Source organism: Equus asinus, chromosome X (assembly GCF_041296235.1).
Source record: "Equus asinus isolate D_3611 breed Donkey chromosome X, EquAss-T2T_v2, whole genome shotgun sequence".
In the NCBI taxonomy this organism is placed as follows: domain Eukaryota; kingdom Metazoa; phylum Chordata; class Mammalia; order Perissodactyla; family Equidae; genus Equus; species Equus asinus.
In genome coordinates this window covers 127263400-127370354 of record NC_091820.1, presented here as the reverse complement: position 1 = coordinate 127370354, position 106955 = coordinate 127263400, and the positions used below count along the sequence as shown (strand labels likewise).

General features: G+C 39.2%; 1 protein-coding gene across 11 annotated transcripts; it reads left to right on the top strand.

Annotated features, from left to right (window-relative positions):
- The first annotated feature begins 4424 nt into the window (after positions 1-4424).
- Positions 4425-106244, top strand: MCF2 (MCF.2 cell line derived transforming sequence). Of its 11 annotated transcripts, none has more exons than XM_044763015.2 (31): positions 4425-4950; positions 34102-34170; positions 38931-39045; positions 40562-40652; positions 53800-53919; positions 54725-54841; positions 56291-56440; positions 58140-58273; positions 58598-58712; positions 61491-61610; positions 63301-63492; positions 64473-64664; positions 65849-66020; positions 67511-67558; positions 70512-70549; positions 73179-73267; positions 74922-74988; positions 75692-75807; positions 75920-75989; positions 77815-77907; positions 80490-80582; positions 81389-81514; positions 82188-82409; positions 88186-88278; positions 89387-89465; positions 90021-90087; positions 92180-92289; positions 94021-94133; positions 97448-97560; positions 98454-98554; positions 104505-106244. In XM_044763015.2, exons 1-31 carry the CDS (start codon positions 4689-4691, stop codon positions 104549-104551), a joined length of 3534 nt encoding a protein of 1177 aa, XP_044618950.2. In that variant the 5' UTR covers positions 4425-4688; the 3' UTR covers positions 104552-106244. The 11 variants fall into 11 exon arrangements, 9 of the variants coding, with proteins under 9 accessions (XP_044618950.2, XP_044618952.2, XP_070358737.1 ...); XR_011499778.1 differs by lacking the exon at positions 97448-97560 and adding an exon at positions 97710-97749 and having other exon boundaries at positions 4572-4950; positions 104505-104552; XR_011499779.1 differs by lacking the exons at positions 67511-67558; positions 97448-97560 and adding an exon at positions 97710-97749 and having other exon boundaries at positions 4572-4950.
- Positions 106245-106955: the final 711 nt, after the last annotated feature.

Below are 106955 nucleotides of genomic sequence, written 5' to 3'. Positions count from 1 at the left end.
CCACATTTCGTTTATCTATTCATCCACTGATGGACATTTAAGTTGTTTCAATCTTTTGGCTATTATGAATAATGCTGCTATGAACATTCATGTACAAATCTCTGTGTTGACACATTTTCATTCCTTTTGGTTAGATACCTGGGAGTGGAATTGCTGGGTTTATGTGGTAACCCTCTCTCTCTCTTTTTTATTTTTGGTGAGGAAGATTGGCTTTGTGCTAACAGCTGTTGCCAATCTTCCTCTTGTTGCTTGAGGAATATTAGTCCTGAGTTAACATCTGTGCAAATCTTCCTCTCTTTTGTATGTGGGTCACCACCACAGCATGGCTGATGAGTGGTGTAGGTCCACGCCCGGGATCCCAACCTGCAAACATGGGCCACCAAAGTGGAGAGCAGTGGACGTAACCACTACACCGTGGGGCCACCCCCCATGTGGTAACTCTATTTTTGAGGAACTGCCAAGCTATTTTCCACAGCCACTGCAATATTTTATACTCCTATCAACAATCAGTGAGAGTTCCATTTTCTCTACATTCTTGCCAATTCTTGTTATTGTCTGTCTTTTTAATTATAACTATCTTAGTGGATGTGAAGAGGTGTCACGTTGTGGTTTTGACTTGCATTTACCTGATGGCTAACAATGTTGCTCATCTTTCCATGTACTTCTTGACCATTTGTACATCTTCTTTGGAGAAATGTCTATTCAAATACTTTGCACATTTTTGGTTTGTCTTTTTTTTCTTTTGAGTAAGATTAGCCCTGAGCTAACATCCATGCCCATCTTCCTCTACTTTATATGTGGGACACCTACCACAGTATGGCTTGCCAAGCGGTGCCATGTGCTCACCCAGGATCTGAACCAGTGAACCCTGGGCTGCCGAAGTGGAACATGCGCACTTAACTGCTGTGCCATCGGGCTGGCCCCTGGTTTGTCTTCTTATCTTAGCATTGTAAGAGTTCTGTATATATTCTGGACACTAGACTCTTGTCAGATATATGATTTCCAAACATTTTCTCCCATTCTGTGAGTTATCTTTTCATTTTCCTGATAGTGTCCTTTAAAGCATAATTAAAAAAATTTTTTTATGATATCCAGTTTATTTAGTTTTTCTTTTGTTGCCTGTGCGTTTGGTGTTATATCTAAGAAACCATTGCCTAACTCACGATCATGAAGATTTATGCCTCTGTTTTCTTCTAATAGTTTTATAATTTTAACTCTTACATTTTGGTCATTGATCTACTTTGAATAATTTTTGTATATGATGTGAGATCCAATTACATTTTTTTGCATATGGATATCCAGTTGGCCCAGTACCATTTGTTGAAAAGAATATACTTTCTCCATTGAATTATCTTGGCACTCTGGTCAAAAGATAATTGACTCTAGATGTAAGGGTTTGTTTCTGGACTTTCAATTATATTCCATTGATCCATAAGTCTATTCTTTTTTTTTTTTCTTCTCCCCAAAGTTCCCCAGTCAGTACATAGTTGTAATATTTTAGCTGTAGGTCCTTCTGGTTGTGCCATGTGGGACACCACCTCAGCATGGCCTGATGAGCAGTGCCATGTCTGCACCCAGGATCTAAACCAGTGAAACCCTGGGCCACTAAAGCGGAGTGTGCAAACTTAACCACTCAGCCATAGGGCTGGCCCATGTAAGTTTATTCTTATTTTTTAAATTTTTTTTAAAGATTTTATTTTTTCCTTTTTCTCCCCAAAGCCCCCCAGTACATAGTTATATGTTCTTCATGGTGGGTCCTTCTAGTTGTGGCATATGGGACGCCACCTCAGTGTGGTTTGATGAGCAGTGCCGTGTCCGCGCTCAGGATTCAAACCAACGAAACCCTGGGCCGCCTGCAGCGGAGTGCACGAACTTAACCACTCGGCCACGGGGCCAGCCCCCATGTAAGTCTATTCTTATGTCAATATCACATTGTTTTGATTGTTGCAGCTTTCCAGCAAGTTTTGATATTGGGAAGTATGAGTTCTCCAACTTTTTTTCAAGATTGTTTTGGCTATTCTGGGTCCCTTGAAGGATATTAGTTTTTGATCACTGTATTTCTTTGCAAATAACTTCCCATTTGTGGTTTGACTTTGTTTATGAGTTTTAATTATACAGAAGTTTTAAAATTTTATGTCAATTTATTGATCTTTTCCTTTTTGATTTTCTACTGCTTTTTTATTTAGAGAATTCTTTTTCATTGTTAATTTTCTAATAGCTTTCTGAACCTAAACTTATTTTTTCTATTTCTTTCTTTATTTAAAAAGAGTTACAGAGGACGGTTGGTAGCGCAGAGTTTAAGTGCGCACGTTCCACTTCGGCGGCCCAGAGTTCGCCGGTTTGGATCCCGGGTGCAGACATGGCACCGCTTGTCAAGCCATGCTGTGGCAGGCGTCCACATATAAAGTAGAGGAAGATGGGCACAGATGTTACCTCAGGGCCAGTCTTCCTCAGCAAAAAGAGGAGGATTGGCAGCAGATGTTAGCTCATGGCTGGTCTTCCTCAAAAAAAATAAATAAATAAAAATAAAGAGTTACGAAAAACCAATTACTCGTAAAAATTTAACGTAATTACTAATAAACAGAAAAAAATGAGAGCTCCCCCATCGCCAAGTGATCTCCAGTTTCACTCTCCAGAGATCATCACTGTTAGCAGTTTGTACCCTTCCGAACCATCTTCTAGGCATAGACATAATGTATAGTGCTTAAAAGGAGAATCAAACTATAAATATTGTTTTGCATTTTACTTTTTTTCACTTGACAATACAGCAAGGCATCTTTCCATATGTGGATTAATCTCATACCTTTTTAAAATTGTGCTAAGTAAAGCCCAAGATTATAAAAATATCCTCCTATATAGTCATCTAGCACTTTTATTTATGACTGCTATTCTTATTTATTTTTAACTTAAAATAAAGTTGTTAAAATAAAAGAAAGTTTTTGTAAAAGAACAGTAACCTTAGCATGGGTGGAATTCTTTTTTTTTTTTTTTTAAAGATTTTATTTTTTCCTTTTTCTCCCCAAAGCCCCCCGGTACATAGTTGTGTATTCTTCGTTGTGGGTTCTTCTAGTTGTGGCATGTGGGACGCTGCCTCAGCGTGGTCTGATGAGCTGTGCCATGTCGGCGCCCAGGATTCGAATCAACGAAACACTGGGCCGCCTGCAGCGGAGTGCGCGAACTTAACCACTCGGCCACGGGGCCAGCCCCAGCATGGGTGGAATTCTTAATGTCATCTTGTTCACAACAGAGGGGACAATTATAAGCAGTTGCTCCTCTCCCCTCTGCACATATTCAAGAGGGGCTAGCAAACATTCTGCCTGTTGACTGGACACATCCAGACAGAGCTTAAACTGGCTAGAGGAAGAGGAGTGTGTGTGTGTGTGTGTGTGTGTGTGTGTGTGGTTTCCTCCCCTACTCGCTCTTGCCTTTTGTAGCTGCCTGCACCCATTCTCCTCAGGTGGGAATCAGTGATTCCCCACAGAATGTTTAAAAGATCCACTTGGAATGACCGGCCTTCATACCATCAGACCACTCTGCTGACAAACAATTTTGAAAAGGATAAGGATTAAAGAAAGAAGTGGCACTTGCAATTCGCATAAAGACTTCTAGCACTGGAGCAAAATTGGGGTGAATCCCAATGACGCTGACTTGGTTTCAGACTGCAGTTTTTATGCTGACATCTCCTGGCGTCTTCAGAGCCCCATCTTTTCAGGGACCCATCCCTGGGGGATTTGGGGAAAGGAAAGAGCTCCAGCTCCTTTCGTTTCCCACTTGGAGTCTTTAAGGGGTCGCCTCCTCATGCCTTTTTGTTTTCTTGTGCCCTCTATATTCTGTGCCTTCTCTAAGACGTGGCAAGATTCCCAAGCCCCAGAGGGATGGCAGCCCAGGTGTCTATACAGGCGGCTGCCTAGGACCTCAGTGTTTGAGAATCAGGGATCTGGACGGCCTGGGGCTTAGCATCCCCCAAGAGATGGGGGTGGGGGGACAGAGAGGGAGAGAGTGTGTGTTTGAGTTGGGGGTGGGGAGGGCATATTCCGGCTTCAGCACATACCCTTTCAGCCTCTCCAAGGCTAGTCTCCTCTTGGCGCTGGCAAGGACAGCAGTCCTGGCAGGGCCACCTGCATGTGCCCGCACTGAGCAATCCCCCCGCGCAGCGAATCTTTGCCTTGGCCATTGCGGGCCGGGATGCTAAGGAACCGCCAAGACTTACAAGAGTTGCCATGGGAGTGCGAGGCCGGGCCGTCTCCTCCCACCACGTGTGCTCCTCTAGCCCGGCCTTCCCTCTCCTGACAATGGGCGTCCCCGCAGGGGTTCTCCCTTTGGGCTACTTGAGTCCCTCCTCCACATCCCCCGCCTCCTCCCATCCTCCAGGAAGCTAAGCGGGGGCGTGTGTGCGCTCCCTGGAGGACTTGTCCTCGCGGCTGCTGCGGCCAGAAGCACTCCACCGGGGCCCCAAACTCCGAGCAAGTTCGCCGGCTCCGGGCGTGCCCCGCTCTCCGGCCTCTGCGCCTCTGTTCCCACGAGGGGCGCGGGCGGGTGAGCGGGCCCCGGCGGCGGCGCAGCCGGCCGAGCGAGCGGGGCCGGCGGCAGCACCCCTCCGGCGGTGCCGGGGCGCGCAGGGGCGGGCGCGGGGCGGAGTTCGGCGGCGGCGCCGGGGTGGTGGTCGCGGCCCCGACTCCCGCGTGCGGATGGCGGCGGCAGGCTCCCGGCGCCCCCCGGGCTCGCCCACGCTGGCGGCCCGGCACGTGCCCCAGGCCTCGGCGCCGCAGACCCCCGTGCCGTGTGGCCGAACCCCGGGCCTGCCCCAGGACCAGGACGGCTGCTCGTTCGTGCCGATCGCCCATGCTATCCCTCTGCAGGTGGACATGGCCATGGCCCTGCAGCGCGTGAGGATTTCCGAGAAGTACGGCAAGAGCTACCTCTGCCTCCTGCAAGCGGTCTTCGTCGCAGGTAAGGTTCCTCCCCGCGGACGCCGCCCAGCGGCCTCCTGCTCCCGCCTGCTTCGCGCTCTCCTCTCCTCACCCGCTCCCTCCCCAGCCGCCTGGGCCCGCGGGCACACTTTGTCTTCCCTCACGCCTCGCACCCGCACCCGCTGCCCCACCGCAGCGGGCTGCCAGCGCGAGCACTCCGGCGCGGCGGGCCGTTGTTCCTCGGCTGGCTGCCGCGCTGCGGGCGTGCGCCCCATGAGAAAGTCCCGGAGGCGCGGGGGGAGGTCTCCGCTGCTAGCGGTTCGGTCCCCGCTCCACTCCTCACCCGCTTCTCTGTGTCATCAGAGAGGTGGGGATAGATGATTTCTTCCAACTCCGCATCCCACAGACCAGAGGCCAGCCTCCCCGAGGGTGCACTTCCACTGTAATAGTCCCTGGATGCTGGAAAAGCTAGGGGGCTTTTGAGTAACACGTGTTGGGGAAACCGAGTCCAAAAAGAGACTCGGATTCTGAGGCCGGCCGCAGCGCAGTTGGAGGAGGAGTTGTAGAAACGGTGCCGCCGCCGACTTGGGCTTCCACCCAGACTAGTGCATCTTTCTAGCTTGGTCCATGAGCTTCCTGCCTCCCTACAAGTTGGAGGCACTCACTACAAAGGCAGAAGTTTTTGTTTGACGGACAGGACAAACAAGCAAAAAAAGCCAACAAACTCTCAAAACCTTTATTTCTGCTGTCGCGATTTGGGAAGGTGGTGTGAAGGGTATAACGTGGGCTTGGTCACTTGCCAGCCGTGATGCACACTCGTTTCCCTAGCTGGAGATGCCGAGCTTTGGGGTTGGTACAGCTGGGAAGATGCAGCAGACTCTGGGGCTCCAAGGAGATAGCTTCCTGTGAGACCGTGCAGACTGGGGCGCAGGAGCAACCCTGAGAACAGGGTGCAGCTCTGGGACCTTAAGTTCAGCCAGGGCTTTTCAGACAGGTCTGCGAGGTTCTCCGATTGATGGGCTTCTCTTCCTCTGCTCCCGGTGTAGTTTTGGTTTAGCAGGTGTTAAGCCTTGAAAAAAGGGAATTTGGCGTCAAGAAAGTAGTCTTGGTGGCACTTTTCCGCAAATCAGGTAGCCACAACACACATTCCAAATATCCCTCCTTATTCAGGGCTGTCCACAAATCCAAAGGAAGCCATGCAAACCCCTTTAGTTAGACCAGAATGAGTAAGCCAAGGCTGCAGTCTATGCATTTTCATCGTGCAGAATTCGTTGGTCTTGCTTGCTTTGCTTTTGAGGTGGTCAGTATTATTTCCCATAGGTGATAAATCATTAAGGGGAGTGCGGTGATGGAGCGCAAGCTCCTTCAGGCCGTCAGTGATTGAAATGGTTTTTGGATGCTACAAAAGAATCTCATTGAAACTCAGTGGAAAGTAGTTTGTATCTAGTGCTCATTTACCCTCTGCATCTTCCTGAAAGTTAAAAAAAATCTCCGTAGGAGAAATGTATGCTTTATCACAAAAATTGTTAGCTATGCCATGAAATATAAGTCAACATTTCTACAGCCAGTGATTTCTCTTGTTTCTATAGTTGTCTGATGTTTTGTCTTTCTGTACCTCTGAAGGCTCCTGCGTGTTGTCACGCCTGTGTCGTCTCGGCATTACAGCAATCACAGTATCTAAATGACACCAGTTGCTGCGCTGTGTGTTTACATGGGCTTGTGGTACTTTTCTGCCTTTCAGTATTTTTAACAGTAACGTCTCCCTTGCTATGGACCGACAGAGTGTCCTGGAAGTGGTTTGTACCTATGCTGTTAGAACACACACCATAGTACATTAATTTTACATGTGAAAAGGATTTCATATATTTTAAAATATTCATATATTTAAAGCACATGTTTACAAAGCTGTTCATGTTTCATGTTCACATGTTTACAAAACTTTCTGAAAGATCATTTTAGTAATGACCGTTTAGAGCCCGCTCACTCCCAGGGACACGCTGCAGTGTGAGAGCTTGTTACACAGGCTTGTGCAGCATCTGCTGTGGGGCAGCCACAAGAGGGAATGACTGACTCTACTTAGGGGAGACTTTAGGGGGAGCAGGAGGCATGAAGTGAATCTTCAGGGATGCATACACATTTCCAGGTGGACTGCGGATGGGGATGGATTGTGGTGGGGATAGGTAGGGAGAGGGCTGTCTCTAGGCAGAGGAAGTAAGAGGTACAAAAACAAGCAGAAAGGGAACAGCATAGTAGGTTTGAGGAATTGTGTTTTTTTAAGTGATTGGAGTGTAAAGTGTGGAAAATACAGGAGAAAGATAAACTTGGAGAAGCAGGCAGGGGCTGGATCAGGCAGAGCCTTGTGAGGCGTATTAAAGGGCTTTGCTTTATTTGTAGGGCAGTGGGGAGCTATTGGAGTGTTCTAAGCAGGGGAATAGACCAAGGCTGCTGCATGTGGTTGTATAGACTGTGCACTGCAAAACCCTGAGGGGCTCCGTTCGCACAAATGATACCATGAATGATGCCCGTGCTAGGGTTGTACAGTGCACAATGTGCGCAGTAGTCAACAGAGGCAACGCATAGTGGGACTTCTTGATTTTACAAATACCACTCTGGCGGTTGAGTGGAGGAGACTGTGTGGAGTATGCAGCACAGAGGAAGAAGACTGGAAGTAGGGCGGCCAGTTAGAAAGCAGTTGTAGATAGCTGGGCAGGAGTGGATGAAGGCACGTACTAAGCCACTTCTGGGAATGGGGAGAAGAGGAGAAGCTTGAGGACCTGAGAGGGTAGAATTGACTTGACTTGGTGACTAGTGTGAGGTTTGAGGGACAGGGAAGGAGACGAGGTTAATTCTAGGCTTCTGGTTAGGGTGACTGGGTGGGGAGAGAGATCATTAAGACAGGGAATGGAGGAGGAGAGCAAATTTGGGGTTCAATTTTGGGTATGTGGTTTCTGTGGAACATTCCAAGAGAGCTGACCAGTAGGCCTGGAGCTGAGAAGAAGCAAGTCTTATTTCTTACTGTCATCTGTGGAGTCCATTAAACAACTCTTAGCACTGAAGTTCTTTCCTTAAATCCACTTATCTGGGTTATCTTGATAACTCAGAAAGTCTAGCATGGAAGTAGCCCAGATTTATTATAAAACTATCTTTTGGACTTTGCCGTATATAAAGGTTTTTTTTCTCCTTTCACATTTTCCATACCTGATAATGGGGGAAAAAGAAGAAGGAAAAAAGAAAGAAATGTTTTGCATTCCTTGCAGGACGAAAGAATGCAAACTATACTGATCTAAGGTAACCTCAGATAACTCAGACAAGTAGTTGTGAAAACCTGTTCACTGCAAATTTTGTTTTGTCAGAGTTTACCCCAAGAAGACGTGTAAATCCCCACCGAAGTTAATTACTCAATGTATGTTGCAGCCTGGTATAAACATGTTCCCCTGGTGATGGGTCATTTCCCAGGCAACACGGGACTCGGCGTTCCACATCACTGAGTTTTTGGGGTAACTGAGGTTCGGCTCTTTTGGTGCTTGACCCCCCCCCCAATCTCTAACCATTTTGGATGGAAAGCTTTTCAGAAAGATTTTGTACTTTCCTGATTTCTGAACCTGGAAATAATTGTAAGAAATTGCATCCTTTCTTGATGACTCGAGATTATCCTTATAATAGCATGAGTTATTTTAATGTGCTGTATATAGTGTTGCCTCAAGGGCTCCTAACTGTGGACGGCTGTTTGTCCCTACATTCAACTGGGCACAGATTGTTCTGCCGCTCAATTTGTAATGCCTGTTTTTCTAATCTTTCCATATATCCCCTGTCTGTGAGCTGTCATTTCTCGCTGCCATTATTTTAACTGTTTCTGCCGACCAGCGGTTACTGCCCAGCCCTCGACGTGTCCTCTCCTCCGTTGCTCCTTCTGATGTGTTGTTATGAGCTAGGAAATGAGATAAACGAACTTGCCTGAATTTTCGGTCAAATGTGAGTAAATAGCCTGTGAGGAGGGCTGTGGGGAGTCTGCTTCTCCTAATGTAGGTGAGCTTTAGTACATGGGCTCTGCTATCATCTATTCCGATGGCATAAAAGCTTTCCCTTTTTTTCTAGTTCTTAGTCGTGTTCTGGGGGTTGATGCTGTTAAATAAGTTATCAGGAAAACCTTTGTTCTCTTGTAAATGGAAGTATCACGATATGTGAAATGGTAATATTTTGCTTTCTTGTAAAACAAATAAGTGTGTTCAAAATCGATCAGAAAATCAAGACGCATTTTACTCGTTACATTTCTTGGGCCTGCCTGTAAGTGCTTGGCACTAGGAGGGACTTCAGTCTTAGAAGTTGCCCCCAAGGATTGAAAGCAAATGTCCCCATACAGCATCTTCTCAAGCAAGCACTCTCTGAAGGTTCGCTAACAAGCCTGCGCCTCACCTGCCCCAGGGCAGAAGCAGAGGGCACCCCATAAGGGGAGATGCAGCCCATCTGATTGCCACCCAGGTGACTTTCCCTTTCTGTTGCTGCCAAGGCAGTTAGCTCCTGGCAAGAGGCCAATGTCACAGCACTTCCTCTCATTTATTTTTCACCCAAGCCCTCCCCTCATTGTATATGTATGACAGATGTAAGGATCTGACTGACTTCTTGTTACTTTTAACACTGGGAAGGTGACATTGAGCAAAGACCTAAAGGACGTGAAGAAGTTATCGGGGGTATCAGAGGGAGAGTTCCAGGCCGAGGGGACGGTCGACGTAAAGGCCCTGAGATGAGAGAGTACTAACAAGATCAAGGGACAGGAAGGGGACCAGTGTGGCTGAAGCTGTATGAGTGTTTGAATTCATGTGTGTATGTATGTATGTATGGGTGTGTGTGAGGTATGAAATGAGAGAGGTAAGGGGTCTGATCATATAGAGCTTGGTAAAGACTTCGGCTTTTACCCTGAGTCAGATGAGGAGCTATCAGAATGTTTTGAGCAAAGGAGGGGCTTACTTTTTAACAGCATCTTATGTTTCAGCAGCATCCTTCTGGATGCTGTGTGGAGAATAGGCTACAGGTGGGACAGAGGTGGACATAGGGGGACCAATTAGGATTAAGAGGCTATTAGGATTAATGATGGTGGCTTAAGCTGGAGAGGTAATAATGGAAGTGGTGAGCAGTGGTCAGATTCTGGATAAATTTTGAAGCTAGAGCCAAAATGATTTGCTAATGTTTTGGATACGGGGTATAAGAGAAAGGGAAGAGTCAGGGATGACTCTTAAGAATCTTGGCCTGTGCAAGTGGGTGGCAGGAACTATCAATGGAGATGGAGATGACTGCATGAGGAGCAGGCTTGAGGGGGAAACCATGAGGATCGGAAGATTGGTTTGGGACCTGTTAACTTTGAGGGGCCTATTGGATATCCATGTGGAGATGTCAAGCAGGCAACTGGATATAGGAATCTGGTGTTCAAGGAAGGGATCTGGGCTGTGGCTATAAATCTGGGAGTCATCGGCCTTATAGGTGGCCTTTAAATCCTGGATGAGAGAGTATAGATAGAGATCAGCCAGAAGAGACAGTTGTTTGTGTCCCCCCAGTGAAGACTTGTGGGTGATCTATGGCTCTTCCCCAAAGCAACATTTATTTGAGGAGGAAGGAAAGCACAAAGTAAAAGTGAAGCAATGCGCCAAAAAGACAAATCATTTCTGTGGTTTGTTGTTCAAATGTTTGTGCTGTCAGATTTGCTCACAGGTCACTTTGACTCATGTTCTTTGCTCACAGTCTGGAACCAACGTAATCTCTGCCTGAGGGTGAAGAAGAGGTCTATGTTTTGTTTTTTTTTAAAGATTTTACTTTTTCCCCTTTTTTCCCCAAAGCCCCACAGTACATAGTTGTATATTCTTCGTTGTGGGTCCTTCTAGTTGTGGCATGTGGGACGCTGCCTCAGCGTGGTTTGATGAGCAGTGCCATGTCCCCACCCAGGATTCGAACCCAGGGAACACTGGGCCGCCTGCAGCGGAGCGCACGAACTTAACCACTCGGCCACGGGGCCAGCCCAAGAGGTCTATGTTTAAAGCTCTCCAAAGAGAGAAACTACAACTGCAGTGGCAACTGATCCTTTTTGATGGGTACAAGAAATCTGTAGGTTAGTCAGTTATGGTTTAAAATCATGCTGCAGATGATCCCTTCCCATCTTATGCTTTCTTCAGTAGAAATTGTAAGCAGCCAGTATTGCTTTCCAGTGGAGAAGCCCTTTATTCAATTGCCTATCATTTTCAATACATGGTATAGTTTTCTTTTAAAAAAATCATATTTTAATGGAAAAACCAAAGGGTGGTAGCAAATTGGAAAGAAGGACCATTTTACACTCAAAGTTTGAGGCTTATAAAATAATTGAGTTAGCAAATGTAGTGACATTTTAATATATCGAAATTTACTCTTAAAGGTAGATGACCTTCTCTCTGACTTTCTTTTGAATATTTATTAATGATATTGTCACCTTTGCCATGAAGAATTTAAGTCGGCTCTTAACCCTGCAGATGCTGGGAAAGCAGACTTTTTAGCAGCAGTTATAATTTTCATATGTGTATTCTGTCTAGAAAATTATGAGCCAGCAACTTTATGGAGATATGTAAGATAATTTTAATTCAGATAATATAATTCAGATAATTTTTTGCATTAACCTGAAAAGGGAAGGAGAGCCATTCCTAGCAAGGAGGAGCAGAAAAGAGTTTTGTTAACAAGAGGACAAATGGGAGAAACAGGATCCCATTCTGGTTTTTTTGAACAGCTTTATTTATTTTTAAATTATTTTATTGAGGTCATAATGGTTTATAACATTGTGTGGTTTCAGGTGTACGTTATTATTTATCAGTTTCTGTGTAGACTGCATGGTCCCCACCACCAATAGTCTAATTTTTATCCATCACCATACTTATATGGCCCTTTAGTCCTTTTGCCGGCCCCCCAACCCCCTTCCTCTCTGGTAACCCCTAATCTGTTCTCTTTGTCCATGTGTTTGTTTGTCTTCCACATATGAGTGAAATCATATGGTGTTTTTCTTTCTCTGTATGACTTATTTTGCTTGACATAATACCCTCGAGGTCCATCCATGTTGTTGCAAATGGGACGATTTTGTCTCTTTTTATGGCTGAGTAGTATTCCGTTGTATATCTGTATCACATCTTCTTTATCCAATCATCAGTTGATGGACACTTAGGTTGCTTCCACATCTTGGCTATTGTGAATACTGCTGCAGTGAACATAGGGGTGCCTAAGTCTCTTTGAATTGTTGTTTCAAGTTCTTTGGATAAATACGTAGTAGTGGGATGGCTGGGTCATATGGTATTTCTATTTTTAATTTTTTGATAAATCTCCATGCTGTTTTCCATGGTGGCTGCACCCCCACCAGCAGTGTGTGAGGGTTCCCTTCTCTCCACGTCCTCTCCAACATTTGTTAAACAGCTTTATTGAGATATAATTCATACGCCATACAATTAACCCATTTAAAATATACTTTTCAAAGGTTTTTAGTATCATCCCAAAGTTGTACAATCATTACCGCAAATTTAGAACATTCCCATCACCCCACCCTGTTCCCACGAGCTGTCACTCCCCATTTCCTCCCAACCAGCCCTTCCCACCAGCCTCTGGCAGCTAATAATATACTTCCTATCTCTATAGATGTGCCTATTCTGGACTTTTTGGACAAATAGATTCATATAATATATGATCTCTTGTGACTGGCTTCTTTCACTTGGCATAATGTTTTTAAAGTTCATCCATGTAGTAGCATGCATCAGTACTGCATTCTTTTATATGGCTGCTTATTACTACATTGTATAGATACAGACCACATTTCAATTAGCCATTCTTCAGTTGTTGGACATTTGAGTTGTTTCCGCCTATTTGCTATTATGAATAATGTCGCTATGAACATTCTTAGACAAGTTTTTGTGTGGACATACGTTTTCATTTCTTTTGAGTATATATCTAGGAGTGGAATTGCTAGCTCATAGAGTGACTCTATGTTTAAGCTTTTGAGGAACTCCCGGACAGTTTTCCAAAGCAGCTGTACCATTTTACCTTCCCGCCATCATTGTATGAGGGTTCCAGTTTCTCTGAGTCCTTCCCAGGACTTGTTAATCTCTGTTTTTTTGGTTCCAGCCATCCTAGTGGGTGTGAAGTGGTTTCTCACTGTGGTTTTGATTTGCATTTCCCGAATGGCTAGTGATGTTGAGCACCTTTTCATGTGTTTATTGGCCATTTGTGTATCTTCTTTGGAGAAATGTCTCTGCAGAGTCTTTGCCATTTTTTAAATCAGCTATTCCTCTTTTTACTGTTTAGTTGTAAGAGTTCGTTATATAGTCTGGGTTCAAGATCTTTATCAGATATTTGATTTACAAGTGTTTTCTGCCAATCTGTGGGTTGTCATTTTTTTTGATAGTTTCTTTTGAAGCACAAGTGTTTTTAACTTTGAGGTCAAATTTACCTATTTTTTCTCTTTTTTTGGAATCTCTGTTTTCAGTTCTTTTTTTATTGAGGTATAATCGACATGTAACATAGTTTCAGATGTAAAACATAATGATTCGATATTTGTATATATATTGCAAAATTATCAAACCAATAAGTCTAGTTAACATCCGTCACCATACACAGTTACCAAATTTTTCCCCTATGATGAGAACTTTTAAGATTTACTCTCAGCAACTTTCAAATATGTATTATTAACTGTAGCCACCATGCCGTACATTACACCCCATGTCTTACTTATTTTATAATTGGAAGTTTCTACCTTTTGACCATCTTCACCCATTTCGCGCGCCACCTCCCCCACCAGATTCCACATATAAGTGAGATTGTATGATATTTGGCTTTCTCTGTCTGACTTATTTCACTTAGCATAATGCTCTCAAGGTCCATCCATGTTGTTGCAGATGACAAGACTTCCTTCTTTTCTATGGCTGAATGGTATTCCTTTGTATATTTATATCACAACTTCTTCATCCATTCATCGATTGATGGACACCTATGGTGCTTCCATACCTTGGCTATTGTAAATAACTCTGCAACGGGGGGGTGCGTGTATCTTTTCAAGTTAATGTTTTCTTTTTCTTCAGATAATACCCAGAAGTGGCATTGCTGGATCATATGATAGTTCTAGTTTTAATTTTTTGAGGAACCTCCATGATGTTTTCACAGTGGCTGCACGATTTCACATTCCCGCCAACAGTGCACAAGGCTTCCCTATTCTCCACATCCTCAATAACTCTTGTTATTTCTTGTCTTTTTGATAATAGCCATTCTGACAGGTGTGAGGAGATATGTCATTGTGGTTTTCATTTGCGTTTCCCTGATGATTAGTGATATTGAGCATCTTTTCATCCTGTTGGCCTATTTTTTTCTGTTATCTCTTGTCTTTTTGGTAGAAAAGATTCCCTAATCCAAGAATTACACCTGTTTTCATCTGAGTTTTATAGTTTTAGCTCTTACGTTTAGGTCTTTGATTCATTTTGAGCGTATGTCGTGAGTCAGGGGTCCCACTTCATTCCTTTGCATGTGCATATATCTAAGTGTTCCCAGCACCATTTGTTGGAAAGACTATCCTTTCCCCACTGAAATGTCTGGGTACCTTGGTTTAAAATCAGTTGACCATAGATGTAAGGGTTTATTTCTGGACTCTCAGTTCCATTCCACTGACCTATCTGTAAGTCTCTCATTACACCTGTATCACACTGTGTTGATTACTGTGGCTTTGTACCAGCTTTTGAAATCAGGAAATGTGAATTTTCCAATTTTGTTCTTCTTTTTCGAGATTGTTTTGGCTATTCTGGGACCCTTGCACTTCCATATTAATTTTAGGATTAGCTTATCATTTTCTGCATAAAAAAACTAGCTGGCATTTTGCTAGGGATTGCATTGGATCTGTAGATCAATTCAGGGAATGTTTGAACCTCATTTTTATAGTTGTACAAATTGAAGTTTCCCCAAATATGAGGTATTCACATTTAAGGTATTTGGTAATTATTTACTATCGTGCATTCTGTCCCATCGACGCTCATATTGAATGGTTATTCCTCTAGTTTTTCTTGAGTTTCCAAGGATTCCACTATGTTAATTCATTTCTGTTGTGAGGATTATTCTAGAGACCCTGCTAAAAGCTTAAAAGGCAAAAAAAAGTTAATATCCACAAGTGTTCTCCCAAGGAGAAACAAAAGCATGAGGACAAACAACAACAAAATATACTCACTAGCTCAGTTGCCTTAGTGTTTGTGATTCAGCGTTTGGCACGCCAGTCTCTGTGGGACTAGGTGGGATGACATAGGGAAAACGAGAAGCATGCATTCTGATGCCACATTAACCAGGAATCTGCAAAGACCTTTCTAGGCTGGACAAGACCATTTGTCAATCAAGTGTGTAATCCACCTCCCTGTGATTGGAGGCGTCTTTTAGGAAAATAGATTACGGCGGCTAAACAGATGAGCTTGGGCCAGCCCTGCTGTGGATTTGCTGATGCTTTCAGCAGGGAAAACATTTGCTTATCCCTATTTTTCCGTACAGTCAATCACCACATACATAGTTCTCTTTATGGAAGGATTCAGTCCCTCTCCAGATTTACCTACATGTACTGGGTTTCTGCGTAATGAGTTCATTAGGTGGCCATTGTTAGGCAGCTTCCCAAGACAATGGCAGCTCCTGCTGCTGTACAAGGAAAACTTGCTGTCTCCATTGAGTGGCTTTTAATCTGAAGGGAGAGAAAGGAAAAGCTTTCCGTAGCCATGCTCTTAATTAAACGTCTAAAGAGACACAGGCGAGGCCCAGTACCCTGGGACACCCGGCTCTTGGGCGGAGGGCTTCATTCAGCCTGTTACTTCCCGCCCGCTGCACTTTGTTTCTCTCGTGTACTTTTTGGCCCTCTCCCTTTCATCCCTCTCTTTGCTTTCTCTTCTTTATTTCTCTCTTCCTTGCCTAATGCCTTAGGTACTTCTTTTTTCTGTGTGTGTGGTTTCTTTTGTTTTTTGCTTCTGGTTAGGAAGTATTTTTTATGTTCCCATTTTCTTATGTTTTTAAATTAAATTATTTATATGTGATCTTTGTAAATCATCTGAACGATACACGTGTCCATAAAGTAAAAAGTGAGTCACCCCTGTGCCTAGCCGAGTCCTGCTCTCCGGGGGGAAACACTACTTACAGTTTGGTTTGTGGCCATAGGAACTTTTCTCTGGATATAGGTATATCAATTCAACTCAATAAACATTTATTGATCACCTCCTATGTGCTAGACACTGTTGGGATATTTCAGGGAGCAAAAGAGACAAAAATCTCTGCCTTCAGGGAGCTTATTTCTAACTGGTGAGAATGACAATGAAGAATCCATGTATTCTACGTGTTTCCGCAAGCTGTGCTCATACCCCGTATGTTGATGTATGGCTTGCATTAGAATGTGTTTATTTAAAAATGATTTCATTATGAAATTTTTGAGACACAGAAGAGTACAGGAAACATAAAACATATAGTATAAAATCATTTTGTTAGGTTATTTAAAAATTTTCCTCTCATAGAGCCCAAAGAGGCTACTGCATCTTTTCAGCACAAAGAAAGCGTTTGCCCAGTTTTGTCTTAGTGGGCTTATAGTTTAAATAAACCCGTGGGGAAGCTGGCATATTTGGCATTCTTTCCACAGTTGTTCACACTGCTTATATCTGAATAAGAAGATAGAATTTTATTTAATCTTTCCTTTCTGTATTTCCTTGATACAGACTGGACCGTTTCATATCGAGACCACCTCCAGCTACTCAGGAAATTAGTTAACATTCCAATGAGATTCTAATATATACATTATTTAAGAAATGGGTCAGTGTTTGTCTGGAATATATTTATGGATGTGAAGAGCCAATGGCTTTAAAGTATAATTTCAGTGTCACCATTATTACTTTAATTTATTGATATGCAAGTGATCTCTTAATTAGTAAGAAGTGGAAGTTTGAACTTTAAAAATCTAGTTATCACTTCCTGCCCCTCCAAAGCAGTTCCATGAAAACATTTTCTTCACTGGAAATGAAGTTTGAAAATCAAGTTACATATATATTTTATATGTGTATCTATATGTGTCTATATATTGTACACATATTTCATATATATTCTATACAAGTATATACTGACTTCATTTTTAGTAAGTTGCTAATCACTCTCTTTGTAAACCTTCTAGGCAAAATAGGAAGCTTGTAGATGCTATGGGGAATGTTAATGTTGAATAACTTTGTGGCCAGAGGGTCTGGTAGTGGTTGAGCTGCCCTTTGCAATCTGCTCTGGCTGGGTCAGCATCAGCTGCTGCTTCAGCCAGGAGTGCTCGTCACAGGCAGGGATCCTGCGGGCTCCCTGTTCCTCAAGCCTTCATTTGCACTCTTGCGCCGCTGTTAGTTAAGCTGGAGCTTCGCTCTTCAATATACAGTCTGATGACAAGAAAACCGTAGGGTGTTCTTTTTAATATATTGCCTTTATTTAAACTGAAACGATGTGATTAGGTATTCTTGGACTCTTCGATGACAGGTAAAAGTGACATGTGTGTTTGAGGGACATCTTTGAGTTTGCTATTGCAAGCCGCATCCGGTGATCAGTCACAGAGCAGAAAGCAGCAGCCCTGCTTTTATTGGCTATTTTGCACTTGTCAGTTTACAAAAGACGGTCAGTTTTGCTTCTTCGTTAACACATTCCGAGGACCAGTCACAGATGTTCTATGTTCTTCTGCGTGCCTTATAAGCCAAAGTAAGTCATTTTAATCGGATTTACCGTTGTAGATGCTGTGTATTTCAAAATTAGATTTTCTGAACCCAAGAAGAGACGGATAGCCACAGAATAGGAGCTCTGGCATTTGGTCATATGTCTGCATGGATAGTATGAGTGGTGACATTAGTGGGTCATCTTGTCTGCTTTTATAGCTTGTGCTTTAAACAGCTGCTCTTGAAAGGCCCAATGTTATAATAAAAATTAAAAAGAGGCTAATGTTAATATTTACCTGTTGCTAAGCTAATATGTTTAGAATTTTCTAGTGGTGGCTGTGGCTCTGGTGGTTGGGGACTATCCTTTTGTCTTTGAGCTCATGTTCAAACATGCTCATTTGCACTGTGGGTGCTGGACGCAGATGATCTGGACGCCAGTCTTCCTAAACCCACCCCCCCAAAAAAAAGGTGTGATGAGTTTTGTTTTTAACTGTGCATTCAGATGTACCCAAGGAAGCTAATTCTCAAAGACATTTATTTTCACAACAAATAATGTATAGTTTTGAAGATGATGCCGATACATTTTTAAAAGTCTTTTTACCATAGTTTCGTATTTAGCAAAGATTTTGTCAATTTTTATGGACTGTAAGTTTTTTTTTTTTTTTTTGAGAAATATTAGCCCTGAGCTAACTACTGCCAATCCTCCTCTTTTTGCTGAGGAAGACTGGCCCTGAGCTAACATCCATGCCCGTCTTCCTCTACTTTATATGTGGGACGCCTACCACAGCATGGCTTGACAAGCGACACCGTGTCCGCACCCGGGATCTGAACCGGTGAACCCTGGGCTGCCGAGAAGTGGAACGTGTGCACTTAACTGCTGCGCCACCGGGCCGGCCCCTGGACTGTAAATTTTAAAAGACACATAATCAAGTCACAGAAGAGCTTTAGCACTGGAGAAGAATAAGAAAAAACTCCACTCTGTAGTTTTTATGTTTTCCGATCACTGTAAGCTTCTTCATGTTGCATATTGACTTTACAAGTGATTTTTAAAGGTGGAAGAGTGAACTTTCAAAGCCAGCCATTTTAATTACAATACTTAATATTTCCATGTTTGTACGTTATATGCATGCATGTAAACACGTAAACATTGGTGTTTGCAAATGTTGCAGAAATGCATAGTTCTCCTTCATTTGCAGCACACACAAGTGTGTCTGATCCATGAAAAGATAAGGGAGCGTGCTTCTTGGAAGCAGGTCAGAGTCCCTCGACCCTAGTATAACATTGAGTCATGATCTGAAAGTCATATGTGGAAAGTAAGTCCCAGGAGGTATTCAGCATAGGTTGGACCATAAAACTGGTTTTCTCCTCCATTTTTGGGGGGTGGAGGGGGATATTTCTGTTTTGTTTTTTGAGGAAGATTAACCCTGAGCTAACATCTGCTGCCAATGCTCCTCTTTTTGCTGAGGAAGACTGGCCCTGAGCTAACATCCGTGCCCATCTTCCTCTACCTTATATGTGGGACACCTACCACAGCATGGCTTGACAAGCGGTGTGTAGGTCTGCACCGGGGATCCGAACCAGTGAACCCCGGGCTGCTCAAGCAGAACGTGCACACTTAACCACTACACCACCGGCTGGCCCCTCTCCATTTTTTATACATCATCTGTTTTATCAGTTTAGTGCTAGATGTCCTTTCTCTGTGTGCTCACAACATCTTGGGCGCTACACTATTGTAACAGCGCTCTGGGCTGTAACCGCCTCCTGCTCCTAGATGAAAAGCCCTATGAAATCCTGGCCGGTGTTTTAACTGGTTTCTGTGTCCCCAGCACTGCACGGGGCCTGGCATGAGATGGAAGTCTAACAAAGGTTTGTTGAAAGAAGAAATACGTGAATGATTAGAGTGGCTGATAGATAAATAAAAAAGACACTTGAAGTTGTGTTGAAATGCATATTCCTGTTTTGTATTCTTATTCTTTCCTTCCATTCTCTCATTCCTTCCTTCCATTTCCCACCTCCCGTAGAATTCCACTTCCTGCTACTGGGGGTAAAATCATCCCGGGATTCCTTCCTTCAAAGCACAAGTAAAGAGTTGAGCATCGAATGACAGCTAGATCTGTGGACGCTATTCCTCGGATCGGAACTTATTCATTGTTATGTGCTGTATAAGCAAGTGGTAAAACCACATTGAATGCATAGTAGGTACTCAGGCAACACTTCCTGCCTGTTTATTTGACATTATACATGTCTTTAGTGCAAGCTCAGAGTTCGTTCGGTCTTTGTTGCTGCATCTAACTGATGTTTTTCCCTTGTGGACTGTGTGAAGTCACTGTATTTACCCCTCAGCTCCATCAGGGTAAAATTCTACGTGATTGTTTCCTTTCGGTTATAACTAAAACAATTTTTAAAGTGGTCTTTCAAAATGGATGCTTCATGAAAAAAGAAATCTGTGGTAAGAACCAAGGCCAAAACCGACACGTATCTATAATGATTATGTTGTTGCACATATAGGTGCTTGCTAATGTCAATTTTTTAAATTGTTGCTGAAGTGATGGGTATAAAAGATGATCTTACTGGCCTTGAAATTTGCATTTTGTACATTACAAATGCAGTTGAGGATCTTTTTAAATGTTTATTGGCCATTCTTATTTCCTCCTCTGTGAAATGCCTGTTTGTGTTAATTTTTTTCCCATTTTTCTATAGGGCGGTTTGTCTTTTTTTATTGACTTACAATCTTTTATATATCCTTGATGCTATTTGTTTGTCACTTATATGCATTGCAAATATCTGCCCCCGATTTGTGGCTTGTCTTATCATTTTCTTTATGATGTCTTTTTAAATTTTTATTTTTTTAATTTAATTTTTATTTTTTTAAAGATTGGCACCTGAGCTAACAACTGTTGCCAATCTTTTCCTTTCTGCTTTTTCTCCCCAAATCCCCCCAGTACATAGTTGTATATTTTTAGTTGTGGGTCCTTCTAGTTGTAGCATGTGGGACGCCACCTCAGTGTGGCCTGATGATCTTTGCCATGTCCGCACCCAGGATCCAAACCAGCAAAACCCTGGGCGTGCGAACTTAACCACTCGGCCACGGGGCCGGCCCCTCCCACCGTGTTTTTGTGTTTTGTAGCAGGAATGTTTTTCAGGATATTTCGTCCCCACGTGACCAATGAGGGAAGCTCCTCCATGTCTTTCAAACTTGAAAGTTCAATTTTTGTATTAACATTTGATATCATCTAAGAGTTTTCCTTGTATAGAAGACCTGAGATACGGACAAGGAACCATGACCTAGTCCCCTATTTGCAGATGAATTAAAAGATGGGAATGGCCTTCTGGCCCTGAAGCAGTTGTGACTGTTTGGGGAAGGTGAGAATTAAAATCTTTGCGGAACCATATGCTAATCCAGTCATTGCCACTGCCTGACCACTCACTTGTACACTAAACCTTTTAAATAATAATGTCATGTTTTCTTTATTCTGTAAGAATGGTCAGCATTTATTGACCACTTGCCATATACTAGGCACTGTTTGCAGCTTGTCTAAGGTCATACAACTTGCAAGTGGTAGAGCTGGAATTGGAATCCAGGCAGTCTGTCTCTGGAGCATGCACTCAAAAGTTCTATGCTGTATTACTTCTATGTGAAATACTTATTCGTATGAAAAAATCAGAATTTTTTTTAAAGATTTTATTTTTCCTTTTTCTCCCAAAGCCCTCCGGTACATAGTTGTGTATTTTTAGTTGTGGGTCCTTCTAGTTGTGGCATGTGGGACGCTGCCTCAGCGTGGCCTGATGAGCGGTGCCATGTCCGAACCCAGGATTCGAACCTGTGAAACCGTGGGCTGCCAAAGTAGAGTACGTGAACTTAACCTCTCGGCCACGGGGCCGGCCCAGAAAGTCAGAATTTTATGGGTATACATCACCTAAGATTTAACACCCAAATATAACCACTGTGTTAACTTGTTGGTTCTGTGATGTCATTGTGGTTTATCTTTATGCACAACCTTCATCTTTTTTTCCTTAACGTACATTTCCAAATGTTGAGCCCACTTCTATTTGTTTTTCATGATTAAATTCCTTAGGAAGGAGAAGTGGAAAAAGTGCATCCTTTGCTCAAATGAACTTTTTTCTTACAAACACCAATTCTTTCCTTGATTTTTTTGGTAACAGCTTTATTGAGATATAACTCACATACCGTACAATTTACCCATTTAAAATGTAAAATTCAGGGGCCAGCCCAATGGCGCAGCGGTTAAGTTTGCACGTTCCGCTTCTGGCGGCCCGGGCTTCACCGGTTCGAGTCCTGGATGCAGACATGGCACCACTTGGCACGCCATACTGTGGTAGGCGTCCCACATAGACAGTAGAGGAAGATGGGCACGGATGTTATCTCAGGGCCAGTCTTCTTCAGCAAAAAGAGGAGGATTGTCAGCAGATGTTAGCTCAGGGCTAATCTTCCTCAAAATAAATAAATAAATAAATAAAATGTAAAATTCAGTGTTTTTAGCATGTTCACAGAGTTGTGTAACCATCACTGCAATTAATGTTGGGACTTTTCATCATTCCTTAAAAACCCCCTGTACCCTTCAGCTATCATCCCCCTGATTCCCCTAGTTCTCCTAGCCATAAGCAACTACTGATCTACTTTCTGTCTCTCTATATATGCCTATTCTGGATATTTCATATAAATGGAATCATATAATTTGTGGCTTCTTTCACTTAGCAAAATATTTTCAAGATCAATCCATGTTGTAGCATGTATCAGTCCTTCATTACTTTTTATGCCAAATAATATTCCATTGTATGGACATACCACATTTTGTGTATCCATTCTTCAGTTGATGAACATTCGCATTGTTGCCACCTTTTGGTTATTATCAATAATGCTATTAACATTCCTCTACATGTTTCTGTGTAGACATATGTTTGCATTTCTTTTGGGTATATGCCTAGAAGTAGCATTGCTGGGACATATGGTAACTCTCCATTTAACTTTTTGAGGAATTGCACAAGTGTTTTGCACAGGGGTTGAACCCTTCCTGTGAACAGTGTATGAGGGTTCAAATTTGTCCACATACTTGTTAACACTTGTTATTGTCCATCATTTTGATTATAGGCATCCCCATGAGTGTGAAGTGTATCTCAGTGTGGTCTTGATATGCATTTCCATAATGACTAAATGATGTTGAACATCTTTGCATGTGCTTATTGGGAATTTTTATATCTTCTTTGAAGATGTGTCTATTCAAATCCTTTGCCCATTTTTATTGTATTATTTGCCTTTTGATTATTGATTAGTAAGTGTTCTTTATGTAGTCTAGATATGTATTCCTTAACAGATAAATGATTTGTAAGTATATTCTTCCTTTCTGTGGATTGTCTTTTCACTTTCTTGTTAGTGTTCTTGGAAACACACAAGTTTATATTTGGGCAAAGTCAAATTTATCTATTTTTTCTTTTGTTGCTTGTGCTTTTGACGGCATATACATGAAGGCTTTGCTTAACGCAAGGTCACGAAGATTTATGCCTGCATTTTATTTTAAGAGTTTTATTGTTTTAGCTCTTATATTTCAATGTTTGATCCATTTTGAGTTAATTTTTGTATATGGTGTAAGATAGGGTTACAGCTTATTTCTTCTGAATGTGATGTCCTGTTGTTCCATCACCATTTGTTGAAAAGACTCTTCTTTCCTCATTGAATTGTCTTGTGTTTGTCAAAAATCAGTTGACTCTAAGATATACGGATAAGCTTTGGACTTTCAATCCTATTCCATTGATTTTTATGTCTATCATTATGCAGTACCGCACTGTCTTATTTATTGTAGCTTTGTGTAGTAAGTTTTGGAATCAGGAAGTGCGAGTCCTCTAACTTTATTCTTTTTTTCAAGATTATTTTGGTTAATCTGCCTCCCATGCATTTTCGTATGAATTTTAGGATCAACTTGTCAATTTCTGCAAAAAAAAAGCCAGCTAGGATCTTGATAGGGGCTGCTTTGAATCTGTCAATTAGGGGAATATCGTTTAGAGGAGTATTGACACAATAATAATATTAGGTCTTCCAATCCATGAATGTGGGGTGGCTTTCTATTTATTTAGATGATCTTTAATTTCTTTCAATAATGTTTTATAGCTTTCAGAGTATAAGTTTTGCACTTATACTTTGCACAATAGAAATACACTTGATTTTTTTTTAATTTTTTTTATTGAGTTAATGATAGGTTACAATCTTGTGAAATTTCAGTTGTACATTAATGTTTGTCAGTCATGTTGTAGGTGCACCACTTCGCCCTTTGTGCCCACCCCCCACCCCACCTTTCCCCTGGTATCCACTAAACTGTTCTTAGTCCATAATTTTAAATTCCTCATATAAGTGGACTCATACACAGATTATCCTTCTCTCGCTGGCTTATTTCACTTAACATAATTCTCTCAAGGTCCATCCATGTTATTGCAAATGGAATGATTTTGTTCTGTTTTACAGCTGAGTAGTATTCCATTGTATATATGTACCACATCTTCTTTATCCATTCGTCTGTTGCTGGACACTTAGGTTGCTTCCATGTCTTGGCTATTGTAAATAATGCTGCAATGAACATTGGGGTGCATAGGACTTTTGGGATTGCTGACTTCAAGCTCTTTGGATAAATACCCAGTAGTGGGATGGATGGATCGTATGGTAGTTCTATTTTTAATTTTTTGAGGAATCTCCATACTGTTTTCCATAGTGGCTGCACCAGTTTGCATTCCCACCAGCAGTGTATGAGGGTTCCTTTTTCTCCGCAACCTCTCCAACATTTGTTGCTATTAGTTTTAGATATTTTTGTCATTCTAACGGGTGTAAGGTGATATCTTAGTGTAGTTTTGATTTGTATTTCCCTGATGATCAGCGATGATGAGCATCTTTTCATGTGCCTATTGGCCATCAGTATATCTTCTTTGGAGAAATGTCTGTTCATGTCTCCTGCCCATTTTTTGATTGGGTTGTTTGATGTTTTGTTGTTGAGTTGCGAGAGTTCTTTATATATTATGGATATTAAGCCTTTGTCAGATATATGACTTGCAATTATTTTTTCCCAGTTAGTGGGTTGTTTTTTTGTTTCAATCCTGTTTTCATTTGCCTTGAAGAAGCTCTTTAGTCTGATGAAGTCCCATTTGTTTATTCTTTCTATTGTTTCCCTTCTCTGAGAAGGCATGGTGTCCAAAAAGATCCTTTTAATACTGATGTCAAAGAGTGTACTGCCTACATTTTCTTCCAGAAGCCTTATGGTTTCAGGTCTCACCTTTAGGTCTTTGATCCATTTTGAGTTTATTTTGGTGAATGGTGAAAAAGAATGGTCAATTTTCATGCTTTTACATGTGGCTTTCCAGTTTTCCCACCACCATTTGTTGAAAAGACTTTCTTTTCTCCAGTGTATGCCCTCAGCTCCTTTGTCAAAGATAAGCTGTCCATAGATGTGTGGTTTTATTTCTGGGCTTTCAATTCTGTTCCATTGATCTGTGCACCTGTTTTTGTACCAGTACCATGCTGTTTTGATTACTGTAGCTTTGTAGGATGTTTTGAAGTCAGGGATTGTGATTCCTCCAGTTTTGTTCTTTTTTCTCAGGATTGCTTTAGAAATTCGGGGTCTTTTGTTGCCCCACATGAATTTTAGGATTCTTTGTTCTAATTCTGTAAAGAATGTCATTGGGATTCTGATTGGGATGGCATTGAATCTGTAGATTGCTTTAGGTAGAACGGACATTTTAACTATGTTTATTCTTCCAATCCATGTACATGGAATGTCTTTCCATCTCCTTATGTCGTCATCCAATTCTCTCAGAAAGGCCTTGTAATTTTCATTATATAGGTCCTTCACTTCCTTAGTTAAATTTACCCCAAGGTATTTTATTCTTTTTGTTGCAATTGTGAATGGGAAATACACTTGATTTTTTTATGTTGATCTAATACACTCCACCCTTGCTGAACTTGTTTATTAGAACTAAGAGATTTTACTGTGTGTGTGTGTCTCTCTGTGAATTCCTTAGTGTTTTCTATATATAAGATCATATCATTTGCAAATAGAGAGAGTTTTACTTCTTCCTTTGGGAAAGTGACTGTGTGTCGGGGGTCCTCAAGACCACCCCAGGGTTGGTGACTTACTAGGTAGGCTCACAGGTCTCAGTGTACATGCACAGCTCGTATTTATTACAGCAACATACAAAGCAAAATCAGCGAAGAGAAAAGGCACGTGACATGAAGTCTGGAGAACACCAGGCACAAGCTTTCAAGGGTTCTCTCCTAGTGGAGTCACAAAGAACATGCTTAATTCCCCTAGCAACAAGTTGTGACACGTGTGAAAGGTTGTCAACCAGGGACTGTGCTTAGAGGCTCAGTGCAGGATTTATGTTGGTGGGTAGTCACATAGGCGCTGGATCCCCAGCAGGTGCCAACATCTCCGTGCTGCCAGACGGAAAGCAGGTTGTTAGCATAATCCACATTGTTTATCTTCTGAGTCGAAGTTGCCAGATGTTCGCCAAGGGCTAACTTTGCAACCAGGTCTTTCTAAGGATAACCAGTCTAGGCCTGCCATGTTAACTCTTTTTCTACAGTGACTTCTAATGCTACAGGATTTCTTTTTGAAGTGATAAAAATGTTCTGGAATTAGATAGTGGTGATGGTTGCACAACCTTTTGAATATACTAAAACCTATTGAATTGTACACATTAAAAGGGTGAGGGGCCAGCCTGGTGGCGCAGCGGTTAAGTTCACATGTTCCACTTCAGCGGCCCGGGGTTCGCCAGTTCGGATCCTGGGTGTGGATGTGGCACCACTTGGCAAGCCATGCGGCAGTAGGCGTCCCACATAGAAAGTAGAGGAAGATGGGCATGGATGTTAGCTCAGGGCCAGGCTTCCTCAGCAAAAAGAGGAGGACTGGCAGTAGTTAGCTCAGGGCTAATCTTCCTCAAAAAATAAATAAATAAGTAAATAAATGAATAAAAGGGTGAATTTTTGGTATGTGATTTTATATCTCGGTAAATATAAATTAGCACATAATAAAAAGTGTTTCTTCTCAGGCTCATATGGAACATTCACAAGGATGGATCACCTTAACAAATTTAAAAGAACAGAAATCATATGATGTCTGCTCTTAGACCCCAATGGAATTAAACTAGAAATTAATGACAGAAAGATAGCTGGAAAATCCCAAAATAACATGGATACATACTTGTATTTGGGAAATCCCAAAATACAAACAACAAACTTCTAAATAACACATGGGTCAAAGAAGAAATCTTAAGAGAAGTTTAAAAAGTATTTTGCATTAAATGAAAATGAAAACACAACTTATCAAAAAAGAAAGAATGGGTAAATAAACGATGGTGCATCCAGATAATGGAATATTATTCAGCACTAAAAAGAAATGGCTATCAAGCCGTGAAAAGACATGAAGGAGCCTTAAATGCATATCACTAAGTAAGAGAAGCCAGTCTGAAAAGACTGCATACTGTGTGACTCCAAGTGTGTGGCATTCTGGGAAAGGCACAACCATGGACACAGTAAAAAGATCAGTGGTTGCCAGGGCTTGTGTGGAGGACTGATGACTAGGTGGAACATAGAGGATTTTGCGGGCAGTGAAATTACTCTGTGTGATATTAAAATGATGGATACGTGTTATACATTTGTCCAAACCCATAGAATGTACAACAGCAAGAGTGAACCCTATTGTAAACTATGAACTTTGGGTGATAGTAATATGTCGATGTAAGTTTATCAATTGTATGTAACATGTACAACTCTGGTGAAGGATGTTGACAATGGGAAAGGCTATGCATATGTAGGGGTAAGGAGTGTGTAGGAAATCTCTGTACTTTCCCCTCAATTTTGCTGTAAACCTAAAACTGCTCTAAAAAAAGTAGTCTTTTTTTTTTGAGGAACATTAGCCCTGAGCTAACATCTGCTGCCATTTCTCCTCTTTTTGCTGAGGAAGACTGGCCCTGAGCTAACACCTGTGCCCATCTTCCTTTGCTTTATATGTGGGATGCCTACCACAGCATGGCTTGACAAGCGGTGCCATGCCCGCACCCGAGATCCGAACCAGCCAACTCTAGGCCGCCGAAGTGGAATGTGCAAACTTAACCACTGTGCCACCGGGCTGGCCCTAAAAAAAGTAGTCTTAAAAAAAAGTGAACATGATCATTGCAAAAAGAAACATGGAAAATATACCAAAAAGTGAATTTTATGGCCCAGAGGAAAAACACTGTTAATATTGAAGTATATTTTTTACAGGTTCTTTTTTTTGGTTAAATAGATATATTATACAGTTGACATCATACTGAATAGACAGTTTTGTATTCTGCTTTTTTCATGCCGTGTTATCTTGTACTATATGACATCTAAAGTGACAGTTATGAAATGTAATGACATATATATGGATATCTCAACTACCAAGAGGTTAGGAAGTTATTTTTTAATATCCTGTTTTTCCTTTCTGTGATTGCAATTGATTTATTCTAAGGTACTTAATAGAGGATTTTGGATGGAAAATTGAAAAACTGAATCAAATGTGATGGTGAATCTGAGATCCTTCCAGATTTCAGAAATGTTGAAATTTGAAAGAAAAATGAGCATCTTAGAATAGTATTCAAGCCCAGTTTTATTTGGAGTTTATAACACGTAAAAGAGGGACTTTCAGTTTCCTTTTTCATTTTCTTCCCACTCGTTTTGTTCTGTAGGTGCTTATAAACAACCCGAGTCATAGGGAACCTTCAGTGAATTGCCTGTGGTTATACCAAAGTTGGCAGCTAATTAATTGTAGAGTCCACCAGTTTCTAAGTCCCTGCCATTGTGTTGCAAGAGATGCCTGCTTGGAAAATACCTTTGTGCTCAGTCAGGAATCCTGGATCAGAGGCATTCCAGAGGCCTGCTCTCCTCTGGAGGCATGCAAAATTCTCCCCTTTTTGCTTCTAGTCTTGCTTTCTGGCTTTAGCTGGACTGTGCCATGTTCTAAACTCAAACCATGTCAGGCCCTATACAGTTCCTGATTCCTTCACCTACTCCTGCACGGTGCCTTGTTTCTTTCACCTGGCATGTCCTTCTCTATGCCCCTGTCCGTGTATTTGAATCCTAATCGATTTTCGAGGCCCAGCTCAGATATCACATCGTCTGTGAAACTTTCCTGTTCTCACTCTCTCAATTTAGTTGTAATAATCTCTCCCCTCCCTATACTCTATATTCTGTATTTCTATTATAGTACATACTGTACTATATGTTATGGCCAGTTGTTTATGTGTCATGTCTTCCGTGGATTTGTAAGCATTTCAAGTTGAGAAACTGTTTATATTTGAATGGGCCACAGCACCTAGCAGAGAGGAGCAAATAGAAACCCAGTAGATGTTTGGTAAATTGAATTACAGTGTGTCGGAAGGAGGCTTCAGTAGGTTGTTAGCAGAGGAAGGATTTAGCAAGAATCTTGGTTTTCTTTTGTTGGTATAGAATTATGAGTGTTTCATGCTGTACCTTTATTGCAGAACAAAGTACTGCGTAGTTTGTGCTGCTGTAGCCTAATGGGAATTCATTTTGTAATGATTTCAGAATTACCCTTTTATTTGTTCCACCTTTTAAAGCATAACACTTGTCAAGACAGCGCTTCAATTTGTTGCATGTGCTAAGTCATTACTGTTTACAGATGGTATAGTGTCTGCCGTTCGTATTGAAAGGGAAAAATTACGCTCATAGAGTCCCATCTGCCTCACAGCGGGATTTAAGACTCCAAACAAAACCTCATTTTATCTGAGTCCTGCGCATCGGCAGTAGGGAACTTTCAAAGAGATGATTGCTAAGAGTAAGCACCATTGTTAGGAATTTCAGGCTGTAAAAGTAGTGGAGGTTCTTGCAAAAGATTGTTTATAAACATTCTCGATATGATTTGGGATGAAACTCTTCCTGGAAGAAAATGGGAGGGTATGGAGCCATGTCTAGTTAGTAATTTGCATTGGAGCTAATTGAGTGTATTCTTCTGAATGCAGACTTTAGAGTGCCTGTCTGAAGGTTAGGGAACCAAATCGATGACACCATAAAAGCTTCTTCTAAATCTTATACTAGATTCTACCTTGGGTCTGAACAGTGCCTGGTGCCTGGCAATTGTTCAGTATAAATTTCTTGAATGAACAAGCACATGAATGGGACCCTCTCTGAGCCTGTTTTCTCATCTATGAGAGTGTTAATGTCCACCTTGGAGGATTGTTGTTAAGACAGAGAAAATGCACACAAAGTGCTTTATGCAGTGCCTGGCAAATGCTAGGTGCTCGGCAAATGATGTCTATTGTTAATCGTTTACTGCACTTTCCCCTCTGTTTTCATATTGGCGGTGGTAGTGGGTTCATTGCCATGGAAGAGACTATATCTTTCTGGCTGACATTTCCTTTATTTTCCTTTGTATTTGAATTGTGCTCCATTTTTGCCTCTTATTTTTAGGAAACGTGAGAATAGAGGTATTTGCTCTTTTAAGCAGTTTATTTGCCATGGCTCTGTCGTGCTTGGACCGAGTGGCATGCGTGTGCAGCATGGGTCAGAACTCGTATTCTTCTATCGTGTATGAGCAGAAACACCAGAGAAGGAGGAAATGTACATGAGATTGCCACTGTGAAATAAAGCTCAAGGGTTGGAATTATTGCTGTTAGACGCCAAAATCTGGAGTAAAACTGCTTTCTTCAAAAGAGAATACTTGTAGATGCCGATTTACTTAACTTTTTAAACTATCATTTTCCCTATAGGAGTCGTTAATAAACTCAGTAGAATTTAAATTCCTTGGAATGGTAATACATACTCAAATCATGGAGGCAGAGGCTCTTGGAGAAGTAGAACATGAAAGATCATTTATCCCAACCCCACTACATGCTCCACCGTCCTCTCTAGCCTCCTTGCCGCAGAGCTGCTCGGCCTTTGTTCTAATGTTGTTTGTGATAGGGAAGAGCTTCTCTTCCTACCACGGCAGTCATTTCGTCTACAGATAGCTCTGACTTTTAGACCAAAGCGCTTCTTCACGTAGAGTCTGTATAGCTCTCTCTGCTGCTTTCTCTTTGTCTTCTCTCTCTTTCTCTGAGGGGAAAAACCAACTAACCGCCCAACCAACCACCCAACCACCCAACCAACCAACCAAAGAAAGGAGTACCTGATCAAATAGGGTTGGGAAACCCTGTATACATAGCCTCTCCTCAAGGAGTTGCAATGTGTGTGTGTGAATTTGCTGGGGAATGTTGCAGTACGCTTAACTCCCAATATTTCACAAACTTATTTGACTGGGAACCTTTACTTTGACCTGGAACATCTATCCACAGCTTGGAACAGTATCTGGCACATAGTAGGTGCTCAATAAGTCTTCGTTTAAAAAAGTGAATAAATGCAAAATAAATCTTTAAAAACTATAAAGGGCACCCCTTATCAAGGTGACAAGTGTTCTCCATCTCTGCAAGTGACACAATCAAAATGGATCAACTAATTGGATGGGTGTAACTTCCTCCTCTGTGAGCCATCCTAAAGATATTATTTCCACACCTTTTGGGACTTTAAAAATTCTTCGTATTTGAATTCTGAGCTTGTATCCTCATTTGCACATCTACCTTTTATATTATAAAATAAATATTAGTGATGAGTTTGCAGTGTATGGTCAAGGCAGCAAAAAGTTTGTCTCTTTTGGAATCAAATGTATGGATCAAATGTATGGAATGAATGAATTGGCAAGCACTTGTCTTTGTTTTCAGTTTGTGTCTGATTGCGTTTGATTATAAAGCACATGGTTCTTCAGCAGGGCTCTTAAATGAGTTGCTGCTCCATCAGGGTGCTTTTAAGGCTGTTTGTCAGATTACCTATTGAGTTAGTGCCCCTTTTTTGGCTTCCTAACCAGCCCTTTTGGGGGTTAGCAACAAGTCTAAAGTAAGGAGAACGCATGCCCTTCATTTGTGAGTAATTGAGCTGTCCACACGGGACAGCTTGACAAGCCTCCTATCAAATGGGAATCTGGTCAGCAAGGAACATGCTGTAATGTGGCCTCGATCCAGCTTTGGTGATCCAGGCTTTTCATTTCTCATGCCCTGCAGTAAAGGAGTTTAAAGGGTCAGCAAGAGGAACATTATAAATCATATTTGTAATTTTAAAAAGTGATAAAAATCACTTATGTTTCAGGAGGAAATCTGTGTGGAAATTCAAGAGGGTCGGATACAAAGTTGGGTGTAACTCAGTGTCAACTTTCTCCAAAGCCAGCTCTCTGTCTCTTTGTTCTCAGCAACAGTCTCACCTTGTCTTTGTGGCTGCTCAATGATAACCCCGTGGATCTTCTGTTTCCTTCCCTGTGTTATCTCCTCTCCCTTCAGTTTCTAACCCAGAACTTGATCATTTCTTAAAGTAGTAACACCTTCTCTTTCAACCATTATTTCATCCTTTTCTATTAGTATGCGAATGCTAATTTGTTGGTACAATTGTGGGAGATATTTTACAATGGAAACATCAGTATGATTTTCTTATAACTGGACTTCACCTGTTGTTGGATTTCATAGAAGTCAGCGGTCTTAGAAAGCATTTGTTGTTTGCCCTCACTTCTAAAATGTGGGTGATGAGGTGAGGGGTGGAGAGTGACTTGCTGAAGATCACAGAGCTGCTCAGTGGCCTAGCCAGCACTAAGCCCAGGTCCTCCCACTCCTAGCTCTCCGCCTTTTATTTTATGCCCCGGTGCCTCTCCTATTACATGAATGGATTAAAAAATTGTAGAGTAAGAAAATATGTATGGACATAGTTTCTGTAGTTATGTAAGAGCCTGAATGGTATGGGAGGAATCAAGTTGCAGATGTTAGCACTTCTGGATCTGCCATCTGCCATAAAATTCATCAAATTATCTTGATAGATATTCCTACTGATCAAAGCAGGGGAGAAATTTGAGTCTTATTATGTAGGAGTATTTTAGTGTCTGCTGCTCTCTCCTTTAGATGGTAGAACACGTTGGGGGCATTGCCGCTTTCGCAGGCTTCGACAAAAGTGAGAGGGAGTTCTGGTCCTCTTTGCATTATCCCCATTCACACCCTTCCTCCATGTCTCCATGCCTAAAAATGTCAAATGTGTGACACATGTTGGTAGTTGTCATAAACACATTCTTTTATTTGAGAAAACACGTAGCATTGAAAAAATAACCACATTTGGCATCTGGATGTGAAAACCCAAAAATTTAAATGCATGTGCCTTGGCCTGGGATACATACCAGGAACCTAATTTTTTTTTTTCATTGCAAGACATTTTTAGGAGTTGATTTTTAAGTCCAAACAAATTGCAGGTTCTTAATGGCATGTGTCTTATGAAACTAAATTTGTCAATTAATTTCCTTTTATTTTAAATTAGGGGTGTGTATGTGAGGGGTGAGTCATTCTGTAACAGATTCCATTGTCTAGGGTGGACCTATTGAGAACCTGTTTTTGTAATGCCCTTCAGCAGGATTGGCCCTGATAAACCACATCCTTATGGTATGATTTGAGGATCACTAAGAAGGGTGATGTGTCATCAGCCTGACACCACCGGAGACTAGGTCTTTGAAGGCCCTTTGTATCAGAGAGCAAGTGGAAAATATGACATCTATAAGAGATGTGGAACCACAGGTATGAAAAATAACAATCCAAAATAGCTTAGTTTGATGACCCATTTTCTTTTCAAAAGTTATGCTTGCTCATGGACCAGAGGCAGGTAGTGGACTTTGATTTCTGGCCCCTGTAGAGTTCACTAGAATTGAACATTACAAATTAGCACTTAGGATCTGGGACAACTAAAGCGTCTTGAACAATGCGTCAATGTCGTTCCACCTATCATGATCAAAGATAAGTTAATAGGCTGCCACTTGGTGAACACCAACTATTACGCCAGTTGGTTTGCATTTAGTTGGCACAGCACCCTGTGAGGCAGATATTATTATACTCAGCTTACAGGTAAGAAAACTCGAGGCTCCGAGAGGTTAACTTGCACATGTTTGCACACCCAGTAGATGCAGCAAGCCGGGATTTAAATCCGGATCTATCTGACTCAAAAGCCACATGCTTAACTGCTGCACTGGACTCTCTTTCCAACTCTTTTCCTGACTTAAAATGGGATAATAATACCTTTCTCAGTGTTATTTAAGGATCCAATAGGATAAAAGATGTGAAAAGTGCTTCATAGTCACTAATAAAACTTGGCAGAATGGAAGGCATTCTCAGAACTAGAAGACTATTTGCTACAGTGTCTCTACATGACTTCCTACCCTTTGCATAAATCCAGATGTCCTGGAGTTTGGACCTTTGCCCCAGGCTTTCTGGTGAGTGAGAGTAGTTTTTGTCCTGGGCATAGGTTCTAAGAACTAGGACACTGGTCCTGACTTACCTGGTGATATTTTCAAGAGTGTGATTTCCTTGCCATCTAGCTGAGAGGAGTAACGCGGAGAAGATCAGCAGATCTCATTGTATGAGAAATCATCTGTATGTTCCTAGCTGTACTCTAACGGGTGTCATTTTTCTCCCTGTCTCGTTTGTTATAGAAACTGAGGTGCTCCTCCGTGTGAAGGATATCAGCCATTTCTTAATGCAAGACATCGCCTTCTTGTCTGGTAAGCAGACTTTTTCATATATTTAGACCAGATAAATCTATGAATCTATTAGCAAAGTTAGTTTTGTCCTTATAAGCAGCTATGTATATAGTTTGAGAAGCACTATTTTAATAAACATATGCTGTGCATGTAGTTGCTAAACAAATGGACATTTAGAGAATAATTAGAGATTTTAAATATGTGATTAAAACCAATCCCACTACCCTTGTACATTTGACTTTCAGACAAGTCTTTAGAAATCCATGATAGGTGAAAGTAGAAGACATCTCTCGGGTGGGTGCAGGCCGAGGGAGAAGGTGGCAACTGAGGTGGCTTCTTTGAGATTTTCTCCTCCACCATAACTCTGCTTACTTAAGTGTTTATTACAAATGCTGTCGTCATGCTAATTAAGCAGCACGTACTAAGGGTTTTTTTTTAGAATTTTGTCTACACGTGATAAAGAAAGTTTACTTTTCTAAAGTACGTATGGTATTTGTACATGCATTTGGAAAACAATCATTTGCCACATAATGACGTTTTAGTCAATGATGAATAACATATACGATGGTGGTCCCATGAGATGAGTACCACATAGCCTAGGTGTGTAGCAGGCTATGCCATCTAGGTTTGGGTAAGTACACTCTATGATGTTCACACAACGATGAAATCACCTGATGACGCATTTCTCAGAATGTATCTGTGTCGTTAAGCAACTCATGACTGTAATTTTAAAAAATTGTGATAAGATGCACATAAACTAAAATTTACCGTCTTATACATTTTTTTTGAGGAAGATTAGCCCTGAGCTAACATCTGCTGCCAATCCTCCTCTTTTTGCTGAGGAGGACTGGCCCTGAGCTAACACCTGTGCCCATCTTCCTCTACTTTATATGTGGGGCACCTGCCACAGCGTGGCTTGGCAAGCCGTGCATAGGTCTGCACCCAGGATCTGAACTGGCGAACCCTAGGCCGCCGAAGCAGAACGTGCGAACTTAACCGCTGTGCCACTGGGCTGGCCCCTTAAACATTTTTAAGTGTACGCTTCAGTAGCATTAAATAATGAATTCACATTCTTGTGCAACCATCACCACTATCCATCTTCAGAACTCTTTTCATCTTGCAAAGCTGAAACTCTGTACTCATTAAAAAATGATTCCCCATTCCCTCCTCCCCCTAGCCCCTGGCAATCAGCATTCTACCTTCTCTCTTTAGGTATTTGACTATTCTAGGTACCTCGTATAGAAGTGGAATCATTCAGCATTCGTCTTTTTGTGAATGGTTTACTTACTTAGCATAATGTCCTCAAGGTCCATCCATTATGTAGCATATGTCAGAATTTCCTTCCTTTTTAAGGCTGAATAATATGGCATTCTATGTATATACCGTATTTTGTGTGTCCATTCATCCATTGATGGATACTTGGATTGCTTCCGCCTTTGGCTGTTGTGAGTAATGCTGCTCAATAGCATCACATATTTTTTGAGATAGAACTGTGGTAAACCATCCCTCTCTCTTTTTTTTTTTTAAAGATTTTATTTTTCGTTTTTCTCCCCAAAGCCCCCTGGTACATAGTTGTGTATTTTTAGTCATGAGTCCTTCTAGGTGTGACATGTGGGTCCCTGCCCCAGCATGGCCCGATGAGTGGTGCCACGTCCGCCCCCAGGATTCGAACCAGGGAAACCGTGGGCCTCAGAAGCGGAGCATGGGAACTTAACCACTTGGCCACAGGGCTGGCTCCCACCCCTCTCTTTTTGACTTGATCAGATATCTAGGGAAAGTTTTGCTTAAAGACAAGCAAATTACTTCCAGGTATTAATTTGAGCTATACCATTAAACATTATATTTATCGTATTAGGTAGATAAGAAAAATTTATGAGTATATGCATTGTTTGCATGAAAATGAATGCTTCTTAGGTGTTGAGAGTACAAAAAATGATCTTACTCCTTTGAGGTAGTTTAATTATTTCTCCTAAAATGATGCATGCTCAGTTTACTAAACAAGCATTTACTTTATAGATGACCCTAATTGGACACTTCAATCTGGCCTCTGCTGTAATGATTATAATTATTAGTCATTGTGAATTAGTGATAACTTAATTAAAGTGGTTTAATGTTTTATCGTGTAAGTTGTATAAATATGTGACATACTGTCACTCTTGAGATCCGGGGATTTTACTGAAGCTAATCAATGTTTTTCAGACTATGCCCCAAACAGAACCGCCCTCAGGGCATGTTCCCCCCCCCAGACTCCTCTGCACAGTTTCTTTCCTTATCTGCTTTTTGTAATTGTTTTCAAAATGCTTCTACATATGGTTTCTTTTGAAGAAAGGGTTCCCAATGAGAAAAATAACTAAAACCTCCGAATTTAGAATATAAATAGTTCTTTCGTTCTTTTCTGACAAATTTACTACCTAGTACAGCACTTACAGGTGCTCAGTGGTAATAACAGTTTCTACGTTAGTTGATGATAATTTACCCTTATAGGAACCTTGTATTCTTTCCCTTGATAGATATCATTTGCCTAAGCGCTAGGTGGTTCTGTCCTTAACTAGAGTGCTTACCAGCTTGCTTGCCAAGACTAAGTTATATTGCATATAATATATATGTTGCATTATATATTATATATTATTTATATTTTGCTGCTTCTACACCATACCCTACCGATAGAGGCCCTTTGTTTAATGATTTGCTTAATCTCTTGGTTCAGAGTTGTACAGCTTGAAACTTTTGAGTTCCTGTGAAAGTCTTGGGTGGATGCAATCATTCTCCATGAATATCTTCATCTTGCTCTTTAAGTCTAGAATATTGTAAAGTGAAGATTTATCATCATTTGATTTAATACCTTGGACGAGTTTGAGTCAAAAGACAATTTGGGAATGGGGACCCTCCCTCAAGTTTCCCTTGGTATAGATTAAGGCAAGGATGAATTTGATCTTTTTCCAAGTGAGCTAAAGAAGAACGTGTATTCTGCTTTTGTTGGATGGAGTGTTCTATAAACGTCATTAGGTCATGTTGGTTGAGATTGTTCTTCAGGTGTACTGTACTTGCAAATTTCCTATCCACTTGTTCTATCAATTATTGAGAAAGGAGTGGTGAAATTTCTAACTAAAATTGTGGATTTGTCTGTTTCTCCTTGCAGCTCTATTAGTTTTTGTTTCATATGTTTTGAAGGTCTGTTATGAGGTACATAAGCATTTAAGATTGTTATGACCTCTTGATGAATTTACTGCTGTTTCATTATCAAGTGATTATCTTAATATCTAGTAATATTCTTGACTCTGAAATCTACTTTATCTAAAATTAGACAGCTTCCTTTTGACTAATATTAGCATGGTATATCTTTTTCCATCTTTTTGGTTTTAATGCATTTGTGCCTTTATATTTAAAGTGTGTTTCTTTTAGTCATTGTATATTTGGGTCTTGATTTTTACTTTATCCAGTTTGATCATCTTTGACTTTTAATTGGGGTGTCAAGATCGCTTACATTTAATGTGACTATCCTTGTGGCTGGGTTTAACTCTACCCTCTTACTATTTGTTTTTTATTTGTTTCATTAGTTCTTTGTTTTGTTTCCGTCCATTTCTGCTTTCTTTTAGATTATTTTTGTCATTCCATTTTAACTCTTTTGCCATTGTCATATTTTTATTGCACAGTGAATTTTTAATATCCTTATATCTTTAGTCACTTAAATTCAGCCAAATAAGAATTACAACTAAAGTTCTAGAAATATTTCTATTAGCAAGCTAAATTCAAAGGCTTCCCTACAACGTTCCTCCTAAAATAATCCATCACCTTCCAGTTAGCACTAAATGCTTATTGAGCACCCACTCTGTTCCCAGGTGTTGGGCTGAATATAGAGTGTGGCCATAACCACGTGTAAGGCTCATGCCTGCATTCATTCTCAATGTTCCTCATCCTCCAGGATGCATCAAGGGCTATGGAGTAGGATACACACTGAAATTTTCTCTGAATTCTACAGAGAAATTGTGGTCTTTCTTTCTTTGCATTAGTAAGATTCCTATACCATTGTTACTATTACAGCTTATGTTGTTTCTTCTACAAATCCATTAGAACATTACTTATTTCCTATAGTTTGTATCCTGTATTCTTTCATGCTCACCATGACTGTAAGTGGCCAATTATATCAAGGTTTCCACTTGCTGTCAAGCTGTCAATTACGCATTTTGAATTTAGGCTCATAACATTCGTACAGAAACAGTCATTTCCCAGTACCCTCAGTTGTTGAATTTGAGGGATCAGCTATAAACCCTACATTTATTGTATGCATTCCATGAATTTTTCTTACTATATTCACCCATTTTTCCTGCTTGCTTGCTTTCTCTGTTTATTTCTCACTCTGCCACTTTTTTTTTTTAAAGATTTTATTTTTTCCTTTTTCTCTCCACAAGCCCCCCAGTACATAGTTGTGTATTCTTCGTTGTGGGTTCTTCTAGTTGTGGCATGTGGGACGCTGCCTCAGCGTGGTCTGATGAGCAATGCCATGTCCGCGCCCAGGATTCAAACTAACGAAACACTGGGCTGCCTGCAGCGGAGCGCACGAACTTAACCACTCGGCCACGGGGCCAGCCCCTCACTCTGCCACTTTTTAAACTTCATCAGGAGCATGGTGCCATTTTGGTTAATGTGGAGATCATCATCCTTAGAAAAGTTAAAGTGGCCCCAAACTGTCTTCTAATTGCCCCTCTCAAATCTAAAATTCTCTTTCTTGCATCATTGTCACATAAATGGTTAATTTGGTTGATTTTTAAATACTATTTCAGGTGGCCGGGGAAAGGACAATGCTTGGATCATTACGTTTCCAGAAAATTGTAATTTCAGATGTATACCAGAAGAAGTGATAGCAAAAGTGCTCACTTACTTGACATCTATTGCGAGGTATAGCATTTTATTACATTTTTTTTCAATCTGTTTTATATCAGATACCCATTTGAATGTAACAACGGGAAATTGGCTTTTTAGTGTGGCTATTATTATTATTGTAAATGATCCTAAGACTCACCTTCAGAGAAGATAAGAAATATAATTTAGAAAGGGAAGCTGACAGCTACCTAAATTGCTATAAAAATTACACTGAGGATCTATGAAAAGAAAACTTATGGTCTAGAAGTATTTGTCCCCATAAAGAAGAACAGAGGTTGAGAATGATGATCATGCATAAAGCCTTTCATTTGTCTGAAAGGAAATCTTACTAGCCAAGAGTGAGGAAGCTATTCTTCATTTCTTCCAAGAATAGAAGAAGACCACTGAATGTTAAATAGACACAAAAGTGATATTGTAATATATTAGAAGGAACTTCATTTCTTCAATTTTTAAATTTGTTTTCTATTTTTCCTTTTTCTCCCCAAAGCCCCCCAGTACACAGTTGTATATTTTTAGCTGTGGGTCCCTCCAGCTGTGGCATGTGGGACGCCGCCCCAGCGTGGCCTGACGAGCTATGCCGTGTCCACGCTCAGGATTCGAACCGGCAAAACCCTGAGCCGCCAAAGCAGAGTGCACGAACCCAACCACCTGGCCACGGGGCCGGCCCCAAGAAGAAACTTCTTGATATTAGAAATCATTTGAGACTAGAATGCTTTAAAAGAGAAAGTTTCCAAAGCTTCCTTAAACATTTTACTTAGGTTGAAGACAAATTTTTTAAAGGAAACATTTTCCAGTTACTAACCCTGAAGACTAAGAGGGTGCAAATCTAGGATGCTAAAATTGTGAAGAGTCTTATGAACAAAAATCAAATCCCAGAAAACTAAATTTGTGAGGCACCCCTTAAAGCTTGAAAGTGGTCTTTTTAGGGTAAATAAAAGTTCTATTATCCATTAAACTGCCTTTTCTCAAGGAGCAGTCAAGAGATAGAAACGTATATTTAAATGAAAGAAAGAAAGAAAGAAGTGTTTTTATGAATGAGTGAATGGATCATTGGCTTGTGATGGATGCCTTAAAAATTTAAATCTGATGTCATGAAGGACAGCTGTCTATAAGGTTTTCCCATGCCCGAGATCACAGTACTCCTAATCCGTTTTAGTGACCTATCTACATTACGCTATCACGTGCCTATTTTTTTATTGAAGTATAATTGACATGTAACATTATAGCAGTTTCAGGTGTACAATATAATGAATCGATATTTGTATATACTGCAAAATGATCATAAGAAGTCTGGTTAATCACTTGCCTATTTAAAAGATTGACATTAGTGCCAACAAAGAAATTTTGAGTAGCAAGTAGTGGGGTATGGAATCAAATTGGTTTTCCAGGTAGTGCTTTGTGATGGCTTTTCAAATCCAAATCTATCTTCAGTCAAGACATCAAATGTAAATGAAATAGTCAGAAGTAAGGACATATCTAGCAAATTTGGGTTATTACTAAGAAAAACATACTATTTTCCCTTATCTTGCAGGCAAAATGGATCTGACTCCCGATTTACCATTATTGTTGACCGAAGATTGGATACTTGGTCTTCTCTCAAAATCTCTCTCCAAAAAATCTCAGTAAGTACCAATGCATTCTATAGTAGCTACTTAGTTTATTTATTTTTTTAATTTTTTTCCTTTTTCTCCCCAAAGCCCCCCGGTACATAGTTGTATATTCTTCGTTGTGGGTCCTTCTAGTTGTGGCATGTGGGACACTGCCTCAGCGTGGTTTGATGAGCAGTGCCATGTCCGCGCCCAGGATTCGAACCAATGAAACACTGGGCCGCCTACAGTGGAGCGCACGAACTTAACCACTCGGCCACGGGGCCAGCCTAGCTACTTAGTTTTTGTTTTACATTATACTTTCTATTTGTGATGGTACAGATTATTTTGATACTGATGGAGACAATAAAAATACTGATGGAGAAAATAATAGATGGGATGGTGAGCTGAGAATATAGGAAGAAGAGTTGGTACAGGAGATTGAGCTAAACAACTCAACCCAAAGTCAAACCTAATGGGCAAGAATGAGTGGTAAATGGTTCATGTTATGAATGAGAAGAGACTCATGGTTCCCTATGCGTTTGAGAGCAAGGCAAGTTTTTATGAGAATTTTTTTTGACGAAAATAGCTTTTTGAAATACTCATTGTATATGGAAAAGTATAAAGAAGAAAGTCTAAAACAATAGTCAATAATCCAACCATCCAGAAATAAGCACTTTTTAACATTTGGGTTTGTATCTTTCTAGACATTTTTCCCTTGGGATAGAGTAGGGGAGTCACCTTCCCTATTAGAGTCTGGTGCCCAGCTTCCCAAGATCCAGATAGAGAAAACGGTTTCCTTAAAGGAAACCATAGGAGAGATGCAATCCTGACCACAACCAAGAAGATCTTTTAGATTATTAGGCTCACCTGGATAGAGTGTCATTGTCTGGCACTTCTCTTTCCTAGAAGAGGAAGGAGATGAGGAACCCATAAACCACTGAGCTGGCAATATTGGGGCTATCTGTAGAAGTACCATGTGGCCAACTTCCTCTAATAGAGCAGAGTAGCTGGGAGTCAGTGTATTTTTTTTCTTTGAGTGTCCAACATCGTCAACCATCTGAAGTTCTTATTTTATCTCCTGATCGACATAGGAAGCCACTTCCACCAGAGGAAGTTGATTTAATGGTGAAGACAAGACAAAATTCTAGGTTGTGGGATTTCTGAGCCAGTGTTCTTTTTACTATACCACCTTACTAGTGAGTGTAAAAAAGGTACCAGCATTCACATGGTAAAATAAATGAGATCATTATGCTTTTCATACCCAGTATGAATTATTCCTCATCTTGGGTGAGTCAGCAAGTGGTTTTTTGTTTATTTCTTATAACAGAGGTGTTTAATCATAAGCAATGGAGAGAAAAGTTAACACCAGATTCACACAAGTGCCTAAAATAAAATAGCAAAACTTTGACTTCGTATAATATATTTTTGCTTTTTCGCAAGCATTCACATTTAGTAAGTAGTATTGCTTCTCTTTCTTTCCTGATGAAGTATTGCAGGCGGGTATCATTATAACTGTCTTAAAGATGAGGGAATTGCATTGATGCATGCACTTTGGAAAGGTTATGCGATGACTCTAAGGTCACATAGCTAAGCAACAGAAAGAGTCAGAGCAAGAGCAGAATTTTCATGAATTCCAGTTGGTGCCCTTCCCACCTGCGGCTTTCTGTCATTTTCCAGATGACTTGTGGATAGACAAATTTAATGTTTTTTAGAAAAAGGTAAAATTCCTTTGGAGAAAGTAGATCTGCCCTCCATGAACTGTTGAGCCCCATGGGTGGGGCTAAATGAAGTAAAAGCTATTCACCTCGCTCTGGCCTTTTAGGATCAGTCCTTGGGCTTGTTGAGCAGACTTCAATTTATGACAATAATCAATTATTTTATACTAAACATAGCACTTGTTACAATAAGACATTTTTTTAAAATCGCCCAGCCCAGCTTTTTTCTTTCAGCCAAAACTACCTGCTTGATTAAATTAATTTTCATTGAGTGACTGTTTGGCACATGGCATCAGTTTTTTGGTAAAGTTTTATCTTTATTAATCAAAATGGATTTCTTGGAACAGAAGTCTTATTTTTCCTAAAAGAGAAATGTAAGATTTGGTCTTGATCCTATTGATATGGGGTCAACACAGGCATAATAACTTATTTTTTTGGGAGGCGACACTCCCTCTTTCTGTGTTCCTAAGGATGCTCTTTCAGTGTGGAAGTATGAGCCATGCTCAGCAGAGAGCTCAGCAGTCAGGGTCCCTTTACTCTCATGACTGTCACATTGGTGGTGCCGGGCAGTACAGGTGGTGATGACGTGTAACTGGCTGTAGATTAAGTGTTGTTTTGTTTTTTTTTAACATATTAAATGTTTCTGCTTGCGGTATAGTTTCTATACCCACACTTTAAGAGCACATTAGTTATATCTCAACCATTAATAGCCATTGGACATTGTTTCCAATAAAGGTAAATATCGAATACGAGCTAATTTTAAGAGCCAAAGTTGGCATTCAGAAAGGATTTCTGGTGAAAATTGCCATTGTATAGATAGGTGTAACCGTCTTTGATATATCATTTTAAGTGGGTGCCTATGAAATAATTATACAATTCAATTTGAAGACCTTAATTTGTGGATACCAAAGTAAGCTATGTAATTAGGTTATACTTCATAATTAATGAGAAGGGACACAAGATTTCTTTTTAGTTGCACATTTTGGGTAAATGTGAATTTGGGAGAGAATCCTATCAATCTTAGAAAGTTTGCATGTTATGTCCTTCCTATATCATTAGGCTTATCATTAGGACAAAATTTCACAAACCGTTAACCTTTCACAAGGCTTAAACCCAGAATAGAATTTAATAAAAAAAAATTTCGAATTTTAAGTTACAGACCAGGGCAGGACAAGAATAAAGGTATCAGTTAATACTACCTTCACAAAGATTCTTAGCATTCCACCTTAAAAATCAAACTGTGCAGAGGAGAAAGCCAGTCCCATCAAGCCCCTAGGAGGAGAGTCGTTGTTATTATTTCTTTTTCCTTCCTCCACTCTTAGGACATGCCTGATCTTCTCAAGCAGTCCAGCACAAGCTAATCCATGAGGTTCAATCAGGCTAAGTAATTAGGGGAATGTGTCAGCTCTGAATTACAATGAGCGGCCGGGAGGGCTCTGTCAGCTGACTACTCAGGGCTAGTGCGTTTTTGCAGTGCTGCCCCGGTGGTAATGGAAGCAGCTACGATAGCTTTGTTTGATAGAGATTTTTGGCTGCCGCTTTTAAATACTACCCAAGAAGCAGCTCATATTTCATCAATGTTGCATTGACAATTGGAAAAGAAGAGTGTTCTTGTGTATAGGCGAGATGGCAGAAGCAAATCCCCCGAGAGGCAAGATGAGGTTCAGAAGGAATGCGGTAAGGGCTCTGCCTGCAGTCTTGGAAAGCCTGTTCCCAAGTTCAAGTGCAGGGATGCTGCAGCATGCTGCTATAGCACAGACTGCTGAACCAGGCTTTTAAGGACAGATGGAGAGAATGGAGACTTGTATTTGCATGGATTGCATTGATGTGATTACTATGATGTTGACATAGGGAAATGTAAAGGAGTCAAAAAGGTAGAATGGAATTTCAGAATCTAAATGTGATCAAGTTTATGAGGAAGGATCGTTAGTCATGCTAGTTGTTTAAGACTGTGTGAGCAATTTTGAATCATTTGTCAGAGTAGCTTTAAATCACTAGTTAAAATAATATCTAACGAAAGGATTCATCCTTTCTTTCACCATGGTCAAGTAGAGTATGATGTGGACAGGTCTAGAGACGGCTTCATCAGCGTTTAAAAAGGCAGCTTCCTGGGTGTTACTGTACCGGGGAAAAATTTTAAAAGTCTATTGATTTGAAATCTTTCTGATTTCAATTCTTCTCCAGACTCAAACTTTAAAGATGTAGAATTCTAGCCTGTTGACAACTTCTATTTTTTTGCAAGGAAAAAAAAGTGACTCATTTCTCATTATAGGCTGGAATTTAGAAATCTCTCCTTTCAGATATGTTTCAAGCACTTTTCTAGCTAAAATTATCCCTTCATTGTTAAACTTGTATACTAAATTTCTAGCAAATTTATAAAGTGATATTCAGATGTATTTTGGAGAAATGTGAAATAACAGTAGCTAATTTAATAACTAACTGGTCATCAACAAGGTTTTAAATACCACTCTTTTTCTTTCAAATCTTAAGATAATGTTATTGATGTTATGATTTAAAATATAATACTTTCTCATTATAAAAATCAAGAGAACACACAAAAAATGAGAAAGTAAAAATCAAGCATAGAAAAAAATGACATTTGGAGTCAAAAGTAAGATGAGGGAAATAAACCAGTAAGAATTTTATTGTTGTTGAATGACAGTGAACATCAATGGGTGAGTAAATGATTTATTTTCTAATAAATCTCTTAGCACAGAATCATGTTTTAAAAATTATAGTTTAGGATATGAATCCTTTTATTTTGATATTATTGTGTCTTCAGCTCTACCCATTATTTTGTATTATGGGAATAATTGCTTCAGACTTTTTAACAACTTATGGTGCACAAGAAATGCCTGTGTATGTGTTTTGCAGTACTGGGTGCAACTGACATTGGTACTTTCATTATCAAAAGTAACTGACTTAAGCTTTCAGAAAGTTCTTAATTCCTTTATACACATAGATGTTTTCTCAGTGCCAAACTTAGTGTATATACACATACATTAATAGACACACAAATAAATACAACACACAAGTACTCATTGAATAGGCATATCTAGTACTGTACTAGACATGGTATAGGTTATAAAGGTAAATATAAATATAAAATATAAAGGTAAATGCTGAACTGAAGGAGCTCTCAATCTAGTAGAGAAGGTCGGACGTGTTCATTAATAGCTATTGTGAAAGAACTTCTAGCTGTGTGGGAAGGCCTGATAAAGGAGATGACATTTGTTTGGACCTTAAGCAAAAGCATACATTTCTGTTACCTTTCTTTGTTTCTTTCCTCCATTTTTCTCTTGAATGAATTACTTTAAGTGGCCCCTAGGAACAGATATCTTGAAATGATTGAATTAAGTCAAAGCCCAGAACGATAGTGGAAGATGAATTTGTTCTGCTTACATGGGTAAGGCTTGACCAGAGTGAAAAATTTGAGACTCAGCTAGGTGACACAGTGGTTTGGCCCTGAAGCATCTCTGAAGTTGGGCTGATTCTGGAGGCTATGATCAGTAGCACCTGAAAGGATGGCACAGTGGCTTTAAAGTCCAAAGAGAGAATTAAACTGATTACTTGGTGGAAATTGCAGTGACTGTGGCCAAATTCGAGAAGAAGAGGGTGAGAATAGATATGTGACAAGAAGGGCAAACCACAAGGAAGGAGTTTTGCCCAGGCCTGTCCTGCCTCTGAGGTCACTTGGCAAGTTGTTTGGTGATCTGTGGAGTAACTTACGCTTTCTGTACTCTTTAAGGGTGGGGTATGGGGGAAGAGGGCGGAAGTAGCTCACGGCCTTGCAGCTCTTCTCTATAGCTTGAGGTCATGAAATTTTCCCCAGCATATTCTAAAGAGAGAGTTGGGACCTAATCAGAGTTAATCACATGCCAACAACTCAACATTATAGTCTGTTATGATATTAGATTATAATAGTTTCTGTTCAGTGGGCTCCATGATGCTAAATTGCTTCCAACAATTTGTTTTCACTGTTAATATTTGTCCCATTTTGTAAATGTCAAGGTCACGTCATTCCTAAATGCTAGGCAGCAAGTCTGAGTGTGCATTCAGTCTATGCATTGTTAAGTATGCATCCTGAAAAGTGTTAAGTGTCCTGGAGAGAGCGTGCCCATCGGATGCGGATAGGCCCGGCTGGCTCTGCTCACCAGCTATAACCTTGGGCAAGTCTCTGTACCACTCTGTGCTTCAGTTTGCTCATCTGTGTAACGGCCGTGGTACCTACTTCACTGCAATGTTACGAAGGCTAAATAGGATAATAGCTGTAACAAGCCTGGCACATAGGTACTAGGCTTTCCGTCAAGGGTTCCCTCTTATTATTACTGCATTTCTTTGCCCTAAAGATTCAAAAAAGAAAAGCTATGGGAATATAAATTGTTTTTACAGTAAAGTAAGCAAACTTTTACATTGTATAAGCCACTTTAAACATTTTTGAAGAAGTAACTAGAATAACTAGAAAGTGTGCAGAGGGTATATGAATTGCCTCTCTTAGACGCCACACAAGAGAACATTAAACAAGGTTAATTTCCAGACTTTAGTAATGAAATGATGTATCAGGTTTATGCCTTTGGTGGTGGTTATTGCTGTGCTTAACTGCCGTAAGGCCGTATAACTGGGCGGTCTGAGGGTAGGCATGAGAAGAAGGGAGTAGATGTCTCTTCCAGGAGGGAGGGGGGAGAACGCTGATTCTGGGCCCACTGACTGGAACCCCTGAGAGCTGCTGCTGAGGGCTGGGGTGTGGCTGTGCACAGTGATTGGAGAAATGGCTCTGAGCCCCGTGAACATGGGCAACAGATTCACTTTTACTGAGGTGCCTATAAGCAGTCGCATGTTGGAAGTCCAAAAAAATGCCTGCAAGAACCTAAAACCAATGCTGTTTCCTCTCTCATGCTGCCTTTATGTTTTTCTTGTAAAGAAAAAAACCACAAAATATAACAAGGCTGACCCTTGACCCCATCCCTTTGCTTTTTTGACAAGTTCTTAAAAACGATTTATAGTTTTAATCTAGGGTTTGATTTTGGAGAAAATAGAAATTGTGCTTTTTCATGTTTATATAACCATACAGATTAGATATCCTTAAAGCAACATACGCAAGAATTTAGAAATGTAATATTCCCAAACCGAAATGGAAAAGTTCAATGGTCTTGAGCAATGTTTGCTGTAAGATATGTGCATCTGATACTGTTTGTGATATATGCTGTTTGTTCATTTAACTACTGGCTTTAAAATGGATTATCTTGAAACTTTTACTTATACAAATATCTGTATATAGAGAAAACACTCGTTCTCTAAACCTATATGTATAGTCAGATGCAAACACATGTGAACTGATCTTCAATCCATATGGCCTTTCAGGTTAAAATTTTCCAAGGGTGTTCTGTCCCCTCCAGATTCTCATAGCCAGTGATCACAGAGAGAGAAGTGTGCATATCATTGGTGTTGGCCCATGTTCAGATATATAGAAGTTTTAATTCAGAGGTTGCAAACTGGTAGTCTATAGTTGTGTTTTGTTTAGACCATACAATGTTTTAACAAACTTTCAGTTTGTTTCCCATTTTTAAAAATCTTGAAGATTCACACAGTTATCTGGATTTCTGGCTTCTTTTGAGAAGTCAAGGATTTGGCAAAGCTGGGCCCACCTCCCCACAGGACAACATTTAGCTGGAGCTGACTAGTTAAGTGCCCCTCCCCCATGCTTTCCAGTTCACCACAATCCCCACCATTTCCTGTTACTCCGCATCGTCTAGGAACAGTGTGAATTGCCGTTTTCCACCTCATTCAGGCTGTGTTTTATTTATTTATTTTTATTTTTTTATTTTTTTTGTTGTTTAATTTTCATTTTTTTTGGATGTACATCATATTTCAAATTCTGGATACATTACATCATGTTCACCACCTGAACACTAATTATAGTGCATCCCCTCGCATGTGACCCTAATCACCGCTTTTGCCCTCCCCCCTCCCCCCTTCCCCAATGGTAACCGCCAGTCCAATCTCCAATGCTATGTGGTTTTTTTTTTTGTCGTTTCTATCTTCTACTTATGTGTGAGATCATATGGTATTTGACTTTCTCCCTCTGACTTATTTCACTCGGCATAATACCATCAAGGTCCATCCATGTTGTCACAAATGGCTGGATTTCGTCGTTTCTTATGGCTGAGTAGTATTCCATCGTGTATAAATACCACATCTTCTTTATCCATTTGTCCCTTGATGGGCACCTAGGTTGCTTCCAAGTCTTGGCTATTGTGTATAATGCCGCAACGAACATAGGGGTGCAAGTATCTTTATGCCTTTGTGTTTTCAAGTCCTTTGGATAAATACCCAGCAGTGGAATAGCTGGATCATATGGTAGATCTATCCTTAATTTTCTGAGGATACTCCAAACTGCTTTCCATAGTGGCTGCACCAGTTTGCACTGCCACCAGCAGTGAACAAGGGTTCCCTTCTCTCCACACCCTCTCCAACATTTGTTGTTTCCTGTCTTATTAATTATAGCCATTCTGACTGGATTGAGCTGATACCTCATTGTACTTTTGATTTGCATTTCCCTGATAGCTAATGATGTTGAGCATCTTTTCATATGCCTGTTGGCCATCCGTATATCTTCTTTGGAGAAATCTCTGTTCAGATCTTTTGCCCATTTTCTAATTGGGTTGTTGTTTTTTTTGTTGTTGAGCTGTATGAGTTCTTTGTATATTTTGGATATTAACCCCTTATCTGATATATATGGTTTGCAAAAGTCTTCTCCCAATTGTTAGGTTGTCTTTTCGTTTTGTTGATGGTTTCCTTTGTTGTGCAGAAACATTCATGTGAGCTTGTGGATTCGCTATGGTTAGACAGTATGGCGGTGCTTATTTAGGTTTGAGATAGGTGAATGGGACTGGGATTGAAAAATCCAGTGTATCTGAGTCATACATGAGATTTAATGGGCGTGAAGGATAGAAACAACGTACATGATCTGAGCTGTATGATTTCGTTTTCTAAATAAATTACTCTGCCAAACCAAATGAAATGTTTGAGTGCCACCCAACTGTTTAGTAGTTGTATGGCTACTGCCTACAAGTTATTTATCCCTCCAAATGGCTGTTGAGTTTGAGAATAGCTGTTGGGTTAACAGAATCTATGTGTTCTAGAAGATTTGCATGGTAGCTCAATAAAGGTCTTAAAATTATCCTGTAATGAAAAGCATTGTAAATGTAATTATACAGGTAATAAATGAAGTGTTCATCCTTGATAGTGCATTTTATTTAAAAGTACAAATTTTTTGAGGGCTTTTTGTGACAAGCGAATCACTAAACTCTTTGAAGGAATTAAGGGAGGAGAAAGTATGATAAAATAATCAGAAAGTTTTACTTGAGAATGGTCTGATTAGAATGTAGAAGTATCTTTAGAAACATCTTATACAGCTGTCAATATTTGGGATAAGCCACTTTATCAAATGGAGGCAATAACTGATCTAATAAACCACCAACATAAAGTCCCTGACTTAGGAGCGGCTGAATACCTCCAGCCCTGCCTGAACTGGCTTCCCCACGGAGTCCGCGAACGGTGATTCCGCTTCTCTCTCCTTTCTACTTTGTGCTTTGCTGGACCTGGACCTGGCTGCTGGGACAACTTTGCTCTCCTAGGGTAGAGACTATGTCCTTAGCTCAGGCAGAGCGTTGCCACATGGCCGTCTCTCTGTTCCCATAGTATCGTCCGTCTTCTCCCCCACCACGCCCCCACAATTTTGGTGGTGGGCAAGTATTCCAGGCTTTACGTTGGACAGCCCTAGGGTCTTGCATCTAGAGATTTCCTACGCAATATCAGAGAATATAGTTTTAAGGAAAGTTGGAGAGAAAAAGATGATGAGACCAGATCAACCTAGAATCCATGAAAGAATAAAAGTAATTTTGCTCTAAGTGTTGACAAAAGTAGGGTACTTCCAATTTCATTTGAAAGTGATAAAATAAGCTGGGTCAAGGCAGGTGAGTATAATAATAATGACTGGTAATTTACTCAGGTGAAGGAGAAGGAAAGGCTTAACTCCTGAAGTGAGTGGGGTAGAAATAGAATCAGTGCTCTCAATCTAAAAATAGGTCCAGAGTTCTCACAAGTCCCGGGTCAGTCTCCTCTTTTTTTCTTGCTTTTTTTTTTTTTTTTTTTTTGAGGAAGATTAGCCCTGAGCTAACTACTGCCAATCTTCCTCTTTTTGCTGAGGAAACCTGGCCCTGGGCTAACATCCGTGCTCATCTTCCTCTACTTTATATGTGGGACGCCTACCACAGCATGGCGTGCTAAGCAATGCCATGTCCGCACCTGGGATCCGAACCGGCGAACCCGGGCTGCCGAAGCAGAACGTGTGTACTTAACCGCTGCACCACCAGGTCGGCCCGAGTCAGTCTCCTCTTAAGCAGCCTTTATCCATATCCCAAAAGTTTTCTACCTAAACCTGCTTGTCCTTAGGTCCAAGAATCCAAGGCAAATTTTAAAAACTATGTTATTGTTTTTTTAGAGTTTGCAGAGTGCTTTTGTATTTATTGTTTCTTTTAAGTCTTACGATAACTGTGGGAAGTATGTGCCATGCTTAGCGTAAAATAAAATATACGTTATGTGCATAATAGACGGTAGGATATACATTATCATCGGGACTGTCTGTCTCTACTTCTGATTCTGTCTACACGGTGGCATTGTTCTTTGAAATAAGCTGCTCCAGCAGCAAGGATCATGGCTACCAGTAGCTCTGGAACTGCGCCCTCAAAGTTTGCTTACCTCGGCACTAGTTTGAAACATCCTAGGGCAGGACATTGGTTCTGCTTACATCAAATTTTCATCCCACTACTAATCATTGTGTTTTGGGAGGGCCAGGTCATGCAGAAAGATGAGTTCTCCTTTGGAACCAATATTAAGGATAATAAGAGGCTGTCTTAGTTAAGGCTGCTGTAGCAGAATACCATAGACTGGATGGCTGATGGACAACAGAAATTTATTTCTCACAGTTCTGGGGGCTGGAAGTACAAGATCAAAGTGCTGGCAAATTCGGTGTCTGGTGAGAGCCTGCTTCCTGGTTCATATACAGCTGTCTTTTCTCTGGGTTCTCACGTGGCAGAAAGGGTGAGGGAGCTCTCTGGAGTCTCTTTTCTAAGGGCACTAATCCCATTCAGTAGTCCTCCGCCCTCATGACCTAATCACCTCCCAAAGCCCTCACCTCTTAATACCATCACATTGGGGATTAGGTTTCCACGTAAGAATTTGGGGGGGACATAAACATTCAGTGCGTAGCAGAGAGAAAGAAGTTTCTCATGAAGGGAGAGGGTAGCACAGACATGGCCACCTGGGGGAGTTATGAGTTGGACAGCCATCCTAGTTGGTGTTCTATTTGGAATCATTGTTTAATTTATTGATGTAATTTCGTACTCTTATCTGTTTGTGAGTGTCACACTCAGTTGTCTTTCCCTCACTCTAGTTCCCACTGTCACTTAATTGTTGATGTTTTATCACCGTCTCAAGTTGAATTTTAAAAATCCCCAGTTTTAAATGTCATTTTCCTAAGAATCTAGGTCTTATACCTCAGTGAAAGTTACCATTTTTTTTAAAAAAATAGACTTTTTTTAGAGCAGGTTTAGGTTCATAGCAAATTGAGCAGGAAGTACAGAGTTCCCGTATACCCCTGCCCCCACAATATCTTAGTAATTTTTGTTTTATACTTTTGTTCAGTTACTACTATTTCAACATGCCTGAAATATTATTGTATTTTAAACATTTTTGACATATTTTGCTTTATTATGCTTTAATCTGCTGTTTGGAGACTGATGACTCCCAACTCTACATTCCCGTCTAGACTTCCTTCCCTCCCTGCTTGTGCATACATTTGTGTGATGGACATCATCTGGATGGCCTGCTGACCCTTCCAACCCAACATGTCCAGGAATGGGAGTCAGTCTCTTGTCCCCTCCTTAAAACCTGCTTCTCCTGTGTTCCCCACGTTAGTCAGGGTTGTACCTCTCGCCCAGTTCCTCAAACCAGCCATCTGGAGACTGTCCTAGTCTCTCCTTTCTCATCAGACACATTCAGTTGTTACGTCTTCAGATTCTACCTCCTAAATTCTACCCTCATCCCTGCTTTATTGCTCCAGTTCAGAAACTCATCATCCCTCGCTAGGATTACTGTACCAGCCTCCTAGCTCATCTGCCTGCTTCCACTCTTGTCCAAATTCAGTCCTTTCCCAAAGCCAAACTGATCCTTCTAAAAGGCAGATCTGTTCTGCTGCTTAAAACCTCTTAGAGTCTCCCTTTGCCTTCCTGAAAAAAACCCAAGGTCTTTCCTGATCTGCCTCCTGCTCTTCTTTCTAGCACCATCTCCCATTGCCACACCCCTCAGCATCATTTTCCTCTAGCTTTCCTGACTGGAACCTCTTGAAGAGGTGGGATAGTACAGCGATTAAGAGCACAGACTCAGGTGCAGATTAAGGCTTCACCAGCTGGGGCAAGTTCTACTTAAACTCTCTGAGCCTCACCTGCTTTAGTTGTAAGAGAGGATAGCCTACGACTGCACAGGAGTATTATGAAGAGGAACTGTGAAAATGTTGGCAAAATACTTGGCATAGAGTAAGCATTTGATATTTGGTGATTGTTATTAGTATCGGGCCATACTGTTCCATCCCTCATAATTTCCCATAGTGCCATTCTTGCCTTGCACTCTTTCATTTAGCAATTATTTCTTGACCGCCTGCTATGTGCCAGTATTCTCGAAGCTGGGGAAGATTTGGTGCACCAGGACAACATTCTGATCCAATTAATTCCTCTTTATGCTTTGAGATCTTTTTGACTTTCCTAGGTCTAGGATGCTCTGTGCTACAATTTCCTGTTGTATATTATTTTAATTCCTTTGTTTCGCTTATCAACTTGTGCTATAGAGTTAACGATTACTAATGGACTCTATTATATTAGACTGTTGTTTCCTTGCAAGTTGGGTAGGGAACATATTTTATTAATTTGTGTATACTGAATGCTAACAGTGCCTGATAATCCTTCACAGAAATACATGGAGTGGACACATGGAAGATACTCAGTCACTGTTGCTTGGACGAAAATAAGAAAGTGATTCCATAATGTAATTTTCTTCCATTGTTTAGTGCGAATACACAGTATTTCAGCTTCTTTTGGCTTTTAAGGCTATCCTGGGAACTTGCCTCCTAATTCTGTTTTACAGTGAAGCTTAAGAGGGGTTTACTTTTGTGTGAGAAAATTCCATGCCATGAGCATTGCAAAGATCTGACCTGATGACCTTACATTAGTTTTATTTCTGTTTCCACGTTTTGAGATTTTATCAATATCCATTTTTAAAGTTTTATCCTTTTAGTAGCTTTTATGACTTTAAAATTTGCTTCCTTTAGTTACATATTTTCTGATACATGCTCAGTTGAGTGCATGTTTGGACAATGTTTTTCTTTATTTCCTGTCTTCTTTTCTCTACAGGCTTCGTTCCCTGGGAACTTGCACTTGGTTTTGGTTCTGCGTCCTACCAGTTTTCTTCAACGAACTTTCACAGACATTGGCTTTCGATTTAGTCAGGAAGATTTCATGCTCAAATTACCGGTAAGAGTATATTATTTAAATGTCGTGTCCCTTTAATTCTCAAGAAGACTTTGTACCACGCTGTTCATGTTTTAATGTGCTCACAAAATAGTTAAAAGAAAAAAAATAGAATTTGTCTTCTAAAAATGTAAATTTGAAGTGCCTAAAAGTTGTCTGCTTCTACTGTTGAAGGAATAGATTAATCAATTTGTTACAAAGCAGTTCCTTTTGAAAAAGATAGATGTCAAATATGTTATATATGTGTGTGTATATGTATGTGTGGGTGTGTTTAAAAATCAGGACATTTTATTTTTAGTAAAAATGAGTGTGTGTTTTATGTATTTGAACTCCCATGAACTTACATCCTGAGCTCGTTCAGAGTACTCTGTTCTTTTTTTTTAAAGATATTTTTATACATTAGGGTTAGGAATAGAGTGCTCATAAATTTTGCAAAATACTTTTGCAAAGATCAGTCTTTCCTGATAACTTATAACTTACTGCATAAAGCCCTTTTATTTCGTTGTAGGCATAACATTCTGTCAGAAGGTTGACCATTAACAGTGCAAAGTTTTAGATCCAGGAGAATTAGGTGTTTTGGTTTCGAGGGGGTTAATTTTGCTTTAGAGAGAAATGTTTTGTAAGTGAAAACTGTTATTACACAAAGAAGGCGGTGCATACGCGTGCTGGGGGATGCGCAGGAGAGAATGGCTGGAACCGTTTGTGCAGGATGACGTTCTGCTAACTGAATGCCACAGTTCGTTGTGGAGTTGACTGGAGGGATGGCACAGAGGGCAGTTAACAGTATCTTTCTTGCTTATTTATATAGGTTGTTATGCTGAGCTCAGTTAGTGATTTGCTGACATACATTGATGACAAGCAGTTAACCCCTGAGTTAGGCGGCACCTTGCAGTACTGCCACAGTGAATGGATCATCTTCAGAAATGTATGTTTCTTTTGCCCTTATGTTAGAGCCTATAGCGCATGTTAGCCTTTGAATCTAGTTCTAGCATTTTTTTCCTCTTTGGGAAAAACAGCTTTTCTGGGTCTCCTACTTTCCAAATACATATATAATTCAACATCTTGATTTTCTTCCATAGGAAATATCTAGAAATGATGAAGAGTCACTGAGGATGGCAAGTGAAGGCGAGGCCTAGGGAATAAGGAGATCATACTCTGCCTACCCCCTCCTGTGGCCATATAGTAACTTGAAGAAACAGAGGGCTTGGGTTCCAATACTGGCACTGCTGACCTTTAGCTATATGGCCTTGGACAAGTTATAGAACCTTTCTGAGTCTCAGTTTTCCCAGTTATAAAATGGGAATAATACTGCTTTACTTCATAGGGATATTGGGAAGATTAAATGAGATAACAAATGTGAAATGCTTGACACAGTGCCTGGCGTATGACAAGCCCTCAAAAAATGCAAGTAATGTTATTAATCTCATCATCCTAGTGATGCTCTTGAAGCAATCACATTTGTAGCAAAGATTCTTTCTTTTCCAGAAGTTTACAAGTAGACGAGGGCCCCGCGCCTCACAAGTGTCAGTCTGTAGTATAAGAATCTCTACTCCAAATCCCAGCGATGTGGGGACGCTTCTGAAGGAAGTAATAGTGTTTGATTAAATCAGGATTCTATTTTCCTCACTCTCATTCTGCATTCGACAGCCCTATTCATTCGTATGAAGGTGTATTGTCAGAATCAGCAGTGTCTAGCCTTATATAACCTATAAAGCTATAAATAAAAGCGCAGAGACCTTGAGCTGGATGGTAAACAGAGGGTTTGTATGGTTTCTATGTGTTGCCCTTCTTTCTCTGAGTAATTGATTTTGGAGACAAAATAAATAACAAAACTTTACTTGACATTTTAGGGCAACAGAACCTGAAATGAATTGTTGTGACTAGATGTTCCCTCATCACTTTAGTCCGTCACATTGCTTGGAATGCTAATGCTTGTTCATAAATGATAATAAATAAATATGAAGTGGCTTTGGTGTTCTCATCTCTCTTCAGAAGTAAAGTTATTATAAAGCCTTTTATAGTTGCAGAGTTTGCTAGGATAAGGAAAACACTGTGTTTTTCAAGGGCATAAAACAAATGACTCAGTACATGGCATCTTTAAGAGATAATTTTCATTGGTATCCGAGAAATAAGTACAGCAATTTAGATAAAAGACATTCCAGAAGACTCTTCACCTCACTTTAGTTTCTTAGAGGCTTAGATGCAAAGTTAGAGTTGATTGCCAAGGGCAATGCCAACTTTGCTTAGCAGAGGAGAATTCCTAGTGTATGTGTTTGCTGTCATACTTCAATAAAAGTAAATACAGTGACTGATCCAAGTTTTGATACACTAGCAGAGTTTCCATAGAGCTAAAAGAATTACTGGCTCTTTGCAGGCTATAGAAAATTTTGCCCTCACAGTGAAAGAAATGGCTCAGATGTTACAGTCCTTTGGAACTGAACTGGCTGAGACAGAACTACCAGATGATATTCCTTCCATAGAAGAAATTCTTGCAATTCGTGCTGAAAGGTATCACCTCTTAAAGGTATGTCTGATAGAGTGGACAAATAAAAGTTTTCCATGGTCTTTCTTTTTCTAGAAAGGTGTTCAGTGTGTCCATTGCACACCGATTGGTGAGTAGGGAGACAAAAGATATATATATGTATATGATATGTTGAATCTAAGTGTCCTCTTTGTAAGTGGTGCATTCTCTTGAGAAGTTTATTTGTAAATAGAATAGTTTATAAATGCTCCAGAATAAGAAATCCACAGTCATGTGTGTTACCAGGTATTCGTTATCTTATGGAAAGGCCCTCTCATTTGGAAAGCTAGAGTAAGAATCAAGAGGAAGACGGGTGTTCTGTTTTAACGTCCACCACAGGTACAATGTGAAATGGAGAAGGAGAGCTTGATGAGTCAGGAGGTCTGGTTTCTTGTTCCAACTCTGCCATATCCTAGCATTGTGACCAAGGCAAACATTGCTAAATTGATTACAAGCTTCATTTTCCACAGACTACTAGTTCTGGATGGTTTCTACAATAGGCCATAGGAAACAAGTTGATTTTGCTCTCCTACCCAGTTGTCTGGAGTGTTGGGTTGTGAAGGATCCTGAGTCACAATTCAGACAACCACCAAGTACTTTTAGATTCACTTTCCCCCAAAGGTTTAAGAATGATCCGAACAAGCACCAGGCATCCCTGTATAGCTCATGTCCTTTATATGATGATAGGCATGCTGGGGGCACTGACAGATACTAGCTCTTAGGTAGAGGTGACATTTTTAAATTAAGAAGAAGAGAGACGCTGAAAGTTTGAATCATAATCCAAAAGCAAAACTCTGTTGAAGGAGAGAAAGCTCTGTCCCTCACAAGCTGTGTGATTGGGTAATTTGCTTGCCTTCTCTGAATTTCAGTTCCCTTATATGTACGATGAGCGAGATGATGATGATGATGACACATGCATACCTTGGAGGGTTGTTATGAGGATTAAATGAAGTATGTGATATATGTACAACAGTGTTTGGCACATAGTTGGCACTTCATAAGTATTAGCTCTTAATGTTTATCTTCTTATTCATATTAGTGGTGGTGTCATTAAATCTGTTTCCAGAAAAATACATGTACACCCAAATTTTTGCTTAAAATTTCAGAGGGCCCTTGGATCTCCTGAAGGAAGTCATAGATCATTCTTAGATGCCTGAAGAATCCACCTTCCAAGGTTAAGACCTTCTGAATAGAAGCATATGCTTTATGATGAATTAATTAATTCAAATGTCAAATAACATAATACTTACGGCAGGTAGTGAATGGTAACAATTAGGGATTAGTAGGAAAGGCATCTAACTCTATCTGAATATGCATTAAATATTATTTGTAACTTTATTATGCTATTACTGCTTTATTGGAGCACATTAAAAATATTAGCAGAATACAATAGAATAAATTGGAACTTTCTATCAGTAAGAGAAGGAGGCTGCAAACGGAACATGGGATGCTTCTGCCAGTAAAGATCTTATAAAAATAGTGATTGCAACATCCATTTAACAGGCAGAGGCTTCTTGGAGATCCTCTCAGCTTTTGGATTCTGTGGTACTGAGGTATTCCTTGATTTTTCAGTTGTGAAAGCAAAGGCCATTCTAGAACTGCTGTTTTTGTTCTGCATGCTGTAGGTATATGCTTCCCTCTCTTCAGGTCGTTCAGATTAGGTTACTAGCAGACTGATAGATCCTATTGTGCCTTTGTACAGAATGACATTACAGCTGTAACCAAAGAAGGAAAAATTCTGCTGACGAATCTGGAAGTGCCAAACGCTGAAAAAGCTGTCAGTTCAAGACTCGATCATCATGAGCAAATAAGTGGTGACTGGCAAACTATTAATAAGTGAGTACTCTGTTTTTGGTTTAGAGTTACTTACTTTATACTTTTGAAAGGGAATTAGACATTTGTGCTGCAATCTGTTAAGTGTGAAAGTTTCCTGGACCTCCAGAAACCTGAGCCCCTCCTCCCGGCTCGTCTCACAGAGATTAGTTTGCTTGTAGGAGAGGACGTTGTGGACATCACTGTGGACATTGATGGTCTCTGCCTGTAGCAATTGTCATGGGCTGTGACTTTGTCTGTAATTCTTAGTGTCAAGACTAGGTTTATCTACGTCCCTACAAAACAAATCGTTGTTTTTAAGGAATTCTACATCTTTTCTGTGTTAAGATTGCTGACTCAAGTACGCGATATGGAAACAGCTTTTGATGGATTTTGGGAAAAACACCAACTAAAAATGGAGCAGTATCTGCAGCTATGGAAGTTTGAGCAGGATTTTCAAGAGGTCAGTTAAAACATCCCTCTATGCATTTATTTTCCTTATGCCAGAGTTTCTCACTTGTGATCCTCAGAAATACAGTCTCACAAGATGCCATTTGTACCCAGAGAGAGATGAAAAGGAGGCAATGGTGAGTGAAACTTGACCTTGAATGAAGAAAACAACTACTAAAATGCCAAGACTGCTACTTCTTTGGCTTACTCATTTCCTACAAAAAAGCACTTTAGTGCTAACATATATGACAGGGACAAAGTTGCTGTCTACCCTGATGTTTGTTATTCAAATTTATTTGGATATAAAATGCTTTCGGACTATGGGATAGCTTTTCAAAGAAATAATACCAGCTTCCATCTTGATTGTTTAAAATACCATAGACACATGCTGACTATATTTAATATGATCTAACAAAACATTTTTTGGGGAACTGGCCCTGTGGCCGAGTGGTTAAAGTTCTGCGTGCTCCACTTTGGCGGCCCGGGTTTGTGGGTTTGGATCCTGGTGCCGACCTACTCAACTCATCAGCCATGCTGTGGAGGTGTCCCACATACAAAAAATAGAGGAAGACTGGCACAAATGTTAGCTCAGGGACAGTCTTCCTAAAGCAAAAAAGAGGAAGATTGGCAATGGATGTAGGCTCAGGGCAAATCTTCCTCACTAAATAAATAAATAAATAAATAAATAAAAATAAAAGTTTTTTGATCCAGCAATTTATTTCTATGAAAAGCCCTATGGATAAAATTAAATCATGTTTTGTTATACTTTATTTAAAAGGTTAAAGTGTATTCTAGTTGGATCCTTCTGGAAAATCCATCATAAGTGGTCAGGAGACATAGATTTAGTCCTTTTTTTCTTTGCAGTCATGCCCGAGCTCCTCACAGTCTCTTTCATGGTACTTTACTGGAGGATCCAGGGAAAACTCACTTCTTTTCTCTCTTGCATGTGGCCAGCCTGTTTTTTACCCATGAGTGTAGTTCATTTGTTCCAGCAGAATTAGGTTTGGGAGGGGCACTGCATTCTAGACACAGGGCTCAGTTACTGCCAGCCCTTTCCCTCCTGTGGTTTAAACAGATTTTGAAACACCGTGCTCTCAATAGAACCTTCGTTGAAGTAAGAAAAGGTCGAATTACTCTTGGTCCTTCCAGATGTTTGTGTCTCTCCCTCCTCCCCAATCAAACACGTGCAAAAATAGCGCTTTCCCTGAACGTACCCATTATGTCTCTATTTATATGTTAATTTGCATCCATACTAAATTGTTGTCCCCTGGTTATTTGCTGCTTCATCAAGTCGTTGTTGCCTCTAATCAGTATTGTCGTTTGTCTTAGATTGCCGTCTAACTGACACGATCTGTGTCTCACAGTGACGTGCAGATAGGTTCTCCATAGTTAGGAACTTAAAAAAAAAACTTATTTGGAAATTCAGACTTACAGAAAAGTTTGAATGTTCTCAAACTTGAGATATTCTTGAATATACAGAGAGAATAGGAATATTCTCTTGCATAATCACGGTACAGTTATCAAATTGAGTACATTTAACAGTAATGCAATACTTTCGTGTTATCTACCACTGGTATTCCAGTTTTGTAGATTGACTCCATAATGTCCTTTATGTTGTTTCCCCTCCAGTACGGGATCCATTCTAGAGGGTCGGGTATGGCATTAAGTTGTCATGTCTCTTTAGCTGCCTTTAATCTAGAACATTTCCATAGCCTTTCTTTGTCTTTTATGACACTGACATTTTTGAAGAATACAGTCCTTTTTAAAATAAAATGTTCTTCATTTTGAGTTTGTCTGACATTTTCTCATGATTGGATTAATCTGTGTATGACCAGCAAGAGTACTACCTAAGTGATGTGTCTTTCCCAGAGCAGCATATATGGAGGTAAATGAAGTCCACCAGCCCCTCATTGTTGATGTGGGTTTTGATCACCCAGTCAGGGTGCTGTTGAATTTCTCCACTGTGTAGTTACTTTTTCCCCCTTGTAACTAGTAGCAGATGTGTGGGGAGAAAATTTAAGGCCATACAAATATCTTGTTCCTTATCAAATGTTCGGCATAGGTTTAGAATTGATAATTCTTACTTCAACCAGTCTTTACCATGATGGTTGTGAAATGCTGACTTTCCACCTCTAGTGTCCCCTCCGCATTTATCAATCCACATAGTCATGCTACTGTAAGCAAGGGCCTTCCCTTCTCCCCATTTATTTGTTTATCTATTTATTGGGTTTGTGGCTTTCTAGTTTTTAAAATGGTTTATAATTCATTACTGTTCTTTGTTGTTTCAAACTGGCTACTGTGTCCCTGCGACATGTCCAAACATTATTTTTATCACTTCATTACTTTCTGGCACAACGAGATGGTCCAAGCTCGTCTTATTCCTACTCTGCCTCAGCCCTGGACCAGCCATTTTCCTGAGAAGTTCTGGTTTCTTTTCCTAGGCAATGATATTAAAGACCAAGATCTGGGTGCTGGGTGTGCTCATTGCTGCTGAAAGGTCTTTGTTTCTAGAGCCATTCACCATAGAGATAGGGATATATACTTCCATGCACGTCCGCATATATAGGCACTCACACGTACATAGTGATCTTATATAAATCATCAGTACACACTGATATCCAGGAGGTTAAATTTTAACAGATTATGTCAGTTTCTGTGAATAAAATAGCAAAATATTTTCAATATGTGCAATTTTTCCATATTGATGTTCTTGTTTAATGGCTTGATTATTAAGGGAAAATGCTTACTAATTTGTATGCTTTTAAGACTTATTTGTTTTTCCTATTTTTAGCTTGTGAGTGATGTTGAACTTCTATTAAACCAACAAGCAGAGTTGGCAGATGTAACAGGGAATATAGCGCAAGTAAAACAAAAAATAAAAAAGTTGGAAAAATTAGATGAAAATTCTCAGGTAAGCATACATTTCAGATGTTCACTATATTAGTGGAGTATTATAGTTACATTTTGATGGTTTTCAGTAGTATTTCTCCTTATTTGGATTATTCTCTCATAGCAGCAATGTGTGCAATTGGTTCAATAGTATTGGTCTGTATTCTGTTCTGTTCAATGTGAGCCTGAAGTGACACTGCAGATATGTCATGTAGTTGTAACAGGAGGCCTCTGAGACAATGGTGTGAACTATTTCAGGCCCACCAATAGGGATAGGCTACAAGAATGCTATCTGGTACTTGAAAATGAAACATTCAAGAATGTAATTCCTTAAATGTCCATCATTTGATATTTGCAGTTGAACCAAACATAGATTCATACAGATAGATGTACTTAGTCTTACTAGCTGTGTGACCTTGGGTAAATTGATTAAATTTTCTAAGCCTCAGTGTCCTCATCTGTTAGTGGAGGATTCATGAAGATGTCGTAGATAAAACATTTAGCACAGTGTCTGGGATATGTGGAAATACAGTAAGTCCTCAAAAGAGCTAGCTGTCATTATTCTGCTGTTCTTAAAGCTTGGACTTATAGCTTTAATACTTAGCAATCTCTAGCTTTTCTCTCCTGTCTTGTATGTGAGAGCAAGGCCATGGTTTTTAAGGTGTATTCTCAACAAACAAATAGATTTATGGGTGCACCACAAGTGTGTAAAAACAAAAATTGAGAGGCAGCAGGCATGGTGGCCGGTTCTGGAACTATGCTGGTAGATCCTTGTGATTGTGGAGCAATTTACAACTCTATGGTGTAGTAGAAAGAGAAGGAGAACTGGCTTGGAAACTCGGGGTCTTTGAGTTTTCCTGTTTGTTTGTGTTTTGTTTGTTTTCATTTTTTGTTTTGTTTTGTTTTCAGTAATTTTTAGTTTTAATTGTGGTAAAAGACATAACATAAAATTTACCATCTTACACCATTTTTAAGCGTACTGTTCAGTAGTGTTAAGTATATTCACATTGTTGTGCCACAGATCTCCAGAACGTTTTTCTCTTACAAAACTGAGCTCTATACCCATTAAACAACTCCCTGTTTTACCTTGGTTTTCCCACTAGCTAGATAGGCTAGTGACTTCTTCATTCGAGCCTTCAGTTTTCTTTATTTTCCCTTGAGAAACATTTCCTGAGCTCCTACTATGGCACTATATTGTTCCTGCTCCTGCTCCTGCAGTCACCATACTGCAGGAATCAGTAGTTGACAGATTGGAGACAAGGCTGCTAAGATCCCCTTTACATGGAAAGCCTGTGACATTCACTTCAGATATGTAAAGTAGTCAGGTAGATGACAACTCTAACAAGATTTCCAAGGCTGAAATGATATGAAATCCAGTAGCTTTCATTTGGCTGATGTGTACCTCATTTAGTGTAAGCAGTTCTATTCTAAATCCGTACATACCAGGAGAAGCAAATCTCATCCACAGTCTAGGCGGGCTGGTTAATTTCCTGATTTTGTTACCAGAAATGCGTGCGCTTCTGATGACATCACCGCTGTAGCTAATTACTGTAACTAAGCTTTTTTGTAGCCTGCAGAAGTGTGACATCAAATCATATTTTTGGCAATATATCTCCCTTGCTCAAGCGATTTGCTTCTCAATTACTTTCTTCTTTCCCCTCCGTTTGAACAGAGATCACGTGCTTGTTGTTTTACTTCTTTCCTAAAATCAGGATCTGTTAGCAAAGGCCCGCTTTGTGATATTACATGGACACAGACTTGCAGCAAATCACCATTATGCGCTTGATTTGATCTGCCAGAGGTGCAACGAGCTACGTTACCTATCTGATATTTTGGTTGATGAGATCAAAGCCAAACGGATACAGCTCAGTAGGATCTTCAAAATGCATAAACTCCTACAGCAGGTAGTGTCATGGAACATGATGCGTTTCTGAAAAAGATAAATTTTTTTCCTTGGTCCTTCTCAGAGGTTATAGGATCAGGGTCTGGTATAGCTTTGGAATGACATTTGTAAGAAGTCTGAAGGACTGAGTTAGATTATGCTGATTTAATCTGTCTCCGTCTGCAGTATTCATAGCAGGTCTAGGATTGTAAGAGTTTTGGCCTCTGTTCTGCATATTGAGCTCATGGCTGCGATGGCTTCTTTTCTATTTTGGGTACATCGCTGAGGCCTCTGCTCTGATGATAGTTTGCACTCACAACACTTTTAAAAGCTCTGGGGGCGTTTTGCTGGAGCCTGAAACTCATTCCACATTTCCTAGTTACAGCAATAAAAAATTAAACGGTGACTGGAAAATATTCCTCCGTGGCTTATGGGTCTGACCCCTTTCTTGACTGGGCAGTGAAAAGAAGAGCTGGCCTTGACAGTGGAATGTAAAGCTGGAGTATCACTTATAGGCCTCGTATCTGAGCAGGAACATTTTAGTCTGCACATCTCCTTCTCTGGCAAGGAAACGTTTATCCTTGTCCTTGGCAATCACTACGGATTTATATTACACTTGCTATTTTGCTAGGAGTTTCATATTTGTTATTGATCTGGGGAAAATAGCATGCAGCTGAAGTGTTAGTGTTGCGAGAACAGTCAGACGCCTGCCGCAGAATGAATTCCTTCTTATGAAATGAGTGCGGCGCTTCCCAACCTCGGCAGTGCATCAGAAATACCTGTGGAGCTCTCTAAAAATATAAGTGCCTGGCTTACGGCCCAGAGCCACTGAATCAGAAATTCTGGGGGCAGAACCCAGATATCTTTAGTTTTTAACACCTCTGAAAGCAGCTCTGATTCACAGAAGCCAGGGCTGGTAAACAGTCTCTTAAGGGACGAACATAGTTCTTCTTTCTTCATTCATGGTTTTGTGTGTGTGTCTGCGTGTGATTTGCTCATCAGGCTCGTCAGTGCTGTGATGAAGGAGAATGTCTTCTAGCTAATCAGGAAATAGATAAGTTTCAGTCTAAAGAAGATGCTCAGAAAGCCCTCCAGGACATTGAAAATTTTCTTGAAATGGCTGTGCCCTTTATAAATTATGATCCTGAAACTCTACAGTATGAATTTGATGTAATTTTATCTCCTGAACTCAAGGTAAGAGGCCTGTTTTTCAAAGACACAAATTAAAAAAAACTATAATTGCAGTAGTGTTGGTAAGAGTTTTACTCCCTCACAGCTAACTTTATGTCAGGTTGTAATTACCCAGTTCTCTTAAGGATTAGGGGTGAAATTAGTGCCACTGTTAAGCATCAAAGAACCCAAAGGCTTATGCTTGTTGTTTAATGGAGTAATTCCCTTTTTGAGCTCTGACTCCATTATTTTCAAGCTCTTCGCATACCAGGAGCTCTCACATACATTTTCTTGTGCATCCTTAGAGAAAGGCCGAAAGCTATCCTAGGAGAATAGGGGCCCATGTCAAGAGCACTCTACTCCAAACATCTTTCCTTTGTGCTGCCCTGACCACCAACAGATGCTCTGTGGACAAAGATCCTGCTTTCCTACTCAGTTTGAGAATGAAGGGATAAAGAAAGCATCTGGGGCTTCCTGGGGAGGAGGATCAGGCAGAAGCTGGTGTTAGCAGGGTGGAGAGCTATGAGTTAGTTCTGTACCACTCAGCTGGAGATGTCATGAAGTACTCTCTTTACATTGTAGATAAGAACATTTGTGATGCTGTTTGCTGCTCAAATGTGTAGTTGACTGTATGTTTGGAGCAGTGTCTAAGTCCATGCTTAGCTGCACATCTTAGGGGATGCCCCAGAAAATCAGCATGGCCATGGCAATAACCAAGTGATTCTCTGGAAGCAACAAGCTTAACTCGAACTGCCCCAAATCACCAAGAAGGGGCAGAAGAGTATATTATCCATCAGCAGCTCTGAGGAGCCTTTTACAACAGGGAGAACTACAGAATGTCCTGAAGGCTCAAACATAACAAACTGCCAGGACAGTGCTTAACTTGGTGGCTTTCTCATGCTAAACTTGCCTTCTTCTCCAGCCATTATTCCTTCCAGCCAAGGGAGGGGCAAATCACTTTCTGCAGTCACCTATTTTATGACTGGTTGATAAATTTCTTCTTCAAGTTGTTTTGGTTGAGATCTTCTGGTCTTAAAACCATGTGAAGATAATACATTAATCTGTTTTCTATTACTTTCCTAAATTTCTTCTGGTTATATTTTAAACTCTAAATTAATTTTTTGACTGTCTGAGTCTGAGAGCTGTAATAGGATTTGTAATGACCTCATTTCAGAAACTATTTCGTAGAATTCTTATGCAACCTCCAGGTTCAAATGCAGACTGTACAACTCAAGCTTGAAAACATTCGAAGTATTTTTGAGAACCAACAAGCTGGTTTTAGGAACCTGACAGATAAGCGTGTGAGGCCTGTCCAGTTTGTGGTACCTGCTTCTGACAATTTGATAAGATCTAGAGCATCATTTTTTTCACCTAAACATGGTAAAGTATCTTACATTCGCCTTTTCTATCATCTCTTCTTTTCCTGCTACCGTCTACTTTGTTTTGCTTGATGTACATACTAAATTCTTTCTTCAATCCTGATAAATTGAACTTTTATTTAAGCATCTTTGGTCATGTTTAAATTATATTGCACAAGGCCGGAATCGTGGTTGAGATTACTGTACAATAGTAAAACATAGTACTAATATGGTATAGCACAGGATGATGAAATCTGGACTGAATTGGCGAGCCTTGCAGTGAGCATGAACATTTACCAGCATCAGACTCACCCTTTTCTTCAGCAGGTGGAGGAACTGGTATAGACATGCATGCTTGTGCGCACACACACATATTTATTACTTATCTGGATAAACTATTACCTGGTTCTCATTAGCTTCTAGTGAAGGGCTTAGATAATAGAATGGATTGCTTTCTCCAAATACATGCAGGTAAATGGAATGATTTTGCTAGTAATGAACTGTCATGGAGTCTGTTTTCTCGTTTTATTCTTTGTAGACTAGTTTTAACCGTGTAATATCCATTTCCTTTCTTGTTTCAATGGGATAGAATCATTGGCCTCACTGTGGTGTTGAACTACTCTGGAAGTAAGGTGACTGTGTTGCCCCAAGGTTTCCCTCGAGCTGCCTCTGGGGCGTCCTCCAGGAGAGTCATTTGGCCTTTGGTGCCCTGAGTTGGTTGAATGGGTGAACATGGGACTAACTCCAGTCTCTCTGATCTGAGAGAAGCAGACTTCATTAATGTATGGGAGCTGCTTTGAAATTCAGAGAAAGCTTAAACCAGGCATAATGAGGATAAAACTCCAGTTCAGCCCCAGCATGGATCAGATTAAAAAGAGGTGATGAAAGCAGGTAACTAGGCTAAGATGATAAAACTTATATAGTTAATAGTTATTAAATATAAAAATGTACTCACAGATAAAACTACAAACAATGCCAAATGAATAATATTAAGAAGATACTGAGAAAAATGAGTAAAAAGAACAAAAAACCAAGAAGAGGATAAAACCCAACAGCTATGAGAAGAAAAATAGAATAGGTTGATATTCCTAAGCGGAAGACAGCCGTCAGTTAGATTTCTGGCTCCGTTTACTGGCTGTGTGACCTTGGGCAGTTCCCTTAACCTCTCTAGCCTCAGTGTCCTTGTCTGTACAATAGGAACAATAATACCTATTGACTTCAGAGGGTTGTTGTGAAGACAAAGTTAACAAAAATTATAAGATGTAAGAACTCAATCAACTAGACCATCCCTTCTCTCTGACTAAGGCTTCCTGCTCTCTGGTCCTCTGAAAGTCCAACTCTTCTAAAGGGGTTTCGAAAGTGGTGCACCTTGGATGGAGGAACAGGGTTCTTGAAGAGACTGCCCCGGACCCTCGCCAGGCCTTAGTCACTAAAAAGAACATTTTCTTTTGTGTTGCTCCGTTTTTTCTTTCTGATATTCTCATTTACTGGCGTTCCACTTTCTTTCTGCAGTGGGAGTTGGACACTCTTTCTTTCAAGCATGTAAACTTTTTTCAAAAGGTACTCATCTTTATTACTTTTCGTCAGTACATTTTCTGAGTTTGTGTTGCATGTGAAAAACCCGTTTGGTATCTAAAACCAGCAACAATTCATTCTTGCATTCTGCCTGCAATTAACTTTCTCCTTTTTTTCGTAACAACCATCCATTATGCTCTCAGTATTAAACTTACCTTGGAAAATGACTATATAAAAAGTAGACTATACTTCTAAACTCAATCTCTTTCATCAAATGACCACTCATAAAAAGAAAACAAGAAAAACAGTTGGTAATCTTAAAATGAATCCAGCTTTCTTTCATTTTAGAGACTCTTCTGTCATCCACAGTAAAACTGTTTGTTGGGAGTAGCTTGTGTTTGCTTCAATTTAAGACTGCCTAGTGTATTTATGAGGAAGAAGGCAACCTACTGAATAAATGACATGGATGGATAAATGATTTTATCCATTATCCATCATGGTGTATAAATTAAATTAAAGCGTTATTTATGCTATAGACGTTGTTCATTTTACCTGATTGCTCTGTGAGTAATGGGGATTATAATAATCGGTTCCAAAGAATTCTTCAAGACTTTTTTAATTGCCAAGCCAAATGTATAAGATTTGGTCAAATCAAAGCGTTAAGTGTTGCTTTTTCATAAAATGAGTCGAACTTTTTATTCTTTGTTTTTGTTTGTTTGTTAATTTGCATCAAATAGAATCCTGTACCTGCCACAGTGCCTGGCATCTAGCAGGATGTAAAAAATATTTGTTGGACTAATATTTAATACAGGGGGAAGTTATGGAAGAACATTGTCTGTGAGGGATAAAATGTAGTTTGAGCTCCTAAATCTGCAGCTCTTGTCTAGATCGTTCTCCTAAGCTTCAGACCTGTGTTTACAGTTTTCCTCCTGGAATTTCCTATAGGCAACTCAGACTGAGCATACTCCAAAAGGATAGCATTTCTCCTGTGACTCTCCTCCTCTTTCAGTGTTCCTCATCTCAGTGGCTAGCACTGTGATTCCCCCAGTTGCCCAAGCCTGGGACCTTGGCTCCCCTTTCTTACTCATGCCTCACCTCTAATCGGTCCAAAAAATCCACTTCTTTCCATCCCCACTGTTATCCCTCACTGCCACTTCCTTATTCCAAGCCAACACCAGCTATTGCCTTGACAACTGCAACAGTCTCCCTGTCTCCCCACTTTCCCTTCTCAAATGCCCCTAGTTGTCCTGCCTTCTGGACTTTACACATACTGTTCTCCTTCTGGAACATTATTTATTCCCTTCTCTCTCCCATTTCCCCTTCCTGGCTCCTATCCCTCCATCAGATTTCCTATATCTAGGCCGCTTCCTTCAGGTAAGCTTTTCCTTCCTGCCTCTCCTCCTCCCCTGCACTCCAGTTCCATTAGGTGTTCACACTATGTGATAACAAGCCCCTTGTTAATTCTTCTCAGATTTAATGTAATTGCCTGTGTTCTCTGTCTCTAGCTAGACCATAAGCTCTGTAAGGGCAGGGACTGTGTGCAATTCATGTTTGTATCCTCAGCACCAAACACAGAGCTTGGCATATAGTATAGGCACTCAATAATTTTATATATATTTACATTGTTAAAAGAATGAACATCTACCTTGCTTTTCAGAAAAAGGTGCGTTCTTTGTAAGTTGTGTATATATTCCTTTTTCATCTCTTAATGTATTTGCAAATAATTAATTTATAAAGATAATTAGTGAAGCTCCCTAAGTTATCTTTATGAATAAGTTCGGCCCTCTGTATATCAAATGTCTTTAAGTGGTGGACATCAGTATTTATTAAGAAATTGACTTTATGTGGTAATTGCCACTAAGTCTAATTTAGATTTAATATTTATATATATGACTATGTAAACAGAAAATTTGTATATAAAATATATTTTTAAATAAATAAAAGGGAAGTATAAAATTTAGAGAACATGATAGCATAGACTTCCCCTGAGTGTGCCTTGCACTGGCCCCTGCCTAGGAGGAAAAGACACAAAGTATATTCCCTCCGTGGAGAGAAGAGACCCACGCAGCTTGTGTGGGTGGCAGCCTCTTCAGCAGCCCTGAGAATTAGAAACTTAAGGACCTGGTCTTTGACTGGACCATGCCCTGGGCTTTGTAGGAACATCTGGACTCCTGGCTTAATAATATAGGGGCTCACCCTTTGTAAACAGAACAGAAAGATTAAACAGAAAGAAAAAGAAAGATTAGACAGGAAGGACAGGAAGATTAAAGCTTGGAATTTTGATGAAGTTGTTTTTTGTTTGTTTTAGCCTTTTAATGTGCTTCCGAAATGTGTGGTAGAGTGGTTGGAAACACGTACTCTGACAGTAGACTATATGGATTTGAATACTACCTCTGCTTCTTGGACAAGATACTAACTTCAGTTGCTTATCATCTATAAAATGGGGATGGAAGTAGCACCTATCTCTTGGGGTTGATTTGAGGATTAAAACAGAAAATGCATGTGTAGGGCTTAGAACCGTGCCCGGCATGTAGTAAATGCCAAATAAATTTTAGATGCTAGTTAAATTTAGACTTTTCAAAACTCTTTTTGATCCAGTTAATCAGTGAGCTACTATCTGATTAAATGCTTATGTGTCAGAATGAACGCTAAATCTGCAAATAATTATATGAGTGTGAACACCTAGTTTCCTGCTTGCTCGGCAGTCAAGTGAATGTTTGATGAGTGAGAGATCGGGTGAATATGTAGCAAAATCACTCTCAATAAGAAGTTGAAATCGAATTCGAAGTATATTACAATGTACATCCGAAAGCTAAAAAAAAAGTTGCAATCGTATAGATAAGTCTAGTCAATCAACTGTTTTGTATAGTGTGATTTAAAAATACCAATATTCCAAACATGTTGGAATATTATCTGTTTAATGAACACGCATGTATTTTTATTAAAAGTGTTGATTTTAATTCTGGTTTGAAATTCTTCTTTCCTATTTCTCTACCAGGGAAGAAGACTTGGAGGCAAAATCAGAGCAACTTAAAAGTAAGCATCATTAATTAATTCAAATTTGGCTTTATTGCTATAGCTGCAGAATCAGTATGGGGGCTTAAATCATATTTTCAATTCAGTAAGCCAACATTGGGCGTTTGAGAGCCTATTTAATCTAAAAGGAAAGGCTGCTGTTGCGTTGGGTCTGATTGCAGTGCTGGCATGTCCCCAGGTGTATGAGAAGTTTCTCAAGTCCTGGCTCAAATTCAGAATAATTTCTGTAGAACATCTCATATAAGCTCCAGCTTCTCTTTCCCCAGTCCCCACCTCAGTAAATCTAAATAAATGTTGCACCTTTCTACAAAAGGAGATTCTTTCATAAGTGATTCCAGGCTTGTATGTATGAAGCATTGACAGAGGACAGGTTCTAATGAACCATGCTCTGACCTCAAAAAAGATATCTATTTGTTTCTTCTTTTCTTTTTTCCTTTTTTTTGAGGAAGATTAGCCCTGAGCTAACTGCTGCCAATCCTCCTCTTTTTGCTGAGGAAGACTGGCCCTGAGCTAACATCTGTGCCCATCTTCCTCTACTTTATATGTGGGGTGCCTACCACAGCATGGCGTGCCAAGTGGTGCCATGTCCGCACCCGGGATCCGAACCAGCGAACCCCAGGCCGCCGAAGCGGAATGTGCGGACTTAACTGCTGTGCCACCAGGCCGGCCCCTATTCGTTTCTTGGTAGATGGAAGATTCCATCTCAGTTGTCCGTGATATTCTGGCGTCTGCAGAGAGTAGCCTCATCATAACTGCAGCACTCCACGCTTTGTTTATGTTTTCTTGATGGTAGCAAAGGACAAGAACATATCTCCAAGAGGCAGTTAGCATAGTGACACAGGCTATAGAGCTCCGTTGCCTGGTTTTTAATTCCAGATCCATCATTTACTGGCTATACAACCTTGGGTAAGTTCTCTGGAACTCAATTTCTTTATCTATAAAATGGGGATAATAATAGAACCCCCTCATCATGGAGTTAGTGTAAAGATAAAATAATCTAATATTTGTGAAGTGCTTCGAGTAATGTGCGGCATATGCTAGTGTTCTGAGTGTTTTGTGCAGTTGTTAGCGGGCTCGCGGATGGCCTACACTGATGTACCCTCCCTGGTTATCGTTTTGTACAGCCACAACTTCTGGTTTCAAGAAGGAAACAGGCTGAATGCCAAATTCCATAGTCTTACATGTCTCTCATTTGAGTTTCCACTCATGACTGCCCTAACGTCCTGCTGTGTGTATTTATTCATTTACATATCAGCAGGAAACAAATAGCAAGCTGGGGCTCTGTACATTTTCTTGGGGAGATTTGTAGCTGTTGAACCCGGTTCTAAAGGGCACATATTCTTCCAATTCACATCAATTTGGACAATCCTCATGAACTTAAAAGTATAAGTTTATGTTGCAGAACTTTCCAAACTTGTATTTCAGAAACCCGTTAGGAATAAATGGTGTATACCTGCCTGAGAAGTGGAGTATGCAGTATTTTAAGTCTTAATCATAGTATTAATATGATGATAACAGTTGGTACATTGAGAAGACATAAAGCAAAGCACACTCAAAGAGGGAGCACGATAATGGTGGCTTGACTCTGTTTCATCGCTTATTAATTATATGACCTTGGCCCTGTTGCTAAACCTCTTTGAGCCTCAGTTTTCCCATCTGTAAAATGGGAATAAATATGCCATAGCTCGCTAAATTGCTGTGGGGGTTAGATATACTGATGTGCGGTAAGTACTTAGGAGCATGCCTGCACGATGTGTAGCAAGTAGTCAATAAATGTTTGTTTCTTTCCACATGTATTTGTAATATGTAGGTCACATTTTGTGGAAATGCTTCTATGAAATAGATCCTGTACTTCATTTTGGGTTCTAGTTGTTACATAGTAAATGCTACATTTACTTGGAGGTTAGGCTTTTTGCAAGCTCAGCTGTCCAGTATAGCCAGGATCCCTGGAATAGACTTCGGATGCTTCTGAAGAGCAAAGAACGCTCACGGATCTCATGCAGTGGACTCAGTAGGGCAGTCCAAATCCTGTAGAGTCTGCAAAATAAGGCAGCGGTTTAGGATCAGGGAGGTCACTTGTAGCAACAACTGACATGTGGCAGAGAGCAGATACACATTAATAGGTTCCAGCCATTTCTGAGAAACAATAGACGGTTCTGAACATCTTATTAGCCCTGGAGTCTATCATTAGATTTTATCACATCATTCATGTTCATGAGGATGCCACTGAGTCATTAAGAAAAGGGTCAGTCAATGATGTTGTGTATCCTTGGTTAAAGAATTCAAGGGTTCATGTAATATTTCCTAGAAAGGTTTCCATCTTTAGCTATCTGGACAATCAAATTTTTATGAATTAACGTCATTTCTCCAAAGTGCCAAATAAATGGAACTTTACTTAATATATAAAATAAATTCTAATTAATATCTTAAATCTGTGCTCTTAGGCAACTCAAATCATTTTTTTACTAGTACATATCAAAGTTATTTCTGAATAAATATTATGTCATAGTGTTTTTTTTCAGTTTATCTACAATTAAGACCTAGAGAAAACTTAATTTAAGCTAGATTTCTTTGAAGAAGGATTATACATACATAGATGCTAATTTAACTTTTATTGTAATCATTTCAGATTGAAGTGGTGCATGATTGTCGGGAGAAGAGAAGTTCTGGTCAATCTTCCAGTTTGAACAATGACAATAGCTTGGATGTTTTACAGAAGTATCTTTTGTTTATTATCATACACTCATATACACACCTACCAGGAGGAGTCTCTGATTCAGTGTTCAAGGCGAATGTGCTTGGAATTTTGAGTTCACAGGATAGGGTTCTACTGGGTGTGACAAAAAGAGCACTAGATGAGGGGTCAGAAGTCCTAGATTTAGGCCTGGCCAACATGTGCTCTATTTATGTGACTTGAAAAGTAACTAGACCTTTTCAGAATCTTAGTCTCCTCTTTTGAAAAAGAGGTGAGAGTGAATGGGACAGTGTTGTCAAAAACTACAAAGGATGATGTAGATATGCAATGCTATTTTTTATTTTTATTTTTATTTTTTGAGGAAGATTAGCTCTGAGGTAACATCCGCTGCCAATCCTCCTCTTTTTGCTGAGGAAGATTGGCCCTGAGCTAACCTCTGTGTCCATCTTCCTCTATTTTTTTTATATGTGGGACGCCTGCCACAGCATGGCTTGATAAGCAGTGTGTAGGTCTGCACCCGGGATCTGAACTGGCGAACCCTGGGCTGCCGAAGCGGAGCACGCAAAGCCAACCTTGAATTTTAGATGTTAACAATAATTGTTTTTTTCATTTTAATAATATTGTGTTAATATTCTAGACATAAGAATATGCATCTTTTAAATTTTATATCACAGAGTTGTGAGAAAGTAGCCAGTATTTTGGAACAAGTTGATATATATATTCAAACAAGAGATATATATATTCAAAGATTGTTAAATGTTAATGCTTAAAAATGTAAAAATAAGGGGCCAGGCAGGTGGTGCAGTGGCAGCCTGGGGTTCACTGGTTCGGATCCCGGGTGTGGACATGGCACCACTTGGCAAGCCATGCTGTGGCAGGCGTCCCACATATAAAGTAGAGGAAGATGGGCACGGATGTTAGCTCAGGGCCAGGCTTCCTCAGCAAAAAGAGGAAGATTTGCAGCAGATGTTAACTCACGGCTAATCTTCCTCAAAAAAAAAAGTAAAAATAAAAACAGAGGCCAAAGGTAGAAATTAAATTAAATGGGTTACTTATATTGGGGAGTGAGGAAATGAATTTTAAACAGGATGTTAATTGGAAATCATACTGGAAGGAAAATACATTTTATTTTCAAGAGACAGTAAACAAAATTACTACAGAAACTTAAGGATGATCTATACTTGGGAAAACTAGTGTAATAAATCCACTTCATGTCTTGGAAAATTTCAGAACATTACTGGGAAAAAGGAAAAATGATGCCTAAAATGCCCATATCATTTTTTTTTGAGAGCGAGAGAGTGAAAGAGAAAGAGCTCAGAAACTGTGCTATCCAAAAAAATATTCTCGAGATTTTTAGGAATAGCTTTTGTGAGTTTTTAGTAAATTGATTCTTAAGCTTAATGAGTTAGAAATTAAGGAGTTTTTTTTTCATTTAAAAATAAATTCTGAGCTCCGCTCCCTTTCTTTTAAATATATTTTAGAGAGTCTTGTGGGTGGTACTTATTCTAGGAACCACAGAATTAATTTTATATTTTGATGATAAAACCGAAACCACTGGGAGTCCCTGTGCATTAACATTTTTTTCCTTAGATAATTTATAATGATAATAATTGAAACATTGCAATGCAATTGTGAAGCAATAATCTAACTGATAAACACGGTCTCTTTTCATTTTAGCCACGTCCTAAATGAGCTGATCCAGACCGAGAGGGTGTATGTTCGTGAGCTGTTTACTGTTTTGTTGGTAAGTGACTCAAATTGTATTTTCCCTCTTCACCCTCCAATGCTCCCCTGCTACGTTCCTACGGAAGTGTTTAGGGCACTCTTGTCTTTCTGTCTCCTTCCTGGATTGTCACATCACGGCAGGCAGCGGGTATTTCTCTTATTGTCCGAGGCTGCATGTTCGTTAAATGTGCATATTCAGGTTCTCCGTCAGTAGTGACAGTTGTGGATTCAGAGTTTATTACAGAAGAGATAAGCTGTTCTCTTAGGGATACAGCAGGTTGTTATCATTATTCCCAGGGTGCTATTTGGAGTTTGTGATGTAAAGAACTACAAATAGGAGTAAAGTATTCATTTGATACAAATGTCATATTAATTTGGTCTGAAAAAATCTAAACACTTATTGCTAGTTTAAGGAGAAGTTAAAGACCTATAATACAAGCTTTCATTTTTGGTTTCTCTTTTGTTTCCTACACTGTAAGCTACTCTGAAGGCCACAGAGCTGTCACTTGATTCTCCCCATTGAGTGGAAAACCTTGGCTTCCTTGTCCTGCTTTCTGAAAAAAAAATGGTGAACTTTGGGAACTAGAAGATTTGAATGTTAAAATTAGAAACAGCTTCACCCATAATCCCCTATACATTCTGCTGTGTTCACACCTTTGGTGGCCCAATCAAATGTTAATGTGAATTTTTTTTAAATGAATAAATGTATTTATTTCGGGTAGGGCTATAGAGCGGAGATGGATAATCCAGACATGTTTGATCTTATCCCACCTCTCCTGAGAAATAAGAAGGATGTTCTCTTTGGAAATATGGCAGAAATATATGAATTTCATAACAAGTATGTAACTGCTGTGTTGAATTTTCTTTTTCATATTATTTAAAGGGTTCTTGACCAATTTATTATATTTCACATAAAATTATATCATCTTTTTCCTCTGAAATTTTCACAGCATTTTCATGAGCAGTCTGGAAAATTGCGTTGATGCTCCAGAAAGAGTGGGACCTTGTTTCCTGAAAAGGGTTAGTTCAATTATTATTTAAAAATATGTAAATATGGACCACCAGAATATCAGCTCGTTTTATAAGAACAGATTTAGAGACAAGGTAGATACTGTTTTTATGTCTTTCTGGTTTTGGAGGAGATGCATCACTCCAGCAAGTATTTAATGCTAAACTAAGTTTTGTTACAGAAACTGATGCAGTGGGGTATGCAGAGCATGTAAACAGCCATTGTATTCTGTGGCCTCAAATGCTTCAGTGGCTCAGCTTGTGACCACTGACCCCTGGGTGATCCCAGGAGCCCAAGGACCATCCTGGCTATGAAGATGTGAGAGTTGGGACCATCGTAGCACAACCATTCTTGGCTTGGTTAATTTTTAGCCTAAGAGGTGCCTCGGTTTTCCCCCCGAATACGTGTAAAGTCTTAGAATCCAGTGTAGCCTGGCTTTCAGACACCAAGGCATCTATCACGGGACCTTTGCAAAACAGGGAGCCGCCTCTTCTTTTTATTCTACAAGATCATTCAGGGAGGCTCATTTCTCCCTGTCCCAAGAGTGTACGTAGTATAATTGACTTCCCAGGCTTTGTAATCATACTCACCTGCATTAGAGTTTTCTCTCAGAATGTTCTCTGCGTATCTAGTTCCTCCTCTTCCTGAAAGATCAAATCTGTCCTGGTTTGAGAGTCAATTTAATAGAGGTGATCATTGAAAACTTCCAATTAGATATCTTATCTCAGAAAGTGTTTACGGAGTGAGAAGATAATAAGGTTAAGAAGAACTATGTGTCTTTACCTATCTCCGTATATCTTAACTTTAAACACCTTTAAACTATGGCCAAATTCTTCCCCAGCTTTCCTAAGCAACAGCAGTCTCTTCTTCCTTTGGACTTCTGTAGTACTTAATGTCTGTGCTGCTCATTGGGGATTTTACATTTACTATATGCATCTTACACATATTCATGAATTCCTTCTCCAGCTAGGCAGAAAACTCTTTGAGGCAGATCCACATCCTGTATATCTTTGTATCCCTCATAAGGTTAGCAGAGTTCTTGGCTACCAGTAGTGGTTTAATAAATGCCTATTGATAGGTTCATTCATTCAACAGCCATCTACTGAACACCTACTATGTGCCAAGCACTGTGCTAGGCAATGTGGATACAAAACCCAAGACTATTCACATAGAAAAACAGGGAGTCCTTTATGTACAGTGTGAGCTGTGCTATATTAGAGGTTTACAAAGAGCCCTATAAGAGCCAAGAAGAGGTGCATGTTACAGAGACTGAAGATATAAATGATGGCTTTATAGAAGAGATGACTCATGAGATGAGTGTTAAAGAGTGAGTAGGAGGTAACCCATTAGATGAGGGTCAAAAAAAGATAATACCAGGGAGAGAAAATAGCATGGGCAGATCCCTTGCAGGGTTATGATATAATGCTGATGTCCCAGTGATGAGCCAAGGACCTTGGAAATTAGCTTACAAGTTCACTCACTAGGGAGCTGAGAGACTAATAGCATAGAAAGAGTATATTTCTTGGTACCCTATTAGCTCATAGTTATGGAAAAATTAGTCTGTTTTTATAGTTCATTCAGGGAAGGCTTTTCTCCCTCTAACTCTCAAACTTGGTAAGTGGAAGTCATGAAATTACTTGGGTAACTATGAGTCCCTCTGCACAGTCTGATGGGCATGCTGTTCTTGGGATACAAAGAGGGCTCCTGACCCGCTGCCGCTGTAGCAGGCCCTTCAGACCACGTAATGCTTGGCCACACTCACCCTTGCTCAGCCTTTCTTGATAAGAGAAGTACATGTTCACAAATTGATATGTTTGAATTTGCTTTTTATCACAGAAAGATGATTTTCAGATGTACGCAAATTATTGTCAGAATAAGCCCAGATCAGAGGCAATTTGGAAGAAGTATTCAGAATGTGCCTTTTTCCAGGTAATTATTCAGGTATTGGATATACTGTTTCTGGAAGACGCTGGGATAGTTCTTATTTATAAATTCATTTTCTACTTTAAGTACATTATATATATGTAGAGATTAAAGAGCAATTCAGTCCTCCCCAAAACACACACACATGCACACACATACACATGCACACAAACATATATGGTTATGCGTCGCTTAATGACGGGGATATGTTCTGAGAAATGCATCGTTAGGTGATTTCGTCATTGTGCGAACATCATGGAGGGTGCTTACACAAACCTATGTGGTATAGCCTACTACACACCTAGGCTGTATGGTACTCATCTTATAGGACCAGCATCGTAACATGCACTCTGTCATTGACCAAAACATTTTACGCAGCGCATGACTGTGTGCTGCTCCCCAGAGGCAACCACTTTCAGATCTTTTAACTACTTCTTTTGGTATTTATCTCCATATTTCCAAATATGCTTATGTTGCTACTTCCCACCATGGAAGATGAGGATTTAACTCTCATTCACTCCTCCTGCCCCCCTACCACATACACACACATACTTCTTTTCCTTCAAATGGTCCAATATAGTTAACATTGTAATTTTGGTTGGATTGATATAAAGTGTTAACTCATTAAGACCTTATCATTTCTATGTTCAGATGACTCATGTGGTATGAGATGGTTGCTTTTCCTTCCCTTTTGTTTTTCTTGCAAGTATTTTTTTTACTCACTTAATTTTCTAGGTACTTATCCCTGTTCTACCCCCAACTCTCCCAGTTGTGAGAGTTACATAAATCTCTTCTCAGTACATTTCAACACATTGTATTTTCTCTGAATTTTATCCTGAATAAATCTTTCCTGGAGGCTTCTGACCTGCTCATCTGGACTCACTAGGCCTGTTGCACAGCTGTCATCTTGGGATGTTGGCGAATGTCGTTTTCGAGATTCTGTTCACCTGTCTCCTGCGTAGGCTTTCCTGTTTCCTAGATGCCATATCTTTCCCTTGCTTCTTTTACTCACTTGTTTGGTGGAACACATCATCCAGTAGTGTTACTGAGAAAGCGCACATTGTAGGTAAATGTTTCTGAGAAACTTGCATGTTTGCAAATGTCTTTATTCTACCCTAACACTTGATTTCACTTAGGATAATGTTTTCAATGTTCATGCATGTTGTAGCATGTATCAAGTACTTCGTTCCATTTTGTGGCTGAATAATATTCCATTGTATGGATGTTCTGCATTTTATTTACCTGTTCATCAGTTGATGGATATTTGAGTTGGTTCCACCTCTTAGCGTACAAGTTTTTCTGTGGACATATATTTTCCTCTCTCTTGGCCATATACCTGGGTGTGAAATTGTTGGGTCATATAATGACTCTGTTTCACTTTTCAAAGGACTATAGGATTGTTTTCCAAAATTGTGGCGCTGTTTTACATTCCTGCCAATGGTGTCTGAGGGTACTGATTGGTCCAGACCCTCACCAACACTTGTTAGTAGCTGATTACTTTTTCAGGCTTTCGACAACCATCTTTCCTCAAACCCCACCCTCATCACCCCCCTTCAGAGGTACTTGATGTTGCTCATTCTTTATGGAGCAGGGAAAGGTGTTCTATAACATAAATTGAGTTGTTCCTTGGATTTTCCGTCTGCCAACTTGAAATTCACTTTTCTCGAGTGTGCTCAGTTGCTTACGACTTGTCAGTGTGGTTTCCAGTTTCCAAATTTTGTCAGTATTTTTTCCTCTCCCATCTTTGTACTTCTGGGTTTTGCCTTGCAAAAATAACTTTTCCATCATTTTAGTTGATTTTCATGAGTGAGGAGAGCCAGATGGATGTATCAGTCCACCATCTTTAACTGTAAGCTGATGATTATTTGCATTAGATTGTATATTGGATTTTATCCATATCAAGAGGAGGATCCTGGATCTTAACATGAGTATATCCTCTCCTACTCCCTTTCTGTTCTGCACTTCCTATATGCACATTTCATCCTAATCAGCCCCATCTTGCCCTAATTATGGACCCTACAATGTTCCCAGGACCCAAAGTCATGACCCTTGTATTTATAGTGGCAGTGAGCCAATAATCAAGTGAAATATAGCACCAGTTGATGAGGGCTGTATTTTTCTTGTGATATTAAAAAAACTTTTCTCATACCCAGTCTGATTTATATTCAGTACAACCTTTTTTTTTTTTGTTACAATCTATTTCTTTTCTGGGTCTTGGCCTGTGTAACTGAGCCTTATGTTACTTTCCTTGGACATATTTAAGAACTTTTTAGTCATGTTCATCTATAGGCATTCATTGCTTTCTCACCTTTTAAACATTCCACATCAATGTGAATTTATATGTAAAAGCTTTTTAGTCTGAAATTTTTTAATTTTCTACCTCTCAAATTCTTGAAATAATGTATACTGTGGTTGTACAGATATGCTGCCTCTTATATTTCCATACCATGTGTAACAGCTATTTTTCTGGTAAATTCTTCTTGAGATGTAAGAAACCTGCATGCATTGGGTCTAATCAATGAACACTTGGCATTTTCACAGGTATATGTCTTAATTTAAATTTATTGATAATTGTATTTTAATGACAGGAATGTCAAAGAAAATTAAAACACAGACTTGGTCTGGATTCCTATTTACTCAAACCAGTGCAACGAATCACTAAATATCAGTTACTCTTGAAGGTAATTATATGAAGCGTTTGTTTCTTTCTTTGCTTCTTTGGCTCAGATGTGGCAAGGCCATTAAAAAGGAGGTAGCTGACTAGGAAATACGAGCAATAGGTGTGCCCAATGACTGGGCAAGCTGGATTTAGCAGTAGAATCAGTGCCGTGTGCTCCTTCGGTTCGCTGTGGCTATGCAAGTACCAGAGGCATAGATGTAAAGCTGAGAATGTCTAGAGTCCTTTTAGCTGTTTAGTTATCCATAGCAGTTACGCTGATGTATGTATAACGTTTACTGCAGGACTTTACTATTGTTAAGAAGAACTAAGCAAATATTTTTTATAGTTTTGAGATTATATTTCATATGAGCCTTCTCAGTGAAAAATGAAGATAGCATACCCCTCATGTAGTGTGAAAGGATTACTAAAATGTTGTGTTAAGTATAATTGCAACATAGCTTGTTTTACAATGTAGTTTTACAATGTTCTATGGTATGTGAATAAAACAAACTGTTGTACATAGAGGATCAAAAAAATGTGTAACTGCTTTAAAAACTAACCTCTGGTGTGTCCTAACAGCTATTGTTCTCCAGCCCAAAGCCATTGAATGCCCTCACTTTAGACTGTTCAGTCAATATTCCATTTCTTCCCCAATTTTGACATTGTTATTAAATATAGTATTAATGTGACAAAATAGCATTTGAAAGAAATTACTCAAAAAACTGACATTATCTTTGGATTCCTCCTTGAAAGCCAAAAATTTGTTCATATTCTTCAGCTATTAATATCTGCCTAATATTGAGTTTAATTCTTGCCTTCTAATTACAGGAGCTGTTAAAATATAGCAAAGACTGTGAAGGATCTAAACAATTAAAGGAGGCGCTTGACACCATGCTGGATTTACTGAAGTCAGTTAACGACTCCATGCATCAGATTGCAATAAACGGCTATATTGTAAGTGGATTTTAATGGTTGTTGCAGTTTTAGGGAGTAAGCATGTTAACATCCCTTTCTTCCTCTCCTGGAACCAACTGAGAAATAAGAAGTAAGAGGCAGACAAGTGGAGATCCAAATGTCAGCGTTATTGCTGATAATGCTAAGTGGAGAATTGGCTTCAGATCAGCAGCCAAATGGATTTGCAACATTTCTCCTGTCCCTCACAGCCTACCCCCAAGTCCAGACTTTGGGAGGTCCCGCTTAAAGGAATGTTTGGGTCTTTAAAGGAGACATGTTGTCCCAGAACTGCTCCTTGTCCTGGTTCAGGATAGAAAAAGATCAAATCTTTAGAGTTAGCTCCCCCCAGTGGGGAAACTTGGACCCAGGGATGTCATTCGCCAATCAGGATTGAGGAAGAGATGGGGAGCGTTACCCTGACTGAAATACCTCCACGTGGAGACATGAAGCCAGGGAAAAGGAGGTTTCTTACATCTGCCACTCCCACAGTAATTTGGTACCTATGTGACACGTGGCATGTTTTAATATAAAAAGTTCTGATGAACAAAATTTTAAAAACTGTATAAATTATGCTTCAGGGTTTTAGTAGGTAGAGCTAAACACTCTGATGTTGATGTCAGAGATCTGAATGTAGCTCTGCCTTGTACTAACGGGTTTTGATTTCCCATTCTAGGGAAACTTAAATGAGCTGGGCAAGATGATAACGCAAGGTGCCTTCAGCGTTTGGACTGGACACAAGAAAGGTGCTACAAAAATGAAGGATTTTGCTAGATTCAAACCAATGCAGCGACACCTTTTCTTGTACGAAAAAGCCATTGTTTTTTGTAAAAGGCGTGTTGAAAGTGGAGAAGGCTCTGATAGATACCCGTCGTACAGTTTTAAGCACTGTTTGAAAGTAAGACAATTTGAATTGTGTAATGTAATATTCTTTCATATATATGTATTCAACTTTGTATACTTTCTCAGTTCAGATGAGTGGGTTTTATGCTTTAGTTGTACATCCCTTTGTTTAAATGAAATCTTTTTTTTGACCATATGCTAAACTGCCTCACTGAAATCTTTCTTTGTTGAGTTGAGGTATAATTGACATATAACATTATATTAGTTTCAAGTGTACAACATAATGATTCGATATTTGTATATATTGTAAAATGATCGCCACAATAAGTCTAGTTAATATTCATCAATATACAGTTAAAAAATTTTTCTTCTTGTGATGAGAACTTTTAAGATCTACTCTCAGGGGGCCGGCCCAGTGGCGCAGAGGTTGGGTTCACACGTGCCACTTCTTGGCAGCCCGGGGTTCACCGATTCGGATCCTGGGTGTGGACGTGGCACCGCTTGGCAAAAGCCATGCTGTGGTAGGCGTCCCACGTATAGAGTGGAGGAGGATGGGCATGGCTGTTGACTTGAGGCTGGTCTTCCTCAGCAAAGAGAGGAGGATTGGCAGTTGTTGGCTCAGGGCTAGTCTTCCTCAAAAAAAAAAAAAGATCTACTCTCTTAGCAACTTTCAAATATGCAATACAGCATTATTAACTATAGTCACCGTACTATACATTACATCTCTAGGACTAATTTATTTTATAACTGGAAGTTTGTACCCTTTGACCCCCTTCACCCAATTCACCCACTCCCACCCATGAGATTTTAAATAAAAGTCTTATATAGAAGTCAGGTAAAGCGGAACTTCTCTGCCTGAAATGAGAGTGAGGGTGGGAGCTTTGCCTCCATCCTTTCGTCTCACACTCTAATCCTAGGCAGTCCCCAGGGGGGCTCCCTAGTGTCCTGCAGAACACAGTTTGAAATTATAGGAAGTGACCCAGGCTCCCCCGTGAGCACTCTCTTAACAGTGGTACTGGTTGGAGTTTTTAAAAAAAATTATTTTATTGAGATCACATTGGTTTATAACATTGTGTAATTTGAGGTGTACATTATTATATATCAGTTTCTATATAGACTGCATCGTGCTCACCACCAACAGTCTAATTTTTATTTGGGTAGAGTTTTGCTTGTGGTGGCAAGGAGCGTTTATTGTACAGGAGAGACAAGGAGGAAAGAGTCTCTTCATTTTTCTCAATGAAATTTAAAAAAGATAACTTTGCTGTTTAGTGTATCCCCACCTTCCTTTTTGTATCCCTCCTCTGTCCCCTAGCACCTCCCTTCCTGTGTGTCCAAGCCACCAATAGCCGAATCCTGCCCACATCTGTCCTGTCCTATCCTTTGAAATTATTTTCTTCTCTCCTATAACCCAAACTGCCATTCCATCCTAATGCTAGTTTGGTATTAAAATGTGAGCAGTATTGTTTGAGGAAGTCACTGGCAATCCAGTGATACTCCCAGCTGGTTTTGACATTTGACAAGAGGAACTTCCAATTTACATGAGTCTGTAATTGGTGAATTCGATTTTTTTAACACCTAATTCATTTTATCTTTCAAGTTTTAAGTCGTAAAAGCAGTATAGCATTTGTTATAGAAAATTTGGGAAATAGAGAAAATTATCACCCTTAATTCCCCACCCACTATCAATTTGGTCATCTTTCATGAGCATGTTCTTTCCTAGTTGTCAACACGAGTGTATTGGAGAAGTGAGGGAACTTTGAGCAGCGGTGGTAGAGTCAGGCCGTGTGTGCTGAGATAGGCCTGAGGTGTTTGTGTTAGGAAGCCGCCAGATACGCGGGCCCTGCTTTTGATTCCTCCCAAAGGGTCAGCAGCCCCAAGCTGCTCCTAACAAGGTTCCTACCCAGGATCGGGTCTCTGATTTCTTCCTACTGTCGACCTTCCTTGCTTCACTTCTGAGTCTACAGCAGCATCACAACTTCTTTAAAACTCTTGCTGTTTTCATAGCAAGTGCCCAGTTGCTCCTTTGATGTTAGCAGCCTACCTTCAAGCCCTCAAAATCTCCAAGGGTCTTTTATGTCTCTAACAAACGTTGTTTGAGAACTAAGAATTTGTTAAGTGATCTCAGCCAGGGCTCAGATCGCTTGCTGTCTGTCTACCGATTCCTTGGGGAGGGTTCTACCTTCATTGGTGTATTGGACCCAAATTCATTTGGTTCACTTTTTATTTGTGGGGTTGACCTAGGTAATACCTAATGTCGTATTTTTGGTTTGTATTGATTTTCTATTTTGCCTTTAAGTTGTCGCAGTGATGGGCGCACCAACAGAATATTTCGAGAGTACGTTAGAGTAAGGAGGGACTGGGGTGTAGTAATGAAGTCATGAGAACTCAAACTAACAATGGTTACCATGGAAACAGAGGGTGGGATAGGTGCAAGAAACATTTCCATGGAAGGTAGGCACCCAGACTTGTTGACTTACTAGATACAGGAAATAAATAATAGCTGACATTTGAAGGAAAAAAACCAGTCCGATTTTTCTTTGGCTTCCCAGTAATTGTCTAGGATCCTTAATAAAAGAGATTGGTCAGTGATGCCTGCAGGGATTTAGACTGGGATTACTAGGAAAATGGTGATGCCACTGGCAGAGAAAGATGCAAGTTAGGCTATTTCTTAAGCCTCACTATGCTTACTCCCTCTTACTTACCTGTCATGAGATTCCAGGATTAAATAATTGTTAGCATTACTAGTCAGTGTGTTACATAACAATTTGGTTTACTCATTTCAGTGTTCCCCCGGTAGAGAGGATCAATGCAGATGCTCTCTATTGCTGAGCAACTCCTCTCTCACTGTCCATGGACTCTTACCTTGACTTCATCATGTCAAACTGGGTTTCCACAGCCTGCCAATGCACTTTCTAATGATTGTGTGCTGTATTTTAAGTTGGCCACTTCTATGTAAACGAAAGGCCCTAAGGTCACAGTTAGTCATATGGACAGATTTGAGTTCTTCATATCCCTCAGTTCATGCACTTATTATTATCATCTATTTTTTAAAATTTAACATACACTAGTGCTTACTATGTGCTAGGAACTAAGATTTTACAAATAGCAATGTCAACTCATTTAATTCACATAGCAATTTTCTATGAAGTGGGAACTATTATTAACTCATTATTGTTCCCATTTTGAAGATAGGAAAGCCAAGTTCCAGAGAGACGAGTAATTTGTTCAGGAGCACATAGCTAGTAAGTGGTACAGCGCAGATTCAAAACAGGCAGATGGCTCCAGAGTCCATGCTCTTAATCACTGCACCATGATGGAAGGCCTTGTTCTTGTTCGTTCATTTTTTCATTCCTTCACTCATTCCTTCTTATCCCCATTCTCCATGCTTGATCGCCTCTCTTCCCCTGTAGCAACCATTCTAATTCATTTGATATATATCCTTCAGTTTGTGTGTTCTTGTTAAATATATACTAATGTTCTGTGTACATCTAGTTTTAACTTACATAAATTTTATTGTGTTATAATTCTCATTTTTTTCCTTTTTTTTGATCTCAGAAACTGTTTCAAGATACAGCCATGTTACTGTTTTATACCCAGTGTCTTCCTTCTAACTGCTTCATAGCTCTTCAGCCTAGCTACATTTTTTGTTAATGTGATTCAAGATAAATTTTTTAATAATACTAACCCAAGAAGTAATTAAACTCTATCCCAGAGGCATGAATACAAATCTTAAGATTGGTAGTTATTGGTTATAATCCCAGAGTTCTTGACCCACTGGATGACTTGGAACAAGGTAGTTGACATCTTCACACTACCCTGAAGACAGAAAATGAGGTTAAAAGTTGAGGGCCTGAACACCTAACACAGCAAGATGTCTTCAGATAAAATGCTTTATAATAAAGAAAATGTATTCATAGCTGCCAGAAATCATCAATGAAAACATGAAGGATACAGCAGGGATCACAGGGCGAAACTATAGAATCAGCCTCACTATTTAATATAAATATTATTATATAGTATATTATATAATTACTCATATAGTTATACTCATATAGTTAGACCTTTAATTCTACCTCTAGATTCTAAAACTGAGTAAATTTTCATGATATAGTGAGCATTTAGTAAGTAGATTAGAAACCTTTCAATAAAACCTTTATATTTTGTTATTTGAGAAAATATATACAATCCACAAATTACAAATGGATTGTATTCCAGTGGATCATTTGTAAGTGAATTGTTTGGAACTGAGAACAATATTGTCTGATAGATATAATGATTAGATTTCCAGAGTAACTTCAAAAGGCTCATTTAATCTATAACGATGTGCTATATGTGTGCAATGAAAAATAACAAAACTATTACAATTCAAAGAAGGGAAAATTTGGAAAGCAAACTCACACTTAACAAAAGCTGATTATCTGCTCTAAGCATTTAATGCATGCTCTTTAATCCTATATCAATTCTATGAAATAGGTAAGCTTCCCATTTTGTAGTTGAGGAAACTGAAGTTGAGAAATCTTAAGCAACTTGCACCAAGACACATAGCTAGTAAGTGGTAGAGATGGAAATCCAACACAGGCCTTTTGGACGCCAAAGCTCATGTGCTTTCAATGTTATCATGCTTTTAACACAAAACCATGTATTGAAACAAAATCAATGTAAATAGAGATTGAATATGAGATTATTATTTATCTTAAATCCCGATCTTTGAGCAAAAGTAAGTTAGAGTGGTTGAGTAGGAATATAAAGATATTTTTGGAGATCTGAAAGTAACTTCTGACTGCATTCAGGGTAGATGTCACAGGCTCTTTCATTAGTATGTCACATTTCATTTCTAAGCATAATCCCTTTTCTTTTCCTTGGTATGGGGATCTCACAAGCACTACTTTTCATGCTTATCAGCTCTAATTAGGGTCATTTTGGGGGCTTGTAAATGGAACAGAGAGTGAGATATTCCACTAGATAATTAGGCAGGGATTGAAAGAAAAGAGAAGGCACAAGGGGACTAAAAGAGACTGTGTGTACAAGGGAGTGAAATTGCTCAAAATGGAATTAACCAGCCTATTAGCAGCACAGGATGAAAGAAAATGGAAGAGTTTTTGCTTTGCACAATCATAGGAAGGAGAAGAAAAACTGCGATAAGGAAGAGATATTGCATATAAAAGTTTCACTGGCTACAAGAAGACATCACCTCCCGTGACAGATTATTTGTTTTCTAGAGAAGCTGAGAGATTGGTGGAAATAGAGGGGATCCTTGTGTAACTGGCTGGTTCTCCCCCGCCCCATAAACTGGGTGTTTACAACTTGTAGGGCTTCTATAGAGATAAGTAATAATCTGTCAGATTAATTTATCTGGCAAATGATTATTAAAAATAACCATTTAAATTAATTTTGGATGGTGTTTTTCATCACTAATGTTTAATTCTAATTATTTTCACTAATGTTTTACTTCTGTGTTTGACACAATAATTTGTTTTAATAGTGTACAATTTATAACAGAATTCAATCTTAGATGGACTACTTGGATGTTTAGATTTATAACATTTGTTTCAATCTCTGGCATGGAGCATGTAATCTGTACTAGAAGGGCATAGTTCAATGAAAACATTTAAATACTCAGGTGTATGGTTGTATTTATCATTTCATATTCTTAGAATATAAAATGTATATTTTGCCCAAATGAGAAATTCTGTTTCAACTAGACTATGATGTGGGTAGATTTAATGTAATTTCATATTCTAAATTAAATGCTCATGAAAATTTTGATTTTATATTTTAAATTTTGATTTTAAGTTTTAAATGATTTTGATTTTTGATTTTAAATTTTATAGATGGATGAAGTTGGAATCACTGAATATGTGAAAGGCGATAACCGCAAGTTTGAAATCTGGTATGCCGGGAAGGAAGAAGTTTATATTGTCCAGGTTAGTCATTTAAAAATTATTCTCGAAACCATAACCTGCATTAAGATATGAAAGTCTGAATTTGCAAACAAAAATCATTTTGGTTACATTACAAAAGTTCTCATTCCTTTCATGTTGGTCACTTAAATATTATTTAATTACTCTTTGTGATGTAGTTAAACATTTTTCAGTAGCACATGTTTTCTTTAACTTCAGATATGCCTGTGGTGCTTTCTAGGGCTTAAGGTTTCCCAGCTACAGTAGGAGACTTATCAACTATAGTTGATAGCCAAGAACTTGGCAGATGCTTCTCTGTCCCCATCAAATTTCTAGAGTTATAGATTCATAACAGTGCTGAGTTCCTCTTGTGCTCAGCATTCAGAGAGTGCCTGATTATGAGACAAAGGGATGTGACAGTTCAGATTTGATTGTTGTCTCTAAAGAATATGGTAAAGCCCTGGCCAGATGTGCTGTAATGTCCATCCTGTTTAAGGGAATGGACATTCAGAATGAGAACATATCAAGAGGATGTTGTCATTTCAGTAAGCATTTCTGTCATGATTTGTGACAGGTGAATGTGCTGTTATCTGCTGGAAGAGTTCAGTGTTTTTTCTTTGTTTTAATTCTGTGCTAGGTGATTATAATTCATAAAAGTACATTTTCTTGGTTTGGTTTAAATATATGACTTCTTGCTTTCTTTTACAAACTTGTCTTGTAAGTAATGGGAGGATATTTAAGGAAGCTTTCATGCTGTCATCAGTTATCAAGATTACTCTGCAACAGATTTTTTCAGAAACAGTAGAACTTGTCTTATTTTACCAAAATTAAACATAAAAACATTTATATTTTTAGAAGAACCCTCCTACGAAGAAAAACTAAGTGAGATTATATTTCACATTTTCTCTGAGTGTTATTACTTAAGGACAGTTTCAAAATGATTTTGACTGTTATTTGATCTAATCTGATGGCTAATTATTTGTTTCTTAGAAGTTTTAAGAATCACAAGTTTGAATATGGTGGTTCAGGTTGTAGACCATGTTTGATATACTTAATTATATTTGTTTTATTATAAAGTGTCCTTTTTAAAAGGAAGCATGCGTCTCTTTCCTCTTTTTTAAAAAATCTTTAGGCTCCAAATTTAGATGTGAAGATGACATGGTTAAAAGAAATAAGAAGTATTTTGTTGAAGCAACAGGAACTTATGACAGGTAAATTCAAGTATGCATTCTTCAGAGCAAGAAGTACTGTAACAGCTCATCTACTCAGATTTTGTGATAATTTTTACAGGGAATGGGGCTGATATTTACTCTATACTATGTATAATGAAAGGATTTGTTAAACTAATTTAGTAGGAGATCAAGATTGCGGGGGGTTGTTTAAACTACTTTGGAGAATGAACTTTACACTGGAAAATGAACTTTAGTGCTTGAGAAGAAATTGTGAAATAATATTGCAAACTGTGTTAATTCTGAGTCCTTCCCATGAGGCAACTTTGCTTAGGACCTCGAGTAATCAGTGCTTGGTAATGTTGGCGTGGGAGTGGTTCTATTATAAACTTGAATTTCTTAAATCAAATATTACATGGTTCAGTCCTTTTCCATATTCCAAATTAAGACTGGCCTTCCCTCTGGTTATTTCAAGTCTGTGAAGGTTAACTCTAGTGCGAATGGGGGTGTATGTGTGCATGTGTCTGCATGTGAAAGTCATTGGTCTTCAAGGAAGCTTCTGAATTATGCTTATATAAACTTTGTCTTATTTCACAGTTAAAAGGCGAGAGCAAGATAATCAGTTAACAGAACAGGATCACCTTTCTTCACAGCAGAACAATGAGTAAGTGATTATTCTTTAAGAAATATCACTCCTGTAATCTTCTGTTTTCCATGTGTAACATGAAACAATGTAATTAAAGTCTCTCAGACCAAAACTACCCGCCCTGTTAGCAAGAACTCATCAAATTCCAGGAACACATCCTTTTCTCAGTTCTATCCTTATACTTGGAACCTGATATTCCTTAATAGTTATCTTATTGTTCTTGACATTAAAAATAATACCATAGTGTAGGCTATTTTTTTTTAATGATACCCTGATTTTCACAATCTAATCTAAGTAGTTCTCTCTTTTTTTGCTGGGAAAGTTTCGCCCCGAGCTAACATCTGTTGTCAATCTTCCTCTCTCTTTTTTCACTTCCTCCCCAAAGCCCCAGTACATAGTTGTATATTCTAGTTGTAGGTCCTTCTAGTTCTTCTGTGTGAGCTGCTGCCACCACATGGCTGCTGACAGATGACTGACAGGCCGCTGAAGTGGAGCATGCTGAATTTAAATCACTAGGCCGTCAGGGCTGGCTCTGGGCTCATTTTTAAACGTGACTAAAAGTGCTTTGTTCTCAGTATTTCCTGGGGGGAGATGCATGTAGGCTTACAGTAAAAGTGGCTGCATTCATGGCTTTCTCTTCAAAATATTTTTGGTCACTTTCGATCTCATTGGAGAAAGAAAGTTGTAAGAATGCTGAAGGACTGGCGGCTGCTACTGACCCACAACTTTGTGGTCCCTTGATAGAGACCACTTGCTGGTGACTTGACCTCTCATTCTACATAGTTAGAGAGGAGGTATGGGTCCTGGGAGGGAGCTTTGCCTGGATACAACCATGAAGTCTTTGAGGAAGATAGTGTTCCTAAATGATAGCACTGCTGGTGTAGAGATGAGGTCTTTGTATTCTGGCTCTAGAAATCCTAACAGGTGGTGTTTCCATAGAACAGTTGCATATATTCAGAAAGAATCCCCACACTGATTCCAAAGCCTTGGCACGGAAATTCACCATGCAGCATCTCCATGATGTAGGGATCATTGAATGACTTATTAAAAATACCCCTTTTCTCTTTGTTACACATCATCTTTCAGAGGTAGCTAAAATCAGGTGCAAAGTGTGTTGGTTCATTTGGGGCCTTAGGAGAACCATTTGAAAGTCACAGTGGAAGTCTTTATCTTCTAGGAGTCACAATACTTAATGTTTTGTCATATATTATGGAAGTAATGTCTTTAGATTTCATGCAGTAATTGACTTTATAGTAGCTGATGCAGCTCAACAGTATTAATCAGATTAAGGTTTCATCATCATTTATACAAACGTTCCCTAATTCATTAAGGTTAAAAGTTCAAAGAGCAACAGAGATTTTTTTTGTTTATATTTTTCCAACTTAATTGAGTTATAGTTGACAATTAAGATTGTATATTTTTAAAGAGTGTGACTTGATGATTTGATATATGTACACATTATGAAGGATTCGCAACAGTCAAGCTAATTAGCATATCCATTACCTCACATAGTTTCCTCTTTCATGTGTGTGGTGAGAACACTTAAGTTCTACCTCTTAGCGAATTTCAAGTGTACAATATGCAACAGAGATTTTCAACAATGTATCTGCCCTGGATCCAGAAAGGAATCGTTTTTTCCTTGAATATTAAAGAGAGACCCTGCTGGCTTGGATCCTAGGAGTTAAGCTTTTGTATATTATGAACTGTTATCACACAGGCTTAAATAAGGAGGGAGTCAGCTCTGTTTGAATAGATTCTCAGAGCATGTGGTTTTTTTTTTTTTAAAGATTTTATTTTTTTCCTTTTTCTCCCCAAAGCCCCCCGGTACATAGTTGTATATTCTTAGTTGTGGGTCCTTCTAGCTGTGGCATGTGGGGCGCTGCCTCAGCGTGGTTTGATGAGCAGTGCCATGTCTGCGCCCAGGATTCGAACCGACGAAACACTGGGCCGCCTGCAGCGGAGCGCGCAAACTTAACCACTCGGCCACGGGGCCAGCCCCTCAGAGCATGTTCTTAACGCATGGTATCAGTGGAAGAAATACCATTTTTAATTTCCTGTTACTCTTAGACTGTACAAAAGCTCACTTAGTTTTACATATTTACTATTTCAGAAGGCAACGGAGAGCTTTCATAGGCGCTGAGGAAACTGAGTCAGAACACCCCAGCAGTGTGGTGGAGGTTGGTGAGGCAATGGCATCGGTTCAGGCAGAAGCAAATACAGGTATGTGTAATGGTCATCCGAAAGTAAGGTTCATGGCTGTGCAATTATTTCTCTCCCATTGTTAATTTGAAAAATCTACCTGTCTATTATCTTTGTGTAAAGAAAACAAAGTTAACCCATTTTTAGAAGGCTCTTATGTCTTGCATGTGCAAGAGACTCTGGTGGGCACTGCAGAGTAGTGGTTGTCAAAGTGGTCCCTGGACCAGTAGCGTTAGCATCACCTGAGAACTTGTAAGGAAGGCAAATTCTTTGGCTCTGCCCGGGACCTTCTGAATCAGAAACTCAGGGAGTGAGACCCAGCCATGTGTGATTTAACAAGTTCTCCATGTGATTCTTTCCGACGCACACTCGAGTTTGGGAACTCCTGCTACAAAGGATACAGAGATGAATAAAACACATATACTGGCTTCAAGGAATGCACACTTCATTCATCGTAGATTTAGTGAATAGAGAAGGGTTGTTTACAGCTGGAATATTTATTTTTCTTTTGCAAATTGTGTCATTTAAACAGATTTCAAACAATATGTTTAATTTGATAAATATAACACAGCCTGTGTGCCAGGAAGTGTGCAAAGCTCTGGGCAGACAGTCTAGATACACTCAACTGCCATCCTCACAAAGCTGGAAGAGTAGAAAGATAATTCAAGAAGCAGTTATGGATTGTAATTAGTCTTTGGGTGGTGAACATGATGTAATCTACACAGAATTCGAAATACATTATGATGTACACCTGAAAGTTACATAATGTTATAATCCAATGTTACTGCAATAAAAATAAAATACATAAGCAATTAAAATTAAATGTGATGAGTGTTAGGGAAGTACAAGGTGCTATAGAAGCACTGGGCAGGGTCACCTGAGCAACTCTGGAATCAGTAGCATAGACTTTCCAGGAGAAATGCCTAACAGAGTGCCTGATAGTCAGTCAATACTTAAGTATGATGATCCATAATCTGGAACAGTTCTCTACTGTTGAGGAGAAACAAGTTATGACAACCTTGCTCAACTTTCAGTTATCTATTTAAAGATCACTTCCCTCAGGTCATCCATGCTGTGGTCCCCTGAGCAATCAGGAGAGAGCCTAGTACCAATGCCTTCATTTGACAAATGAGGAAACCAACTCAGAGAAGGTTGACATGACTTTTTCAAGGTTACATGAATAGTTGAAGTGTGGCCAAGATGAGATTCTGTTAATTCTCTGCATACATTAGATTGCTTAATTCATATCAGTTCAATATATTTTATTAATTAAGCACCTCTTACATGCAAGGCTCTTATGAGGCATACAATGTATAACACATGTTCTCTGCCTAATAAGAGAGATAAGACAAGTCAAAAATAGTACTATTACCAGGTAGAATGTTATAGGTGTTATTTGAGTGGGACCAGTAAAAATGCTATAGAAAAATTGGGGGAAGAAGTGATTTTCTGTAAGAAGGAGTAAATGTTCTCTGGAATGTTATTTAACTTATTGTTATTCGTAATAACTCTCCCACTAACACCAACTTGAAACCACCCTAAAAAGTAAAAGAAGTATATGACATTCCAGGCTCTTTCTGAAATATCAGAAATTCTAAAATAGTTCAATCTAATTGGAGGTTTTGTTATAGAAAGACATTATTCTTGGACCATTGAAGGTTACAGCCTTGAGTATTATAGTTAGTTTTTCTTCTCTCCTTGTGGTGGACCAGCACCTTTAAGTAATTGCCACCTTCCATGTTTTTCTTATAGTTTGGACCGAGACTTCATCACCTGCAGAAATCTCTGAAGAACCTCAGGAATGGTCAACCAGTTATTTCTACTCTTCTTATGATGACAATGAAGAAGAACAGAGGCCCCTAATGGTCAGTAAAGACGTATTAAAATAAATAGATAAAAACTCTTGAGGCAGTTTTACTGCTGAAATAGGTGAGGCACGTAGGGGCAATCTTTTGTCAGTATCCTTGAGGTCATTAGGTGTATCCCATAGCCAAAAGATTTGCAACAAGTCTTCTTATGAACATTCAGTAAGCACTTCTTTTTTTAAGTAGAACTTGTTTGAGCTCTAGGTGGAGCTCCTGCTGACGTTGATGAGAGAAATAGCCAATCACTGCAAGGTGCTATACATTGACCAGTTTTCTCTTTAATTGAACTTCACCACTGTGTTTTCAATCTAGGCATGTGAAATAAACTCGGAGGACAATGAGAGTCAAAAATACTGTAAAAATCAGTTTAGAATCCAGATTGGAAAATATAGGAAATAAATGTTACACATTAAAAACTAACAACATCTGGGGAATGTATTTTAGTGGGCTGTCAAAACTGTGCTAATGATACTAAATCTCAGCATATTAGAGCAAGGGGGCACCCCATAAGACTAAAGGAGGTTGCTTTAGGGTAAAAGTAAGTGTTTTATAGAAAATCAGTTTGTAATGCTGTTAGGATCCCAGTAGATTATTAGAGGGGAGTTAGGACTGTTTAGGGTAAATCTCCAATTTTCTACAGTCACCAGCTTTGAGAGTGGGAATGATGCTTTGTAGTGGCCTGCTCCTTGGTGCCCTTCAGAGGAACAAATTCAATTCGGCATTCTAAGTGGGGGTAAGGGAGTAAGGCATGGCTAATCACAAAGCTGCATAGTATCGACTCTGGAATGCTTTCTTTAAACAAGTAATAGAATATTCTTTCTCCTAATAATACAATGACCATAATACATATTTGTACGATAGTTTACAGTTTACAAAGTGATTTCACATTTAATATTCATAGTATTAGTGAGAGAAAGGGCAGGCTTTATTACCTCCAATTGACAGAGGAGGAAACTGAGGCTCAGAGCTGCTAAGAGGGTTTCTCTAGAGTTAATTGTCTAGACCAGCAGTGCTCAAACTTTTTAATGTAGGGACCCTTTACATTCTTAAAAATTACTGAGAATTCCAAAGAGCTCTTGTTTTTGTAGGTTACATCTATTGATAGTTTTGTTTTTGTTAGTGACGTTGAGTTAATTCCAACTTCTACTGACCCTGTGTACAGCAGAGGGGAGCCCTGCCTGGTCTTTTTGTGCCATCCTCTCACCTTCTGGCGCTATATCAGACAACACTCTCCTGCTATTCACAGGATTGTCATGGCCATTTTTTTCGGAAGTGGGTGGCCAGGTCCTTCTTCCTAGTCTGTCTTGGTCTGGAAGCTCCACTGAAACCTGTCCACCATGGGTGACCCTGCTGGTATTTGAAATACCAGTGGCATAGCTTTCAGCACCACAGCAACACACAGCTGCCACAGTATGACAACAGACAGACTGGTGGTGTGGTTTCTGATGGGGAAAGGAACCTGGGCCGTGGCGGTAAGAGCACTGAGTCTTAACCACTAGACCACCAGGGCTGGCTCTACTGATACTTACCATATTATAAATTAAAACTGAGAAACATAAAATTATGTATTTATTCATTTTTAAAAATATTAAAAAACCCAACAAATAACATTTTTATTAAAAATTTAAATTTTAAAACCAAAATATTAGTGAGAAGAGTGGCATTTTAAATAGTTTTGCAAATCTCTTTAACATCTGGCTTTAGAAAAGACAGCCTTAGTCTCATCGCTGCTTTTGCATTCAGTCTATTGTGCTATCACACATCAAGTAGCCTCTGGAAAACTCCACTGTATACTTATGAGAGGATGAGGGGGAAAAAGGCAAATAATGTCTTAATATGGGTTTGACCCTTGCAGACCCTTGGAACCCCCAACAGTCAGCCTCTCAAACTTTGAGAACCACTGGTTTAGACTAATAATAAAGAGGACATCCATTTCCTTAATTAATATTATCTGACGGTGGGAGGAGTAGCAGTTCAGATGTGAGCAAAACGTCAGGGGAAGCCAGCTTAGGTTTAAACGTTTGTTGTGGATGCTCTATGAAGGGATTGTCAAGAACTGACATTCTTCAGTAAGCATTTTTTTCCAGCTATGGTGTCAGAACTAAAACCAAATATGCAAAATTGATTAATGCCTTAATGACAAGGGATGGGAATATAGAAAAACATATTAGTTCTCCTCTCTTGTCCTAACAATTCCCTGAGTTGTGCTACTAAGGAAAACATGCAAAAGAGCAGTACAATGCCTTCCACATACCAAAAAATGAGACAACCCAGAAAACAAAAAGCACAAAGTTGCGAAGTCGGAATGAATTGCTCTTTTAGTCTCACGTTACCAAGTCAAAAAGTAAGAAATAATGGGTTCCGCTTCCCTTGTGGAGGCCCGTGTTGGAGACGGCTCCCGAATTTTGATGAAGCTCCTGTGTTCAATGGCAAGGAGCTCTTTCCTGTCTGCTCCTCTGCCCATTTGATGAAAGTTCTGCTCAAAAGACATTCAGCCCAAGCGATGCGGACATTGTTTTCAGGTTAATTCTTGTGACCATGCAAAGAATTGACACTGCATAATTATTTCTTTTCTTTTGTTAAGAAGATTTAATTATGATACTCTTACTTTTTAAAGTCACGTAGTCAATGTGTAAGATATTGTGCTGGAAAAATTCTCATTTCAGAATACTTTTGGACTTGCAAATTATTATTTCTTCTCTATCTACTTTGTAACCCAACGCAATCAGTGTGCCTTGGATTACGTTTAGCTGATTAGTGAATCAAGTTAAAATTATAGCTGCAAAATGATTAAGGCCAAGTAAAGCACAACATTATGATTTAGTATGCTTTTATTGGACCCAGAGCTTGTGTGCCCATTATTTTTACCTGTGCAAAATGATACAAAGCCCAGAAGTCCTTCTGGGGGCGGTAGTAAATCTTTGTTCAAGACCTTTGCCTTTGGTGTGTGCCAAGATAAAATTTTCATTCAAGTAGTTTACAAATAACAGTATTTAAAAATTATTTTCCTGTTTTTCTCTGGATTTATGCTTATAATTCATGTAACTTAAATTAGTTGTGCTCTGTTATTTTCTGTGTAGTTCATGCTGTAACTCTCTTTTTGGAAATAAAAATGAGTTCTTCAGGTTAAGTAAATACATGTTCTGCTTTTTTTCCCCATCACAAACTGGTTCATGTCTGTTCCTGCAAAGCTGCTGCAGCTGCCACATTTACCATTGAAGTAAAGAGTGAATTCCTTATGTCACAGAGCATGCAGTTATGCAAGTAATTTTGCAATGAAGTTTGTAATGTAATTTTTCAAAACAACCTTACAGTCTCCAGGCAAATATAAAGCCCTAGCAGATTGCAGGAAGAGAGGCTCAGAAGACCTCCTGATTAGAAATGGAGATGTCATTCAGCTTCTCCATGAGGATGCTGAGGGTCAATGGTAGGTGCGCTCTCCATGCCTGTGATGACCTCTGCCTGGGGCACATGGATATCTAATCAAATGTTCTGCTTTACTTGTATCTTTGTTATACAGTCTCAAGAAGCAGAAATATCACATTTCTTATCAGTGTTTCATTTTCATTGCTTCAGCCATGTCTATATAGCTCACTGAAAGGGATGTTAACCTTTGGTGAGTGAAAAATGCTTTGAAAGAATGAAATGCTATGGGGCTGCATGTAATTTTGTGGTTTACCTTGGGCTCTGACACATCTGGCTTTGTAATGGCTACAGATTGCATTACATTTGGTCAATTTAAGTCATTCATTAATTCATCGTGTATTTAATGAATGCCTACTGTGTGCCAGGGACCATGCTTTGCTACTTTACAACATAGCCACACTTCTCTTTATCAGTTCAGATATTGACTTTTTAGCCTTATCATTCTCTCCTTATGCGTTTGACTTCATATAGCACTGATTGCAAAGATGGTTCTGCCAAATATATTAGTTAATCATAGAGAACCCAAAGCAAGAAGGAAATATTGTTTGGAAGAGGACTGAATGAAGCTTCCACAGTTCTTTTGGAAATTTTATATGAAATAATTCTGTCTTCATGTCTCAATAACTTTAACTGAAATGCTACATTGACTGTGTACACTGACCTTAAGGGTGGAAGAGTACACGCGAGGGTGAAAATTGATGATGGATCAGTAAAGTGATAACCATTTTTGCTAGTAACCTAAGTCCTTTGTAGGTTACTCAAAGGACTCGAGCCCAGTGTCATGAAGGTCTTCAAATATATGCAATAGCTTTGTGAAAATTTGAGCTGCAATGTAATGTATTTGTTTATTACCTTATATTACCATTGTTAGCTACTAATTCATTTATTATTTAGGTTGGTGAAAAATCTAAACAGAAGAAAAGAAGGGCTGATTCCAGGGAACAGTTTGCAGATTTTAACCGGTGACTATAGGTTTCGGAATGCCAAAGTTACAGGTATAATATGAACAGAGTGTATACTATTTGTTTAAGGACTAAAATTTTTGAATCTCCACCAAACGTACAATTGGCATAGGGTAAGAACCTTTCTGCTCTTATAAATAAAGCTGCAAGCATATTATGCTAGATAAGATTTAATGTTTTCCTTTAATAGTTTTAAATTCATGAATAAAGGTTTTTTGAACATGTTAAAGTTTTCCGTACAAGGTTGATAGATTTGAAAGAGAGTTTCAGATATTATGATGTCTTGTAAGAGATCTTTTAGAAGTAAATACTGATGATATGCTTCTAAGGTACCAGCCTTTCTGTCCGAGAATGCTTTACCAGTATGTTTTTACTCAGTTCTAAGAATGTGGTATTTCCTTATAGTAGATTTCTGCTACATACACATACGCACACGCATGCAAACACACACACATACACACCAAACCTGTGTGCCCAAGACTTAATGTGTGAAGGTAGTATGAAGGAAGGAGAACTAACCTTAATGTTCCTTTCTATTAACCCAACCCTTGGTACATAAAACTTCTGTATACAACTAGTATTCTTGTAGATTTTTCCTCTAAGTAATAATAAGCTATGTATAAAAAGGCAGCACCAAAAAAGAACACAGACCTGTTTGTGAACAAGATTATTATTATTATTATTTTTTTTTTTAAAGATTTATTTTTTCCTTTTTCTCCCCAAAGCCCCCCGGTACATAGCTGTGTATTCTTCGTTGTGGGTCCTTCTAGTTGTGGCATGTGGGACGCTGCCTCAGCCTGGTTTGATGAGCAGTGCCATGTCCGCGCCCAGGATTCGAACTAACGAAACACTGGGCCACCTGCAGCGGAGCGCGCGAACTTAACCACTCGGCCACGGGGCCAGCCCCTGAACAAGATTATTATTATATGCACATATTTCCTTTGAATTCCTAGTTTTGAATGTAGATTTGATTTCCGGGTAATGGTACCTCGTGTTTAGACCAATCTAAGAGACCAGGAGTAACTTATTTGGTTCCAAATTTCATTTATAACATGAAACAAAATCTAAGGGTGATAGGTTCAATATAGATATTGGATCACACGGGGACCCCACAAATAGAGTTACTTCTTATTTATTGTTTTGGGTACTCCAAATCTAGTCACCTTTCAAAGGTTTTCTGCAGTAATTGTCAAATTATTTAGATAATTACTGAATTATTTAGATAATTAGTAATCAGAAGAGTTTGATGTACCAACAACCTGGACTACTTGACATTTATTTAAAACCTATACCAACAGCTGCAGAATACACTGTTATTTTTAAGTATATGTGGAACATTCACCAAGATAGACCATGTGGTGGGTCAAACAAGTCTCAATACATTTCAGAAGACGGAATCGTATAAAATCTCAAAAGTTATTATATTAGAAATCAATAATCCCTTAATATTTGGATATTAAATGATGCATCTAAACACACATGGAACAAAGAAGACAGCACAAGAGAAATCAGAATTATTTCAAACTGGATGAAAATGAAAATGTAACATGTCAAAATTTGTGGATGCATCTAAAGAGGGAAGGAAATGCAGGGAAATTTAGAGCTTTAAATGTTTGTATTACACTTAAAAATCAGTATCATTCACCATATTAACATAATGAAGGTGAAAATTATGTAATCATTTCAATAGATGCAGAAAAGCAATTGACAAAACTCCATACTCATTCATGATAAAAACTCTCACCAAACTAGGAATAAAGGGTGTTTCCTCAATCTGATAATATGCACTTGTGAAAAACCATAGCTAACATCATACTTTATGGTGGAATTGGAAACTTTTCCCCTAAGATTGGGAACAAGCCAAGGATATTCACTCTCAGCATTTCTATTCATCATTGTACTGGAAGTCCTAGCCAGTGCCATAACTCAAGGTAAAGAGATATAAAAATATTAGAAAGGATGAGGCAACACTGTCATTCTTAGTAGATCACGTGTATGTACAAAACCATTAGGAATCTATACACAAAAAGACCCTACTAGAAATAGTAAGTGAATTTTATAAGGCCATTTGACACAAAATCATTATATAAAAATAAATTGTAATTCTATATCCTAGCAACAAAGAATTGAAAAAAATGTAATTTCGAACAACACCATTTCCATTAGTGATACAAAATAAATAGGAATAAATCTAACAACAGATGTCTAAGGATTCTATACTGACGACCACAAATCATTGCTGAGATATATTTAAGATGACCTAATAAAGGGAAAGATATACAATGTTCAAGGATTGGAAATCTCAATATTGTTACGAAATCCATTGTCCCCAGATTGACCTATGGAGTTAATGCAATCAGAATCTCAGCAGACCCTTTTGGGAAAAAAAATAAAGACAAGTTTATTCTAAAATGTATATGGAAAGGCAAAGAATCTAGAACAGAAGACTGTCAAAAATTTGGAGGACTTAGCTAGCTGATTTGAAGACCTACTGTTAGGCTACAGTAATGAAAACAGTGTGGTGTTGGTGTAAGTGTGGAAAAATAGAGATTTCCGAAATAGACCCACATATACATAATCGATGAGCATTCAATCAAGGTGCCAAGTCAACTGAATGGGAAAGGAAGGTCGCTTTAACAAATGGTGCTGGAGTAATTGGGTATCCATATGTACAAAGAATGAACCTCCATCCCTATACCTCTCTCCATACACAAAAATTAATTTGAATTGGATCATAAACCTAAACATAAAAGCTAGAGTCATAAAGCTTCTAAAAGTAAACACAGGACAGTATCTTTATGACTGGGTAGTTAACAATTTCTTTCTTATACAGGGCAGAAAAAGCACTAACCATAAAGGAAGGGTATTAGACAAATACAAAGAAACATGCTGAATTGAGCACCTTACAACTTTAAAGTTTCATGCCTTTTAGAATAAGATAAAATTTAAGATAGTAACATTGGAATCGACGATGGCGCTAACAACGCATTTTAAACACTTTCAAAAGCCAATTAGTAATGAATCACGTTTTTCCCCAAATTAACTGATTTCATCTTATACGTTAAAGAGTTAAGTTTGAAAATAAATATGGCCAGCTTCCTGCCAACTGTTTTATGCTTATTTGAATGGTTAATGAGAGAGACAGACAGACAGAAGAAACACGAGTCACTTAAAATATGTTCTCAAAGAGCTGTTTAAATTAACACATATAAACATTTAAAAAATTTTTATTGAGGTTATGATAGTTTACAACATTGTGAATTACAGTTGTACATTATTACTTGTCAGTCATCCTAGAGGTGCGCCCCTTCACCCTTTGTGCCCACCTCCCCCCTCCACTTCCCCCTGGTAACCACAAATCTGTTCTTTTTGTCCATGTGTTTGTTTAGCTTCCGCATATGAGTGGAATCATACAGAGTTTGTCTTTCTCTGGCTTCTTTTGCTTAACATAATACCCTCAAGGTCTATTCATGTTGTGAATGGGATGGTGTTATCCTTTTTTATGGCTGAGTAGTATATCCATTATGTGTGTGTATATATATATATATATATATATATATATATATACACACATAACCATATCTTCTTTATCCAGTCATCAGTTGATGGGCACTTAGGTTGCTTCCATGTCTTGGCTATTCTGACTAATCTGCAATGAACATAGGGGTACATGAGTCTCTTTGAATTGCTGATTTCAAGTTCTTTGGATAGATACCCAGTAGTGGGATGGCTGGGTCATGTGGTATTTCTATTTTTAATTTTTTGAGAAATCTCCATACTGTTTTCCATAGTGGCTGCACCAGTTTGCATTCCCACCAGCAGTGTATGAGGGTCCCGTTTTCTTCATAACCTCTCCAACATTTGTTGTTTTTTGTCTTGGTAATTATAGCCATTCTAACGAGTATAAGGTGATATCTTAGTGTAGTTTTGATTTGCATTTCCCTGATGATCAGTGATGATGAGCATCTTTTCATGTGCCTATTGGCCACCCGTATATCTTCTTTGGAGAAATGTCTGTTCCTATCCCCTGCCCATTTTTTGATTGGGTTGTTTGATTTTTTGTTGTTGAGTTGTGTGAGTTCTTTGTATATTATGGAGATTAAACGTTTTTTATAAATCATTTTTTGAAGCAATTAAAAAACCAATAAAGCCATGAAATAACAGTACAATGTTTATACTAGAAAATAATGGCCTTTCTTATGCTCAGGTCTCCAAGATTCAAAAGTGAAAAGATCAAGTGTGTTCATCTGACTTCCATGTAATATTAACATTTGTATTCAACATTAGGAAGACCTAGAGTAGATTTTCCATAACTCTTATCATCATCGTTTTAAATATAGAGCCAGATGTCCTCCTACTTAATTCAGGACAAAGTTAATTACATTAAATTTTAGCTAACTGTAATGCAGGACATGTAAAATTACATGTTTGATGAGTTTTAATTTGAACTGATTCAATTACTGTGACTAATTGCAGTGGATTTAGGGCATATTACCACTTTTTGAAAAGTACATGGCAAAACAACTTAAATCTACTTTGGGCTTTTGCTCATTTTTCAGGCAGTAAAGGGCTTACATTTGTTAACAAACATACACTTTATTTCGGAAAAAAAATCACATTATTCCTTTCGAGTCCTTTTTGTTTTCTACCATCAGAATACTTTTTCTATGTCCTTTTCTTTTTTGCAGTGCCATTGGGAGAGTTGAGTGTAATGGGTTGATATAGCATCAGCATTTAAAGCATTTATTACTCTCTTCTCAGTGTGGCATACTACTAGATAAGATGACAAGGTCCCTTTGGTTTTGTTCTCTACAAAGTTCTGACAATATATTTTTAAAATATACATTACTTTCAAATAACATGCATTTATGACTTATGTTGAACTGACAGATTAGTACTTATCAGTAGATTTTCCTTGAATGCTGTAATATCAAGTGGTCTTGATTGAGATCTACCTGCATATTACACTGTATAGAGCAAAATAGTGTATTGTGGCCTACAAAAATATTTGGTAATGTGTGTTGGTGGATTAGGAAGTTACAATTGACCACATATGCAGTTGTCAACAGCATTAAGGTTTAAAAATATACATTTGAGTATCTTATTTGAAATCTGGCAAATAGAATGTAAAGATCCCTCTGATGCTTATGTGCTTAACATGTTTCATATTATCTATACGCACCCAGGGTAATTCATACAATATTTATGAAATCTGGTTGCAGAGGATATAAATTCTGTTTACAGTCATATGCTGCATAATGGCATTTTGGTCAGTGACAGACTGCATATACCACAGTGGTCCCATAAGATTAGTACCATACGGCCTAGGTGTGTAGTAGGTTATACCATCTAGGTTTGTGTAAGTACACTCTATGATGTTCGCACATTGACAAAGCTGCCTAACCATGCATTTCTCAGCATGCATCACCGTCGTTAAGCGATGCGTGACTGTATTTTATTTTGCTTCAAGTGAAGTTATGCCGTTCATAAAATAGATGCCTTTAATAAATAATGTAATGGAATAACAACTTTCATATTAAAATAAACAACCGAAAGACATCACTTTTGAATTTATGATGGACGCTTTGAATCCTCACATTTAGTGTTAGAAGTCATAGCACAGACTGCATTTTTGGCCTTAAAAGTCACCTGAAGGGGCCAGCTGGTGGCGTAGTAGTTAAGTTTGCACACTCCGCTTCAGTGGCCCCAGGTTCGGTGGGTTGGATCCTGGGCGCAGACCTATACACCGCTCATCAAGCCATGCTGAGGAGGCATCCCACAGAAGAACTAGAAGGACTTACAGCTAAGATATATGTACAACTATGCACTGGAGTTTTGGGGAGAAAAAGAAAAGAGAGGAAGATTGGCAACGGATGTTAGGTCAGGGCCAATCTTCCTCACCAAAACACATGCATTGTAAGAAAAAAAAAAAAAGTTACTAAAAGTCACCTGAGTATTAACATCATTCTTCATTATTTTGTAGATGCCGCTCTGAGTAAACACAAGGAAACTAAGTTCCACTTCAATTAAAGGAGAATGAATAGACTTTTAAAAATAAGATTACCTTTGGAGGTGTGAACTAGATTGTATTTCTTAAAAGTGTTACAGATAAACAGCCAAGAGTCAGGACGAGCCTCTGCTGCCCATGACATTCACAGAATTTCCTCAGGACTGAGGTGGACTTCATCATTCCCAGTTTGTCTCATTCTTGCAAGAAGCCATCTTCACACCTTCCATCCTCCCAGGTGAAAAGTGCCGTGTTATTTTGTTTCCAAATAGGGTTTTTCATGGCATGCGTTCAGATTCCATCTAAAAACTCGAAATCAATTATTTTGAACATTCACAGGTAAAAAGCTTTACCTGTAATTTTCTTGATAACTTTTCAGTAACAAAACAAAACAAAAATCCAAAGAGAGAACAGAGATAATCAGAGATTTTAAATCCCTTTGTTAATTGACAATTTATTTTATTATTTAATTCTGTTATCTGTGTGACTATAACGTACCAAAGGGATATGTTCTGAAGGACCTCTTTTGCACTTTGACTGGTATTTAGGGTTTTCACAGTTGTCTTATGGTTCTAAAAAGATCCAAAGCTAAAATTCTGTAGTTAGGATGTGTTGACGTTTACATTTGATGCATTGAAATTGAGATACAAGTGCCACAGCTTTAAGTTAAATGTTCATATTTGCACAAGAGGTGTTCCTGTAACAAAGGTTTACTTTCCAGTGTCTTTACTTGCTTCTGAATTTTCTAGAAAAATCTATTCTAGTAAAGGTTTTCTTAAGTTGCGTTGCGTTCCTTCCTGGGATTTTTGTTTGATGATAATGTATAGATGTCTTTCTTTAGAATCTCTAAACAGTGTGACCACTTGTTTTAAAGCACAGGGCCAAGTTGTTGCATGCAGTGTTGAATTTATGCTTGGAGTATTTTATATTGTGGACCACTGAAGACAATGGTTTGAAATTGCTGCCTTTTGAATCATAGATTGTGAGTGTTACTCTCAAGTTGGCATATTAGGTGCATGTTTTTTGACGAATAGTTTTACAGTAAACAATAAACACAATAACTATATAATTCATAAATATTTTCTTTTAAATAGGTTTGTGTATCATATCAAGATGATAGTTTATGCCAGTGGTATCATTTGATGTAACAATTTGTATGACAAATGAATTGTGTTTTATTCAAAGATACCTGAAAATTATCAATCTTCTAATGTCCATTTGCTGGAATTTATGATGGTTGATTTATAATTCACTCATGAAAATGTCCATATATTTGATACTTAGTTAATGTTTCTGCAACAATACCAACAGCAACAAAACAAAGTTAAAATACATCTCTTTTGTGTGCTGATCCTGGGGTTAGGAGACAGAATTAGGAGAGAAAATTTTTGAATAATTATGTCCCGCTGCACAAAACGTTTTAATTTCATGGTATTAAACTAGGGATTTTAATCATTTAAGACAGTACTGAGCTCTATAGATTCAAACATACAGTTATAGTCTTTTAATGTTTTAATCACTGTACAATGAATGCTATATTTGTATATGTATTTGTATATGTAACTGCACTGTATTAATTTTATTGGGCTATAAATGTGTGTTACTATAAAACATAGCAGCAATTTCCCTTTAAGTCTTCAAAATTTAATTACATTGTAAATGTACTTACAATGTAAATGTACTTGTGTTAATTCCACATTAAAAATATCCAACCTTAAATCCATTCGTATATTTTTTTCAGTTTAGTATAGTATCAGTAATACATTGAAAACTCCTTTCCTCTCATTTATTAGTGATACCCTAAAGGCACCATAAGTATTTAGAGTTAAATGTTTACCTTCAGCCTTGCTTCATGATTCTCTGAAAGAGACAGAGACGCGGAGAGACAGAGATAGACAGAGAGATCTGACTCGAAGTAGGGTAAAATATTTTACTCAAAAGTTTCTTCACCCAAGTCTGTAGGATAGCAATAAATGAGGTTTCAGGGGTTAGATAGCCCTGTTTCTGGGGGGATAGTTACATACTGGAAAAATCTGCTTCCATATAATGGAGTCAAAGGAAACCTGGAAAGCATCTAGATACTTGCAGTTGTTTTCTGAACCATCATTTGCTTTTGCAAAGGGCTCTTAATTGGGTTTTCCAGACTTAGTGGTCTCTTCCACAGCCTATTAGGGATCTAGAACTTGTGCCTTAATATAGACGGGGGACAAAACCCTACCAAATTGATTTGATTGAATCTTCCATTTTTTAAAAACAGATTGTTTCAGATGTTTTAATGACCATCCCATCACAGGATAAACTATTTCTTTTGTCTTTAAATGTATTTTGAATTCTTTTGAGGAAGCACCATTGGTGAACTAGTTAATCAATAAATTAATTCATCTCCAAAGAACTCCTTGAAAATTAAAATGCATGTTCAAGTTTTAT

Coding starts and splice junctions, on each gene's coding strand:
- MCF2 (XM_044763015.2), top strand. CDS start 4,689: ATGGCGGCGGCAGGCTCCCGGCGCCCCCCGGGCTCGCCCACGCTGGCG. Junction 39,046..40,561: donor TACTTGACATCTATTGCGAG/GTATAGCATTTT, acceptor CTTATCTTGCAG/GCAAAATGGATCTGACTCCC. Junction 66,021..67,510: donor ATTTTTTTCACCTAAACATG/GTAAAGTATCTT, acceptor TTCTTTCTGCAG/TGGGAGTTGGACACTCTTTC.